At 32.7% G+C, this 144,179-nt stretch overlaps 3 protein-coding genes across 21 annotated transcripts in view; all 3 read right to left on the minus strand.

Annotated features, from left to right (window-relative positions):
• The window catches only part of LOC123539275 (uncharacterized), a 120,110-nt gene extending 106,984 nt beyond the window's left edge, over nt 1-13,126 (minus strand). For 2 of the 5 annotated variants that reach the window (XM_053530557.1, XM_053530556.1), the window contains exon 1: nt 12,972-13,125. The gene's annotated coding sequence lies outside the window, so the exon portion shown is untranslated. Of the gene's footprint in view, nt 1-9,518; nt 9,671-11,786; nt 11,856-12,971 lie in introns of those variants that run through there. The other 3 variants (XM_045323839.2, XM_053530558.1, XM_045323838.2) reach the window with 3 other exon arrangements.
• A 10,333-nt stretch (nt 13,127-23,459) lies between these two features.
• LOC123537784 (uncharacterized) lies at nt 23,460-36,919 on the minus strand. 7 transcript variants are annotated; one of them, XM_053530043.1, is made up of 13 exons: nt 36,672-36,919; nt 32,951-33,226; nt 32,151-32,205; nt 29,982-30,086; nt 29,249-29,358; nt 28,538-28,655; nt 27,952-28,130; nt 27,368-27,427; nt 26,884-26,944; nt 26,398-26,517; nt 26,063-26,110; nt 25,232-25,300; nt 23,460-24,756 (listed from the first exon to the last, which is right to left on the minus strand). In XM_053530043.1, the coding sequence occupies exons 2-13, from the start codon at nt 33,104-33,106 to the stop codon at nt 24,713-24,715; spliced, it is 1,125 nt and encodes a 374-aa protein (XP_053386018.1). In that variant the 5' UTR covers nt 33,107-33,226; nt 36,672-36,919; the 3' UTR covers nt 23,460-24,712. The 7 variants fall into 7 exon arrangements, with proteins under 7 accessions (XP_053386018.1, XP_053386017.1, XP_053386016.1 ...); XM_053530042.1 differs by having other exon boundaries at nt 36,477-36,919; XM_053530041.1 differs by having other exon boundaries at nt 36,359-36,919.
• Nucleotides 36,920-39,501: 2,582 nt separating this feature from the next.
• Nucleotides 39,502-115,865, minus strand: LOC123537782 (uncharacterized). Of its 9 annotated transcripts, none has more exons than XM_053530034.1 (14): nt 81,360-81,749; nt 77,993-78,332; nt 53,431-53,716; nt 51,170-51,224; nt 49,927-50,031; nt 48,434-48,543; nt 47,247-47,364; nt 46,617-46,795; nt 45,531-45,590; nt 44,588-44,648; nt 43,164-43,292; nt 42,319-42,366; nt 41,514-41,582; nt 39,502-41,266 (listed from the first exon to the last, which is right to left on the minus strand). In XM_053530034.1, exons 3-14 carry the CDS (start codon nt 53,542-53,544, stop codon nt 40,530-40,532), a joined length of 1,785 nt encoding a protein of 594 aa, XP_053386009.1. In that variant the 5' UTR covers nt 53,545-53,716; nt 77,993-78,332; nt 81,360-81,749; the 3' UTR covers nt 39,502-40,529. The 9 variants fall into 9 exon arrangements, with proteins under 9 accessions (XP_053386009.1, XP_053386008.1, XP_053386007.1 ...); XM_053530033.1 differs by lacking the exons at nt 77,993-78,332; nt 81,360-81,749 and adding exons at nt 54,384-55,023; nt 63,242-63,694; XM_053530032.1 differs by lacking the exons at nt 77,993-78,332; nt 81,360-81,749 and adding exons at nt 54,384-55,023; nt 57,743-58,278.
• Between the last annotated feature and the right edge of the window lie 28,314 nt (nt 115,866-144,179).

Below are 144,179 nucleotides of genomic sequence, written 5' to 3' on the forward strand. Positions count from 1 at the left end.
GCAACTTTATTAAGGCAAAATTGAAAACAGTAGAGTTGGCATTTAAATTTGTGGTTGCAATCAACAGAAAACATCATAATTATGTTTGTTTATTTTCAGAGAAGACGGATTTAATCGCAGGCGAACATTTTCTTGTTATAGTTTATCAATTTCAATCCACTGTATTCAGCGTAACTGTTGCGCTGTATTTTAATTTGTGAGTTTGCTCAAAATATAGTCTTAGTGGACTCGTCATCTCTGTAATGTGACTTAACTGGTCGAACACCTCTTGATATATCATTCAATTTTCTTAATGTTCCATACTTTGGTACTCTTCCTTTCCTTCGGTTAAACTCGTGGTCTCTGCAATAAAAGTAACACTGGTAATTTGTGTTATATATTGCAATGTAATGCAAAATTAACAATATATAATATAAAGAACTGAACATTCAACAGTATACACTGTTGTACTTGACGCTTTTGTTTTGTTTCTAACAATTAAAATAAATTTTGCAAGTAAACGGCATTTATGTTTGTCCTTGCCATTCATTTCTTTAGCAATACTTATATGTCTTCTGTATTATGGCACTGCAATTAATTTACTTTTCATTACTGGTTGGTAGCTAACATTGCTTGTGTGTACTATAATATTACGCAAAAATGTATCTGACTTTATGTTGCTAAAATTGTTGGTTCAGAATAGGAATAGAAAATAAGAATAGGCTTACAAAATTTTATAAATTGTCTTTGATACCAATAACACTTACCTAACGGTTATTTTTGATATACGTGTAGCGTAGTTTGTTCAACTAATGAAGATTCATGTTCATGCTCTCGGGTTATAAAAGCGTCTGATGTTCATAGCATCTAGACCTGTAAAGATCTGAAAGAAAACAACTGCATGTAAAAGTCGTTGTATGTATAGTGTGTACAGATGGACAAGATCCAAAAGACAAAATTTACCTATAGACAATGTCTCCGAAAGATTAATTTTATTTCTGCTTGCAATCTAGACAGCTGAATCTATAAACAGGGAAGATGTTAAAATTATGTATGAACACTTACCCTAATCCTACCAGGTTTCATGAAAACCTGATAAAGTTTTTTTTATCAACAGTTGTATTAAAATATCAAAGGACCATTTGATGCTATAAAAATGTACGACCCTAAACAGAAAAGAAATGTACACGAGTTGCACAATAAACATTCTCTGATAATTGGACACTATTTTTCAGAAAAAGTTTGCGACAGAAATTGCTTGAAGTACAAGTTTGCAACAAAAAAGAGCTTGAACAAGATTTATTCGGGTATAAGCACTATCCCGAAAACATGCAGAGCCAAACGTTTATAGAATTCTTCATAATTAGTTGTTTTGTCTCGTTTAAGGGCCCCGAAACAGGCTAGTTTGATAATTAGAATGGAAAAAACGGCAAGAAACGACACAATTCAAATATCAAAACATGAACATGACCATTTTATAACTTCAATAACTTCGAGAATTCGAAATCTACAACCCTGAAACGCAAAACCGAGTGTGACGTAGACATTGAACTGATGCATGCACATATCCATATAGTTCAAAATACCATAGAAAGCCACTTACCTGATAAAAAAACAAGCGAACACGCGATGATTTCAGAAAATATCCGCCATTTTGTAAGTTTGCAACCATTTCGCTCGCTTGAACCAAGTGTGCAACCACTTCACGTCCTGCCCCTTGGTCAGCTTGTATGCTTTTTATTTCAATTTATACATGCTCATTGTTGCGGATGACTGCATTTTACAGCAAGGGGAATTCCCGATTTGTGAATTCGTAAATGACATGGATAATTTTAACGATAAACTCTACCTTTAAATCTGTGCGAAACTAACAACTAAAATAAAAATACGAGTTAGATTACACTAAAGATGTTAATATAATGACTATAGTTATTGTACAAATCTAAAGGAACACACTAGTCATAAATCTGACAAAATACTGTATTTACGGTAATTTTAGACAAGAAGACGGTGATTTGATTTTAATAGGCATATATTAATTCATACCCAGACGACATGCTTTGGTTTTTCAGTATGCTGCTAACTAACATACGATCTACGTTGATTATTAGGTACAAATGTAGAATAATATTGTCCGTAAGTATTGACCTGGCACTCATTAATTTTCGCCAATATTTTCGGGCGTTTTCGTTAAATTACGCAATACTAGTATCCTGAAAGTATCCATATTACTAAAGTAACATGTAAAGCTAATCGATGACACGCTGGCGTAGAGGTAAGGTGTCTGACTTCCATGCACGTTACCACGGGTTCGAAATCACTTACTGAATAGATCTCTTTTATTTTCAATTATTGTACTGTAATGTTATCGTTTACATTATTTTATGTATCATATTTTATGAATTCCAGTTGTTTTCTCTTGTTGTACTTTTTTTTTTGGAACGCTGGCGACAGGTAATTTGTCTTTTTTATCTAAGATACTTTTAAAACAATTTTATTCCACTTTTTTACAACGGGAAAATATGATTACTCTTAATTAATGAACCATAAACGTCAAGATACGTTTGATCAAATGAGTAGTAATCTGCATATAAAATTTGAGGAAAGAAAAGGGATGGCCAGACGTAGGACTCGAACCCACAATCCTGATATTGTGGTATTGACAGGTAAACGCTTTGTCCGTACAACTACCTGCACATGTGACAGTTTATCAATTAAGAACGATATATGTAATATTTAGTTATATCGCTATTTATGTTCGGACACCGAAAATTAATTTACGGAAATATACGGAATATTCATGATTGCCAGAACGATACTTACGGACAATATTTAGTCATCTTTGTTTAGAATTTTAGTAACTCTGAGCGTACTTAATTTTAACTTGATCCTGTCCCTACAGGGATTCTTTCTGACCAGTATTCATGCACCACAACCATCATTAAGTGCATCCACAGTTGAGGTGTGGTTATGTTCAGTCTACTGAAGGAGGGCTATACATTTTATCTTAACTCCAAAAATGTGCAACTTGCAAAGGTCCAGACCGGCATAAGGTGTTTAAGGACTGCCCACTAAGGGATGCTTTCATTTTCAAAGTTAACAAGAGCTGTCTCCATAGGATGACACATGCCCCCGATGGCACTTTGAATGAATAGTTATGGCCGATGTTAGAGTTTAGGACCTTTGACCTACGGAGCTGGGTCTTGCGCGCGACACGTTGTCTTACTGTGTCACACATTCATGCATAGTTATTTTAAAATCCATGCATGAATGACAAAGATATCGACCGGACACGCACATCAATGCACTATCATGAAAAATGACCTTTGACGTCTAAGTGCGGCCTTGACCTTTGAGCTACGGACATGGGTCTTGCGCGCGACACATCGTCTTACTGTGGTACACATTCATGCCAAGTTATTTGAAAATCCATCCATCGATGACAAAGATATGGACCGGACACGCCGATCAATGCACTATCCTTTAATGTCTAAGTGTGACCTTGACCTTTGAGCTACGGACCTGGGTCTTGCGCGCGACACGTCGTCTTACTGTGGTACACGTTCATGCCAAGTTATTTGAAAATCCATCAATCGATGACAAAGATATGGACCGGACACGAAAATTGCGGACAGACCGACAGACTGACAGACCGACAGACAGACGGTTCAAAAACTATATGCCTCCCTTCGGGGGCATAAACATGCGCATTTATTGACTTCATTTCAAAGCCGGTTTGTATTCATGTCTTCTTACAACACTTTTCAAATTGACTTTTTTGTCTTGTTTAGTATCTTGCCTATATGTTACAGTTATTTATTGTTCATGAACCTGCCTTAGCGGCTACCCGTATTAAGCGGCCACATGTCTTAAGCAGCCAGTCAATGAATTTCCCAAACTAAATGCTTGTTCTAATTTCAACTAGCCATTGGCGACAAGTGATTCTACCAAGATCAGCCTGCACATGGTCTACACTGTTCCCTATTCAGACTGTAAATTTTCAATAAACACCCCTAAGAATAAGAAGTGGTACTGCCCAAAGTGAATGATGGGCCAGTCCATTTTAGAAATTTAGCAGGATAAAGGTTAAGCAGTCACTACTTTTCTCTCAATTGGCCGGCTGCTATATACAGGTTTCACTGTATATAAAAATTGTTTGTTTAGTATTTTAAAATGATTTATTTCGTGTAAATCTCCATGCTTACAATACTTAAATCTCAACCACTATATTTCCACTTTCATATATTTCATAATAATTGCTTTCAATATTTCATCTTGTTTACTTTCAAATAAAAGGCATGTCTTAACGTAGCGTCACACCGCACAATTCTGACAGGAAACGTCCGGCTGAATATACATGTACATGTATATGCAAACTATTCGTGATGTTTTTTTTATCAAAATTTTGAAGATATATGAGGTTGAAATTCTGTAGGATGAACCCAGGCGCATATCAACAATGAAATACTGTCAAAATGTCAAAGTTATATAAGGGGCGTTCAATAGATAATGATACTCCGTGTGTATTTCCGTAACCGGTGGTTATTTTTAAATGCGGTTTTCGGCACATTATAGAGCAATTTATTGGAAACAAAATGCCATACGAATGATAAAAACTCGTTAGATTCAAAGTAAAAAAAATAATCATTTGAGTGAGGTGTACTAAGGTATACTGGAGCATAGCAAAAATAATCATAACTTAAGTTTGTCCTGGGCATCTAGGGTAAAATCACAACATTCTATCATTTTTCTACGAGGTACAGCAATTTGTGACGAGTTTGAGTTTGTTTTTAACTACTTATTGCGTTTTCCATTTTACAACACAACTAAAACATCTAAACTCGAGGTTGATTACATCTGGAATGAGTCTCAAGAGCCATTAATCTAAGTTGTAAGAACTTGTTTCGCAATCGAGAATAAAGAAATTAGTATCAACTTAAAATACAAGAATTTTTTTCAACGATGAACATCACACCTGACAAAAGCAGAGACTTATTTTACTCAACTTGTCATTTTTCGAGTAAAAATATACACACAGTGACTGCATTTAATACTGTTATCAAAATTGTTTATTTTAGTTTTCAAATGTTTATGTAAAGATGATGATTTGTTTTAACTGTTTAAACTGAAAATCGAACTATAGTTGAATAATAGAATCAAGGAATGGCATATTACAATTTCAATATTTTGGACATAAAATGGTCCAGTATACCTGAGTACATCTCACTAAAATGATCATTGTTTTACTTTGAATCTACCGATTTTTATCATTTTTATGGCATTTTGTTTCCAATAAATTGCTCTATAATGTTCTGAAAACCGCATTCAAAAATAACCACCGGTTACGGAACTACACACAGAGTATCATTATTCATTGAACGTCCCTCATATTACGATACGATTACGATCACAAACAGCAACACACGAGCGCAATGGAGCGGCAACCAGGAAGTTTCGAATTTCAATATAAACTAGTTGATCCAGTTGAATGTTTTTTTCGGCGACGCCGTCTAAATTCGTTTTCGTTACCTATACCACGTGATTTCAGTTTGCAAATCAAACTACTTGATAACGCATTATAGATAATTTATCAAAATGGAAGATTTATGCAACACTCTACCTGATTGGACGAGAGTGTCAATTTCTTTCACTCTGTTGATTGTGCTACGCTGAGTGAAATGTAGACAAAGCGTTTATCCTAAACGACGCTGTTCACAGTTTTAAAGCTAACTTTGGCTCAGTATATTTAGCAAGAATATTGATATATCTCAAAATGATAAGTAAGTTTAATAAATATGATAAAAACCTGTTCAAATACCACCATATATCAAATTAAAGAAAGAGCTGAATACGGTCTGCGTATCACATGAATAAGGGTGTGATAAAAGTCTTTTATGTAGAGAAGTGCTTTTTAAAAGATATTCCTTGTTACAATTGTCGTCTGTATATGAAAAGGTTTCTTGCTTTTGTGACTTATTCAGATTGCATATTAAAATGAGTACTTGTTTGCTTTGATATATTTGTTATAAATTATTTAACTGATTTATTATATATGAATATTTTTCTTTAGTATGGTATGAAAATGTTGAACTCAGTTGAAATCTGTTTCATTATATATATGCTATATAATGATTGAATCGAATTACGCTGTAACGAAGGTATGCTGCATACAGTTTATCTATGTGATATGACTACGGTCAAACTTTGCTTATGAAACAGAAATAATTACAATTGTATGTTTTGCTTGACCTTCACTTTTTATAGGTGTGACGTCATTGTCCAAAGTTTTATGAATAGCGAATATGCATTTGTTAAAGCGGGATCAGTTGGCCTATTTTAGAAATAAATAAAAATAATAAATAAAAAAATCCTTTAATTGATTTTTTCTCATGTATTCTAATCAAACTTGATTTGTAGCATCTTTATTAGGCCCGCAGCCAACTTTGTTCAGCTGGGACATTTGACCCCTTTTAGGGGCTGCTAGAGCTAAAACTAGAAATGCCTTTATACAGCGTCTCATGAACAGCTTGGTGGATCTTTGTCATACTTGGTCTGGAGCATCATTATAAGGTCCTCTTCCAAATAGGGACCGCTATAGCTAAAAGTAGATATGCCTTTCTTCGCATTAACCACTAAAATGTAATGGATTTTTATCAAACTCGATGTGTAACAATATCGTAAGGTCTCCTGCTATTTTGTTACAAATGGGGATAGGGACCAATTTAGTTAAAAATATAAACACGTTTAATGACCTCTTCTCATGAACCGCTTCACTTCATCAAATTACTGCTGTAATTATTCGTCTAAGGATAAACGAAACAAAATTGCAACCCTACGAAACGTTTGCGAAAAATTAAAAGAGAACCATTTAAATTGTTAAAGTGCGGTGTTTAGTTTTGCAATTTGAAAAATGTTAGATGAAAGATGAATGTTAGATGAAAAATTCATAAACTTCTTTCCTTATTACAATTCGCCGACCATCATTTTTAAAGATATTTCTTGTTATATCTAACGTACAGAATAACAAATGCACTATGACTTGATAATGAGAATGTAAAGACAGAAACAGGTCATGAACTGGCAAAAATAAAGTTTCGTCATGGCAATTCTAAACCACTTCAAAGACAAATATATGTTATAACATCGAATAAAAGAAGTATCATGGCAATTTCATACTTATTTATAGACAGACATATGTTATACATCGATGTCATGAATCGGACAAAAAAGAACAAATTCGCAATTAAACCGAATAAAATTAAAAGAGATAATGAATTTCGGTAAAGATCGGTACATTCTGAAGCACGGTTCGTCAGTCTTAGAAAGAAATGACGATATGACTGGCAAACATTTGTGCAAAAAAGATCGGTTCCACACTAGTTTTCCTCTTAAAATAACTTCTGAGAGCTGTTACACATAGTTATGCAAATGAAAAAAGATTACCAGCCTTATGCTCATAGACTGTAAACCACAAACAAGAGGGTCATGATGATCCTGGATCGCTCACCTGAGTAATATGAACTACATGTTTCAAATGTCACACTGATGATAAAATATTAAGAAAGTCAGTAGGTCACATTCATGGTCAATGAAATTCAGTTTTACGATTTGTGTGCAAAACTGTGTATGTCATCACAATTTCAAGGCTGTATCTTAAAAACAAGAAAGTAGGTCGGTAGGTCAAGGTCACAGTCAAGTGACATCATATTACTTGGGGTTATCATGTAATTGTAATTAAACAGTCTTGGAAATAGGATCAGATGATTTTTTAAGTATTTTTCCTATGTAATTACATAATAACTAAGTGACCCCAGGGCGGGGCCTCTTTTAACCCCAGGGGCATAATTTGAACAATTTTGGTAGAGGACTACTAGACAATGCATCATACCAAATATCAAAAGCTTAGGTCGTATGGTTTCAGACAAGAAGATTTTTAAAGCCTTATCCTATATAAGTCTATATAAAACTTGGGACCCCTAGGGCAGGGCCTCTTTTCACCCAAGGTGTACAATTTGAACAATTTTGTTGAGGACCATAAGACAATGCTACAAACCAAATATGAAAGGTCTAAGTGTTGTGGTTTCAGACAAGAAGATTTTTAAACTTTTTTTCCTATATAAGTCTATGTAAAACTTGGGACCCCCGGGGCGGGGCAACATTTGACCCTAGGGGGATTATTTGGTAGAGGACCACTAGATGATGCAACATACCAAATATCAAAGCCCCAGGCCGTGTGGTTTTGTACAAGAAGATTTTCAAAGTTTTCCCTATATAAGTCTATATAAACCATGTGACCCCCGGGGCGGAGCCATATTTGACCCTTGGGGAATAATTTAAAAATCTTGGTAGAGGACCACTAGATAATGCTACATACCAAATATCAAAGCCCTAGGCCATGTGGTTTTGTACAAGAAGATGTTCAAAGTTTTCCCTTTATAAGTCTATATAAACCATGTGACCCCCCGGGGCTGGGCCATATCTAACCCTAGGGGGATAATTTGAATAATTTTGGTACAGGATCACTAGATGATGCTACATACCAGATATCAAAGCCCTAGGACCTGTGGCTTTGGACAAGAAGATTTTTAAAGTTTTTCTTTTCGGTTGCCATGGCAACCAGAGTTCTGAATGGAATTCCATTCTTTCAATAACTTTGATAGGGGTAAATCCAAGGATCATTCCTGTGAAGTTTGGTGTAATTCTGCCCAGTGGTTTTCAAAAAGAAGATTTTTTTTGGAAATTGTTGACGCACGACGGACGACGGACATCAAACGGTCACAATAGCTCACCTTGTCACTTCGTGACAGGTGAGCTAAAAACACCAAGAACAGAAGGGGTGATGTATCTTCTAAGGATGGTATTTTTGTCTGACAGGTCAACACTATGGAATATTTTCCAAACTGACAACTAAAATCTGGGTAAGAACACATGTGTTATAAGATTTGTTTACATTTCTATAAATGCAAAAAATCCTTGAAAATTGTACCAAAATGTCAAATATAGCTCCACAAAGACATATATAAAAAAACGAACAGGAAATGGCTTACATAAATCAAGGAAAAAAGAAACAACAACACTTGAATGAGGATTTTTCCCGCCATTATCTGCTGCTTGATTACCTATTTAGTACTACTGTACCTGAAAGATGACTATCCATTATTCATCCTGGCCAAGTAAGAATATTTAAAACGTCGCGACGTAATGCATGAGTGAAACGAATGGCGTCCGGTCATTTGACCGAATGTCAGAATTGTGCTGTGACCTCAATGGACACTTTGATTTACTTTACAATTACAGAGTTAAAACCTTTTAGGAATACATTTTGTTTAAGGTTGATCTTACAAAGTCCAGGCAGAACCAGCAACCATCAAACGCAATCGCTGTACATTGTACAAAAAAAAGAGAAAACAACATACATTTATGTAAAACGCGATATTATCAACAACCGACATAACATTAAAAGATATACTGTAATGCAAGCTAGGTAAAAAAATAACATTACGATATAAATATCCCCGAAAAAGAGAAAAAAATATTACCCTTTTTGATATCCGTCAGTTCGAAGCCTACTAACCTCACAAGGTAGCATTACAATGCATTATTATTTGCTAATAAACACATATTCTTTTTATATTTTGAAGTTACAACAAGGAAGTGCATATAATGGGAATTTACATTTCAACCAATCATTAATCTTGCATTGATACTCTTTTCACTTGAATGCATTTCTATACAAATATTTTACGATATGATGAAATAGTTGTTAAATGACTTACAGTATATAATTATAACACAATGTAGGGTTTTTAAGATACTCAAATCATCTCATGAATTGGATAGAAATGAACTCTACACATAATGTGACGGACAAAAAAAAAAACAACAACAATCATTGCAAATATTCGAATATTTAAAGCTATTTTTCAACGTGGGAAGCGTTTCCGAAATTAAAATGTATCTGCGAGATTAAATTGATATAAGCACAAAGAAGTGTCAATCTTTTTTAAACCTGGCAATATTTCACAAATAGAAAGATAGACTTCATGCATATAACTCTGTCACAAAAAATCCCTGCAAATGAAATACACGAGAAAAAAGACTCAAGTTCGCATTTAAAGACCACACTTGATGAAAGTGAGCAGAAACTAATTAAAGACATGTTATATAGTATACCATGCAATATGTGTTTTATTACAGGACATCAGAAATTAACGTTCACTGTCACAGTTTATTTTTGAATTTGACTTATTTTTCCAGTGACCGTGTGTTATAATAGCTAAAACTATCGACAGCAATTCATATAAGGTGTCATATAATATTAGATGTTGCGGTATTTGTATGCAGATTTATTTATATTTTTAATAGTAAAAGTAGATTTGCAATGTTCCTGTGTATTTGTGTGATGTGATAAAATTTAAATTAAGAATTATTGAAGGTAATTTTTGTAGCTCGCTGTAAACATGTGAACTTATCCTATGGTTAGCTTTGAAGTCACAGTGTACTACTCTGAGCAAGATTTCGTTAAAACTTACTGGACACAGTCTTTGTATATGTTTCAATAGGTTTAAATAAAGACTATAAAGCAACGTTATTTGATAACTTCCTTGATTTAGACGCTTAAAATATGAAATAGAGGTTGGAATGTTGAGTCTAAATTCGGTTTTGTCAAATGTTCCTACATTGTAACATACGATATTGACACATTGACAATGATAACTGTGACTCACTTACCTGTTAACCTTGACGTTACAAACAGTTTTTTTTTTATCACAGTTAAGGCTTGGAAAGCAGAAAATCGATGAGATTGAACAAAAGAACCTTTAGAAGTAATACATATTCTATTCATATTTTAGAATTAAAACCAGGAAATATATGGAATGTGATTTAAAAATAATATATTTCAAGCATTTATTAATCATGTTTATCATTCTACGCATTCATTTCAGTATTCAATTTGTCTTTTATACGATTTGATAAAACAGTTGTTTAATGGCTTAGACTATATTATAACACAATGTAGGTTTATTAAGACATATTCAAATCATCTTATGAATTAAACAGAAATGAATTATACACATTTCGGACAAAACTCACGTATCATGGCAAACATTCGAATATTTAAAGCTTTATTTGAACTTGGGGAGTGTTTTCCGAAATTAACATGTATATGTGAGATTAAACTGGTATCATCACAATTAAGTGTCAATGTTTTTAAACCTGGCAATATTTCACTATGTATATATCTCTGTCACAAAATCCCTGTTAATGGATTACACGAGAAAATACACTCAAGTCAATATGTAAAGACAACCCTTGATCAACGTGAACAGAAAATAATTTAAGACATGTTATAGGAAGAAAACACAACACTTTTTTAACTGGGTCCATATGTCACATTAACCTGTTATCTTGAATATTTATACAAAATTATTTCAATATCTATGCATGGACGAAAAACCTACAAACAGGACAAAAAGTGACTTAAAATATTTTACAGACGATACAGGGAAAGATAAATGTTGACGTTTGATCGAGAGCGTGGCCTTGACTGTCGATCGAGGGATCTGAATGTCGTGCATGACACATAATCTTATAATGAAGTATTTCGTTACATTTCACTCTATTTCCTACAATGTTGAAAATGAAATGTTATATTTTTTTATATTCATACTAGATATTGTATGCAATCAACAACTTGATTCAAACATTAGAGGTCTTATAACATATAGTATATTTAGATGTGTATATATCAATGATAGATATCAGATCATTAGGTCATACTGCAGTTGAGATAAATAGTCACCTACCAGTAGAAGACTTTGTATAGGATAGCAAAACTGCATTCACTTGTTTTGTTTGATGTTCAAGAGTCTACCCTGCATTGAAGTATAAAAATCAACATAATTTTAATTACATTGTAGACAGTCAACGCTGGACGTGAGAGCAATTATTTTCACAATTATAATGTCTGTGATATTGTTTCCAAGTTGTTAGACAGAGACTACATTTTAATTTTTTTCTATCTTCAGCTCTGGTGGCCATGAGTTTTGAAAAATATGAATACTTCCTGCACCCTTGGTAGAAGTTTACCCAAGGAACCTTTATGAAATTATTTCAGATTATAGGAAAATTGTTGGAATTTTGTGTGGAAATCTTTCAGTTCTTAGCTTTGGCAGCCATGTTTTTTTTGAAGAATCAACAAAAGTGGGTCAGCCTTGTTAAAGGGTCACCCAAGAACATTTGAAACTATTTCAAAATTGGGCCAGCAGTTTCCAACCAGAAGATTTTGTAAAGTTTCCACTAAATACATATTCGTAAATGTGACTACGTCCCTTAACAGTCATGGTGTTTCGACAAAACAGAATAATTTGAAAGTACTTTGTTGGACAGTATTAGTAAAAGGTCAACCAAGGAATATTTGGGTGATTGGAAAAGTGGTTTTAGAGGAGATGTCGTTTTAATATTAATCTATTTTTATCTACGACAGGCGGTCATATTTTTATATTATTTTAACCTTTTTACTATTTAAGCTCTGGCGGCCATTATGTGCAAACGTATATGCAAACAAGCGGAACCTTTCGAAAATTTGGAAGACGACTTATTCGTTAGTCATCCGGGCCAAGTTACATCTGCTTCCACCAAACTTCTGGCCGAACGTTAGAAACGTCGCGCCACAAGGCTGTTGTCCATTAATTTGACCGGATGTCAGATTTTTTATGTGACCGTAAAGAACACTTTGATTTCAGTAAACATAACTATAATTTTGGAATACATTTTGTTGAAGGCTGACCCTATACAGTCTAGGTAGATCCACCGACCTTCCGCAAAATTGCTGAATGTTCTTGACATGAAGAAATGAATACATTTATGTAAAACGCGATGTTATCAACAACCGACATTAAAAGAAATATTGTTATACAAGCTAGGTAATAACTTTGAATGATTAAATCTAACATTACGATATAAATATCCACGAAATAGAAAAATCTTACCGTTTGTATTATCCTCAGTTCGAAGGATACCGACGTTTATTTATGGCATGAAAAGCAGAAAATCGACACGGTTGCACAAAAGAGCTTTTGGCAGTAAATCATATTTATATTTTAGAATTATAACCAGGAAGTCCATGTAATGGGATTTTATATTTCAACCAATTATTAATCTTGTATTTATATACCATTTTATGCATTCGTTTCAGTTGAATGCATTTCTTTTCAATAATGTGTCTTTATTACGATATGATGAAATAGTTGTTAAATATTCAATATTAATTCAATTTAACATATTCAAATCATCTCATGAATTGGATAGAAATGAATTATACACATTAAAGTGACGAAAAAAAAAAACGTATCACGGCGAACATTCGAATATGTAAAGCTATGTTTCAGCTTGGGAAGTGTTTTCCGAAATTAAAATGTATCTTCGAGATTAAATTGGTATAATCACAATTAAGTGTCAATGTTATTAAACCTTGCAATATTTGAAAGTCTATATACATGTAAATAAAAACAATCCCTGTTAATGGAATATACGAGAAAATACATTCAAGAATATATACAAATGTATAAAGACCACACTTGAAGAAAGTGAGCAGAAAATAATTAAAGACATGTTATATAATATACCATGCAATAAGTGTTTTATTACAGGACATCAGAAATTCACGTTCACTGTCACAATTTATTTTGAAGTTTTCACTTATTTATCAAATGAACGTGCGTTGTTTATAGGCAGGTCATATAGACAAACTATTGACCATCAATTTATATACGTAGTCATGTAATATCAAATATTGTGGTATCTGTATGCAGATTTATTTGAATTTGTAAAGGTAAACTTTTCCGAAGTATTTGTGTGATATGATTTTTTTTAATTATGAATAGGTGATTTTTGTAGCTCGCTGTGAACATGTGAACTTATCCTTTGGTTAGCTTTGAAGTCACAGTATATTAGTCAAATCAGGGTTTCCTTAAAACGTACTGGACATAATGATAAGAGAATTACATGAAGCGTTTTATTATTCTTAAGCTTACATGCATTAAGGGTCTTTGTACATGCTTTAATGGGTTTTAATAAAACCTATAACTCAATGTTATTTAATGACTTCCTTGATTTAGACGTTTCAAATATGAAATAGAGAATAGAATGTTGAGCCTAAATGCGGTTTTGTGTAAAATGTACCTACATAGTAACATACGATTATGACACATTGACAATATTAACATTGACCCACTCACCTGTAAACCTTGATGTTACAAATATTTGAACATATTTTTTTGTCAAAATTTACTGAGTATCCCTTATTCTGACAGCTGTAAAATAAGATATAATTACATTAATAATAAATAGACCATAAAGCTTATTTTTTCTAGTATTGTAGAGATGGTACCTAAAAAATTCAAATTCATCTTTACATATTTTTTTTTCAGAGTGAAATGATAGCCAAGTGCACCAATTTCCTAAATATATTAATGGTTTTCCTCCATGAAAAATAGAAATATTTGATATTCAGAAAATGACTTTCTCAAAATATCTGAAGCAAAATGGAGAACTCTTGTACTGACCGTTTTTCAATGATTTTAGGATTTTCCCAATTATAGTCTGTATCAAAAGTCTCCACAGCTAAATAAATTCAATAGAGTTTAGTCTATTTTCAACACTTTGAAAGAGCCTATACTTCCTTTTGTCTTTTGATAAAGTCAAAATCCAAGACTAGCCAAGAGTCTAAAACTAATGAAAGAAATCTGAGTGAAAGAGAATGACATGCTCTTTATCATAAGCTTACCAAAACCATACCAAAAATTTACCTGAAAGAAGTTATTAAAGATTTGTTAATGTAAACAAACCCCTACATCATTTTACCATCAATATTTTCCATTCATGACTGCACTCAGTTCAGGTGATGATTGTTGATATATTATAAATGAGAGGCCCCGACAATTTTTTTTTCAGGTTGTGTAAGCAGTTTAAATTGTAAATTAATGTTGATATCTGAAGTTACCCGCTTACCTTGTTTACAACAAATAAACACCTTATAGTATTTTAGGGTAGTTGACGTGTAACAAAATCATCACATAAAGTATTCTCCATGATATTATGCTTTTTCAACATTTATTCGTTTTTCATGGAAAGCAATGATCGTGAGAGTTCCATCCAGAAAATGTTGAAAAACTTAAAAATACATTGCAGAGTCATTACCTATCAGCTACCTCAAAATCTTGTACTTACAACCACTACCTTAAAATGTTGTGATTTCATTTGATGAAAATGGCTTTTTGTGTTACATTATTTGCGGCAAAGTACACTTGAACAGTAAAAGAAATGCTTAAAAAATGACTAAAGCATAAGAAACACTTTCAAAATGATCCATTGAAACGACGAATATAACCAGTCTAGCTACGTTGTTACACAAACGTGATAACAATTTAACTTATTTTTTTGTAATTTTTCATTGTTGGATATACAGTAGAATTCCGCTATTAAGACCACCTATGGTTCTTTGTAAAACTGGTCTCATTAGCGGTCTGGTCTGATTAGTGGACAAGGCTATACGGGGAAGGTCTGGCAGATAATAACACACTGGAATACAATCAAGACGCAATAATGGCAAACACAGTGTATATGTAGCTTTATTTTCTTTAATTTCTTAACCTTAAATACTTGATCACTGTGTTAATCAAAGAATTACGAATCAAACTGTGTATTAATTAAGGACACACTTAACTGATAATAATTTCAATTTTGTTCAATTAAAGACAATTACAACAATATCAAACCTTTTCAAACTTCATTCTCCGCTGAAATCCCAAACGTATTTACATTAATATAACAAACAAACACCGTTTAGATCTAATTAAATCCGTTTTAATCCAGTCAATTCGATCAGTGGGTATTCATTAATTAAACAATCAGCAATTTCTTATGTTAAAATAGCGATGTAAAACACCAAACATCTTTAAATAGCAATTTCAGACAATCAAACAGTTTGATACGTTGTTTTGATAACGTTTAAAAGACTTGTTAGCAACTAATGAATAAATACACAATGTACTCGCTTAACGTGTTAACACGATGTCGCACGTGTTAATTCCCGCGGCGATTTGCGGTAACATACAGAAAAATTTGAGTGGTCGTAATTGCGGTGATTAATTAAGTGTGAAAAAATCAAACAGTTCTGAAATTGGTGGTCGCATTAGTGGATTAGCGGTCTGGTCGCATTTTCGGACAAACGACCACTGGTTTTAAGAAGGAAATATTCCGTTCTTTGCAAAATCGGTCGTATTAGCGGTGCGGTCGTAATTTCGGCGTGGTCGTAAGTAGGAATTTTACATGTATACATTTTATGTTTTAGTATATAAATTTTGTTCAAGCCAGTGTATCATCATTGAGAACATTAAATAACTTTGGCTAAAGGATCAAAACTAAATAACGTTTCTTAATGTCGTAAAATTTCTTTGATGGAATTTATGCATTATTTTACTTTTTCTTCATGCACAACTAAACTTTCTATCAGGGCCTCACTGCAACTTATAAAATAACTGTCAGTGTAAGCCATGAGAAAAGTGTGCATGTTGTATATTGAATACAAAATGATTTAAACAAATGTAGGTCACATTTTGTCTGCCTGATCAGTTGTTGGTAAAAGGACCTATGTAATTTTTCTTTCACTTTTGACCAATGTTTAATGTTGGCTTCAGTTTATTGGTCAAAACCGAGTTGTTCCCCTTAGATTTTCTTGGGTAGATACCATCTCTAAGTATTGTAATATTTGTCGTGGTTCTTTCCAGAAGTTTCGTTACCATGGTAACATTCATATTTTCTTGAAAAATAACAATTGTACAATGTTTTTGAAAAGTACTATAGTCATTAAGCTCCCCATAATAAGACGACATGTCATGCGCAGTACCAAGAATCAAAGCCCAGTCGTCCAGGTCACACTCAACGGACAAAGTTCAGTAGGTTTTTTGTTCCTGTTCGGTAAATAACTCATTGATCCGTCATTTGATTTTAATACTACTTATTACAAATGTTTCATTACCCAGTCCTCTAGCTAAGATGTCAATGTCACACTTGGAGGTCAAAAATCAATAGGTTTCTTCCTTGTCCGGTGCATAACTCTGTCAAAATCAAGGGAGTTTAATATCACTTGGCACAAACATTCCCTGGATAAAAAGACCTGCCATGCACAACAATCAGCCCAATAGTTCAATTGTCAAAGTATGGGTTTTCCTGTCTGGTCTATAACTCTGTCATTTATTCGAAGGCTCTTAGTACTACTTTGCACAAACGTTCCCCATAAGTGTCATTCACGTAATTCAGATACCTCGATCAACGGTTTAGGTCACAAAGTCAGCATTTATCTTTTCCTGTATCGTCTGTAAAATATATTAGGTCACTTTTTGTCCTGTCTGTAGCTTTTGCGTCCATACATAGATATTGAAACTTTGTATAAATATCTAACAATCTCATGTGCCATATGAACCCAACGGGAAAGACGTTGTGTTTTCTTCAGAAATACTTTCCTTTGATAGGATGAAGTATTTCTTTAGATTCTTCTCTTCTATTTCCTGCCATCATGAAAATGTTATTAAAATACTTTTTTTATATCAGTCATCAATAGATGTTGTATGCAATCAACAATTTGACCCCAACAGTGTGCGTTATAACATATTGTATATATAAGTAGATCAATGACAGATATCAGATCATTAGGTTATACTGCAGTTGAAATAAATAGTCACCTACCAGTAGAAGACTTTGTTTTAGATAGCAATGCTTCACTCATTTGTTTTTTGAGAATTTATATGACTTGTTCCTTTAGACAAAATTATGTGATCGTTACACTTGCCTCTCTAAATAATAAATGATATGTTGTGGAAACAACTCATAAATACAACCAAGAAAATTTGTTTAGTAATAAGACATAAAGTCACGATGTAAATATCCACGAAAAAAAATCTTTCCCTTTGTGTTATTTGTTATTTCGGAGGATACTAACGTTTACCCCGAACGAATATTCTATTCATATTAGGAAATATATGTATTGGGATTTTATATTTCAGCCAATTATAAGGCTTCTATTTATATACAATTCTACGTTTTTCTTTTCAGCTGGATACATTTCTATTCAATTCTGTCCTTTTTTATGTTATGAACAATTCTTCTCCCTAAACTAGGATCGACGAGTGAGTGGCAAATGAATCGAAGTTAACGACCTTAACGAGTCGGCCATGGAGCCACTCTATGCTAGAGAAATGTCAGAATATTAACGACAGCACAAAACATTTAAAGACATGTTATTCAATAAGCGTTTAAATACACGACATCAGGAATACACCTTCACAATTGTATTTTCAAATTTTGACTTGCTAGTCCAAAAATTATGTAACATATAGGCCGGTCATATAGCGCAAACTTTTTTGACCGGAGATTTTTGTAAGGTAACTTATAATAAGAAGTGTTGCATCTCTTTATTGTGGTTTTCGTCAAAATTAGTCAAGGAAGACTGTACCGGTATTTGTGGGAAATGTTTCTTTTTTAATTATAAATAAGAGGTGATTTTGGTAGCTCGCAGTAGGAAAGCTAACTTATTATTCCGTCAAATTTGATGTCACTATCAACTTGGCCATATCCTTAGAGTACCCAGAACAGTGTTCTAAATTTCTAGAGTAATCTTCTAATTGTTGCCAAAAGAAAATCGTACACTGCTCTGCTTTGGTACCCAGCAATATTGAGATTATTCATAGCCGACAGGAATCAATATCGTAAATATTTATCGCGTGACTTTTCTGTCTACTCCATGCTTTACACAGAACAGCCCGTATACGTTCGAATCATTTCGGAACACTATGCATTTTCACTTCACTGGCTTAGAGTGCGTGCAGTATGTTCGGTATGTGACCCTAGTTTACGACGCAATAATACGAATAGTAACATTTAGGATATTTCTATACTTAAGCTTACGTGTCTTTTTACACGCCTTAATGGATTTTGATAAAAGCTATAAAGTTAACCTTATTTAACAAAAGATTACTTCCTTCTTATAATTTAACGGTATTGTCGTTTAATATATGACACAGCGGATGGAAATTGAGTGTAAATGCGGTTTACGTTTTAAGTTAGCATTTTGACATATTGGCAATACCAACGTGTAAACCTTGATGATACATACATTTAAAAATTGTGTAAGTAACTGTTACTCTGACAGGTGTAAAAGTAGATACAATTATATCAGTGATAAAAAAGATAATAAAGCTTATCATTATAGTGTTTCAATTTTCGTGGTGTTTATTTTTCCCAGTGTTTTCCTTTGTTTTTGAAAGAATCATTATAGCTATAGTCTTCATGACAACTGCACAGAGTGTAGCCGTATTTTATGAAAAATAATATGACCTTCCCCTTAGATAAATTTATGTAATCCCAAGACTTCGCTGTCTTAAATCGGATTCTGCCGTTTTAAGGCAGATGTTGTGTCTTGTTGATGCAACAGGTACATGTAAGCAAAATACTGATTAGTTTTAATAATTCCATTAACCAGTTTAACATACACTTAACAAAATTCCTAATTGGTCAGTTTATATTGTATTACTATTTTGTTGATAATGCATGTATTTACAAGAAAATTTACTTACCGACATTTGAATAGGTACTGCAGTTAATTATTGATTTATTTTTGGCAGACTCAAGGCCAGCTTAACCGCATTAGGCGTTTTGACTAATATTGCATATTTTGCACGTGCAGGGCATGCGCACCAATATGCACTTGTTAGTGAACATTTTTGGCATTACTGACGAAAGTCCTACTAGAAAACACATATCATTGTGAAATTGACACAAGAGCAACGCGCCCGGGCTGTCGAAATTTTACAACAAAACACAAAATCGGTCATTTCAATGAATTGTCCTTGGGTTAAATTTTGTCAAAAGAGCGCGGATGGTAGATAACCAACGATTGAAGGTTCTTGTAAACGGAAATAAGGTTAAAATGGAAATAACCATCAAAGTAACAGCTACAAATAAATTATATCATAATTCCTTTGAAATTGCAAAAATAATTACACACGTGTCGTAATTGTGTCCCGGCTAGCAACATTCCGACAGCTCGATCGCGTTGCTTTTGTGTCAATTTTACCATGATATGTGTTTTTCTAGCAGGACTTTCGTCAGTAATGCCAAAAGTGTAAACGAACACGTGCATGTTGGTGCACATGCCCTGCACGTGCAAAATATGCAATGCTAGTCAAAACGCCTAATGCGGCTACTGTGGCTGTGAGTCGCCAAAAATAAAACAATAATTAGCTGTAGTACCTATTCAAATGTCGGTATGTGAAATTTCGAGTGAATACATGCATTATTAACAAAATAGTAATACAATATAAACTGACCAATTAGGAATTTTGTTGAGTGTATATAGAAATCTAATGGCACAAGTATGACCACATAACACAACAGAAAACAAAAACAACTGAACGAATAAGAATAAAGTCGGCGTTTTTTTTTGTCAAACGTCCCCTATAATAATATAATATCAAACGGACAGATGAGTCCTAACAATGTTAACATGCCTGCTTGACGTTGATGATGTGTACCAACTTTTATTTGAATTGATTTGAAACTAAAAGAAGAGTTGTGTACATAAGGTACAAACGTAGTTGTAATGTTGTAATTTTTAAGAAAAGGGATTTAACCCAAGATAACATATTCTGGCAATATTCGTAAGTCCACTTTATGTTGATGTGTATACCAAGTTTGATTTGAATTGGACGAAAATTGAAGGAGTTTATAATACAAAGAATAAAGTGTTAACGTAGTCGTAATGTCATAATTAAGAAATGATATATATTACAAACATTGATTTGTCATTGATTCTAACATGACCAGCAATTAACTTATATACACATAGAAGAACAACAATCAACGATAACCCATGCGCGTGCGTGTATCACGAGAGCGCTGCCCGAGTAATATAATAATACGCATCTAAACGACAAACAATGATTTTATTCATGAGCAAATCACTGTTTGAGATACATTATTCGGATGTTAACACGTTATCAACGATTACTATGTACGTCCTTTGACGATACAAATATTTGCCTGTGATCAGTTGATTTCTTTTTCAGCGTTATGCCGTCTAACGCTATGACGTAATAATTGTGACGTCAAAAACAATAATTGTTGAATAAAAACACACAGTTTTCAGCCTTCTTTGTTTCATAGGAAAATAAATCAGGCCATGATAGAATACAACATAAAAATAAAATGATGATCGGAAATATATTTTATTCTCAAAAACAATGCGCATGGCCACTTCATGTTGATGATGTATATCAATTTTTATTTGAATATGATGTAAATTATAGCTGGGATCGAGTACACAAGGTACGTAGGTAACTGTGTTATTGTAAGGGCCTAGAAAGGGGCAGAAAGTCAATAAAGTAGGCGCAAGACCGCTTCATTTCAAGGGAATACACGCTTCTTTGAACTGGTTAAAATAACCTTAAGAGGACTTGAGAAACTAAGAAATTATTGGACATAAAAGGGCCCATCAATATGTGCATAACTATTTCAGGTTGATTACGTATACCAACTTTTATTGAAATGGATGGAAATGGAAGGAGGATTTCAATGTACAATGTAAAGACTGAAGTATTTGTAATGTTTCAAATTCCAAAAATGGACCTTACCTCAAGAAAGAATAACGGACATAACTGTCAAGATGAAAAGAGTAGGATGAGCTGCGTACAAAAGCAAATGTAACTGACAGACATTACTTGCCACCCGGGTCTTTGGGACATGAAACATTATCAGGTTTTCCGGCAGGAGTCAGTTTAGATAAAAAATGTTTTGTTTTTTTCCAAATTTCAACTTGTTTCACTTGTTTTTTTCTTCACTGCAATCTGTATCGTTATCTGTTTCAATTTATATTTCAATTCGTTTATCACTTCATATCCTATTTTCTAATTGTATTTTTGACGATAAACAGTGTTCACAATAATAATGTTGGATTAAGGAGGTAGGTTACCTTTATATTTGTATGTGCGCATGTCCAACCGGAAGCTAACGTGACGATTTACGACGACGTTTTGAAAACAAATCATAGACCTGTCTTCGATCTGACGCTTTATGGTTTAATAATGCAGAAATAATGAATAAATTGCCGCAGAAACGCTTCAAAACAATGTTGCCTTAAAATGACGTCATTGACGTCATGACGTTACGTGTCAGTTACCGCGCAAAATTAATAGCTTTTATCTTGAAAGAAGATAATTCTGTGCATTTTCTTTATTCAAACTATTTTCAAGTAACCATTATTTGCTGAAATATTTTTTATGAATCTTTTGCTCTGAATAATAATCAATATTTTGCTTCTTTTATCTAGTTATATTGAAATGTTATGCGGAATGTAAGAAAATGGATGATAGTAACCAATATTATTTGGAATATAGTTGGTTGAGAGGTTACTTGTTACGGCCATTTTCAAATAAAAAATCTAGCAGTTTGGTTTGTAATACCTATTTTACAGGTTCCGTTGATAATTTGTTACTTATCTACTAAAACTAAGATCTAAAATTGTTCAAATTTCAGTAGAAAATTGCGGTTTCTTGAATTGAATTGATGTTAACATGGAAACGAAGCCCGTGACCTATGTATCTAAATGTAAAATTCAAAAGCGTTGACACTAGTCTATTTAAGAAACACAGCTTCGTTAGAAATAATATGTTTTAAAGCTACATCAGCTAGAAAGATAATCTTATTCAATATTATTTTATAAGAAATTATGACAAAAAGCAAGATATAAGCCATTTTAAACATCTCTGTGGCCATGGTTACTTTAAACTTTAAGAAAAATAGGGTACCATGTATAGTGCTTGGTATTGTGCTAATAATATTACCCAAATATTCCATGTTGGTCATTAACAGAATGGCACTGAAGCCGTCGAAAACCCCTATTTTTATACATAGTTGTTTAAAAATGAGAGAAAATGTGTTACAATGGAAACACGAGCCCCGCGACATATACATTTTAAGCTTATATTAGAAAGCTAACGTGCATACTAGTAAAATTATAGATTATGCTGACTTCTACGGTTATCAGTGAAACTAAAATACACTGAAAAGTGTTAAATATCCGTATATTCCTTCTTCTTTCAATATGAAATACCTTTGGAGGGTCATGTTCTTTAAACCAGGATAAAAAAATGAACTTGAAGGGACAGAGACAAACGGAACTGAGATTTAAGCAGTTAAAACTTCATGTTACACGAAATACAAAAAGATGCTGCGGTTCAACTAATTTGAATTTACCATTGTAACAAGGTAACCTACCTCCTTAAACTAAGTAAAACCTGTTGGCCACATGTATGAGTACACTTGTCTTATAATACCAATGCCTGTCATGTGTTTTAATACGCATCCCAACTCATTGCCTGTCAAACATTTTACAGATCTCGAGGGGAAGGAAAGGAACGAGGAAATTAGAGAAAAGTAAACAATCTATTTCATTGCATTTCTTCTTGATGTTTGTTATTATATTCTGCTGTTTAAATGAATAAGTGCATAAATGTACTCAGTAACAAATCTGAAGATGGAACACAATGGGATTAATGGTATGACTACTGAATATGTGAGACTAGGAACTTAAAGCGGCTGTTAGACTAACCCCAAGTTAAATAGAGTGTTCAAAATTTTAGTCTTGGTGTGCGTGCGACATTTTGTTATTTTGATTTTACTGTAAAGATGTTTTAGTGTTCATAACCCTTAACTAATACATTTATTTTTCTATTTCTTCGTACAATATAACCCAAAAAGTAAATCGACAGTTACCTCAATCATTTGTTAAACACTCGAGCAAATAGGCGGAGGTGTAATACAAAAATAAACCTCTCTTTCAGGAAAATGGAGTTATACACAAGTATAGTAATTTGATGAAAGGGGGGTCAATACAATACTATGCCTTTACAATCTTCTTTTCATTGCATCTACTTTAAACAATCTAAAATCGGGATATGTATTAGATTTAAATAAAATGCTAAAATGTCTAAAGTGCCACACTCTATCAATCTGTATAACAGACCAGTTTCTGCTTCTGGATTTCTTCCACAATAGCCCAATATCTTACAAATATAATTGGTATAAGACTACTTTCCAACTGGTCAGAACAAACTAACGGAGATAAGGTATTGTACAAATTGGTATAATTTTCTGAATAGCTAGTTTGCTAACACATCATCTAAAAACTTTCTATAACTTTTACTTCACTTTGATAGATGTGAGACAGTAAAGAAAAACTATTCTCTCAGAAACACAAATAATAACTATTTCTGTCCAGTGTCACTATTAGTAGTATTCATGATTCTGACAAAACGTCCTGGTCAAAAACAGCATTGTGTTGAAACGGTTTATATTTTGGGTTAGATTAGATGGCGTGGACGGTAGTATGCATTTCTTATACCGGCCATTTACATGCTCACACCGAACCTACAAGGTTTTTTTCTGTTCGTCATGTTAGACGGCCTGTCGAATTTCAACTTCTTCTGTTTGAAGCATTTCGACCAAAACTGTCACTGAAGGACCGCCGAAACAGGATGTTCTTTTTCATGAAACGGCTCCATCCTTTCCACTTTCCGCTACATGTTTCTACTCAAGCACGTTTCTGTCAGTTTTACCACGTCGGCAGAACTTTACCTTGACCGTCTGAAGACCCAAATCTACCACTTTTATGTGCCGTTTAAAGTTGGGTAGTGACGTTACTAGACGACGATGAAACACTGCCTGTTTAGTTAAGAAAAAAACTTAAATATGTCAGTGTTTAAATCAAAATAACAGACTTCTTATATACACTTTAGAAGTGAAACACTAAAAAATATGTGTATTAAAACCTATTTGGTTTGTTAAGGGCAACCCAGCACAACCTATCTAAAGCTGCCTACCCTAACAAGTTTTTTTCTTTAATTTCCAGTTTTGTAGTAATATAGAATAACCGACATCACTTTTATATTCCTGATCTGTTATAAATCTAGTATTACTTTATCACTTATAAACGTAATATCTGGAATTCTTTGTTTTCTGCCTTTTTTAGGATGGCATTAGAAATTCTAAATTTTTATCAAAATATCTTCCTACCCTACTTACTAATTCTGGGGACCTTACATGAAAAACAAACAATATACTTTAGGCCTATGTAAATACATATGCAAAAGAAATCAGTTTAAACTTTTAGAAAAAAAGTAAGAAAACAAGAGAAAACCTTCAAAGTGTCTCAAATTATTTAACTGTGGCAGCACAATTTCGCTTCCATATCTATTTACACGATTACCTGAAAAAGAAAAAGAAATTTATCGTATGACGTGAGAGCAATGCTATAGGTATGAATACTAGTAATAGTTGACAAATCCAACTTTTGTAAAAGTTAATTAGCTTCCTTTGCTTTAATTTCTTGACTTTGTTTTTGTAATGGTTTTATTTAGTTTTATTTTCTTATTGCTTATATTTGTCTTTTGTTTTGCAGAATACCATGCTTTCCTATATTCTCAATCTATTCAGTAAACAGAGGAATTAACTTATTCTGTGACAAACCCGTGATAATTTATTTCTACCATAATAATTCTCCTTTAACCCGATCGACATTGCTTATCATTGTTTAAAAGCTTTAAAAGAATTTATCCACCACGCGTACACAACTACCAGAAAAAGTTGTGTGTCCAGAAAAATGATTTAAGACAATGACTAAAATTTTAGGTCTATTAATTATTAAAAAAAACAACAACAAACTTTAGAATACATCCAGCCATGTATGTTCAAGCACATCTAAAAACTTGTTCATATATTAGAGCATTATTACCAAATTTGCTTATCTACTTAAATGTTAAAACGACGCCTAATAGTACAAATGAAGTATTAGACAACTAGCAATTCATGTTACAACACACTACAAACAATACTGTGAAATAAATCCAAAGCAAAGAAAATCAATACAATCTAAGTAATACAATGAAGTTATGTTGTTAATGTCATTTTCACAAAAATAGTACTTTGATTGTTAAACGCATTCAAAATCGTTAAATGTCCATATAAATACCGTTAGAAGGTCTATGGGCATTAACACGGTGTTTGGAAGTCTGCGTAACTTTAAAGAAAAATAAAAGTAGAAGTATTTAGGATATTCGATGGCAAAAATGGTTAACATCTGGCTTATTTATGACAACAAAACATTTACACATATTCAATACAAAGTACACATGTTTCTCGAAACATTTACAGAAAACATTTACATATATTCAATAAAGAGTACAAAATTTTGTCAAAATCTAAACGACAATTAGGCTGTAGGAAATGAAATAAAAGATAATACCAATCAAACATTTTGTCAAAATCAAATCGACAATCAGGATGAAATGAAATAAAAGATAATACCAATACATATGATGACCACAGTGATGACTAAACACGATGTGCCAAAGATTACCAATGACTGGATCTTGTCAACGTGGGACTCTGTTGTAGCAAGAAATGTAGTTGTTGTGGAAATCGAATCTAGAGAGAAAGTTATACAATAATATGATAATGGCATTTAATGAACATGTGCATTTACGATTATTACATGGGTTTTTGTTACTCTAATTTATTTTATATACAATATATGTATAACCTGAAATTTTACAGTGGTGCAATAGAATGGCCATATAAACTAGACCCAGCATCATCTCAGTCACTTTGCATACTTCTTCACTGGTTGAATAAAAGTATTCTTTAGCTTTTTATAGACATGATAGAAACAACAGAAAGTGGAGATAATTTACTGAAACTGAAGTATAAACTCCTGCTACAAGAAACTATAATAAAGTCTAAATGCATGAAAAAGAAAAACGAAAAGTTTCAAATAAAAGGAAAGTTACTCACCACAAATCACTCTTACAGTGTGATTTTTGTAGCAATAATACCCATGTATATTGTAGAGCACCTGTTTATAATGGACAGTAATTTCTTTATTACTTCAACACCTGTATAACTATCTTAAAATGCAAATATAAATATTTCTAAAAATAACCTTATGCATTTTCCCTAAAATATATAAAACGAAACCCTATTACATTTTCAGTAGAATACTGAGGTTTGTTCTAGAATGTTTATTTGATTCAGAATGAGAAAACTATCTTGATTAACACCGAACAGCATTTTAACTTTGTTACTTTTATGTTGTAATATCCGCCAGTGATTTATTTTCGTTCATATTAGCGCAGATATTCAGGATTATGTCTGATGATTTTAACCCGACGCGAAATCTAGCATATCTACAATTTGACAATAAATGCAACTCTGAAAAAACGACATTAAAACAGACCAAAAATACTGAAAACATTTCATGTTCAGAAAAAAAACTTACGTTAACAACACCAAGACCCTTGTGCGTACAGTTGATTGAGTAGTCCAGCTTGTTTGATGTCTAAAATTAATATATAAATGTATATATCTGGTAAAGGACTGTCCTACTTGCAGATGTCGCTATAAGCCGATGGCAGGCCAAGAACAGAAAGCAAATATGGAGACATTTAATTAAAGACTATTAATTCAAGATGAAATATTTATTCATCCAGTGCTACAGTAATTACGAAGAAGAAAATCCTACATTACTCATAAAGTCAGACTTAAGATGAAATGAATATTAAAAAATAATTGAACAGACTCGAACTATTGCATACTTTCTTTATTAAATTAAGTGATCTTCTTAATCACAATAATTTAATCAAATATTTGAATAGCAGACACAAATATGCAATACTACAGGAAATTTGACCTGCACAGGATGCCTCTGAAAATAATCGTATTAGCAGTATATTGGCCTCTTGTGTATCAAGCAAACCATGCCTAATCAGTAATGAAATTTACATGATTCTGTTCATTTTGCTTATGTCATGTATGAAATGCATCAGCCGGTCATGTTAAGAATGTAATAACAGTAAGACGAACCTTTCCTGAAATTTGCACAGAAGTATCTCCACATGAATCGGAATTTATAGGATCAAAGGACAATCGTACTATAGAAACACTGTCTTTATATATGATAGACGACTTGGCATTGCACGACATCACAGCGTTTATTTCTATCGCTCTGACGTCACACACATGCCTGCAACTGTCTGTAGTATCTGCAAATAATTCAGTGTATATGTAGAATGAAAGATGTGAGCGAAACATTAATATGGCAGGAGGAAAGAAAAGAAAAGAAAATTGATGAAATTTAGATAAAAAATAGTTTAGCTTCAACATCGGCACCAGTCTGCTTTAATTTATTTTACCGCCCGTCAACGAGTTAGCAATATAAAGTGTTCATAATCTTCTTACTTTTTAAATGTGAACATTCAGTTTCATTTCAGAATCGAATTTTATTCGTAAGCGTTCCAATTTTGTAGAATTACCTCTCAAATCTTTTTAAAAGTGTCGTAACTTTATGTGTTATTAATATGATAAAAGGCTATTTGTAATTATGTAAATATAAAAATTTAAAACTAAATATTAAATCATACTGGAAATGAATATATGTCAATCTAATCACCTAATCCGCCTGTGTTTAATTCACCATAGTAAAACAACTCGTTGCCATCATCTAGGGATGTTGCCAATACATTTATAATTGGTCGAGATGAAAAATAATACATTGGAAAGCGACATGTCTACAAAAAATACAAAAAAAATAAACATCAAAACAAAATACAACTTGAGATTATATCACATAAATTGAAAATGGTAAAACACCCTTCAGTAATCTGGCTCTTTTGAATCTGTTTTCCGTTGTTTCTCTGACTTCTGTCAAATCATGAAATAGTTTCGTATATCTTGCATTAGGTTTTCAAATATATATAAATTAAGCTTTTTTTGTCGTTTACATTTCTTGCCTTTTCATTAAGTGTGTTTTATATGGATTCATATTATAACATTTATGGAGGCTTTTGAAGTTTCGTATAGTGATATGAGCCGTGCCATGAGAAAACCAACATAGTGGCTTTGCGACAAGCATGGATCCAGACCAGCTTGCGCATCCGCGCAGTCTGGTCAGGATCCATGCTGTTCGCTTTCAAAGCCTACTGTAATTAGGAAACTGTTAGCTAACAGTCTGGATCCATGCTGGTCGCAAAGCCACTATGTTGGTTTTCTCATGGTGCTGCTCATTTATAGATTACAGGTATATGGATTATGTTAGCAAAAAAAACTATCATCTGAAAGGTTAGACATCATAAGGTAGAAACCTTAGTTTATTCATTCTCACCATTTGTTTACGACGTTTTGAGTATTGCACGTGAAATCTGACACAGCTGAATTTCAATAGTTGACCATTAAACATGGACTTCATTCTGTAGCAGAGCTTCATTTCAGTTCCTGCAAGAAAAAAAACAAGAACAAAAACATACGTATACTATTTGTTGATTCACGTTTGTCTCGAAAGAGCTTTCTTCAGTGAGGTTATTAGCCGCTGGTAGGGTAGAAACCAGCGACTATATTTGATACGCTTCAGGATTCTTCAGTTGGATGGAGAAGTTATTCATGAGAATTTTATTATTTCAAAAGCTCGCTTTTTAGGAAAATAGGAAAACTGTATAAAAAAAAACTTATCCTTACACTCCGTATTGACAGCCCTATCACGTGATCTGAAACAGGTAAACATTCTCACTACACTGCAGAGAGAAAGCCTTTACAATGGGTTGACAACCATGTCAGTTTTATAACCACAGTTAATCTATTTCATATCACTTGTTTTTAATTATGAGAAACAAGTGTGAGATACATGTAACTATGTATTACAACCTTTCTTTTCTTGAGAGATGTTGTACTATTCATGACTACTCACAGACACACTTAGTCAAACCAAGTCTGCTATTATTATGTTTGGTATACTTCACAAAGATCTGCTTACAGATTTCTTCCCATTAAGAGGAATGTAGTTTTAAGTTTTACAGAAATTACACTTTAATATAAAATGGAAATTAGTAAAACATACTGACCTTGACCTCGATTCATTTTCCAGCTGAATCTGAGGACTGTATTGTTTGGACAAATATCAACTTTTATATCATCGGTGTCAGCTGGTGGTTCTGGAAACTCGGAATCTGGAAAAAAATTCTAGGTAAGTTTTATCAAAAGATATTCTATTCCATGACATTGTATTTGATTTTTAACAGGAAATAAATAGACAAATCAACGATAGATAAATTTTGAAAACTTATTCTGTATCCTTATTCTTGGGATTAATAAAAAGCAATCATGCCATGTATAGATCTTTGATTTATAGTTCAGTGACATGTACCTGTGCAATAGTAGATACAAGATAGATAGTTTTAATATAGTGATTTAATATAGCATTTGATATTTGACCATGAACTGTCATAAAGACCGAGTCTAAGGCAGAACAAGAAAACAATATGAAATCGCCTAACTGATATTTATTTCCTTAAGGGGCATATGCAACATTTATCTAGCAACATTTCTTATTAAAAACAAAACTAGGGGAAACATTAACACATACTAACAAAAAAGGTACCAACATCGGACTTCAAATAGAAAAAATATAGCCATTTGAATGTTACACGTATTTAAACCTTAAAATTAAGTTCCATGTGTAATTCTATTAAGCATAATTTCGCCATAAAATACCAATTTTGGTAATGCCTTTATAAGGAAAGAACAATGATGCCACCGTGCAAAAAAAGGTTGCCGTTTCATTAAATTTCTAATAGTTAAATTGCAATATGTATCTTGTTTGTAGTTTTTCCATTTTTTTACCAGTTTATATTTTTCATTGAGTTCTTTTTAAATATTATAAATTGTCAAACGTTGAATATTCCCCTTTAATTTAATTTGTGATATTAAATATTTTAATATGAAATGTTTCAGAAAAAGAATTATATGCACGGAACATACGCTTTGGCTTAAAAATCTGTTAACTTTAACACGACACCGTCAAACTTACTTTAATTTTAACTTGTGATTATGTTTAACATTACCAGTTAAGTCATCAAACCTTGCAGGACTATCGTTCATCATGTGAAGTTGTGCACCTAGTGTTTTAATTGGGATTTCACACAACCACACCAAAGTAATGACCCTTCACTTATTCAAAAATATGCATAAAACGGCCTAAAAGATTTTGTCGCATGTATCTCTAAACATACTTGACATGAGATTATGAAACATTATAGGTACATGTATGTGATTCAGCTTAGTAAGATGTGCATCTGGGGTTTTGTTTGAGATTTCACCCAGCCAGATAAGACTTATGGCTCTTCACTTAGTCAAAATATGCATAAAAAGGACTTCAAAGTTTGTGTCGCATGTATTGCAGAAAGTATCTGACCTGGGATTCCGAAACTATAGAAATATTATTCAGCATGTGAAGTTGTGTACCTGGGGTTTTGTGTGAGATCCCACTCAGTCAGGCCAGAGTAGAGGCCCTTGTCTTAGTTAACATATGCATAAATAGGCATACAAGATTATGTTGCGTGCGTCTTTGTATTTGACAAAGGGTTGTGAAACATTACAGGATTGTTAAAAGTGCTAAAAAAAGTTTGTGTTGCATATATCTTAAAAATGTTGACATAGAGCAATGAAACTGTGTAGGAATATCACGCACCTGAGTTTTGCTTTTTATTTCACTCAGCAAGATCAGAGGGGATGGCCCTTGGCATAGCCAAACATATTCATGAAGGGCATAAAAGTTTGTGTCCAAAGTATCTTAAAAAGTATATGAATTAGCGTTATAAAACATTAGATTAATGTTATATAGCATAAGAAGATTGCACATGGTGTTCTGTTTGAGATTTCACTCAGCAAGGTCAGAGTTATGGTCCTTGACTTAGCGAAAATACACAAGAAGTGCTTAAAAGATTATGTTGCAGTTATCTATTAAAACAATTTCACCTAGAATCATGAAACCATGCACACTGACAGGAAGGAGGGCTTCATTGTCTTATGGACACACATCTATTCTTCTTAACAAATAAGGCTGAGATGGCTAAACCAGTTAGAAAGTTGGTTCTTTTACAGGCAACCAGTCAAATAACAGGAATTTGATGTTGACAGAGAAGATTCTATATTTGCCGAAATATGGTAATTGTTAGTGTCGAATGATGTTCTAATTTGAAAAAAAAAAAACAACAAAAAAACAAACGATTTACCGTTCAGCCGTGAAAGAATAATATCGTATGATTTCAATCTTTTTCTGTAGACAACCTGTAATAAATAAACAGTGGTAGTTTGGTTAAGCAAAAGTAAACGATGACAACATATTCAAACATGTATACATTTCACTCTCCTTGCCAAAATATTACGAGCTTTTACAGATTGGTTTATTTTATTTTTTCATCGTGCTTTTCCAACACAATCCCTGAGAACATTTACAATAAACGTTACGTGGCATTGGGTCAAATCCACCAGCATTTGTGCCAGTTCTTTTACCTCAGTCTCTTATTGTCATAACTTTCTGAAGCTGTCGTCTGCGTATTGACTTTCACAACGTCGTTATTACTTACTTGTAGACTTAACCCTTATCCTGCTATTTTTTCTATAACGAACTTGTCCATCTTTCAATTTGGACAATACCATTAACTGTTAAAAGGGGTGCTTACCAAAAAGATACTGACTTAATGGCGAACGGTGCTGCTATTAATGTTATATGATGGAAATGGCTTTATAGTATTTTTGAGCATATATCATGGGCATGTAAATATTTCTCCTAAACCAATATCACCGTGCTGTCAATAAATCAGCGTACAATAAATTTAATATATTTACAATAACATTTTTATTACAAAACGACATGTTAACGAATATTTACCAAAAATACAAAAAACAAAACAAAACAAAAACAACAACAAAAAGAAAAAAAAACAAAAAACAACAACAACAATAAAAACAAAGGAACACAACAACAACCACAACCACAACAACAAAAACAAAAACAAAAAACAAATCTCACCGTTTGTGTACAGTGCTCAGGAAGACCACCTCCAGTTGTCAAGGGCAACAGTTCAGTCATGCAAAATATCAATGTTGCACTAATGATTATTCCATTACGCAGACATTGCATAATTACAGCTTTAATTTCCAGGAAAACAATTATGCAGTTTGTCATTTTTAATTAAGAATAACAATATATTCTGACATGTTCTGCTGTTTAGTTGATTGGGCTCTTAATATAACCCTCTATTTTTCTGCTCCCCTACTTTATTTGCCAAAGCAAGTCACGCAATCTCTGAAACTCGGAAAATTGATTGTAAGCAGAGGTTTTCGGTTTAACTGGTCGGCAATAACTAGTCTAAATAAATGATAATGTTATGTAATTCTCAAGTATTACGGACGTTAAATGAATACACCTTTGGCTAGGTGTCGAAAGCCATACAGCATTGTAGCACAAACAACTTCTTGCTATTGATGGATTAAAGCTCGCTTTTCAATACTGATCTTTTTGTTTCTGTCCTGGTTTCTTGATGATTATTTTTATTACACTGTAAAATTTACGTCTTCAAATTTCAATTATTAGAAAATCTTTGTCTTTTCGAGATGAATTAATTGTTCAATTTCAGAAGCAATTATTTCGCGTCGGAGAAGAATTCTATAAAGACTTGTCTTTCGTTCTAATCCTTTCCGTAAAGTTAGTATGTTAATGTAAAGTGTTGGGAATAAATTCTTTCGCGTAAAAAGTTAAGGGTTGCCTAGTTCATTGCAAGTTTATTTTTTGATAAAAGTGTTTATAAACGTTTCCATCATATAATTTACTAATATACAATGGCACATGTTTACCCTTCCTTTCTTTAAGAAAGCTTCAACATTTTTCGCCTACTGTAAAGTAACTTTTTGATTAATTCCAAAATTAGCTAGATCTGTCACTAACGGTGATTGATATCAAGCTAGAAGATTTATTCAAAAAGACTGTTTGATAATGAAAAACAGTCACTGTAAGGTTTCAAGTTAAATCTATCTTATTTCTGTACAATTTTTAGACTTACTACTTGTCTTTTCAAAGTGCTGAAAGTAAAGAAAGGCTGGCCTCCACGAAACACTGACTGAATATACTTGCAACACCTGAAACCTTATAAACAAATAAAAGAAGGCAGAAGTACAAAGCAATATAAAGTCTTCTGCTAGTTAGGAGCATTTGCAAACAAAAAGGAGGTATTATAAAGAATCTTACAAACACCAGAGGGATCAGAAAGGAGGAAATATAGAATGTGATAAAATTACACTACGTTGCCAAATTAAGCCATCATGTGTACATAAACTCTCGTCTTTTGCTCTTGAAATTTAATAATGATTTTGCATTTGCGCTGGTTAATTAAGTCAACGTTCAGATATATAAAAAAAAAGCTCGCTGATTTTACACATTAATTTTATAAAATTAGGTTAAAGACAACCAGATGCTTTCCTATAACATTATGGTGTGTATGGCGTTCCATAAATAGAACCAAATGTTTTTCAAAGTTTATCTTACTTTCACCAAAATTACGGATGAAAAACATATGAATAATGATACTTTATTTGAGTACCTATGACCCCCACTCCTGTTTACATCGTTCGCATGGCTGCAGAATGTGTAACAAAATACTTTAACGCACTGAAAAGGCTCAATTTCGACAAAAGGATCACTTCTTTGGTTTGTTTACATTTACATTACTTACTTTGAATACTTTGAATGCATATTTATCAACCCCTCATAAAACATGTTTTTCTTTATTTAAAAGTACGTTTCCTTTAAAAAGAGGAATTCTTTCTATATTATCATTGAAATATATATTCAGTGGTTGAGAAAAGACTATAATTATTTTCACCAATGCATGGAAAAAGTGTGTATGAAAAAGAACTATTTAAAATGCACATGCTTAGATTTTGTACGTTTTTTTTTTGTTTCAGAAGCAAAAATTAGCATATGGGTCTTAATGAATTCGGAGGATGGTATACTATAGTCTGGCGCACATGCGCACGCCAGCTTCGAAACTTGAGTACATGGTGCCAATTTAGGCAAGTTACAAAGTTATCTGAATAAAAAAGGAGATTTAAGTATAAACAGAAAGGTATATTAGAATTTTTTCCCAGATATAAGTATGATTCTTTTGCTCTTTTGTCCCTTTCATTATAAAGTTACATTGATTTCACTGTAGCGGAGTCACAATTATTGTCTGAAATGTATAAAGTGTAGAAAGCGAATTAACACAATGGATAGAGTTACAGTTCCTGTATTATTTACTTCTCCTCTTTGGTAAAATGTAAAATTGATTCCCACAGACGAGTGAACGCTATTTTCTTAAGGTAATGATAATCGGTAACTTCCATTTAATTACGTTTTCTCCGTATGGGATTTCGGCATTTCCCGGCTTTCACCGAAACTGTAATTACTCGTATAAGCTACATTAACAACCGAAGAATGCCGAAATAACAGATAAAAATACGAAATTGCACAGAACTTGCCGAATGCCGTTTCGGATCCACAGTCTTAAATTTCAAAGGTGGGAAATGGAAAATAATTTGATTATTTTAAAGATAGAGTTATGGCTCTTGTGCTTTTTAATTCCACTCACTTTCATCTTATACTGTAGCATGTATATCTTTTTTCTTCTTCTGGGATTAAAAAGGATTTTGTTAATTGAAAAAAAACCTTGGAAGACTAAGTAACAATGATATTTAAAAAAACGATTCAAAAACGAGCTGTCATCTTTCAATATATCAAATTACAGTACATTGAATCGGTAGATTTAATGGGAGTGTCTTAACTGATAAAAAACTTGGGAATTAAGTACAAAAAGTATACTAAATCAAATTGCAATACACTGAATCAATGGACTTAATGGGAGTGTTGTAACTGACAAAAAGCTTTGAAAAATTAGGTTAAAAAAAGGAGATTGCTTGAATTCAATATTTCCTCCCATAGTTATCCTTATTTGAACTCAAAGAGCAGCCGAAAATTGTTTTAATGTTTCAGGACGGAAATCCAAAATATTTTTGATACATTGAAAAGAGTATAATATTTCTTTTGCTATCCAAGTGCAAGTTATTTATATCGTCTCATAAGCGCATCCACCACAGAAGAACTGAGCCGCGCCATGAGAAACCCTACATAGTGGCTTTGCGACCAGCATGGATCCAGACCAGCCTGCGCATCCGCGCAGTCTGGTCAGGATCAATGCTGTTCGCTTTCAAAGCCTATTGCAATTAGAGAAACCGTTAGCGAACAGCATGGATCCTGACCAGACTGCGCGGATGCGCAGGCTGGTCTTGATCCGTGCTGGTCGCAAAGCCATAATGTTGGTTTTCTCATGGCGCGGCTCAAATTATTTTGTTAGCGGACTAATCATTCGTAAACTGTGTACTTGTAAAATGTTAAGAAAATAACCATCAAATTCCTACGGTATTGTTGATCAGTTTCAAAGTTAACTAATGTATCAGCGACAATAACTGCGTCAGACCTCATAACTATAAACTCGTCTGTTATATTAACAAGAAATATTTACAAACGCGTATGCTTTCAAAACGAAATAAGATTATAAAGTAAAACATCCGATATGCAGTTCACTTGTAGATTTAACAGTAAAATGATTCCACTGCTCAGTCTGTCTTAACTGTGTTAGGCACGTAATGTTTAGGTGATATATCCAGATGTATCCATTTAATTAACACAAAAAGTAATAACAGATACATCACCGAACCAAACTAAATCGAGTTTTTTTTATATAATCCGTATTTTCTGCCGTGAAGATAACACTGTTTGGTCCCATAAAACTAACACATTGTATGTATTTCCACATGCATAAGAACATATTTCAAATGCCAAAATTCATTGACATTTAGGTAATTATACACACTAGGTATTCCATATAAAAATCAAATAATAATCAATTGCGACTCTCAAATACTTTCTACATGTACATCTTAATCCCAATGTTCCCCACTTTGAAAATTCACATCGGTCTATTTAACTTAAATAAAACCCTGATGCGTTGATAATAGCGAATTAATGGACAAAAACAGTTTTTAAATATCTTACACAAATGTAGCGTTTTGTCTACATGTAAAGAGCATACCAAAAAGCTTTATAGCTAACATCTTTCAGTCATCTCATAGTTGTTTATGCCACTTTAGATTGTATAAAAGACAAGTTGGTCTGTCTTCAAATCACTCCATTATATCTACAAAATATTTTCTTTGTCATTCAATCTACATCTAACATCAGTATAATGGTATTTAGCACAATAATGGGTCAATCAACGTTTGTTAAGCGTGACCTCTTGATTAAATAAAGAACCTAATACGTTTTGCATAGGCAGCAATAAGAATAGTAACACAGACAAAGCCCTTTTAAGATGAACAGCTGTACCGTGTCAGTTGTAAGAGTTAATTTAAATAAAAAATGTAGAATTTCGGTTTAGTTTATAATACGGCGGAAATTATCTAGCAAATTAGAAACCAGACCTAATTGCCGTTAAATATTATACAAAAATAACGACACATTCTAGCATGAAACAACTCTAATATTAAAAAGTACGTTTTTATTGAATTTCTATTAAGTCTAATTAAATTGCAAAGCAACACATGTTACGCGAGCCCCATTGTGAGGGTAACGGCGCACTATACATCTGTTCACTTAGAGAAACACTATATAGCTACTAACCTACTTAATGGCTGTGTCACGCTCAGGGATGTCGGACACACAAATGGATGATATCTGACGATATACGTTAACGGATTTGGTAGCAAAGTGACATGGAGCTCAAGAGGAAAGCAATCGAAAACGAAAACTTGCTGGCATTGCACAATACTCATATTTCTTTTAAATATTCAACCAGTTTTGATGATATAGTTTTATTTTGCCCAGATTAAGTGTCTGTCATTGAACATATTAGGTATATACATGTACTAGCAAAATAACATTACGCCAGTTCTTCTTTAATGTCACATAAATGACGAGCTATTTATCCATGTCACGGATATCTGTTTACAGCGTGACAAATGTTTGACGACAGTGTTGGTTGTAGAAATACCGCTAATTGGGATATTTTCTTTATTGAAAATTCGTCTGTGACACATAAGACAGACATTTCTTGTGTCAGTAAATGAGTTCCTTTTACCAACATGCTCATTTTTTTGCAGTTAAAATTGTTGACAGCCCATACCCGATATTTCTTTACTAAATCCTGTTATCTTTTATCGGTAACAGAACTTCCAAGAGTTGGTAAAAACAAATGCTGCACTGCCAGTCGCTACGATATTTGAAAGAATGATAGCTGGAATTCTGGCACAATCTCTCCTTTCGCAAATATTACACATCTAGACAGATTCTGTGTCGTAATTCAAATTCGTATGTTCTTAATTGTTAACTTACCCTCTCTTTTCAAACCGCTCATTTTCGGAGGAACTTTGATATGAAATAGGGGTTCAATATAGCCCTGCTGACCAAAACTGTCCCATTACGGAGTAAAACGCACGGCGAAAACGTTACCAGTTCGGACGAATTTTACAACATCCGAAACAATCTACTACTTTAAAATGGCCTTCCAAAATGTTTTTAAAAATGCAGTCCGTTCGTGTGTGCTTTTTATTTTTGCCAGCTTGTGTCAGAACTACCGGAAACAGTCATTTTATTTTATCCACTATGTGGTATAGCTTATATCTGCTTAATAGACACTTTGTCTACTTCTATACGGTTACTCGTCAAAATCAACATTTACTAATAAGTGTACTAGAATGGCGTCTTCCTTACGTTAGTCAATGGCAATGCTGGTACACGATGTAAGCTGACAGTGTTTATGGGAATGTACGACCTCGCCTGTTAAACAACAAACTCGAAACCAAAGCAAAAGCTTAAACAATTAATACCATTTTATTAAATCGCAAGATTGTTCTTTATATGATAAAAATAACTCCACAAATCCTTTTATATTTGTCTGAAAATCCTGACACTTCACGCATAAATCTGATACCACGGATCGTCGGAAATCATCTAGGCGTGTGTTTTCGTCGTGATATTGATCGTGATGTATATATTTAAGCATAACAAAGCCGGGCTTTGTCGTACGTTTTACGAATGACATTATTACAATTTATCTATTTTTGTCACGCGAATGTAATTAATTACTTTGTCTGCGAGCATTTGATAAGGACTATGTACAGTCGTATTTTGTTTTAAGACAAATAACAAAAAAAAAATGTGTGTTCTATTGTTTTTCCGTGATTGTATACTTTTTTAGCAGGATAAAATGGAAAAAAAAACATATCAAGAGCTGTCATTTGTAAGTAGGTTTTGGGCAATGCAAATTATGTATCATTATGCATCTGTAACTGTCTACTTTAGTCCAGAATGTTGACATTGACAAATGACAGTTTCTGTTATTCAAGAAAAAAAAACTATACAAGCATAAATGGTTTCTCTGCATCCGTGGTTAAATTTCTTACACACTTCTTCAATGAAGTTTATGATACCACAGTACCTTTTGTTTGTTTCTCAAGTATCCAGTAAAGAAGAAGAATAGCCAAACGAGCGACAAGTTACTGCATTTTATTGCCTCCTGTTTACCATGTCTTAAGAGTTAGAATATTTAAATTATCTTAACAAAAAAAAAACATAATTTACTATATGCAAATTTTTCTTCAAAGAGACCAACAGTATGTGTTCGGATTATTACAATGTCCCTTAAATTTTAGAGAACGTGTTAATTCATGATGTTTACGGTAAATAAAACTATATTTTATATTATTTGCCTGTAATCACCTTTAACTTGAATATATGTACACAATATTTTATAAAATTGTTTCCATATACGTTAAAATCTTAACGTCATGTACTTCAAACGGTTTTAATGAGTAATAATATAACAAATTTAAGAATAAATGATGGTACTGGTCTCAGCACTTTTTTACAAGTCTGAAGTTTTGAATTGGTGCGGTGCTGCTCCTATATTATGAAATACCAGATTTCAAACATTACAGACACGGCGCATGACCATTGCAGGCCGAATTTTCATACTGGTATACGTTTTGTTAACAATATATCCGCAAGTCATGAAGCAAAAGCGATAATAACATACATTTGCCTACCGGTGAACTTAGGAAAGGACCATTATAAAAAGATTTTTTTATAATAGTAGCTTGATCTACGATGCTGAAAGTACCTCAGTCTGGATAAATCCACGACTGCCAGATACATAATCCCAGATCAAGTTTCTGTAATAATGACCCTTTTATTATTTACCTGTACCTTTTTGTTTGTTCTTTGCTTTTCTACCAATGAACAATGAACATCTTAAAGGTTTACCGATGTAAACATAGAACCGAGTGTTTCTGTGCGCTTTTTATACATTTAGAACTGATTCAGATAATAAATATCAAGTAAAGAAAGTAGTCCCCCTAAGTAAAGAAAGTAGTCCACTCAGGACGATACGAGGCGGAATTTGTTTTCTGCCTTTAGAAATACAAGACATACTTTCTTACAGAATTTATACAGGTATATAATACAAAAACATATAATACCAACACCAAACTGATGTTATGCTGTTATTAACAGACTAAAATTACAGAATGCTTTTTATTCCAATGAAGCGTAGAAAGTGTCTCGAAGTTTCGCAATTTGTTAATCTATATAAAAGATCTGGTTCTGTGTCCGGATTTCTTCCACAGTAACTAAGCATCTCAGAAATAAAGCTTTCGTACGAGTCTTTATCACTCAGATGAAAGCTGTCACCATGGTGATTGCTTTCAAAATTTTCAGAGCTATCTGTTAGATGAAGGAATGTCACTTTACAAAGTGGTTTGCTTTTTGATATATGTAGTTGCTCTAACATATCTTCTACCATTGGCCTACCTCTTGCTTCACCATGAATTGTTGTGAAACAGAGAAATATGACTATTCTGTCATAATCGCTAAGAACGGTTTCTATCCAGTTGGTTTTATCACAGGTCATATATTTCTGATAAACGTCTCGGTCAAAACAGCACTGGGTAGGAATGCTCAATTCGAGTGTGAAAACTGCTTTTAACAAACTCGTAGCATCCCGACTGAAAGTATCAAAGGGGGACGGAAGAAACAGAATTTTCTTTCTATAAAACGACTCAGTTCTTTCCAGTAGTGCTATTGTCATACACCTATGAAGTTTTCGAACATTTTGTCTTCGTATCGAGGAAGAAGTAGACGATGGCTGACCTTGACCGTCGGAAGACACCGAATCTACCCGTTTTATGTATTCTCGCTTCATTGCCTTTTGTACTTGTGTAGCAAGATCAACAATACTTGAAGACGAGCCGACGCTTTCTGTACAAATATAAAAAACACAGTAAGTAATACGAGTAATAGAAATTAATTCATCTCAAAGGGCGTCTTACAGATATGTCAACTGATACTGTATTGATTTTTTGCATAACTAGTATGTTTGTTATATAATCAATAACCCGCCAATTGTAGAAAAATGCATCCTTAAAAGAAACAAGTACTTCAAATTATAGCAATTAATAAACGTTTAACAATCAAAGACATATATATATAGATAGACAGATGAAACCTTCACGCTGCTTTGAGTTATTAGTCTGTAGTGGGATTCCTTCAACTCCATGTCTATTGGCTAAGTCACCTGAAATGTAAATATAAAAGAAATGGAGCACAGAATCATGAGATACGTTAGGTGGTTCGGAACCCAGAATGCAATGTTTTTTAAATTAGAAAGTATAGTCCAAGTTGACAGTAAAAAAATAAGAATTATATCATGTATGTATATTGTGTATGTCTGTAGGCCCGAATGACTTTCTATGTCTCTCCGTTGAATACATTGTGATAACAAATATCACCATGAAACAGCAAACATACGCTCACCTTTTCTCTAAAATTGTGTAGTTCTACCGTATTATGTAAACAGTAAACAATATAAATCCATATGTCAGATGTAGACAACCTGATTTCCTATTTAGAAACTTTTGAAACGATGACGTATTTTATTCATTTAGTATTTAGGCGAACTTGTGAATGTAATAAACAATATAAAAACAACACTTCTTTATTATACCTTTGTGTAAAATGCCTAAAATTCGATTTGGAGCCAGGAAAATTCAGTCATTTTTGGCGTGGTACAAGAGAAGCAATGCAATTGATTTCGAGTGTTAAAATCAGTTCCACAAAAATGTAATCTCTATACCCAGGTTTAACATTATAAACATATATATATATATATATATATATATATATATATATATATATATATATATATATATATATATATATATATATATATATATATATATATATATATATATATATATATATATATATATATATAAGCAAATTCAGAAAAAAAAACATATATCATTACGTACCGTTGAAACGCCTGCGAGAGTCCAAAAAGATTTTTAGCCTTTGTGCAACTTAAAAAGAAAGAAAATGTTTTTATGGCAAATGTGTTTTGATTATTACACAAATTACGTAAGTTATTATAGCAGATGATAAATATGAAGTACCAATAACATTTTATATGAACTGCCGATAATTGTCATTATAGTTATAGTACTAGTCCATTGGCGTAGGAGCGATCTCAAAGTCAGGCGTGGGGGGGGGGGGGGGGGGGGGGGCAATATGGGGGCTGGGGATGGTTGTGCGGTCTGTGTACAGCATATATTAAATATTTTCTCTGAAAAAGTTTGGACAACCAGAAAAAAGAAAGAAACGTTCTTTCCATTATTAGCAACTGACATAACCTTAAACGCTAATCTGTACATCTAAATTGTCTCTCAAATTAGTTTTATTTCCTTTGTCTTCTGTTATTTCTGTGAAAATCTGTATTTGGGGTAAAAAGTGGCGGTTGGGGGCTAAGCATATGCTGGCTACCCTCACTCTCATAGTTGGGGGGATGCCCCTCCTCCCCGCTCCTACGCCTATACAGTCAAAGAAATAATTAATCAATATCAAAATAATTTATATTTTCAATCTTAATGTACTTTCAGTATGACCGGGCCGTATCGATACGAAACTAATAACCTATGAAAATTTACTTGTGGTTTAATGAGAGTGTGAAATTCAAATCCAGACTGTACATTGTTAAGAATTTTTGATTATGAAATTCCTATTGCTAAGATTGTATTCACAGATTTCAGGTGTTCAAAGTGCTTGTCCAAATAAAAAGGAGAAACAATACAAAGAAGGAAAAGGAAGCAAAGAACAATACCAAAATTAATAATGACTACGATGAGAGTGATGACGATCATACAAACAAGCCCAAAGATCACAAACGTCTGGAAATCGTCAACATCGGGCTCTGGTGTGGCAGATAAAGCTGATGTTGTGGGTGTCGTTCCTGAAAAGGAAATCAAAAGTCAATTTTGTTTGTGACTGTAAAAGTGTTGTTTCTTCTGAGGAGATACTTGTTTACAACATCTACCCATAAAACCAATTTAGTGTGACAGAAGAAATGCAATAAAAAAACATTCATACAAAATCGCAATGTTACGTAGATGACTTAGGAAATGGGATATTTCAAAAAATAATTCGGACAATATCAAATGACAATATCTATGAAATAAGTTAATTACCAATATGTATAGTACCTAAAATTTTAGATTATGAAAAAACAATTATAAAATTAACTTTGGTTGTTTAAATATAACATTTAAGACGGAATATAATACATAAGTCTTGATTTGATCATTTTGAAGCATGTTAAGATTTTCTTAAGCTTTTTATTTAATTTCCATGTATCCCCTCTTGCAGGTAGTCCTACCTATTAAGTCATTGATCAATATTTATTTCCCAATTATACCTGGATAATTGCGGGAAATAGTTAATTCATTGCAAAAAAATGTCAAATACATGATTATTGTATGACATCGGAAAATGTAGTAAGTCTTATAAAATAAATTCAGATCCCCTATTTAAGCTGAAATTTAGGTATAATGTTATTTCTACCATTTCACACATCATAAATAAAAACAAGAAAAAAGCTCTTCAGCATTTACCATGACATTTGAAATTACAATGAAATGGCTTATCACTAAGTTTTTAACCATACAGTTACTTCATTCTTCCTATTAACCGGTGTCATACAGGTGTACAGGTTAATTCAGGGAAGGATTACCATTTATGCTATTGATTGATCTCTAGTACTATGTCTACAATATGTGCAAAATGGACGCATAAGTTACTATAAGTTGTTGCACCAGAGTGCACTGACGAATCATTTTAGTACTGTCCAATTCTTCCTTTTAAATACTTGCAGTTACAAATATTTTCAACGTCAGGACGTAATATAATGACTTCAGACACTTTGTCTTTTTTCAAATCGTTACAAAGAAAATACGCCTCGCCCAGGGGTCGAGCTCCGTAATCGATCAGTAAATCTGCGCTCTCCCTACTGAACTTAGCGGGTGGGCTCAGGGAAACAATATCAGCATTACTTGTACTTAGACCAACTATATCACTATTTTAATACCTGTTATTTTAATCTACGAAACAAGGCCATCTATAAATTTTTTTTTGTCTCTCCAAAATCGTCGTTTATAAGGCTGAAAATTTGTTGAAAAAGATGCTTATTCCGTACGTCTCTCTAAAGTCTGGGCTTTATAGAAAAATCTGCTAATATTTAAAGATACTTACCACAAATTACTCTAACGGTTTGGTATTTAAAGCAATAATGTCCGCGTATGCTGTATAGTACCTGTATATAAGAAAAAAAGATATTCATTTATAGGCTATAAACAAGCTAAATTTGTTATCCTCAAGAATCATTAATGCAGACCATTTTACATTCTTTGTTCTTCGTCTTAAGTATAAAGCAGTAAAGATTTAAAAGTAAGGATAAATTTCCCGGAAATATTAATCATATATAATTAAAGTGATCAACGCTTTGTAAATATGATTAAACTGACAATTTTAAGGTCAAATGGCAAATTTTCAGCAGTCATGGTGAAGGAACACTGAGACGCCCACCCTGACATTCTGAGATTATTTCAAGTACTTACAAGTATCTTAGTAGAACCAAAGCTTTACGAATGGAGACCATTCAAAGAATATGTATGAAAGAGTTCCGCTTACGCCTGTGCTAGAGAACATTAGGGGTGTTTTACATTTCGCTTTTGTTCAAGTACAGACCCTATCAATTAAATCTATTAGACGATGTAAATCCATCATTCTGCATGGTTACTTAATTACATTCTTTGGTTCCGAAAGATCTTCTTACAGATTTTGCTGCTCAAATAGTTAGTAGCAACTGCTTCCTAGTTGGAGAGGTTAATCACTCAGGCATGAAAGCCAAATAGGTCGTCGTGAATGTAAGAATATCTAAATAATAGAACTATTACAATACCGTAAAAGTAATTCATTATTAAAGCATATATAAATCATAAAATTGTGTTCAGTGTTGAACACGTCTGCTGCTATTCGGTTGCAGATCGACACCACAATATGTATGGTATTTGATTTAAACTTTTGTCTTGATATAAGCCTATACTTGATAATATCAATATTAAATCTAAAAAATCATAAATGCAGAAACTGTTGCACTTTGCACAGTTCAAGCTATATCTAAAAAGTAACTTACTTTTACATGTCCTATACCATCGTGTGTACAATTAAGTGTGTACTCCAATTTGTTTGATGTCTAAAATCGATAAAAGAGAAATGCATGCAAGTCAAAAAGTTGAAATTTTGTATGAGTAAAGTGCAATATATATTGCATTTGCATATAGTTATGCAACCTAGTACATGTATATATGTATGGAACACTGCCATAAATATTCAAATGAATAATTTCTGTGACATGATGTTTTGAGACAAATAAATACAAAATTAATATTACAGAATTATAGGCTACATTCATGCATATACAACGATTGGTGTGATCATAAGGGAATTCAAATGAACACACTAATAAGATGCTGTATATTAAAGGTCTAAGTTTGCTTTCCCCATCTTAAATTTCAATACGAAAAATGAATTAAACTGTAAATGAATAGAATTAAATTTTGTCCATTTATTCTGTAATTTGTTTTGGGCTAATCAAAAAATAAAAACATATACTGAATATACCTATGCTCTTATATAATCTACTTCTACCATATATCAGTAATTGATACAAAATGGTATATACTATCAAAAATACATTCACAAATCCTTTTGCTGTGACACAAAATATGTTTATATAAAAAGATTGCAGACAAACGGTATATAGATTGGTGAATGTCTGGTTAACATTGAATCACATTTGGAATATAACAACAATAGATATACAAATCTGTCAGAAAGATTTATAAATTGCTACAAACTGATATATACTGTGCCATATTAAGTATATGAAAACAATAAATACACCGACTTGTCTGAAATATGTATGACTTGTTTCCGTCTTATACATAATGTGTCAGATTAAGTATAAAATAACAATAAATGAGCCGCACCATGAGAAAACCAATATAGTAGCTTTGCGACCAGCATGGATCCAGACCAGCCTGCGCATCCGCGCAGTCTGGTCATGATCCATGCTGTTCGCTTTCAAAGCCTATTAGATTTAGAGAAACTGTTAGCGAACAGCATGGATCCTGACCAGACTGCGCAGTCTGGTCTGGATCCATGCTGGTCGCAAAGCCACTATGTTGGTTTTCTCATGGCGCGGCTCAAAAATAGAAACCTGTGTAGAAATATATATTGAAGCGTCTGTACAGGAGTTGGAATCGATCGCATCGAAGGACAATGTTTTTACTATAACACTTTCATCATATAAGATAGATGATTTATCTTTGCAGGAAATCAGTGCCTTTATTTCCATCACAGTAACTTCACAGACATCTTTACAGCTGTTTGTAGGATCTGCAAATAACATCAAGGCTATAAACGTCAAAAATACTTGAACAGATGAAAGGAATGAAATCTTATACAACAGTATGATCTTCTATATTGGTGTGTGTTTTTATATCAGCGAATGCGAACGGATCATTGCAAATAGTTAGGGTTTTCTTGCTCAGCTTGCATAATAAAAGCAACTTGCAATTACTGGCTGCAAAAAATAAACACATATAACTTGGAACGACAGTTGTTCTTGAAGGACTACACGTTATTGATAAACTAACTACAAGAGGTATTAGACATGTGACAGTTATTAGTGAATTCCAAAAATATTTTTCTAAAATACATAATATTTCACATTTCAACTTAAAGCCTTCTTCATGAGTATTTAACTTAATAAAATTTACAAAATACGAAAGTTAAAATGACCTTACACAAGGATTATTTTAAATACTATTAGTGATAAAATAGTCACCTAGTCTAGCGGTGTTTAGTTCACCATAGTAATTCAGGTCTTGGGCACCCTGTACAGATGTTGCCAGTGCACTGATTATGGGTCTATAAGATAGATAATCCATTGGAAACCAACATGTCTAGAAAACGAAACATTAAGATATATCAGAATAAATAACTACGAACACTTCACCCCAGTGAACGAAAAAAAGTGTTTGAAAGCAAGAAACTGATAACAGAATTCGTTGAACTTAAAATAAATTTGAAATTGTTGGAGATATTTATGCTTTTACAATGGCGATTATGCAGTAGGTTAAGTTGTCAATTTTGTTGACGTTACAGCACATTGCCGATGCGAGTGTAGAATTGTGTTGGCAAACTCATTTGCCATTTCCAATAAATTTAGCCGCCAAACATGCATAAAGATACATACGTGTAACTTCTCATGAGACAATACTTAAAGCTTAAAGATTTTTTGTTTACCTTCGGGACTGTAAAAGATCCGAATGTTTTCACGTATTGCCTTGCTGACTTTTTTTCCCAGGGCGGGAATGTTTGAATATTTACGAGTGAGAAATGAAAATAGGGTGTATACATGTAATGTATAAAAATGTGTAAACCACCATACAACTTCCATCAGAAAATCTATTTTCCCTTTTTTATTGGAAAATGTCCAACCTCAATATCCAATCGTTTCGTATTTTTGTTTTTGCAATTAGAAATTTTCCCCTTATTGTTTAAAACGGAATTAAGTCCAGTTCACATCATGAAAGAACGTTGTTCTTCAATAAGTCCTTTAAAAAATATTTTTGAATACTTTGTATAAAAATGAAAACTTTAATGATTGGAATATCTTCCTACAAAATATCAAAACTGTAAGATAAATCCAGGTGCTATTGGATTGAAGTTTCAGCACAGTTACTTTTGCGAAGGGTTGTTGTTTTTAATTCGAGTCCTTTTAGTGAAGTGCACTCAGTTCGGTGCTAGGATTCAACAGTTATGTTGCACTTGTCATTACAGCTCTTACACAGACACAGCAATCAAACCGAATATTATGTAATGATCTTGTTATGACGAGGTTTATGCTTCCAAAGGATATTCTTGTAGATTCAATTAACCAACTAGATGTCAATGTAATAGCCATGATTCTTTTTCTTGATTAATATTTATATACTTTCAATTTGTATTTCGATTTAAATTCGAACTTACCATAAACAAACGACGCGTCGAGTATTGGACGTAAAATTTGACACAGATGGAATATAACAGCTCTCCATTTAATACAGATTTTATCTTGTAGCAAAGCTTCATTTCAATTCCTGTAAGAGAAAACATTGAGCAATATACTGAATACATCTATAATGTGCATTGGTAAAATGGTTAGGGCCTCTGTATCCGAATGGTTCATGTCGCTGACTACGAAATGCAAGATGCGGGTTCGCAACCCCATTTAATATGTAGAATTCTTTATGTGATGAAGTCGGTCAGTTGTTCTACCAAGGTGCCTGCCCATGCATGAAACAATGCCCGAAGAGGCAATTAGGGTCTTTCTCCACAATCGAAAGCTTGAAAAGGTCGTCAGATAACCTACACAGTGTCGCTGAGACTCTACATCAAACAAACAGCTGGTAAAATGATAACCATTGCTGTGAACTACACGGAAAATACACAGAAACAATGCGTACCAGAAAGAGACGAAGGTATGGTGCAAACAATACAAAATGTCACATTTATATTTAACACTATCTGTTAAATATCTTTTTAACGCAACAAATATAATTTGTCAGCAACTCAACAGTCGCTTACTCCAGACCATAGACCACACTATTCATATCTTAACAATACTGTTAACATATGTTCTATATTGACAATCGGCAACATTCGTATTCTCCATATGCGATTTTGGCATTCTCCAGATTTCAAGCGTTGAGCTATACTAACCTCCGAAGAATTGCCTAACGACAATACGTAATAACATGAAAGTTGCCGGAAGTCATCACGGATTCACAAAAGTGTGTGACTTCCAATTCAATCGTCTGAAGTTTTTAAAAATACTGTATAATGGACACTTTTCTCGTGGGTTTTATCTAGCGTTTTCATTGTTAGCTGTCTTATTCGCGGTATTCAGAATACGGGAATCAGGAGTGTTTGTGTTCTAGGGCATCATAACTCTAAGATAATGGGCAAGCATTTTGTTCTTCTATAGAAATTTGATATATGCATTCAGGGGTGAAAGGAATAGGCATTAACTGACCTGCAGGTAAATGTTCACAATCACGTAAAACAACATGATGCAAACGTTTTTAAGCAAACTGAACCGAAATGATCGCATTGTCTAACATGATTACATAATCTAAATGTTTGAGAGTCTGTAGATATCCAGAAATGTTAGAGTTTAGAACTCATACACTCCTTGCCATAAAATAATTACTTGAGACAAGTCTCGTTATATGGAGTTATGAAATCTAAACTCCAACATCTCCTGGGTATTTACATATTCTCTAACGTTTAGATATTGTAATTGTATTGGACAATGTGATTCTTTCAGTTCAGTTTGCTTAAAGACTTCTGTTTTATATATGAACAATTTTCCTGCCGTTAAGTAAATGCAAATATTAATTTTCTATAGAAGAACAAAATGCCAGACCGTCATCTTAGAGTAAATGATCAGACTCTAGATGGAGAGAAAACACAGGACTGACCTTGACTTCGATTCATTTTCCAGCTGAATTTAAGTAGTGTGTTGTTTGGACACAACTGTACTGTCATTTCACTGGCATCTGCAGGTGGTTCTGTGAACGCAGAAGCTGCAAGAAAAACATTATAATTTGCTTGCTAAAAGCATAATATAACGCTCAGAACTAATTCTCCTTACATTATACAGTATTCTCTGTCTGCCATCCACAATTAAGAGTATGAAAATAATAGTATTGTCTTCATTTGTAATTGTTTAAGTAGATCACGTGGCATTTCGCATTTGAAATATCTATCGTTTTAGGTATTATAACAATACCATTTGATATCATGATAGTACCATGATCTTTACCACGTACAATGGCAGAAATATTAGCCAATTGCTTAAATATGTAACGTCTACTGAAATAAAACCCCGTTTTATCGTATGGAAAAGCAGTTCACATTAAACAAAACGATCTCAATTTACTGAAAAATTCTGCTCTTTATTTCATATTTAGGTAAATATTTTTCCGTCTACAAAGTATTTGTAAAGCGCATAAAAATGTAAAGGAAAAAATGAAAACTACGGTAACTTAGAGTGAGTAGTCTAGTTGAAGTGGTATTGTTTTAATATAAATAAGTAAAATATGTAACCACTTAATGTTCCTTTGAATGTTAATTGTTATACATCGTTAACACGCACATTCCTGTACCAGTTTGTATCTATCTGTAATTTTATCAGCCAGACACTACCGACAAGCCCAATTAACTATTGGCAAATCTTGATCTTAATCATCAGAAGCTAGTTTCCTTTGAACAGAAGCGACAGCCAAATCTATAGTAATTGTCTAAAAGATTATGCCCTCCCTATCATAGATGTATACAACATTAAGGTCAAATTCTGCATTCTTTTGTTTGTAATTATGTACAGACACATTATGGTCTAAGCTCAAATATATAAACATTGTTTGCATGAACTTAAACCTTTACGTCAAATGTTTCCTGTTTTGTAAACACCTACATATGCATCAAAATAAAAGGTAAGGGTAGATAATACTCGTTAACTGAAATGCTTCATTTATCTATGTTAACATAAATTACAAATATTAATTTAAAAAATTGTTCAAACATGTTTTATGAAGGCAAATATGAGTTTTTTTTTAAAAAAAGGTTTTAGTCCCCGAGGTACGAACACTAAGTACAACAAAAATGTATGGAAATGTTGGGACTAAGTACTTATTAAATAAAACGTAGAAAAAAATATATTACCGTTTGCACGTGATGGGCGTATATCATGAGCTTCAAACCCGTGCTTGTTTGCAGCCTAAAAGGAAAAGAAGTGTTACACTAATTAGAATTTATGGTGGCATATTTCTGTCGTAAGATAACGTATTAAGGTTAGCGGAGAGATTCGCGTTAGCTAGATAAATATCATGAAAATTAACTGGTATCCAGTTAATGTTTGCGATATTTTTTCCAGACATAAAATAACCAAAAATGTTATTTGACAATAGGAATACTCTGTACATACCCGCCTTTTAGATAACTAAAAACACGAATGTGTATAAGGCAATTTATTAACTAACAACGCCAGTCTTTCCTAGGTAGTAATTTAAATGTTTCGGAGTATCGTGATTGTCTCAGAACTGGTAACACAAATCCAGCCGCTTTAACCACTTAATAATGTGAAAACGCAAATTTTATTTAGATATCCAGTTAATGTTTGAACAGAAATATTTTACTGTTGCTAGCTGGACATAAAAGTCTCGATATTTATCTAGCTAAAGCGAATCTTATGGTGAACCTTAAAAGGTTATGTTACAGCCGAAATGTGCCATCTCAACAATTATATGAGCCGTGCCATGGGAAAACCAACATAGTGGCTTTGCGACCAGCATGGATCCAGACCAGCCTGCGCATCCGCGCAGTCTGGTCAGGATCCATGCTGTTCGCTAACAGTTTCTCCAATTCCAATAGGCTTTAAAAGCGAACAGCATGGAACCTGACCAGACTGCGCGGATGCGCAGGCTGGTCTGGATCCATGCTGGTCGCACACCCACTATGTTGGTTTTCTCATGGCACGGCTCATATTCAAACATAATGTGTATAAATCACTTATATCCCCATTGAGGTACTTGTGGCATTGTATTTTTCTTGTCTAACAGCAGATTGAACATGCAATTTAATATCAATATGCCTGCCGTTATTTTATACACGCTCACCTATATACGAGTACAACTGTGAATAAGATGTCGCAAAATTCAACTTTAATGGAGGATGAATTTTGAACTAAACATGCAAACAAAATGAAACCTATCAAGTCTGAGATAAAGGAGGATTTAATGAGACCTAATTTCAAATAGAAAAAAAAATGATCTGGTGAAAACTCTGAGAGATATCAGTTCAAAACTGATGCTTTTATCAATATGCAATTTTCAAGGTTTCCTTCTGGAAGCCATGAAGTTTTTTTTTCCAGATAATTTCAAAATATCCAGATATCGATTAGCCAACATTAGGTCACTGGTTATATCTCATAATAACGATAATAAGATGGTGATGTAGATTATATCCATAGCCTAACTTTGTTTATCTCATGTAATAAACCAGCATTATAAGCCTTTAAATTTTACATAATGGGAATCAATGCAGGGATTAATGTACTCAGACTCCATACAGTTTCTTTTATCTTCTGTTTTTGCCAGTGCAATTACAAATCTGTACAAAAATAATGTCTGGAGTTATCGTCTGCTTATTGATCCATGAGGTAATGCTACAGATTTATTTGGCATAACATATTGACCAGATGATTGTAAATGTGGTCTTAAGTAAGGCTGAGCTATGCTAGGCAGACAAACTAATCCTTGATCTGGCAAGGCTAATTTTCACACTGTCTGAAAATCACGGTCGTTTGGAGAGTAGTTCTACGGTTTAGTTGTGTTCTTGAAATAATGAACTATGTAACTAGTGTCATAGTCATAATGTTGTCAGGGCCGTTCTAAAACTAGGTGGACCATTATGGCTAGAAGGCACACATAGTCGATTATTGATTATTTTTCTCTATTCCCTCCCTTCATTTTTATCTGCGTATTTTCACTTTTCATATTTTTCACAAGTTTATAAATATCATATATAAACACAATGCCATCAATATTTGAGAATAGATCTGAAAATGAATCATCTGCCATAATGACGCTGAAACTTGAAGTTTACATCAGGCACAGCGCTATTTTTCATTATGACGTGTGAGGCAATGAATTATAGATCCGTCAACAGTCGTCGCAATGGTCGTTTTAATAACATTTTGCTATTATTTTTAGGAAGATATATAATAACTTGTGTTAAAATTTAGCAAGAGCAACATGCGCTCTTCTAGGAAAGTTTGCTGAGCGTCGTAAAAATAAATCTGTGCAAAGGCTCTTCAAATAACCGTTCAGTTTGTAATGCATTACCATGAAATGGAATTATTATGGCACTGAATTACAAAATGACATACAAACATGAAACCATAATATAACATAAAAATATCTTACCGTTTGCGAACAGTGCACCAACAACCTCTCGTCCATTGCCAATGAAAACATTTCCCCAGACATGCAGAATAGCAGTGCAGCACGAAAGGATGTTCTAATCAAGTACTCCATCATTTAGACATGACATAATCATAGCTCAATTTTCCAAGAAATAATAACGTAATTTGTCACTTTACATTAATAGTTTCAATATTTACAGATATGTTCTGTAAATTGCATTCTTGATATTACATTCCATTTTTTTTCTGTTCCATTGGCATTTTTTCTGTGATGGTACAGGAAATCTCTGAAATACAGGAAATTATGTGAAAGCATGGAGTATCCAATACAACATACATAGAGCGAGACTTGTATTGAAAATATCTAGACTGTACATTCCAGTTCTATGTTATACTGCTTCCAGCTGACATTAGAAACAGCATTTACACAGTAGCTAATTATATAATTAGGCCACTCCAAATTCATAAACAATTCTTCGGATTTGTTTGTTTTTAAAAAAGGAGCGGGCGAAATATTTTATTTCTAATTTATTATCAATTTTGATTTCTTTTTGAGAATCTGTACACTTCATATGAAGCGGGGGATTTTTAATATTTTGAATATTTTAAGTATTTAATGACATGTTACCAAATAATAGCACTTTGCAGTATAAACAGGTCTATAAAAATGGTATATGTACATAATAGTCAGTTCATATTTATACAGTTAATATTTTCAATGTGTAACATTTTGCCCTCAGTATCACATGCTGCAATATCACATGTTGAAATTAATTGTCTTTCTAATGATATGAAAGAATAAAGGTTATGATTTGTGTTTCAGGTAATTTACAGGTAAAATCAAAGTCGAAATAAATGACTAAATATTACAAATACTTACAAACTTAGTGATGTACAATCTTTGTTAATGTGAAATTATAGCGAATATTTTTTATGTACAAAAATATTTGTTACCCAAATGTAAATCCAATGATTTCAATCAAATGTTAGATTTGCAGGTGCACATCTTCAGTCCCATAAAACCTAATGTCTGTGTAAAAGGTAGTTTCAACAACCCATTTTACCAAAGTCAAGGCCTTTAACTTTGCTCTAACTGGCTGAATATTCAGGTGCATTTATTCTTTCCTCGAAAGTATTTTGTTACCATCAGGATACATTTTCCATAAAAGTCTAAACAGAGTTCGAGTTATGTCGGCACAATGACAAAATTTGATCTCATTTTTCAAATCAACAAGTATCAGGAAACTAATTCAAAGTCAATTAAAGGACTTGGCGTTCTTCAGGGTAATCATTTGTCCAGACTGTATGTATGGTTACTTGTAGGTGACAAGGTAACCATTTCTGTAAAATTATGATAACGTGTAGACTGACTACTGATTCAGATGAAAAGTAATTACTGAGAGAATGTAAAAGGAGAATAAAAATAGCCCTAATGTCATTTTGTAGATTTTAAAACCCATAACCGATCATTTTGCAGTAAATTTTATTTGTCATCCGCACACTGAAAATCCACTTTTGTTGCACACATAATCAAGGTCTTTCCAAGAAATACAAATCAACGTGGCATATCTCCCGTATACTATAAGCTCATTTTCTGAAACACCGATATTTTAAAATGAACAAAGCACGATGCAATACTCCATGATAAGATTATTTTTTGTTTCCAGCATATCAATCTTTTACCAATAGAATCACATTCCGTCGTCATCACAAATAAATAACTTTCCGATTAAACAATATATCTTATATTTGTGAAGTAATACAAAAATAACAAAAGCTCACGTATTTCTAAATATAACCTAATATTTTATCTTCACATACTAAGAACTATTTTCTCTCAATTTCTCCAGATAGAAGGTTTACAAGGTACACTTTACATATTTTTTATCTCATAAACAAGTTCCGCATTCTAGCCTAGAAAACATTTTTATTTTAGGCAAATTGCATTTTTTTCAAGATAAAATATAACTGTATTCCCGACTATATTGTAAGTTTGTTTTACTTCCTACTTGTTTTCGCAATCATTTCGTATGTAACGAATCTTAACAAAGTTAGTTTGTTTTCAAAACCGATGGAACTGACGTGCGTTGATAATTACTTATGACTGAAAAAAATACGCATATACAATTACTTCTATTTAATCCACTATAGTTTAAAGTAACTTGATTTTTGTTGGAAACTAAACAGAATTTCGTTAATTTCCGTTTATTTCAATTCGAAAAAATATACAGAAACTAAAGTTCGAATAGCGATTATTGTATGATATATATTATATAAATGTCCACACAGTGCGCTATATTTCGGCAATCAAATGTTCGTTAGATTTCAACAGAACTAATGAGAGTACAAATATTGCATATTTATGAAAAAAATCAGCTTATATTCTTATATTTAACTCTTAATGACACTCTTATCCGAATTTTCGAAAATTTAAAAACAAATTATCGAACTGTAGTTACACAGCTACTTGTATCTTATTAACATTTCTAACTTCTGTCTGTACTTAAAATGTTTTAGTAAACTTGTATTTCTGTTTCATTTCCCAGTCTCCTAGAATTATACAAACTACTGCTGAACGAGAAAACGTGTATTATACATAAACAACAGTAAAGTAAATAGAGACATTCTTGATACATCTGTTACAGTATATCAATTGCGACAACAATAGTATAACGGTTCAGCGTCCATATAACGACTCCATAACTCGATATATGTGTAAAGTAACATATGCAATATACGAGAATAACATGTAAATTATTACAGTTATACACATCACATGAATGTGTGCTGTTCAGCGATTTTTTCAAATTTTGAAATTACATTCCTGCATGTGAATTAAAATTATGCAACATTAATAATATTAAATGATACCAAGGATGTACAAATGATATAGATGTAATGGATGTACAAATTTATATATCCATGACATCTATATCATTTGTACATTCATGACATTCTATATCATTTGTACATCCATGACATTCTATATCATTTGTACATCCATGACATCTATATCATTTGTACATCCATGACATTTATATCATTTGTACATCCATGACATTCTATATCATTTGTACATCCATGACATTTATATCATTTATACATCCATGACATTTATATCATTTGTACATCCATGACATTCTATATCATTTGTACATTCATGACATTCTATATCATTTCTATACCAATGACATTTATATCATTTGTACATTCATGACATTCTATATCATTTCTATATCCATGACATCTATATCATTTGTACATCCATTACATTCTATATAATTGGTTCATCCATTACATTCTATATCATTTCTATATCCATGACATTCTATATCATTTCTACATCCATTACATTCTATATCATTTGTTCATCCATTACATTCTATATCATTTGTACATCCATGACATTCTATATCATTTCTACATCCATTACATTCTATATCATTTGTACATCCATTACATTCTATATCATTTCTACATCCATGACATTTATATCATTTCTACATCCATGACATTCTATATCATTTCTACATCCATGACATCTATATCATTTGTACATCCATTACATTCTATATCATTTGTACATCCATGACATTCTATATCATTTGTACATCCATGACATCTATATCATTTGTACATCCATTACATTCTATATCATTTCTACACCCATGACATCTATATCATTTGTTCATCCATGACATCTATATCATTTCTACATCCATGACATCTATATCATTTGTACATCCATTACATTCTATATCATTTGTACATCCATGAGATCTATATCATTTGTACATCCATGACATTCTATATCATTTGTACATCCATGACATCTATATCATTTGTACATCCATGACATTCTATATCATTTGTACATCCATGACATTTATATCATTTGTACATACATGACATCTATACCCTTTGTACATCCATGACATTTATATCATTTGTACATACATGACATTTATATCATTTGTACATCCATTACATTCTGTATCATTTTTACATCCATGACATCTATATCATTTATACGTCCATGACATTTATATCATTTGTACATCCATGACATTTATATCATTTGTATATCCATGACATTCTATATCATTTGTACATTCTTGACATTCTATATCATTTCTACATCCATGACATTTATATCATTTGTACATTCATGACATCTATATCATTTCTACATCCATGACATCTATATCATAAATCGCTGAACAGCACACATTCATGAGATGTGTATAACTGTAATAATTTACATGTTCTTCACAAAAATTATATTGTATAATTCTTTTATGTTTATACTTTACCTGATAAAGCGACTTTCTGTCTGTTTCATTTTGATACAATCTACGATGTCTTTACTCGAAGATTCACTCTAGTAGTACAATATATCTAAGCGAAATAAAACGAGGATTGACTTATTCCACCTTGTCTCAATCCGTCGATCTTATAAGCAAAACTTTCTTCTAGACACGGTATTAGTGTGATTTATAATTATCTTAACTTGATGCCATTCGTTTTGTCAGATTCCAGATATCATCCAATGCAAAATATACCAAGAGAACTATTTCATACGTATGATAAGAAAACTAAATCCATCTTATATTTCGGTAATAAATGTTCGCCGATGCGTCTATATTAGCGTGTCGAGATCACATCAGTAGCAAATCATCTGCAATGATATTTATGAATGTCTTGTGCCAATGTAACGCCGTATTGACATGCAACAAATCAGTTTTAGGACAATGTGGAAAAGCTTTCACGATTTTATTTCATTTTCCTCCCATTATTGCTTAAGTCACATTACATTGTTAAAAGACAAATTGGCTTGAATTGATGTCGGGCTGTTTATATTGATCCAACAATAGGCAAAATAATGGCTCTTGATCGTAGTAAAGATTTAAATGCAGGTTTATCTGATGAGGTTAAATAAAAAGACAAATGATCTAATGTTCAGACCGACCTGCAAAATGATATTTTGTATCCATAGATAGTTTATAGAGATAAAACGGTATATTTAGTTTATACACCTTATATTAAGTTGATACGATAGAAGTACCGATGTCGTACTATCCAAAATGTTTTGAAATTAATCCCAATCAAGAATATTTAACAATATACACTAATTAAGTGGCTTGCCGGTCAATCGACTAAACTAAGCTATGCCCAAAGTTTGAGGGACCAAAGGCCACTACTTTTGACCCATTCAATAACTGCTTTACTACATGTAAAATTTATTTTCACAGATTTATTTTTTAATTTGACAATACTTGAAGGCGATCAAAGCTTATTCAAACGATCTTATTAGAATAGGACGCGATTGTCCAAAGAATACAAAGAAGCCACGTACCCCAAGCATGTCGTTTTAGGAAGGGAAACATACTCTCTGTAGGAAAGAAATGTAAATATTTTTACTGAAGTAGTATAAATCAAATATGTCATGGTTTGCTTTTATAAAATGTAACACTTCAATGCAAATAAAGAGTAAGAGATGTATAAATATTGACGCAAATCAAGTACTATTTAACATGTTTGACTGATGTGTGCTTTTGCAATCATAGAATAGCTTGTACGTATAGCCATATAGCTTTACAATATAACAAATAATTTAGATTACTGATGTTTTCTTAATGCACTGCTGTGTATACACCTAACCAGGACTTTGTGCTTTAAAATATTTATATCTATAGATCCTGATGATTGCAACGATAAACCTGTTTAATTGGGTAATACTTCATGCTACTTTGTGCCGACATATGCTCATCATACAGTTGGTTAATGCAATGAGAAAGGCATGATTTTATTTTTAAGATGTATAAACCTCTGTTAAATAAAATTGTACGTATCTTACAATTAGTATAGTTTCCTTCGAGAAATACTGTTAATTAGAAGAAAGCGCTGGAGTGACGCCATATTTCGTGTGGATCTTACCTAGGTTATATTCCTCGAGAAACAGACAATATTTTCTCGAAAATAAAAAGCCATTAGTCTTGATAATACTCATTTGTACTAAGAATTTATGGTAACTTGTCAAGTAATAAATCGTAAATAATTAGTGTCTGGTACAAATAGTTGATATTCAAGGGATTTCTAATCTTTAGTGGAATGGTATTTCGCACGAAAGGCGTTCAATACTTCTAAAACATTTTATTTACAGACAATACAGTAGTGTTTATGTGTCATCTGGCGGACGCAGAAACATCTTTTATAATTTCATGTGTTTGGAATCACGGCGTCTCGTCAATGTATACCTATAATAGAGTTTCACTTCTGTCGGTGCAAGGGAACGGAAGATTTCTTGTTTGTTTTGGAACAAACGCCGTTTTTCAACAATATTTCAGTTGCGGACAGTTAACGTAACCAGTGTTCCTGGATTCTGTACCAGGACAAACCTGTACCACGAAAGTAACTGTCAACTTCCTCAAATGAATCAGATATGGAGTACGAATGGCGCAATGTCTTTAATCAAATCGTCACGGAGATCATACGCCCCGCCCGGAGATCGAGCCCACGCCCCACGGTCCGTAGATCTACACTCTCCCTGTTAAGTTAAACGGACTGGCAAGTTGTTACACATTTTTTTACCTAATATGACCAGACTCAAATAAACCCAGTTTGGTACTGTATGCCTGATTGCGTGCTTTGTTTGTAAAAGACATTCTTATACAATTACTTAAACATTAAAATTTTGTTTATTACTTGTTCAGCTATTGGAAAACAATATTCATTCGCTTATATTTTACATGTAACACAGCGACGGCAACACGAGCACTATTTCTTTTTCTGCTTTTTCTGCTGACTGTAATCAGTCTCATTATCTAAGAAAATAACATACCATCTAAATCATTATTTTGACGTTCTTCATTAGAACAGTCGAATTTATCCAGTTTCTAAGAATCCAGAGAGATTCCGGGCCAAGAAGCTCTCCGAAATGACGTATAATTTTATAGTCCGACTCTGATATATTTCATGGTCCTGAACTTATTCTGTAAACAAAAGGAATTTGTTAACATTTTATCTTTATATTTCATAAAAAAATATGATATCGTTTGTAGCCTCTGTGGTCGAATGATTGAGGTCGTTGACTTCGAATCACTTGCCCCTCACCAATGTGGCTTCGAGCCTCACTCGCGGCGTTTTGTTCTTAATGTGAGGAAGTCATCGAACTGGCTTACGGAAAGCCGATAGTTCTATCCATGTGAAGGAATAAAGCACGGAGGGACACCTGGGGTCTCAAAACTGGAAAGTCGCCATGTGACTATAACCTGTAATTCTGTAAATGACGTTAACCCTCTTCCCCGCGGCCCCGAAAAATATTCATTATGTTTGGTTTTGTTTGTTTGTTTTGGGTTTAACGCCGTTTTTCAACAGTATTTCAGTCATGTAACGGCGGGCAGTTAACCTAACCAGTGTTCCTGGATTCTATACCAGTACAAACCTGTTCTCCACAAGTAACTGCCAACTTCCCCAAATGAATTATCAGAGGTGGAGGACTAATGATTTCAGACACAATGTCGTTTATCAAATAGTCACGGAGAACATACGCCCCGCCCGAGGATCGAACTCGCGACCCCGCGGTCCGTAGACCAACGCTCTTACCTACTGAGCTAAGCGGGCGGGCTTAATTATGTTTGGAGGAAATATAATATATATGGGTGGTTATCAAGCAACGTTTAGTTGATTGTTTTGGAATTCTAAAATTATGTCTATCGTGTTGTAATGTAGGAAATACTTTTATACAAATCGAACCATTAACGCCAAAATATATTTCTGTTTGGCCTCTGAAAATGCAAATTCTAATATGCTTGTCTCTGTTAAAACACTCTTAGAATAGAATGACGTGACGTTAACGTGCGGTTGACTTAAACGGTTTTTTTGCGTCCAAGAAAGAGCGCTTCTATGTTTTATCTACTGTTTTAGTTTAAGGGCATACTAGAATCGGAATAATTTATAGCAAAAAAGTGCTTTAACACTTTTTATACACTCGGGCGGTAATACGTCGCAAAAATAATTTAACTCGGGCTGCGCCCTCGTGAAATTATTACGTCCGACGTATAACCGCCCATCGTGCAAAAATAGTGTTAAAGCACTCTTTTGCTATAAATAATTTCTTAAGTACATGATAAATAAATGGATTCAACTGGTGTTTATGAATCAGTTTGTGCGTGTCTTTGTGCACTGCTATGCTAATTTAGGCTTAGTAAGACTTAATATGTATTTGTATTTTGCTGGGTTTAGAGTAAGACCGAGACAATTTAGCCCATGTGTTGCACAATTCCAGGCGTAGGCATTTTAAAACATTGACCTCCAAGAAGCTACCCGTAAGGTAAAACAATGGTATCAATTACTTGTACACATAAATTTTGGAATCACAAGTTAAATAAAAAATAAAATGCTAGTAAAGTTCAAAACATAACATGGAAAACGGAGAGGGTGTCATCGCAAATATAAAATACATTGACTCACAAATATCCTGTTCAAGTATTATTCAACATTCAGCTTTTAAACGACTAGGAATTTTAACTACATAAAAATAAATGTTTATTTTAAATTCCATAAATAATCAGACCAGAACGAAGTGTATATTAACACTATTAAAACAAAGTACTAACAACAAGTACATGTGAAGAAAAAAAAGTCGAAAACCGGCAGTGAAATCATCATTGTCTTGATGCAGACATGCATATCACCTCAATCGTGCATACACTAAATAATTACATCTTACATTTCGGAGAAAGCTATTACATAATTTGTCACTTTTGATCGGCTGTACAGGAATACCAATTGCGTTTTGTCATTACATAAGACATTTTGATTTTAATGCATTCCGTGGTTCTTTAGAGAATCTTCTGGATTTAACATTAAATTTTATTTCATATCATTTCACAATTACTTTTATCTGACTCTAATAGTGTAATGTCAAAGATTATGGATTGTTCTGAAAGCATTTGGTATTTAATGGTACATAATAGTTATGACAGGATTCTGCAAAAAGTAACTATTGTTCCTCTTTAAAGCAATCATGATGCGATATGATTGAGGTGAATAGCTATAATATGCGTTAATTTGAGTTATTATTCGAAACTCGTGTAAAATAGCATTTTCTTGTTGAATAAGACTGCTGCAATGCTGAGTCGTTTGAAAGACCAGCCTGCACATTTTCTGGTTTGGGAAAATTACTGAGTTTTTTTCATTTTTGTTGTTTACAATGCATATTTTCAACGAATGTTAAGCTGATATTACATGAGCTTATTGGTAAGGAATTATTTCCTATACATTGAAGTGTCTTAATTAGTGCTATCTTCTACATGTCTTTTATTTTGTGTATTACACGGAAGACCGCGTGCATAGGTCAGTAGGGAGAGGGCAGATCTACGGATCACAGGGTCAAAAGTTCGATCCCTAGGTGTACGTGATAAAAGACATGTAACCTGAAGTCAATAAGTCCTCGAACTTTGACTGACTGAAGTAGTTGATAGTTACTTGCGAAAAACAGTTTAGTATTGTAATAGAACAAAGGAACATTGAAAAGGTTAACTGCCCGATGCTATATAGATGAAAATGTACTATACTTATCGTTTAAAATACTCCGTTAGATATTATTTTACTCATATTGAAAATTGTACAGATCCTCTTTAGTACAATATATATTTACATGTATTTTTCATCTTCGACAATATTTATTGTCAGTTTTCCTCCTATATAACAAATGATAACATAGCAATAAATGATAATGAAACATAATGTTAGCAACCTTCAAAGGAAAATGTATCTCACAATATGAAATGCAACCTATTTCTACATACCTCACCAAATCACCGGTTTTCATCACCCAACGTTATATTTGTAAACACATTAAAGTTTTTTATGTTATTAATCCTAAATCATTTGATATGATAAAAGTTTACTCCTCTTTTAGAAATATAGTTAAAAAAGTTTAAATACTGAAAGAAATTCGTTGCACAGCACACAAATCCCCGATTGACCAATACAGTATTTAAATCGTCCTGTAATGTGTTTCCTCGATAGCACTAATTCAATCCACTCTATTACCGGGAGCCGTTTTCGCAAAGTTGAAATGAAGTCTACAGCAGCGACCAGATACAATATCGCATCAGCAGTATTCAAGCTCCTGTAACCTTTTTATTAATGTTTCTGCCGATACAACACTGCACCGACCTGTAATTAATGAGTTTCAGTATAACGCTTCGACCGATTTATTTACCCCTGAATATTGTTTAAGTCACATTACATTGTATGAAGACAAATTGGACTGTATTTAAATCGTATCGTTATATTGATCCAGCAGTAAGCAAAACAATGCCCGTAACATAATAAAGATATAACAAGATATCTTATTAGACAGAACAAAGGCCGCGCAATTGTAGGTGCATACCGACTTTATGTTTATAACTCATGTATAGAGATAAATCAAGAAAACATATACACAACACATTAAGTTTAAACGATTTGTAGCGTACTTCAGCCAGGGGGTCAGGATGCCTTGATGAAATACACTACAATATACAGGACTACTGGAGTTTCAATACACCAGCAGTAGTATTACTTCAATATAGAAGACGACAACGATATCAGTTTAATACTCTGTATAAAATGCAATAATACATTATAACTGATATAAATATAACATACAAATACTTAATAGCAATCCTAAATCCTAAAAATAATCATATTCATGAAGTGCGCCGGCTCTCAAATGGGGACAGTTGCCTAAGTAAATATATTAAACCGTATTCCTAAAAACCGAGATAAAATCCTAAGTTTAGGATTTTATTTCCTAAAGTTCGTACTAAAAACTATTTCGCATACAAGTATACCTATACTTGAATTTATATAATACTAATTCAATGAACCTAAGATTGGATAACCGATATTAAGGAAAGATTCCTAAATACTTACTAAAATTTGGATTTAGGAATTGTACGTTAGTTGTTTTGACCAATAATGTTTTGAATAATGGCGCCTTCGCAACTGTTCTTCCAAAGTGAGGCAGATCGCTCTATTTATAAGCTTTGACCCGGTTAGGAATTTAGGAGAGATGTCTCATCCAATCAGATTGCACATAGAAATTTTCTAAGCCAATCAGAATTGGGTAGGAAATCTCATCCTAAAATACGCTAAGCGGAATCTCCAAGTAAAATTATGAATAATACGACATACAATAAAATGTGAGCAATAATACACAAAGACAATATATCTTTTATGGTATTAAATCAAATGATGAGTAACATTTGGGTTGATAACATGTAATTGATGCAATAAAATGGAGAATTCCGGTGATTGAAAGTTCCAAATTTACACCGCGACTGATCTAAAATAGTGCGCACTTCTTTCACAAAAATGAACAATAATGTAAAGTTTCAGTGACAGTTAATAATTAAAACATGTTTCTAACATCCTAGCAATGAACATTACACAAAATGATACAAATATGCTGCATTAGAATACGAAAATGGATGTATTTCTACACACTGCAGTAAACAACATGGCAGCCTCCATAAACTTCAGGAAAAGTTTTAGGAAGTTAACATTCACACAAAATACAGATAAATGGATGGAGTAAAGTTAATAAATGGTGACAATTTACTTAAAGTGCAATGTACTCCTTGGAAATATGAAATAACAAAAAGATACATGCATAAATATGGGAGAAAACGTGCAAGATAATAACTGACATTGCAGGATAAAAAGAAAAGGTAACTGTCATTCTTAAGAAATACAAACATCATTATGATTTAACTTTAAATGAAATAAATCATAGCTTTTAGCATTGATATAGAATACATAAAACATGTGGTACATAAATCCTACAGATTGAAATGTCCGCAATGTAGCATAAATTAAATACCCATCAAGAATAATAAGCAATCAGAGCTATTGGAATTGTTTAAAACCATTATTAATCCAACCGTTTTACAACATGACGGCGTCGCCATTAAATACTATATCTAACGTGATTAACGTTTCCTCACAACACCAAGGTGATTGTGAACATTTAATTGCTATTGAATCGCGTTTTTGAACAATACATGCACTGGTATTTGAAATTGCAAATCAATAAAAGGATTGACATGTTTTATTGTTTTTTCGGTGACAGTAAACATTTAACGCCGTTTCGCTCGTATAACAGTATCACTTTACCATCCCCATAATCAGATTGGTGGCATCACAACGCTATAACAAAACCTGAACTTTCCCTACCCGATTCGGCCGAATATAAAGGTACAATAAACGGGTTCAAATAATTTAATAAACTTTAAGGGCACTGACCTCCAGATTTGGCTAAAATGATCTCTATTCAAAATTGAAGTTTGGTCATATTATGAACAATAGAATATGATATTTTGTTTCTTAACTTAAAAATGCAAAAATCAAGGGAAAAAAGATGTTAGAGTCTGGAATCGAACCAGAATAGTTTTTGCTATAAATTGAAATATTTAATCCAGTGATATATTTTACTTTTCTTGTATTTGTATATTACACGATAGACCGCCTGCATAACGTAATAGAAAGAGCGCATATATAGAGGTCCTACGTGATGATTTGATAAAAGACATTGAACATGGAGTCATTTGTTCCTTGAATTTTGATTGAATTAAATAGTAACTTGCGGAAAACAGGGTAGTATTGTCATGGAACACAGATAAAGATAACTGCCTGATTTTATATAAATGAAATTATACTGTTGGAGAAAATGCACTTGACTTATCGTTTAAAATACTCCGTTGGATGTTATTTTCTCCTATCAAAAAAGTACCAGTCCTAGTTAGTACAATATATGTTTTCATATATTTTTCACCTTTGACGATAAAAGTTTATTTTTTTCTCCTTTATAGCAAATGATTAACTAGAAATGATTGATATAACTATAGCATTTAGTTTTCGAATCCTCCAAAATATCAAACAAATATAGAAACTGATATGCAAACTATTTCTACATACCTAACCAAACCATCGTTATATACCGTATTTAAATCGTCCTGTTATGTGTTTTCTCGATAGCATTAATTCAATGCACTCTGTTATACCGAAAACCGTTTTAACAATATTGAAATAAAAAATCTAAAATAAATGCTCTTAGTAGGAGTCAAGCCTCTATAACTGTTTTATCATATAACATGGTGCCGACCTGTAGCAAATGAGTTTCAGTATAACGTTTTGACCGAAGTTTTAACATCTGAATATAGTATATGTCGCATTACACAGAATGGAGACAAATTGGACGTATTGAAATCGTGCCATGATATTTATCCAACAGTAAACAAAAGACTATCTCTCTATCGTAATACATATATAAAGCATGTTCTCTTATAAGAGAGAACAAAAGGCAATTGGCTGAAGATCCATGCCCATACGTCAACTATAGCATTTAGTTTTCGAGTCCATCAAAATATGTAACAAATATAGAAACTGATATGCAAACTATTTCTACATACCTCACCAAACCATCGCTTTTCATCTCCCCGCGTTATATTTGTAAACACACGATTGTTTTTGATGTCATTAATGCTAAATTAGTGTTTGATTAATTGTATTCCTTTTCTAGAATAGCAAGAAATTCGCTGCACAGAACAAATTACCAATTGGCCAATACCGTATTTAAATCGTCCTGTCATGTGTTTTCTGATAGCATTAATTCAATGCGCTCTGTTATCCTGTGATAAATATACGGAAAACCGTTTGCACAATATTGAAATAAAAATTTCAAATAAATGCTCGTAGTAGGGGTCAAGTCTGGTACCGGCCTGTAGCAAATGAGTTTCAGCAAAACGCTTAGATCGATGTTTTAACCTCTGAATATAGTTTGAGTCGCATTACACTGTATGAAACAAACTGAACGGTACTGAAATCGTGCCATTATATCTGTCATGCAGTAAGCAAAAGAATATCTCTGTATCGAAATACATATATAAAAACATGTTCTCTATTAAGGCAATCGACTAAAGATCCATGCCCTTATGTCAATGATATCTTGTATTTAAAGTGCTTATTTATAGAGGTAAATAAAGAAAAATATAAACACTTCTCATTTAGTTTAAACGATTGGAATGTATAGGATGTCACAAAATGAAATAACTATCAACAATCATGATAAACTTTCAGAGCTATTATATTAGTTTAACAAAATCTGTAAAAAGATCCTTTGGAAGCAAAGCTCGGTTCTGAAGCTCGCTATTGAATATCTTATTCGACTTGCTTATTCTATCACATCATCGAACTAATATACATGTATAGAACGATGTATGATAAAAGATGACGTACAAACTGTTGGTAACTTCACACGTTTGACATCCTCATACGGAAGGTGGATGCAATGTGAAATTATGAATTTATTCGTAAGACTAACAAATCTCCGTGAATAGGCTAGGTTTCTTTAGACAAATACTGTTAATTAGGAAAAACATTGGACAGACACCACATTTCGTAAGATTAACAACTGTCAATGAATAGAATTGCACGTATATTACAATTAGTATCGTTCCTTAGAGAAATACTGATAATTACGAAAAAGCATTAGACAGACGCCATATTTCATATGCGTTTTATTTAGGTAATATTCCTGGAGAAACAGACAAAATTTCCCCGAAAATGAAAAGCCGTTAGTCTTGATACTACGTATTTGTTCTGTGAATCTATGATAACTTGTCAAGTAATAAATCATAAGTAATTAGTGTCTATAAAAATAGTTGATTATCAAGGGATTTCTATTCTTTGGTGGAATGGTCTTTTGCACGAAAGGCTTTCAATACTTCCAAAGCAATTTACATTTTATTACATGTTTTTGTAACTGACAATACAGCAGTGTTTATGCGTCCGTAAACTTCTATTATAATTTCACTTCTTTGGTATCATGGCATCTCGTCAATGTAAGTTTCATTTCCGTCTGTGCAAGGTAGGGTAAATTATATATATATATATATAAAATCTTTTTTGGAATGAACGCCGTTTTTCAACAGCATTTCAGTTATGTAACGATGGACAGTTGACGTAACCAGTGTTCCTGGATTCTGTACCAATATAAACCTGTTCTACAAAAGAAACTGTCAACTTCCTCAAATGAATCAGATGTGGAGTATGAATGATTTCAGACACTATGTCTTTAAGCAAATCGTCATGGAGAACATACGCCCCGCCCGGAGATCGATCCCATGGCCCCGTGATCCGTAGATCTGCGCACTCACTATTGAGCTAAACGGTATGACAAATTGTTGCATATTTCTTTACCTCATATGACCAGCACAAAATCACCGATTGACAAATACAGAATTTAAATCCTCGAAAGCACTACTTCAATCCATTCTATTACCGAAAGCCGTGTTCACAAAGTTGAAATGAAATGAAAATGTTTACTGGTACGTCTATAAAAGCGACCAGATGCAATCACAGCAGTAGTAAAACCTCTGTACACTTTGTATGTATGTTGCTGCCGATATTACATGCTCGACCTGTAATTAACGAGTTTCAGTTTAACGCTTCGGCCGATTTATCTACCACTGAATATTGTTTAAGTCGCATTACATTGAATGAAAACAAATTTGACTGTATTGAAATCGTATCATTATATTGATCCAGCAGTAAGCAAAACAATGTTTCTGTAACATAATAAAGATATAACAAGATATCTTATTAAACAGAACAAAGGCCGCACAATAGTAGGTGCATAACGACTTCGTATTTATAGCTCATATATAGAGATAAATCGAGAAAAAATTATATACACATCACATTAAGTTTAAACGATTGACATGTCCGCAATGTCACATAAGTTAAATACCGATATCTATCATGAATAATAAACTATTAGAGCTATTGTAATTGTTTACAACCATTTTAATCCAAAAGCGTTACAGTATTACTGAGTCGCCATTAAAACTATATCCGACGTGATTAACGTTTCTTCAAAACACCAAGGTGATGGTAAAACATGTGCTTGCTATTGAATCACTTTTTCGAACAATGTAAAGACTGATATAAACTTGACATATTTTATTGTTTTGCTGGTGACGATAAACATTTGACACCGTTTTGCTCGTATAACAATCACTATTCAATCCCCATCGTCAAAAAGGTGGCATCACAACTCTATAATTAAGCTGAACTTCTCCTGCCATATGTGGCCTGATATAGAGGCAGTAAAACAGATTCAGATAGGTGAAATAACTTTGAGGGTTCTAACATTTAGATTATGGATGAAAATAATCTTTCTTCGAAATTTAAAGTTGGTCATATTATGAACATGAGAATTATGAATTTTCCTTACTAAACTTAAAAATGCCAAATCAAGGGGAAAAAGATGCCAGAGTCGTGAATCGAACCTGAAGACATTTCCCTGTAAATGAAAATATCTAATTTATTGATATCTCCTACTTTTCTTGTAGCCCGCCTGCATAGCTCAATAGGAAGAGCGAAGATCTACGGATCGCAGGGTTGCAAGTTCGAGCCCGTAGCGAGGCATATACATTCTCCGTGACGATTTGATAAAAGACATTGTGTTTGAAATCATTCGTCCTCTACCTCTGATTCATGTGGGGATGTTGGCAGTTATTTGTATGAACAGGTTTGTACTAGTACAGAATCAAGGAACACTGGTTACGTTAACTGCCCGCCGTAACATAACTGAAATACTGTTGAAAAACGGCGTTTAACCCAAAACAACCAACTAACCAACCAACGTTTCTTGTATTTGTACATTACATGGAAGACCGCCTGCATAACTCAATAGAAAGACCGCATATCTAAAGATTAAAGAGTCATAAGTTCGATCCGTTTGGTGTTATTTTCTTCTATCGAAAAATGGACCAATCCTAGTTGGTACAATATATGTTTTCATGTATTATTTACCCTTGACAATAAAATTTTATTGTTTTCTCCTTTATAGCAAATGATAACCTAGCAATGATATAACTTACTATAGCATTTAGTTGTTTGAGTCCTTCAAAATATGTAAAAAATATATAACTTGTTGTGAAAACTATTTCTACATACCTCACCAAACCATCGCTTTTCATCTCCCAACATTATATTGGTTAAGAATAATAGTGTTTCATGTCATTCATCCCAACTCATTGTTTTGAATAATTTTATTCCTTTTCTAGAAATAGGAAGAAATTCTTTCCACAGCACAAAATCACCGATTGGCCAATACCGTATTTAAATCGTCCTGTGATGTGTTTTCTCGATAGCATTAATTCAATGCGCTCTCTTATCCTGTGCTTAATATACCGAAAGCCGTTCTCCAGTATTAAAATAAAAATTCCAAAGTAAATGCTCGCAGCGGGAGTCAAGCCTCTGTATCTGTTTTATCAATGCTTTCTGGCGATATAACATTTTACCGATCTTTAACAATTGAGTTTCAGCATAGCGCTTCAGCCGATTTATTAACCTCTAAATATCGTTTAAGGCCCTGCTCCGCTGCTATTCAAATTCTTTTGTGTGTATGCAACCCATGATTACAATAGGTAACAGTTAACGGCCACGTGCCACACTGTAGCACGTAAAACCACAGGTATTTCATATAGAATTATATATAAAATAGACTCTATTTTGACAGGCGTTACTGTTCATAGTCAGGATTTTCATGCTTTTTCAGTTACAATTCAAGGTTAAAAGGTAGGACGGGAGCAGGGCTTTAAGTCCGTGTGTTGAAATAATGTGATTACATTGATCCAGCAATAGGAAAAATAGTATCTCTGTTTCGTTATACCTACATAAAACATGTTATCTTATAAGCCAGAACAAAAGACACTCGAGTGATGATCCATGCCCACCTGTCAATGATATTTTGATTTTATAGTGCTCATTTATAAATAAAGAAAAACAATAAACACATCTCATTTAGTTTAAAGAATTGGAATGTCAAAAATGTCCCAAAATTAAATAACTTTAAACAATGATACTTTCAAAACCATTTTATTAGTTTATTCAAACGCTTTCCAACATGACGGAACCGACATTCGGTAATATATATCCGACATAGCTAAAGTTTCGTGTCAACACGAAAGTGATGGTAAAACAAGTGTTTATTGTTGTAATACGTCTTCGACCAATGTATTCAGCGGTATTTGATGCAAAATAATATAAGCGTCGACATATCTTAATGTTTTCCAGTGACAGTAAACATGTAACACAGGTCTGCTCATATGAAAATATCAGTGTGCCTTCTCCAGCATCTGAATGGTAGTATCACAACTTTGAGTGCTAAATAGTCATCACAATTTTTTTAAGGTTACCCTTGACACTATATTACTTTAATTTCAAATAATTCACAAAGGTAAGAGAGGCAGCAATGAATGGACTATAATTAACATTTTGGCGAATTCTGAAAAATATAAGTCGCGTGATTCACAACTATGAAAAAAGTTCATTAAATTCTATATTGTGGAACTTTATCCCAAAATAGCATTAGAAGTGTGAAAATCCCGTGGAAGCATTTTCATTGTGGAAATTGAGAATGGATAAAAGTATTCAAATTCGTTTTACAAATTTTAAAGCTTCCCGTCATAAAATGACTCTGAAAGGACCGGAAAAATTATGATAAATTTAAAAGATCTATAAAGCCCTGCTCCGCGTCTATTCAAATTCTATTGTGTGTATGCAACCCATGATTACAACAGGTAACAGTTAACGGCCACGCGCAACACTTTAGCAGGCAAAACCACTGGTATTTTATATAGAATGTTATATAGAATAGACTCTATTTTGACAGGCGTCACTGTTTATAGTCAAGATTTTCATGCTTTTTCAGTGACAATTTAAGGTCAAAAGTTAAGACTGGAGCAGGTCTTACAAACTGAAATACTTTAAGTTTTGACTCTTGAATTACCAAATTAAAAACATTTCGTATCAACAAAATAAACGAAAGACAAACACAGAGTACATAGAATTGAATATATGAATATATATAATTTTGTAATTCTCAATTCCATAATAATAATAAACGTTGAAAAAAATATATACTGGACAAATGGCTGTTTTTGCATGTAAGCTTATTTATAATCGCCAACGTGTACCTGTATTAGCAGTTGCTGAAAAAGACTGTTACTTATTTTTTTCGTTGGGATAGACTAAAAGCATGAAAAAGAAGAGTTCGAATTCAAGAAGCTTGCATGGATTTAGCAAAAATATACTCGTACTCGGAACTCTTATCCAAATGTAAATTATTTTAGTTTGAAGAACGCACAAGACCCATGGTTTTGTTCTTAGTTTTACCAGTGGTGGAGCACTGCGTCCGCTCAGAATATGATTTATGTTGTTAAAACCCTGTCCTGATAATGTTACAACAAAGAAAAGAAATTAATTAGGACTTGTATACTTACTATTACATGTTTTTCCGATTGGTTTTTAAACACATGTGCAAGGGTACAGCAGATAATCGCTTATATCTTCAAATTTTAGTTCAGCCATAAATAACCAGAATAATAAATCCTGGAGCATTTATTTTAAATTGCAAAATATTTAAGCTGTAGACAAAAGTAAAAAGAAAGTCAAAGGGACGAGGGTGTTCTATAAGAATAAGGTACATACTTTCTGCAGCAATGGAAAGTGCTCTCGGTATTTTCGTGTAATAAGTATTGCCAATTTGCAGCATATAGATGACTTAAAAACTGTATTATTCTTATATTTATTAATTTAAATCTTCTTAAAAAACAAGGCTAAGATTACATCAGTATTCAGATAAACCTTACCAAAAAGTACGTGTTACAAAATAAAGTATTGCTTACAACATTGTTGACAGTGCAAGGACAGTTTTCCTCATTAGCGTAAGTATTATTGCAGACATGTAGGCTATCAATGCTCAACATGTTACTGAATCATTAAGTGACATGTAGGCTATCAATGCTCAACATGTTACTGAATCATTCAGAAGTTGCGTAATTAAAGCTTACATATCCGAGAATGTAACTGTAATTTACTTCTTTATATCAGAGACATTAGATGACTTTGCAATTAGGTATTCTTCTGTTAATGTGAAGAAATCACGAATTTTATCAAATGTTTTTAATAATATTATGTAGAATTTGCAAAAAGATATTGGTCAACACTACTGCAGTCATGCAAAGTCTATATCTAGATCGCAACAGCAATAAAGGTTCTGCTAAGGTATTTATTCATGTTTTCTGCCAGTGGTTCACTGTAATGACATGAAACAAATCAGTTTCAGGACAATGCGGAAAAGCTTTCACGATATTATTTTATTTTCCACCCATTATTGTTTAAGTCACATTACACTGTTAAAAGACAAATCAATTTGAATTCACGTCGCACTATTTATATTGATCAAACAATAGACCAAACAATGACTCTTGGGAGTATTAAAAACGTTTCATCTGATGAGGTTAAATAAAAGACAAATGATTTAAGGTTCAAATCGACCTGCAAAATGAAATTTTTACCCATCGATTCTTTACAGGGATAATGTAAATTTTTATTTCATACACTTTGTATTTAGATGAACTGATTGTCTTATTTTCTCCAATGACTAAAAATGAACTTCAATCAAGAATATTAACAACATCCTCTTGTTGAATGTATTGCCAGTCAATCGAAAACACTGTGTCCGTTGTTTGAGCGATAACAGGCTATTGGTTTTGATTATTGACCGGCAAGCCATCCAATAACTGCTTTATCGAATGAAATGTAAAGTTTATGTTTACAGTTGTATTACTAAATGGTTGACTTATTAGCCCAGTAAACATGTGTTGAATATAGACGGGTCATATAAGGACCAGAGATTTATATAAGGAGTCATGCAATACTCTGAGATATTGTAATATCTTTCAAGTAAATGTTATCAATGGGGACATTAATATGAAATAAGTCAAACGTTCAAAGTGAGCTCAAAGAAATCAGGTGCAACTGTAAAAAAGAACATTACAAAGAAACTAGATCCTAATCATTTTAAGAAAAGTATACATTTAACGTCATCATATATGTACCTGTTACAGCGAATATCATACTTTACATTAAACTGGAAGCCGGTGTCACGGTGACGTGATTACCTATTCGCCGCGTTTTCTTCCTGGGTTTAAGAGTATTAAGACAATATTTTCCCTTTTCCCCCAATGTTCTATATTTTAAAAGAAAATTTTCATATTTTTCTAACTAAATGGAAACCTCTCTTGCTTGATTTTTGAGTGATAAATAATATTCATCAATCGAGTGACGTTTTGTTTTCGCTGCGGAGAAAACTACTTGATATCTTCCGGTAAAAGTTTTGAAATAAGTGTGAAAGTACACTTACGTTACCGTAAAGCTCAATTCTGAAGCAGGGCCTTCTATGTCTTATTCGACTTGCTTATTTTATCACATCAACGAACTAATATAGATCTACATGTTTAGAACGATGTAATTGACATAAAAAGTGTTTGTAACGTCATACTGTTGACATCCTCATACGGATGGTTGATGCAATGTGAAAAGTATGATTTCATTCGTAACAGAATTGTACGTATATTACAATTAGTATAGTTTCCTTAGAGAAATGCTGCTAATTAGGAAAAAAGCATTAGACAAACGTTATATTTCGTATGGAGTTTATTTAAGCAATATTCCCGGAGAAACAGACAATATTTCCCCGAAAATAAAAAGTTATCAGTCTTGATACTACTCATTTGTACTGTGATAACTTGTCAAGTAATAAATCATAAATAAATAGAGTCTAAAAACATTTATATTCAAGGGATGTCTATGGAACGGCATTGTGCACGAAAGGCATTCAATACTGGCGAAGGACCGTCTGACAGATTGTATTAACCGACAAAACAGCAGTGTTTATGTGTCATCTGGCGGCCGTAAAAATCTCCATTCACTTTGATTCAGTGTTATTATTATTTCAAGTCTTTTGTATCACGGAGTCGGATCATTGAGAATTCGACACTGAACCTACGATTCTGATAATTATATTGTATGTTTTAGAAATATTCTGTAACACAACATAATCTAAAGAACATTTTTATCTCCTTATTTCAGTAAAATATAAAATCCTTATTTATTAAAATTGAAATATTCTTTTGCCAAATGTGTCAAATATGGTGATGTTAATTATCATGCAACGTTTTATTGTTTGTTTCAAATCTTTTCACATGTTTATTTGTTACAATGTTGGATATACTTTTAAACAAATCAAACCACTTTGGCTCAAATGTATCTCTGTTTTATCCTGAAAATGATAAATAAATAGAATCAACTGGTGTAAATTGTGTCTTTGTGTATGCAAAATTCAGGCTTCGAACAGCGTATGTATTGGGATATGAGTAACATCGGCACAATATATGTCATAATATGTTGATTCGTCAAGCTTTTAAAGGTGGAAGAAGACCCTAGATCTGCCCCTCTGGGCATTTATTCAGGCGTAGGCTTGTACTTCTGGGTAAACCAACGACCTCTCGTAAGCTGGCCAGATGGTTTAATAATGGTTGAATCCAAAATAATATATCTAATATATCTGCCCAAATAAAACTCAAAATTTATTTTGTGGAAAACGGAGAGGATAGTAGTGTAAATATGAAGTACATCTGGCGGACAAAATATACTACGGAAGTACCTATTATTCAATATTCACCTCTGAAACGGCATGTAAAGTTTAACTCAAAACGAAAAAAGGTCAACAGTGAAATTTATTGACCATTGTCTTGATACAAATGCGGATATCAATCTATACTCCAGGGGCCGTATTCATAAAGCATGTTAAGTATAAGTATAAGAAATTGATTATTTACTTAAGTAAGAAATTTATTTTACTTAAGTATATTTGTTATTCATAAAACAACTTAATAAGTAATTCTTGGCATTTATTGTGGACGAAAACATTAAAAAAACAACATTAATTTCAGACATATACAGCATGCACAATTCTGTTTAAAGTGTTTTTTTTTCTGAAAAACAACACTTTAATCGTACTCACGACGCCATTTTGTTTTCTGACTTAAGTCATTTCTTACGTATCTTAAGTTTAAGCTGTTTTATGAATAGGACTTAAGTTTTTTACTTAGACTTAAGCTGAAATCACCACAAACTTAAGTAAAATCTTCAACTTAAGTCAAAACTTATACTTAAGATGCTTTATGAATACGGCCCAGAACTCGATCATGCTTACGCTGCGTACTAATTACAACTTACAGTTCTGGGAAAGCGTTTCTGTAATTTCTCACTTTTGATCGGCAGTATAGGAACCCATTTCGTTGTAATGTAAAAAAAAACTGCATTCCGCTGTTCTTATAGAGGATATAACATGAGTGTCTTTTCATATTGAATTTATTAAACGAGTTGAATCATTTTATCAATTTTATTCAAAGAGTTTAATAAATTCAATGTGGAAAGTCACAAATGTAATATTCTTTTTATCACATGTTATCTTTTCCTGTCGAAACAACAAACATTCTACTTTCTTTACTATATAAACAAGTCAATTTGACCAACAACATCTATAATATAAACGACGTCGAAGTCAAAGCTTTATTACACCAGTGTATTATCATTTTTACGTAATGGCTTTATTACACTCCCGCGACGTCAAACATGTGATAAATAAAAATATTCTGAAGTTAACATTTATTTTCTACCATTTCAATAATTAGTATCTGTAGCAAATCCTGAAATGCCTAAGATTACGACTCGTTCTAAAGGTATTCAATGGTAAATTATTATATAATAGTTGTGACTGGAAACTGTCAAAAGTAATTATTGCTTCTCTTTAAAGCAACCGTGCTGCGATATGATTTGTTATATATTAATTTTATTCATTACTATTCTAAACTCGGTTAAAATAGCATGATAAATTAAACTGCTTCAGAGCCATTTGAAATATATTTTTTTACTGTGTTTTAGTGTTGGTCATTCTATTCATATCAACAACAGCTTGTTAAAACCATCCAGGACATTTTCCTAAATTACTATTTCTTTCATTTTTCGTTGTTAAAAATGCGTATTTTCGACGAATGCTTAGCTGATTTTACAGGGGCATAATGGTATTATTTTTCCTGTACATGAAATATCTTATTTTGTGATATCTTCTACTTTTGTTGTATTTGGTGTATTATACGAAGCCCGCCTGCATAGAGACAGAGCAGATCTAGAGATCAAAAGATCAAAACTTCGATCCCTAGATTCTACCTGACGATTTGATAAAACACATTGAACCTGGAGTCATTTCATCCTTAAACTTTGATTGAATGGAGTAGTTTATAGTTTCTTGCGGAGTACAGGTAAGTATTGTTATAATAGAACACAGGAACACTGATACAGTTAAGTGCCTTACATTACATAAATGAACTACTGTTGGGAAAATATACTACACTTATCGTCTAAAATACTCCATTCGATGTTATTTACTCCTATCGAAAATATTACCAATCCTAGAAAGTACAATATATGTTTACGTGTATTTTTCACCTTTGACTATAAAATGTTAATGTTTCTCCTATATAACAAATGATAACATAGCAAGTAGTGATATAACTATAGCATATGGTTTTAGAGTCCTTCAAAACAATTATGTAACAAATATAGAAATTGACAAGCAAACTATTTCTACATACGTCACCAAACCATCGGTTTTCATCTCCAAACGTTATATTTTGTAAACACATGATAGTTGTTCATGTCATTAATCCCAACTTATTGTTTTGATTAATTTTATTCATTTTCTAGAAACAGAAAGAAATTGTTTGCGCAGCACAAAATCACCGATTAGCCAATATCGTATTTAAATCGTCCTGTGATGTGTTTTCCCGATGCGCTCTGTTATCCTATGCTAAATATACCGGAAACTGTTTTCACAATATTGAAATAAAAATTCCAGAGTAAAAGCTCGCAGCAGGAGACAAGCCTCTGTAACTGTTTTATCAATGTTTTCTGGCGATAGAACACTGTACCGACCTGTAACAAATGAAATTTCAGTATAACGCTTCAAACGATGTATTAAACTCTGAATATTGTTTAAGTCCAATTACACTGTATAAAGACAAATTGGACTCTGTTGACATTTTGTCATTATGTCATTATGTAAAGCACCTTTGAACGTGTTTATCATGAAAAGGGCGCTATATCCCCGAAAATAAAAAGCCATTAGTCTTGATACTACCCATTTGTACTGTGAATCTATGATAACTTGTCAAGTAATAAATCATAAATAATAAGTGTTTTTAAAAATAGTTGATATTCAAGGGATTTCTATTCTTTCGTTTAACGGTCTTTTGCACGAAAGACATTCAATACTTCCAAAGAATATTCTGATACATTTTATTATCTGACAAAACAGCAGTGTTTGTGTGTCACCTGGCGGCCGTAAAAGTCTCCGTTAACTTTGATTCAGTGTTATTGTTATTTCAAGTATTTTTTATCACGGAGTCTCATCAGTGTATACCTATAATCAATATATACCTATAATAGTCCATTAACTTTGAGTCAGTGTTATTATTATTTCAAGTATTTTGTATCACGGAGTCTCATCAATGTTTACCTAAAATTATAGAATTTCATTTTTCTCGGTGCTAGGGAGCATAAAAGTTGTTGCACTTTCTTTTATCTCATATGATCAGACAAAAGAAAAAAAAGAGTCTAGTACTGTTTCCTTGATTGCGTGCTATGTTTGTAAAAGATCTTTTTACACCTTTACCTAAACAGTTTGTTTATTACTTATTCAGCTATTGAAAAGCAGCATTTATTAGCTTATTATCTAAGCTTATTACTGTATTCAGTTTCATTATCACACAACATTACATACCAGCAAAAGCACTATTTTGAAGTTCTCCTTTGCGACATGCGTATTTGTCCCTTTTCTAGGTATTCAGTAAGACTCTAGGCTGAACGCGTCTGTAATTACCTTTTATATTAGAATCTGACACCGAACTTACAACGCTGAAATATTCTATGTTGTAGAAGTTTTCTGTAACACCACAGAATTTAAACAACATTTTACCTATTCATTTCACTAAAATAGAAAATATTTTTTATATTAAGACCAGAATGTTTTTTTTTGTTTTTTTTTGCCAGACATGTGCCAATATGGCGGTGTTGGTTATCAAGCAACGTCCGAAATTTAAAATTCATGTCTATCTTTTTATAATATCTGACATACTTTCGTACAAATCGAACCATTCACGCCAAAATATATTTCTGATTGATCCTGACAATGTAAAGTGCATGATAAATAAATTTATTCAACTGGTGTTTATGAACTAGTGAGTATATATCTTTATGTGTGCTACGTCAGGCTTAGTTCGACTTACGTATTTGAAACAAAGGTTCTGTTTAATCCTGTTGGGTTAAGAATAACATAGACACGTTGACTTTTCATACACTTTTTATAATGGTGGTGGAAGACCCCAGACGTGCCCCTCCAGACACTGATTCATGCGTAGGCTTGTACTTCAGGGTAAACCAATGACCTCCGGTAAGCTGGCCAGAAAGTAAAATAATGGATTAAGATACATGTAAATATACATACCGGTATGTATTTTAAATGAACATCTTCAAGGATATATGGAAAACGGAGAGGGTATAAGTGTAAATCTGAAGTACATTTGACGGAGAAATATACTATGAAACATATTATTCAACATTCACCTTTTTAAAGACTTGGAAGTTTTAACTAAAAAAGAAAGAAAAATGAAAAGCGACGGTGTAATGCTGCTTGATCATTGTCTTGTTACAGATTCGGATATCAATCTAAACCTCAGAACATGATCATGCCTACATTGCATAATTACAATTTACATTTCTAGGAAAGATTTTGTATAATTTATCACTTTTAATATGCAGTTTTATGCATATTTTGTCACTTTTAATCGGCAGTATAGGAACCGCCGTTCCGCTGTAATTTAATAAGACTGCATTCCGCATTTCTTATAAGAATGTTCTGAATTTAAGATTTATTTTCTAACATTTCAATAATAATAATCTGTAGCAAATTCTGCTATATCTAAGATTACGGCTCATTCTAAAGCATTTGGTATTCAATGGTACATTATTATATAATAGTTATGACTGGAAACTGCCAAAAGTAATTATTGTTACCGTGCTGCGTTATGATTACGGTGAATTAGTATAAACATGCATTCATTTTAGTAGTTATTAATCCAAAGTCGGGCCGAATAGCATTTTTCTGAGAAATAAGACCGCTTCCATGCTGAGTCTTTTGAAAGACGTTTTTTTCACTGTTTTTAAGTGTCTATCAGTCTATCAGACTCTATTCATATCAATAACAGCTGAACAAAACTAGCCAGTACATTTCTCTTAATTACTTTTTTTCATTTTTTCGGAGTTAAAAATTTGTATTTTCTTCGACTGATAAGGTGGTATTATACGAGCTTAACGCTAATGATGTTTTTTTCCTATACATGAAATATTTTTTTTGTGATATCTTCTACTTTTCTTGTATTTTTGTGTATTACACAAAGACCGCCTGCATAGAGACAGCGCAGATCTGGAGATCAAAAGTTCAAACCCTAGGTTCTACGTAAGGATTTGATAAAACACATTGAACCTGGAGTCATTTCATCCTTGAACTTTGATTGAATGGAGCAGTTGATAGTTTCTTGCGGAGAACAGGGTTACCGTAGTATTGTTATAGAACACAGGATCACTGATAAAGTTAAGTGCCTGACGATATATAAATGAAATATTGTTGGAAAAATATACTACACTTCTCGTCTAAAATACTCCGTTGGATGTTATTTACTCCAATCGAAAAATGTACCAGTCCTAGCTAGTACAATATATGTTTGCATTTATTTTTCACCACTGACGATAAAATTTTAATTTGTCTCGTACATTTTGTATGATTATAGCAAAAAGCAATTAGTGATATAACTGTAGCATATAATTTTAACGTCTTTCAAAGGGAAACATATCTCAAAATATGTAACAAGTATGTAACTTGATATACAAACTATTTCTACATACCTCACAAAACAATCGGTTTTCATCTACCAACGTTATATTTGTAAATGCACGAGGTTTTGTCATTAATCCCAACTCATTGTTTTGATCACTTTTCGTCCTCTTCTAGGAATATAGCCTCTAAAATTTAAATTAAGCAAGACATTCGTTGCACAGCACAAAATCACCAATTGTCCAATACCGTTTTTGAATCGCCCTGTAATGTGTTTCCTCGATAGCACTAATTCAATGTGCTCAGTTATCCTAAGCAAAATATACCGAAAGCCGTTTCCACAAAACTGAAATAAAAATTCCAAAGTAAATGCTCGCAGCAGTAGTCAAGCCTTTGTTACTTTTTTATCAATGTTTTCTGCCGATATAAAACTGTACCAACCTGTAACAAATGCGTTTCAGTATAATGCTCCGACTGGTTTATTTACCTCTGAATATTGTATTGAAGATTGGACTGTATTGAAATCGTGTCATTATATTGATCCAGGCAAAATAATGAACCTGTAACGTAATAAAGATATAACGGCAATGTCATCTTTTAGGTAGAACTAAAGATATAAGACTGAAGAACCATACCGACATGTACCGGTAAATGATAATTGGTATCCAGAACAGTCAACTGATAAATATTTACGATGATGGAAATAATCTCAACAGTGCTGGGTACCAGAGTAGAATAGTGTACTTTTTAATCCTTTGTGATTACTCTACAATTATTAGAACACTGTTCTGGGTATAAGTCAAAGCAGCACGGAATACTGAATGGAAAAAGAAGTCATTTCGTGCGTACATTTTTAATTGCGAAAACATTACATTCTTCTAATTTAAAAATAAAAATGATAACAGAAATATTGACAGGTGAAATTATTCTAGGTAATTTCTTCCAAATTGAATTTTGAAATTTGTAGACCTCTTGGATCTTGAAGAATTATTTCACATGGCCCTATTCATTTTCGTTGCCCATTTAATAATCAACATGCTGATTTACAATCGCGAAATATATTATTTAAAACTACATTGTAGAAAAATTGCTAATCAAAACTGTGTCTTCTTGTAGCTTCCATTATGATCGAAATTTGCGAGGAGTCCACATTTTTCAATTCAGTCTAGAAAAATAGGCGCATAGTTTAGACGTCATATTTTAAAAAAACATGAGTCCTGAATCATATCTGAGCGAAGTCGCTCTAAAGGAACTTCACAGAGGAGATCAAAACGTGTTCAAGGCATAAACAAATATGAATCAACATAACGTATTATCATTATCATGCGACATATTGTTTATTTTCATTTGGTAGACTGAAATGGTTCATACATATACCACATATAATTGAAATGGGCTCTCTAGGTTACAAATATATGGGAAACATGTACCAGAAGCTCACCAAATCACCAGGAGAGCATCTGTATACAATGCGAAAGAATTTGGCATATTTTCATTTGTAAGATGTACAAGGCATTGTATGTGAATTGAATGTACATAACAATTAGTTTAATATCCTTTGATGTATTAAGAAAAAAAGTTGGGTGATTGCCATGTTTCGTGTGGATAAAATTCAGGAATTTTCTTAGAAATTGATGTCTTAAAAGTACTTATCGCACTGTACATACAGTTATCTGCAATGCAATAAACTTTACATAATTAGCGTAAGTTAAGATAGCTCTGTACGTTTGATTTACCGGAAATGGCGACTTAACGTCATATAGGTTACATACTAATTCAGTTCCTTCTTCACTTCGTATACACTATTATCTGTTGATACCCCATGTTTAGTACTTTATGGCATTATATTATGAAAAAAGAATCATATATATCCAGCTGGTAAAAATGTCTCATTACTACCTAATCTATACAAGATATTGAGATGTTTTTATACGTATAGAAGAAATACTCTATCTTGAAAGCAAGTTCCCTCTGAAAATGCTCCTGTGAAAACTGTTACGTGTACATGTATTCAATGCCTTTAACATAAACCTGAAATCAGCAATAAAACTAAGCCAAAACAAGACATAACTGCCAAATACTTAATATATGACTCATTATACGGTATTTCACAACACGGAACTACATTTTTGACTACGTACTTCCATTTTGCTGTAAACAACCCTTTTAAGTAAGGTTCTTTGACTGAAAGTGCAATGTCATATCGGTTATATAAATAACCTTAGTATATGAAACAAGAAATATCTTTAAAAATGATGGTCGGCGAATTGTAATAAGGACAGAAGTTTATGAATTTTTCATCTAACATTCATCTTTCATCAAACATTTTTCAAATTGCAAAACTAAACACCGCACTTTAACAATTTAAATGGTTCTATTTTAATTTTTCGCAAAGGTTTCGTAGGGTTGCAATTTTGTTTCGTTTATCCTTAGGCGAATAATTACAGCAGTAGTTTGATGAAGATTCATGAAGCGAGGTCATTAAACGTGTTTATATTTTTAGCTAAATTGGTCCCTATACCCATTTGTAACAAAATAGCAGGAGACCTTACGATATTGTTATACATCGAGTTTGATAAAAATCCATTATATTTTAGTGGTTAATGCGAAGAAAGGCATATCTTCTTTTAGCTATAGTGGTCCCTAATAGGGCCCAAGTTCCTATATAAATAAATTTGGAAGAGGACCTTATAATGATGATCCAGACCAAGTATGACAAAGATCCACCAAGCTGTTCATGAGACGCTGTATAAAGGCATTTCTAGTTTTAGATCTAGCAGCCCCTAAAAGGAGTCAAATGTCCCAGCTGAACAAAGTTGGCTACAAATCAAGTTTGATTAGAATACATGAGAAAAAAATCAATTAAAGGATTTTTTTATTTATTATTTTTATTTATTTCTAAAATAGACCAACTGATCCCGCTTTAACAAAAGCATATTCGCTATTCATGAATCTTTGGACAATGACGTCACACCTATAAAAAAGTGAAGGTCAAGCAAACATACAATTGTAATTATTTCAATATTTTTGTTTCATAAGGAAGTTTGACCATAGTCATATCACATAGATAAACTGTATGCAGCGTACCTTCATTTCAGTGTAATGAGATTCAGTCATTATATAGCATATATATAATGAAACAGATTTCAACTGAGTTCAATATTTGCATACCATACTAAAGAAAAATATTCATATATAATAAATCAGTTAAATAATTTATAACAAATATATCAAAGCAAACAAGTACTCATTTTAATATGCAATCTGAATAAGTCATAAAAGCAAGAAACCTTTTCATATACAGACGACAATTGTAACAAGGAAAATATTTTAAAAAGCACTTCTCTACATAAAAGACTCTTATCACACCCTTATTCATGTGATACGCAGACCGTATTCAGCTCTTTCTTTAATTCGACATATGTTGGTATTTGAACAGGTTTTTATCATATTTATTAAACTTACTTATCATTTTGAGATATATCAATATTCTTGCTAAATATACTGAGCCAAAGTTAGCTTTAAAACTGTGAACAGCGTCGTTTAGGATAAACGCTTTGTCTACATTTCACTCAGCGTAGCACAATCAACAGAGTGAAAGAAATTGACACTCTCGTCCAATCAGGCAGAGTGTTACATAAATCTTCCATTTTGATAAATTATCTATAATGCGTTATCAAGTAGTTTGATTTGCAAACTGAAGTCACGTGGCATAGGAAACGAAAACGAATTTAGACGGCGTTCGCCGAAAAATATTATGTTCCAGCTTGTTACAATCAGTAATCAAGGTTTTAGGTTTCTTTCAGTTACATATACTAATGCATCAATTTTAAGAATTGGCATTTGAAAATCAAAGGCCTGAAGGGCCTGAGAGTCGGCTAATGATTGATGTACTGGTAGTATAGTCTACAGGTTTCAGTTTGGTTTTAGTTTTTTTCCCCAACTGAACAGAGATTTTGTTACAATAGATGAAATGGACATTCAATCGATGCCTAGTAAAACTTTGATTGACATTATACAAGTATTTAAACCCAAGATATTTCTCTAAAATTGAAGAGTGGTTCGCAAAAATAAAAATGTTGAAAGTACAAACTACAATTTGACAGGTGACACTAAGATACTGCCCATGACTATAAATATTTTTCCAGTAAACATTTGCCTCCGGCATTACCAAAACAGGCAATTATCGGCTGGTATATATTCGCACATGATAAAATTTGAATACGAAAATTTATATATTGAAATTTTATAGCGCGGATTGCCACATACAATTTGTAACGGATGGACGAAAGAACTGTTCAGATATTTTACAGATAAGGGGCCTGGCAATAACCGTGTCACACGCTAGGTATTGTTCAATCATATTATAAGGGATGTGAATTTAAAGTATACTTACTTTTGCGTTTAAAGATATGTAAATGTTGCTGAGTGTCAATATATAGTGTCATGAATGTTTACATTGACAGGAAAATTGCGCATTCGAAACTAAGAGAAGTTACTCGGAATAGCTACCAATTTCGGAAAAGATAACCAATATTAATAAATGCAGTTCTTTTTTAGTTAAAACCATCATTTATTCTATTTCAGACCTGTTAACCCCTTCAAAACCATGTCAGTAGTCCCCAAGTCTATGTACTTTCAATTATCCGTTTTGATTCATGTAGACAGACAGGCCCAGACTGGGCTGAAAAACTGTTTGAGCCATTTTTACGTGGTCGGTAGCAGGGTGGGTTTGGGGAGGGGTGTTCCTTCCCGCTTTGAACTGCAGTCAGATTTTGAAATGGGCATTGTGGCAGGTGGTAAAAGGGCAAATGTATCAAACTGTAAAGTGGCAATATGGGGGGAGGGTGTGGGAGGATACCCCCTCCTGCAATTAGGGTTTGGGGTATCACCACAAGGAAATTTTGAAAATGTAGACCCTTGATACAGCCTTTGGTGCGATTTCTAACCGAAAATTTTATGTTTCAATTTCTAAATATTACCTCTAGATTCTTGTTAGTATTACAATATTCAAAGTATGAATGACTGTCACTTCATATTTTTACTTTCAGGTCATGCCTCAGCACTAAAATATAAGTCTGATATTGATTCTATGTATGTATTATAAAAATAAATTCTAGAATCATTTCTGTTACAATAATATCTATCATGTCTGTTACTTTAATGTTTAAATTTCATAACACAGCTCGATATTTACCCAAAATATTATATCCGGATATGATTACACTTTCTTTTATACCGCCAAAATCTCCAGTTTCAACAATATGTTTTACAAATTGTGATGATATGAAGACAGTTTAGCAGCAATTGGCAGTATCTGACATTGAAGTTTACGGTGAAATTATTTAAATCATTTCATAAAAAAAAAATTGTTTCCTTTCGTCAAAGCACTCTAACATAGACGATCTACTTTCAATTTCAAAAACTACAAGAAAATACAATTTAATGTTTCGCCGATTTGTTTATTTCTCGAAAAATAAGAAATAAAATCATTTTTAAAATCAGTAGTAATTAAACAAATCAGTAAGAGCTCTTTCTCGCGATAATTTATCCGCTTACTGACTGCAAAAATCAAGCCATGTGTCATCATGAAAAGCAGAATGGGTGACGGTTTCATTTTTTTGCGAACCTGAATCGTAAGCAAATTATCCAAACCAGTCAAAATTCCAAAAAGGTTACGATCTAGATTCTTTCTAGTATTACAATATCCAAAGTATGACTGTCACTTCATCTTTTTACTTTCAGATCATGCCTCAGGACTAGAATACCAGTCTGACAAAGATTATATGTAGGTGTAACAAAAATAAATTCTAGAATCATTTCTGTTACAATAATATCTATCATGTATGTTACATGAATGTTAAAATTTCATAACACAGCTCGATATTTACCCAAAATATTATATCCGGATACGATTACACTTTTCTCCATTTTCAACTATTTTACAAATTGTGATGATACGAAAACATTCAGCAGCAATTGGCAGTATCTGACATTGAAGTTTACGGTTAAATTACCTCTTATTTAAATCTTTTCATAAAAAAGTTGTTTCGTTTCGTGAAAGCAGCCAAACATAGACGATCTACTTTCGATTTCAAAACTACAAGAAAATACAATTTAATGTTTCGCCGATTTGTTTATTTCTCGAAAAATAAGAATTAAGATAATTTTTAATATCTGTAGTAACTAAACAAACCAGTAAGAGCTTCTTCTTCCGATAATTTATCCGTTTACTGACTGCAAAATTCATGTGTGTGTGTAGAAACCCACGCAAAGTTTATAGAAATCATACGATGCGTGTATACGTTCAATGTTGGAGAATTAAGGCTGATCGGGATCGGCTATGTTACCTAACGCATCCAGACGATTCAGATTTTGTTTTTAAAAAAGCATTGTGTGCATTTCTGTAATTTTATATACGTTTTTATACGCTTTGAAATTATTAGACATGCGTATTTGCATTATTTCTATACGTAATTTACGCTAATACGCATCTTATCTGGAGCCCTGTGGAACTATTTTTTGTCTTTCGCTGGATGTTACGCAAGCTTTGTAAGCCTGCGCAATTCATAAAATGCACATTTATGCTTAATGAGTTACATTCGAGTATTGCACAATTACAAGTCATAAATATGACAGATTACATCGTATATTGGTCATAGTAAAGGGAATTCACACAACTTAACTTCATTCATGCAGTGAACTGTTTGAAGTTTGAGAAATCTAATGGAACTACATCCCTTCACTGTGTTATTTGGTCCATTTAGACTTAGAGAATCGCTGGATAGTAAGGACTCGTCAAAACGATTTCATCGTTTAGCCGACTCAAAAATACACCCCAAAACTGTGAAAATGTGATATCTTTAGTTTTCCTTCATTTTTGATGCAACATTTTACTGCAATTGTCATTTTCTACCCAACTTAACCAAAATAGCCCATTTATATCTTCATCTATATAATTCCAGTTTCATTTTCTAGATAAAATTATGCTTATTCATTTCCTTCTTTATTTCGTATAAATCAATAATCTTTAGATCATTTTTATTACTTCTGAGCATTTCAGTGAAAATGAAAGTCATATAATCTATTAGATTAACATGACGTTCAAATAAATATGGAAAAAATACTAGATATTATATAAAATAGTTCAAGATAATAACATAAGAAAGGGTTGTAATTACTGTTGGGCAAATTGTGAAGTATTAAACAAAAGAACGTTTATATTTTATTTGTCCATATGATAAAAGTAGGTAATACTGCAATTATGAAAAGTTTCATTAACATCTTCATTGTGAATTTTTTTCCTATACGCGAACATATCATCATAAGTGCGATTTTCCCGTTAGGAAATGTAACCAGAGCAAACGTATAATTAGACCGATCTTACAGCAAATACATTTTAAAAGCCCTGTACCAAATCATTTTTATAAGATAAATTACTTTCGGATGCAATTATGCTTTGAAAACATATGGTTTCATAAAACAATTTGTTCCAGAGGTGCAGAACTACCTTAACCAAATAAAATCTGAAAAGTAGATCGCTCGGAAGCACCGAGAACAAGGCAAACAGTGAAAATTGCAGACTCGGTTTGATTGAGTCTGTTCATGAGCAGTAATGGAAAATGCAACACTGCCCACGCCCCCTAGCCAGATACAAAATATTATTATTTAGTTTATTTTTTTCTCATTATTTCCGTAGACTGAGTAAACGAAAAGAATGGCTAAAGTAAAACAAAACTTAAACATGTTAATCATCATGCATTTCACACCATACCATTACAAAACAAAACTTCTGTTACAATGCTGCATTTTTGTCTATTTTGCAAAAACATATTTTAAACTATTGTTATTCGCATATGAAAACCTGTCTGAAAATCATCTCATTATTGATCAAGTTGAATATGACTGGCATTATTTTCGTTGATAAAGTATAAAATTCAAAAGTCGCGGAATGATATTGTTTCATTTTACAAATAAACAAAAGCACAACGATACTTTTTTACTTTTCGTGTATGAATCTCAATTTCAAACAGATAAAAAACAAGGTCGGACATAAGCTAGGCTTTCCTTAATAAAATGACACTGCTCGGGCCGCAAAACTCCCTTTTTTATGATAAATTCGAAAGAACTTCGGTAGAAGTCTCTTCCTACGCGGATCTTTGCATAATGGTGTCAGTTTGGTCAATAAAGCTTATTCGGATATACACTATACTGAAAGGCGTTTCACGGAAACGTTTAGTTTTTGACTGACAATTTTCACAATTCAAAAAATTAGTGTTTGTATGATATACATGTACCAGTGAAAAACAAAGAAAATATACAATTTTAGTCATTCCTCATTCTAAAATGATAAAATGTTTGATTATGTGTTATTTTTGTTGTGTTTAAGCATATTCACGTTTCGTAAAAACTAAAGCTACAGATTCAATTCGCTTTAATCATCTTAATATTGTATATTTACGGTACAACCTCTCCAGAGCGGCCCTCTCTTAAGCAAAAACCTCTCTATAACAACATCATCAAAATGTCCCTAAGCTGAAATATACTATCAAATTTACCTCTCCAGAACAACAACCTCTACATAACAGTCAATATTTTATCTCCCAAAGGGTGTACATGTTGCTCTACAGAGTTTGCATTGTACTTCGCAAAATGGAAAAGTTGTATCAATATATCCTTGTTTGAGGTTAAGACAGTAAGCCAGTTCTATATCTCACTTTTAAAATCAAGAAGTACGATAAAGCTTCAATAGTTTTATTTTCCTCCGAATATTGTGTAAGTCAAATTACATGGTATAGAGACAAATTAGATGTCGATATATTGATCAAGAAGTAGACAAAATAACGATTTAGCAACAACGATATCTTATTAGGCAGAACTGAAGGTTCATGCCGACATGTAAATATCATAATGTATCTCTAGATCATTTTTAGAGATTAAATAACATTATTATTTCATATGTGTTGTATTTAGTTTAAACGATTGCAAAATAGCAATTCTATTGTCCGCAATGTCTCATAATTAAAGTTTGATCAAGAATTTTAAACAATCTGAGCTACTTCTTTTGATTTTAATACATTTCAATCCAAACGGTTTTCAACTCGACAACGTCCAAATAAATATCTTATTCGCCAGGCTACCGGCTCTTCCTCACACCAAGATGATGTTAAAATACGTGTTTGCTGTTGTAAACACAAATAGTGATATTTGCTGCAGATTAACACCCTGCTCCATCATCAGCATGAGGTCATCACAACACTATAACTATTTAATTAGACCGAACTTAGAGGAAACCAATGCTGATTTAAATTATCTAATTAACTTCAAGTGTAGCCTGGTAACAACGTTTTGGCTGATCAATTTAATCAGGGAAGAGAGCGTGATTCTCGCAAGGATATTAGTTATTCAGATGAAGAGACGACACAATCACTAAACACTGGGCTAATATCCGTTTAGGGAAAGCACTGGCCAATTGAAAAGAAATTTGAAATACTTAAACTGACAATTTGTTTTAAGTTTACGTATTACTTTATGCAAAACCTCTACATAGATAACGTTTCTTGTCTAAAAGATTATTTTGTTAGACTATTGACGCAAGGTAGCTTCTGTTAATTGGTACGCTAAGTTGACTTATAAAAAACTAGAGTACTACATTGTATCATTTTACTATATGCTGCTGACATTTTCGCCATTGTAAAAAATTACAAGGGCATACGAAATTCCTATAGTTTCTTTCTGACAGGCCCTGTTCGGAATACTTGCCATACATTAAGGTACTTCTGCACGTTTGAGAAACCGAAAAAGATGGCGTAGTGTTATTTTCCCGTTAATTGTAGAAAAAGTTAGCACCCGTATGGAAACTTAAATCAATCCACGAATGGCAATAATTGTGTCAGCTGTCAAAGTTTAATCTAATTTTAAGACTGAATATATGTCCAAAATGTTTCACACGTGAAAAAAAAATCAAAACTGAAATAAACGGATCTCTTTATTTATAAGCAAATATCTGAAACATAAGCACTTCGTTTTCCAAAAACAAGACAGAAGTTTCCTTAAAGTTTACATTCAATCTGTAGTACATTTTCCTGTTCGCTAACATGTCAATATCATTGTGACTGTCCCATTTGATTAAATTCTACAAAGTAGAACCCCGTTTGATCTAAACAGTATTTGTTGCTGATTATATGTTTTGCATTGTAAGTGACACAAGCCCGATGTAAGAAGTACAACAGCTTGAACTCAGTCGTGTCCAGTTCAGCAAATCAGTCATAGACACACTAGACTTGTAGAATATATCGCTTCATTCTCACGTGTAAATGGGTGCGTAACGCTGTTCTGTCTGTTTCGAAGATGAATATCCGATGAAATATAAGAGAAATGTATATATATATTCGTGTCGCCGTCTCGAAATGATAATGCTTGTCTTGTGTAAAAAGCCTTAATTGTGTTAATTTCAAAGACATCTGACAAAATCTCATTTCCTTGCATTTCGGTCTAAAGTGGTGCCATTTAGTCAGTAATATTTTTCACCAGGCTGACCTATTTTTCGTGGTAGCCTTTTATTTTAGATTCAGATTCTCGGCTGATTAATTTCACAACTCAGAAACATTAAATTACATTCTTTTCTCAGAAAAAGGCTCTATGTTGAGTCACTAACTTGTTATTTTAACATGACTTTGTATTTTGAAAGTCTCGTATTTCCACTGTGCGTATTCTCATAATGAAATTAAATGATTAAAACATCTTTTTTCTTTTAAGTTTTGACAATGTTTATGACACGGTAACAACATTCCACTGGTATATTTTAACCAGTAAGTGTGTGCTTTTCTTAATGGTTTCTAGCTGCTAGTGTGCATGAATCAAAACATTTTCCACAGTACAGTAAGTCATTGACAGCTTGCTTAAAAATAAATACAGTTTTCATACATTTTTCAATGGGAAATGTTGACCATTTGAACCATCTAAAACATGAAAAAACATTATATTACACATGTTCATGGATTCATCTTTTCGTATAAAATTTGACTGAAGCGGAATCAATATTTCGCCCAATCTTTTAACCTTTAGCCTGTTGGTGGCAAGTGATTCTGCCTATGCGACCAATGCAGACTTAGATGACCCTGCACATCCGTACAAGCTCATCTTGGTCTGCACTGTTCGCTATTCAATCAGTAAATATTTTCAGTGAACACCCCTATAAAAAATAAGTGGAACTGCCCAAATTGAATGATGGATCAATCCATTTTAGTCCATTTTAGAAAATTAGCAGGGTAAAGTTTAAGCAAAATATTTAAAGGAAGCGTATCATGAAAGCTTGCCAACAATTTCACAGTAGGCCGGTATAATGCTGTTGCGCAGACTATGAATGCATCCCAAGTTAATGAATTATCCAGACGTTGGTTAATTAGGGCTTAGATTTCAGGAAAATCTAATGCCCAATGTGTCACTTTAAATCAGCAAAAAAGAAATACCCATTACGTTATTTGTCATTTTGTAAGGAATTTTGATATCGTCTAATACATTTTATTGTTACATAAATTGCTCTCTCAACTGTCCATTTATATTCTAATTTAACACCATAAATTAATTAAGAAAAAGATAATGTCTGAAAATTAGTCTCTTCTCAATGCATATGATACTCAAGATATCATAACGGACGCAACAATAACAGTAGTCTACTTTCATAAGCAATGTCCGCATTTGCATTAAATGTGTTGAATTGCTTTTTAATGGGATATCAATTAAATTGAATTGGTATTATTTAGAACTTAAAATGCTTTTTTTCCCTGAATCAAAGGCTGATTTTGACTGCAACAGCCTGAATCATTTAAAAGATGAATTGTTTTTGCTATTTGTTTCCAACATACTGATCAATCGTTATATATACTAGTAACCATCGGCAGACATGGTACATCTGGGGTATAATAGCAGTCTGGGTACATCTTCCAGCCGTTTCCGAACGGGGTTTATTACTATTTGATCGGAATAAGATATTCAGTTAATGCAAAGCTAGTGTATTAAAGTACTGGAATTTCAGTTACAAAAAAATAAATGAATGCTGTCGATAAAAGCACTTCCCTTTAAAAGAATGTATCTAAAATATTTTTTATTGTTTTCGTGTTAACCGACCAGAGTTAAACAGAATCAGAGGCTATATCCATGTAGTACAGATCACAGCCCATTTAAAATGTTTCTGCTATAAATCTTATACATCTGATAGTTAAGTCAGCTCTTGCTGTTGTTATTGCATTAGCCAGCCATTAGCCATTATCTTAATGGAATTGTAAAACATTTAATGGAAAGTTTAATATCGCAAAACATTCCACTGCACACGACGACAGACTATTTTATGTGTATGTATTCTAGTAGTAGTCAGACCTGCTCTTTATAGCTAATACGACATTATCATTTGTACAATTCACATATAAGTAAAAGTGTTGCAAGTACAACATTCATGTGTGTTCGTTTCAGCCCCAGAATAGAAAATCAGATGCAGTATTTCCAAAGTGGCGAAAGCAGGAGCGAATACAATAACGTGGTGTTCGTGAGTGAAAGACCATCTGAGCTTAAAACTTTACCTTTATTGAAAGTATTTCCAAAGTTTTTAATGAAATTGTATATGTTTGCTTGGTGTTTGATATTGGAAGGATTTTTTTGTTTTCTACTGAATCTTAAGCCATTAAGATATTAATTAAACAATTAACTACTTAGTCTATCACACTTCAGCGCGATTTGGCACACAACGATTGTTTGATCCATACATCAATAGAAATAATTTATTGGAAATTTAGTCGTTTTACTTATCTTAATTCACTTATCTATATGATTGTGCTTAACAAAAGTGTCTCTGATTCCAGCCTTGCTTTTAGATTAATACGAGTGGTAAGAAAGCAAATTAAACACACTTTCTGCTTCTGTTGAGACAGTTTATAATAAAAGACCTGGAAATAATATTTCAAAGTAAACAAACAACCATATGTTCATAAGGGAGGCTAGAGGACTAATTCACTTTAAGATTTACAGCATCATCAACATGTGAAAATAATTGGCTTGGCACGGTCTTTAAACATTAGTCAGTCTAGTCTTATACATGTAATTGTAAGTAAAGTAGTTCTATACTTAATTGGAGTAAATAACGCTCATTTAAATTTAATTACATCACATTCTTTTGTGTTCATTTTATGGCTGGACATATCACATATCTTTGGTGCGGATGAGTTTGCAGGTTAAAACAAAATGATATATCAGATTCACGAACATTTTATTTTTGTAATAACTTCAAACAGTGAACAAGAGGACAGCGACTGCTTAAGAAATGCCGAGTGACAGATCAGCTAGAAATATGCCTGTCTGATAAAGTTCCCTGTCTTTTCAGATATTGAATACTGTTAGCATGAATTCCAAGAAAGCATTTAGATTATTTGTCACAAAATAAGTGTTTTTCTAATGTATTTTACCTTTTGTAAAATGATTTGTCATTGCAGCAAACATTCATTTTTCGTTAACTTAATGTTTCTATAGGTTTTTATTATGATGTTGCCTCTAAGCTTCAAAGACGGTAAGAATTGTGTGAAATGTTGTTCAAAATTACCAATGTTTAAGGATAATAAGATTAATATCTTGTCCTTTGTTTATTTGTTAAGATAGATATTGTTTAGTAAATGCATAGCAGATTATTGTAGGGACATGTCGGTAATGATGAAAATAATGCATAATTAAAATACTGATATAAGCATTTTTTCTATAAAAGGAAATATAAGAAAATTTGTACTTTTCCATTGTAATTTCAAAATATGCCAACGAAATATGTTCTTGACAAATTAAATATCTTGACAAGGTACAGTAAATATTCTTCTATATAAATATCTTAAGCAAATGCAATGTTTTTCAGCAAACAATCATACAGTAAGTTTGTCATTTTCCCTCCATTGATCAGAGAATAATATACGAGAAACTGAAATTAAAACTTAATCCAGTTTAAAAAAAGAGTTTATATTCCCTGGTGTATTTATACTAGCGATTGTACACAAAAATCGCAGCTGTAGTAAATAAGCCTTTGTAATTTGCAATCCTTTAGATCTTTGATGAATGTCTTCTGCCAACATAACACGGTATCAACATGTCACAAATGTGTTTCAGTACAATACGGAAAGTCTTCAACTTAATTCTTTTATTTTCCTCTGAATATTGTTTAAGTAACATTACAATTGTATGAAGACAGATTGGACTATATTGAAATCGTGTCGTCATATTGATCCAACAGAAGGCAATGAAAATGGCTCTGTTACATAATAATGATATATTACAGCAATATTATCTTATTAGGAAGAATAATAGAAGAATAACTATAGGTTCAGACCGACATGTAAATGGCATTTTGTATCTCTAGATAATTCATAGTAATAAGAAGAAAATGTATACAAAGCATGTAAGTTATGTAAATTACATTACATTTGATTTCAAGGACTGAAATATTTCTGTCACATTAAGACATATTGTATTGTATAAAGAAAAAAATGTTAAATCACCAAAATCATCAGTATCATCTGCATAAAATGCGAAAGAACTTGGCATAGTTACACTTGTAAGATGTATAAGACAATAGATATGAACTGTACGTACATAACAACTATATTCTTTGGTGTAGTAAGAAAAGCACGCTGGAATGACGCCACGTTTCGTGTGGTATTAATTAAGAAAATTTCCTGGAAAAAAGAGAAATTAAAATAACCGCCCTATTGTTACTAACTTGGCATGTAAAGAATCTGAGATAATATAATCAGTAATGAGAATATGCCACAATTTTCGTGTCATTTTTCAAGTCTTTTGTTATCTTCATAGAATATTCTATTTCATGAGTGGCACGAACATTACCAAAACTTAAAAACAGAAGGCAAATTTTGTTACAAAGTTAATTATTTTGTTATTTTTTTTTTAAACTAACAAATCGCAACTTTGTTTTTATGTTTATCAAGGTTAAAACAATGCTGTAGCTTTTATCTAAGTTCTTTTATTGCTGCATCATTTTACCATGTTGTAAAACAATGTTAAACTTTCTGCACGTTATTTGCATATTCAACAGTTTAGATTTCTATCATTCAGTCAGTTTGAATATGATATTCCGTTGGAGAGTCCAATTCTTTTTTTTTGCCCAGCAAAAAATATATATTCAAAGGTAGAGAAACGAAATTGCTAGCATTTAAAATTAGCTCCAGAGAAATGTTCTATTCTGACAGTGTTCAGTCTCATTATCAAACATATAAAATATTACAAATCAAATTAGGAAACCTTTACGTCACGAAATGAAACTGCTTGGACTTACAAAATTATTGTGATAAATTCGGAAGTACTGTGATAAAATATCTTCTGGTTAAGCGGTAAGGTGTATTCGAAGTATACCAGACTGTAATCCTTTTCGCGGTAAAATTTCATTTGTGACTGTGATTCTTGATCGATTTCACAAATTCAGACAAACTATTGACGGAAACATGTTCTATAATGTGTGACTAGTTTGTTATTTTAACATTCATTTTCAAATTTTGAAATGCTTTTATTTCCATTGTCGGTTAGAAATAAATTCAGATCAAATCAGATCATTAGTATGTTAAAATATCAATACATCTTTTTTTCACCCTTTTCCCGTAGTGTTTGGAAATTCAACTTGTAGTTGAACCAATAAATGTTTGTAGTGTACAGGTGCACCAGCGAATCTCCAATATGTTTCAAAGTAAACTCAGCCATAAACATCGTACAACAAAAATACATCCAGCATTTTTTTTTATTTTCCAACTAGAAGTGTTGCCTAAACGACTAAAATATATATAAAAGATAGTTATGATAATATTTTACATTAACCTTGTCTTGCATAACTGGACTGAAACAGAGTCAATATTTCGACAAATTCTGATAGAAAGTACATAATAAAATAATGACGACGGCTTCGCAACAGGACAGTGCTTAATATGCAGACAAACACAATGCATCACAACTTAAATCATGCAGACATTTCATAATCAGAGCTTACATTGACAGAAAATCTATTGCGCAATTTAGAATTAGAAATACACATTACGTTATTTGTCATTTAATGAGGCATTTTGACATATTCTGGTACATTTAGCGATTCTTTAAATAAAGGTCTTTTTTCAGTCTCAAACAATCAAGACTTAAAATTAGAAAAAAATAATTCCTGTCATACTTCGATGTCATTTGATACACTTGACACGATTGATCCGCACTTCTGCAGAAATTAAATTGCCTTTCAAATTTAATCTTTAATGTTACCACCTAATTCACTTATTTATATGATTTTTATTAACTCAAAAAGATCTTTGTTTTCAGCTTTGCCTTTAGCATGTTTAGGTTGACAAGAATGGTAAGATCGCAAACTAAACAGACCGCCTGCTTCTGTTCATATGCTAGTATCTAAATCAAAAACAACAAAAACGCCATTTGAAAATAAACGTAAAACCATGTTTCTAAGAATATAAAAAGACTAATTTACTTTAACGGTTATAGTTCAATTAACACATGTGAAAGTAGTTGGCATATTTTCAGTTGTGTAAGTTGTAGTTGGCATTGAACATAAATAATACCAGTCTTGTACACTGCAATTAGCTCAGCATCCGCGAATATAACTCTATTGAAAAAGAATCTTTGGACATACGCCATACTTCATGTGGATTTAATTTGAAAACTATCCTAGCAAACCTAGGGCAACCTTGATGATATTCATTTGTACTATGAAGGAATATTATCTTGTCATGAAATAAACCAGCGAACATAAACAAAGGTGATATTTTCTGGAATGTATGAGTGATGAAAACAAAAGCTATTTTTTCATTATCAATATAGATTCAAAGATCGAACTCCGATAATACTTATATTTTTTAGATGTTAAATCTCATTATCTTTATAAAATAAACAGCAACGCAGATAACTATTTAGATGTTGCTTGACGAGAAAAAGTGCGGAATTGAGAGAAATCATTGGTTCAGGCACAGAATCTTAGAGATGTCATACACATTTTCCAAATTTCAAATTTGAATCAAGGTGTCGTCCATATTTGCAAGTAACTGTTCCTATCAAAAAGACGTTTTAGAGGTATTATATCACAATATGAGTTTTACGGAGATTTTACTTCGTACATTTTTTACCGTTATTTGGTGAGTTATCATGGCAATTAATCCTCATGGGACGTACTTGTATCCTGTCCGGCATTGGCATACCATTCATTGTGTTTCTCTTGGTGGTTTGGATTCTGTAACGTCATTTAGTACATTCGTGGGGTTTTATACATATTTTTGCATTGTGTTTAATATACTTTCGAGTAGTGTAATGGATTGCCTTGGAGTGGAGTAATTTTGTTTACACTCTCTTTTAATATATAGGAAAGTGGTGGGCCTTTGCACATGTAAACTGGTTTAAACTCACATTTTTGATTTTGCTACTGACCGTTTTAAGGAGTCAGATTGACACAGACCGTTTCAATATTATTTCCGCACTATAATCGGCACCATTTCCCGTTCCATAAATACCAAATTAGCAAGGCTTGTAACAATTCTTAGTTTATACATAATTTATTTTAGGTTGATTGTGAAGGAAGTTCTGCAACTTATATTAATCACTCTCGACACCTCATTCCTGATGGAATCCATCGCCACGTGGGTATGAGAGAAGAAGCCAGTTTCCCTTTCAATGCTGAGCGCTAAGCAAGGGAGCTACTGGTACAATTTTTCACGTCTTTGGTATGACGCGGCCGGGGATCGAACCCACGACCTTCCACACTCGAAGCGGACGCTCTACCACTAGGCTAACAATGCTTGAAGGTACATCCTCAATAACAATTAGTTGGCAATTAACTTAATAATATCAAATCAATATTTTCCAATTCCTACGAGACCAAAAGTAAAACATAAATTATATTAGTATTCATTGGACATTGCAACATATACGTTTAGCGTAAGATTTATTTTGATTGTGATAGCGGCAGAAAACTATTTCAATAATAGTGAAATAGTAGTTTACTGATTCATGTTCTGATAGATACAAAACGGTAATTAAATCTATGAAAATTCTGAAAGCATTATATTTTAAAGTTAGATGATAAACATCGGCTCATACTAAATATCCAAATTAAATGGAAAACTAGCATTAAGTTCTTTTATCCTTCCGAAATCTATCTTTTGTAATAACTTTTCCATGTTTATTGACTGTTGCAAATGGAAAGCAATCAATACTAAATCACGTAGAATTCTCTTTGAGATTAAATACTTCCTCTTTGTCCCAGTTTTTTTTTTCAAATGATCAACCATTTAGTAAAATTATAAAAGATGTCTCTCGCTTGTTCTAATCCAGACTAAAATTCTCTTGAAAGCGGTCTTCATATTTACGACAAAGAAATGGTTACTTAATTAAACAAGAAAATGTCTACGAGTATAATGAAGTAAATTAAGTGCCATTTCTACCGAGAAATGTAAATACCATTTTAATTTATGCCATAAATACCAATAAAATTTTTCGATGTAATTCGATTACTTAAGATGACGTAAAACTAGTACTGCTAATTTTGTTAATGTGACATCGTGTTTTTTTGTGTTCCATATGACATTCCTTATCAAAGCTTTGTAATTTCTAATACGTACACTGTTTAATATGCATGAATGCAAACGATACAACAAAAATGCACAATTCATGAAATTTTGATTTATGTTTGCCTTTTTTAGCGATTACTGTTTAGATTTTATGATTTCATCGTTGGTTTTTATGTGAAATGGAGCTAGTCATATGATGGGACAGTTGCCTAGATATTGGGGTCCAAGTAGGCATTACGGTAGGTTGTGTTGGGTTCCGCTTTTGTCTAAGGAATTTACTTACTTTACACAATGATGTAAAACGACTTAAATATGAAATGTATTCAGAAAATGGAACCAAGATGACGATTCATTTTGAAGCAGATAAAACTTATACACAATAAAATACCTGTGAACATTTCTCTGTCACAAAATGTTAATGTTTGAGGTGTTTTTACATGTTTTTATGTTCTAACCTTCTTCGAGAAATCTTTGCAATTTGCCCCATAAGAAAAATTGACTCGCAGTGGCGTTTGAATTTAGGTTTGGTGTCGGGACTGATTTATTTCAAAATATAGATGTATTTTGTGTAGGCAAATTATATCAGTAAAAACACAGATAACTAAATTTCATCTTGATATTTGTGCTAAATATTCAATTGCTGCTTATAAAGTAACGACAGGTTTCCTTGTAAATGTCAGTATTAATGCAGACATGCAGAATTTCAATCTCAATAATTCATACATAGCTTAATTCTGGCTGACATTTTTAGGAAACTCACTGCGTGATTTGCCATTTTAAATAAGGCAATATAGAAAACCCACTATAATAATTGGCATATAATAAGGACTTTTGACAGCTATTAATGCACTTTCTAGTCACTTAAAGAATGATTAGAATTCAACATTAATTTTCTGCAGTCTTTTATCTGAAGAGACTCATGTAAATCAGAATTAAATGAATGCTATGAATTCAGCATTTATTTTCTGCAGTCAGTAGTCTAACGCAAGTCATGTCAATCGAAATTACATGCATGTATTGAAAGCGTGCGGTTATCAATAATATATAATAACTGACATTACAAGCCTTAAGACAAAGTTTTACAATTCTAAAACTGCCGTATTTGCGACATAATTTCCATCAATGTGCATACGTTTTTAAACAAAACAGATTTGAGTCGTTAAATGGAGTGTATCATCCCGGAACGGAACAAAATAGCACTTTGGGCAAATTAATTGTAGAATCATTTGAAATATTATTTACTTGACATTTGCTTCAACATTGCCAACCATTGTCTATACCATCCTCAGATATAAGAATCTTGGTATATCTTAACATCTTGGTGATTTACCACATTGCTCATTTTGTTGTTATTCAAAAATGAATATTTGCATAAACAAAAATACACAATGAATTTTGTATTGTATGGAATGTATTGTAGCGATGAGCTTCTTATAGCGGAAAAGAGATATCAATATTTCCCTTGAAACGTGTATTTTCTATAGATTTTATATGAATCTGACCGGGGTAAAACTCTGAAACCCGTCAGAGAGGATAGTTATACCAGTCAAGAGAGTCTCTATATTACATTATTGCACTATAAATAAAATAGTTCTATTGTTCAACACCGTTAACTTTTCCACGAGATATATACCGTGGTCAATATGTTTTGTATTTCTCCTTGTATATAATGTCTGAAGATAGGACTGAGCGTTTCAATCATCAAAACGTCGTCAAAATCTAAGAAATACCTGTGGATTCCCAGTTTATTCGAGAAAAGAATAGACATCAGATATCATCATCATTTATGCAAATGAAGATTCGCTGAGGAGTACATGAAACACTTAATATAATTTCACCAACAAGGACAAAAGTCCAACAGAAAAACAAACAATATTCAAAGAATGAAAGCCCCCATACAACAACTTAAGCGAAGTTCTATCATAGACTGATTGATTCCAATATGTTTCTGATGGGTAATAAATAGTGCAATATCTCTAATATAAGCACCACGTGACTAAGAAAAACACAAAACACCTAACTTACAAATTAAAGGTTTTTCAATGGACCAAGTCACTGAGCAACTGCCACAATAAATTTCAGGAAACATTGTGTTTTGTTTCTTTTGTGAGATGCAGTTGGCATTGTACGCAAAACTGTTTGTTGTTAGTTTGCTATCCTCAGAAAGTACTACTATCGGGAAAAAATCGTTGAGCTGATGCCACATTTCATGTGGATTTTATCTGAGAATAATCATAAACAGAACTCAAGATAATTCTTGTTAGAGATTTCTGCACACAATGAAGATATATTGATTCTCGAAGTTGTTCATGGGTCGGCGTTGTTCTTAAGGTGGGTCATGGGTCGACGATGTTCTCGAGGTTGTTCATAGGTCGATGTTGTTCTTGAGGTTGTTCTTGGGTCGATGTTGTTCTCGACGTTGTTCATAGGTCGACGTTGGTCTCGCGTTGTTCCTGGGTCGACGTTGTTCTGGACTTTGTTCATGGGTTGACGTTGTTTTCGACGTTGTTCATAGGTCGACGTTGTTCTCGTCGTTATTCATGGGTCGATGATTTTCCCGACGTTGTTCATGTGTCGACGTTGTCCTTGAGGTTTGTCATTGGTCTACGTTGATCTTAAGGTTGTTTATGGGTCGATGTTGTTCTCTTCGATGTTCATAGATCGATGTTGTTCTAGCGTTGTGCATATGTCGATGTTAATCTTGAGGTTTTTCATGGGTCGACGTTGTTCTCAAGGTTCTTCATATTGTTTCAAAGTTGTTCCAAATGGTACATGTTTACTTTGATCACTACGTATTCAAACGCCAAAACAAGATAGTGCTGACTTTTAAAACATAGAGACGTTGACGATGACAATGACGACAAACACAACAGCAACTAAAACAGCAGCACCAAGTTTGAACATGTTTTACTATTGGTCTTTGGAGGTACTCTGTCTCATTTATTTTAATCGATATTTATTCCGAAACAACATACACATAACATGTACAACAATTCATTACAGTTAATATACATCGATTGGAAAACAAGCTAGTAGCTCATTTAAATTCCTTTCAGGCTTATTTACAAAACAGGTGGAAACAGTTTACAATTCACTAATCAGTAAAGTTGTTCCAAAAATAGCAATGATTTTCGTCCTTAAGTTTCCTTAAATACATGTGCAGAAATCAAATGAAGTCTACAGCGCAATGACATTTGGACATCAGTGCAGAACTCTATACTCAGTCATACAGATATGGCATAGTTACAGAAATGTATCTGTTAAAATCGGGAATTACGTTACCTGTCATTTAAAAAATTGATTCTGACATATTCTGATGCATTTTGACATTACAAGGCTTGTAGAATGTTCAAAAATTATCATTTGATTTCTTTCTTTTCCACATAATCGCCTAATATCCGAAATGAATGAACGTTCTGGAAGAAAAATAATAATTAATGGTATGTAATTACTGACGCTACTATAGAAATACTTAAAACAGGAATAATTCTATAGTTCTTAAACGAACGCATTTGTGGAACCATTTGCGGTAAATTACTTTAGCAAAAATCATACTTATTTTCGTCATTGTTATTTTGAGTTCTATTTATCATCTAACTCGGGTCAAAATGGAAATTTACTAAATTTTTAGTTCTTGTGAATGGTACTGAATCAATGCTTAATTATTTAAATGATTATTTTCTATTTTCTCATCGACATATTGACCATTGTAATATAATACATCGTTGCCAGATCAATACTTCCAGTTTAAGTTCGTCAGCAGATATGCTATTTTTAAAATCATACGTTAACAAAATTCAAATCACGAAACATTTCATCAGCATTACAGTAATGATGTAATGCTTGTTGTATCATAGCTCGGTGTTTTATCTTAACAAATTTGGTGCATGTAATTCGTATACACTGAGTACAGGGTGCAGTAAATAAAAGTGTGCAGGTATTTAATACCCGCACGCTAGTTACCGCACTGTTGGATAGGAAAGTATGCCAGCGTGTCTGGAACAGTAGACAGCGAAGTGTATTTTATTGATTTTCTGCTCTAGCATTGGTTTATTTTACCTGGGCTTTACACATTTGTAAAGCAATGATTTTAAGTACTCACTGAACTGCTGTATATTGCAATGTGGAACGCCTACAGCTACCATATATGGATGGCTATGATACAAAACAGAAAGAGCATTGAAACTCGAGGGTAAACGATTTGTACGAGGGGGTACCCTCGAGTTTCAATGCTCTTTCTATTACTTAAGTGAAAAAAACGATATTAATTTGGGCCTACTCTACGGTTCGTAAGATTGTACATATCTATAGAAAAAATCAATAGAAAGAAGCAACCGAGCATCCTACAGTATGGAACAATGACGAAAATTAATCTAGTCACATTTTACCAACTCCTCGTTTGAGTTCACCAAAATCGTCTTGATATGAAATAGACGTCGGGGGTTTTATTCCTTGCTTTTGTTTTCTACTAAAATTTCAAAAATAGTTATGTTGTTTCATATTTGTTTTTATAAATGAATTAAGTGTGTTGGCACAGATCTTTTGTGTTATTGTGATTGTTAAACAAACTCGTTTTTTATTGTGCTGAAATGTCAGAAATTATTTATAATACTGCGAACCTGAGGACACCCGACCGCAGTAAAAAACGTTTCTAAATAAATACTGAAAGTCAGTTCAACAAGAAATATTGCTGTCTGATAATGTACTCCATCTTTTCAGACGTTGTACAATTATATTCCGTATAACAAGAAAACCTGTTACATTATTCGTCATTTAAACAATGTTTTTGACAACTTCTAATGCATTTTGCTTTCTGGAAAAATGACTTGTCAAAAGAAGCAATTTCAACGTTTCGAGAACATTATCTCTAAAATATCAATTCGTCTTCTTTGAAAAGTAAAACAAAATCTTTAAAAGACATTATTACATCGCTGTTGTGAGAAATGACCAGCCTTTCTGTATCCACGGAATGAATGGTTTTCTTTTCTCATTAGTATAGTTTAAAATATTTTTGGGATTTTAGCGCAGTGCAATAGCACATACTACCATTCAAATTGATTAAGATATATTGCTGTACATCATTTATTTCCCCATTTGACAACCTTTGAACAAATAAGGGAAATTTTCTAACAAAGTGCAACAATATATATACATTAATGTATAATATCAAGAGCAAGCAGTTTGAAAATAAAGGAGATACGACATATTGTCTATCAGAAGGCAATTTGTTAAGTAACGATATGACTAGAAAATGACGTCGTGTTCGTTACTCTGAGTATTATAACAATTGATGCCAAGATATTGAGATAGGACATTTTAACACGTGTAGTTACACAGCATGAAAACTAGGTACTCTAAACGAATAAAGGATACATCAGGAGATGCGTCTTTTCAATACATATTCAGCCGTAACAAGATTAAGTTTGCGACAAGAAGGAGATACAACAACTTGTTTTTCAGTAGGTGACTGAACACATTGTTTCCGTAACAAATGTTCACGGCCAATATTATAAATGTTGCAAACCTAAAATGTAGACACTTAATTATATTTTTCTCTATAATATTTCCTGTTGAAATAACACCAGTTTGTGATGTAATAAGCACCTGCAGACTGCTCAGAAAAAAAAATAGAATTTGCCATAACAAATGTTTAGACTAATTAAAGATTTTCTTTACTTCAGCCTAAGTTGCAGACTATTTAACATTACCTTTCTTATAAAACATCATACAGTACGTTAAAAAGAGGGTTTTTGCTGAGAAATATTTTAAAACATGGCATTGCTACATATTCTTTCGATAGCAACATTTCTCGCTCATGTCGTCAACATGACCATGCTTTAATATATTTAAACACATACATCAGCTATCACGTCATGCGGAAATATTTTAGAAGTGCGTAAAAGTCTGACCAGTTCTGAGTGTGTGAAATAATTGTCCACCGTTCTGTTGTATCATATCGATTCTAAAGCACATTTTGTATGTTGTTTTCTAAAATAGCAGCTCAAATATTATTGCACTATTTTTTTTGGCCCCTGAATGAAATGTCGACGTAACTGTGTGGTGTATCAACTGATTTATCATTGTTCAGATTTGTGGTGCTGAACTTTGAAATGCGGCAAATCAGACAATAAACTAAAGGAATCTATAACTAAAACTATCTATAATAATTTGTATTACGATTGGATACTACAGTTCTAAAACGATCGCATCTATAACATTTACTGTGGTAAATTGCTAAACTGGAAGACACAAATTAAATTTATGTAAGTCGTTACAGTTTAGAGCCTGAGTAAAATGTCATTTTTCCTGGCTCATTTATAGCTATTAAGTACTGGACTACATTAATGCTGAACGTTTAAAAAACTACATTTCTATCTTTATTGTATTGATTAACCATTTACCAAATCTCCATCGGCTCATCGGCAAAAACAGGCTGGGGTAAATGAATAGTTTTCCAAAAAGTTCTTGTTAAGTTGAAGAACATATTTTTCACAAACAAAACAGAAGACATATTGTATTTGCATATACAATAAAAGAAACTGATTTTAAAACTTTCCCGTCAAAGAAATTATCTTAATATATATTTTGTTTTCTAACAATCTTGTATATCTACATGCTATATTTAATCTGCATACACCTGTAACCAAGCAAAGTTATCAAAACCAGTTGGCATTGAGCCTGTATACGAGAGGCGATGATATATAGAAGATATTTACTTGGTACAATTTGTCACCTATTTAATATGAGACACAAGTGACAAAACAACAAATGTGTAGAATTGGTGTTTATGAGTGAATAGTAGTTTGATCATGCAAATGAAAACACTTCTAACTTGTTTCTAAAATGATGTGCTCATTGTACATAAATATGCTAAAGTGTAACTTAATATTACATCATGTGTGCAAAACAAGTAAAGAGTTCTTTGCAATTATATGAGGAAACATTCAATGTTCGTATAAGAAAGAAAGTGCATCAAAATCACGATATCTGAAATATGGTGAGCATGTAGTTTTTGTTTATCAGGTGATTGCGCTTTTTACTTAACAAGGTTTTTGGACGTATAAACGCAACCAAGCAAACAAATACAAGACTAGGTACGCTTGTCTTAAGGTATTAGATCACTAATAGAGAACCTCCTTTTTGAAGAGTATTCAATTCCTACCATAAACCTACTTTTACTGCAATTCTTAGGGGGCGTAGGTTCAAACCCTACCGGGACCAAATTTTTTTCTCCTTATTTTCCTTTTTTCTAGTAAGTTTTTACTTCTTTCAAGACTTATTATTGATTTCTTGTACAAAAATGGAAAAAGATGAATCTTATAAGCAATTTCTTGGTGTTCAAAGTGAATTTACTACTTAAACAGAAGGGGTAGAGTTACACATTTTCAAAAATATTGAGTTACGGTGAAAGTTCTCTATTTTGCTTTCACTCTTAGATTATATATTGTGGAAGAAATTTAGGTAGGTTTTACGTCTGCCCTAAAGTTATTTTAAAATGGAGTAAGCAAAATTCAAAACAGAAACACAGCATTCGACCTTATTTTTTCAATGTTGAAGTATGAATTCTGTCTCATTAAATCCGTTTACTTGAGGCACCATAGAACAAATGATATTGACATTTTTATTTTGTATTTTATAATTGTTTACCAATAGTTTGATGTTTCTTTTATCAAAATTAATGGTAAAATGAGTTTTCTGCAAACGTTTTGGATAGTGGCTATCACTTTGAAATTTGTCTCTACTTGAGCTTGAGGAGATACCATAAGTCATACAAAGTTTATAAAAAACGGCACGGTAAAAGTTGTTTAAAAATTGCAAAATAGTGCAAAATACAGTTACCTTTCAGAATATACCAAGCAAAGGCCATTTTGTAAACATTACTATTAGTGCTCTAATACCTTAAGTCTGTCAATAAAAGGTAATGAATTGTACAGTACCCACATTCCCCTCATACCGGCTAAAAATAAACTCTGTCAAAGCGTCACATTAGATGGACTCCCTGGTCCTGTAAAAGATAAAAGTTAAGGGTAGATTTCCCAAAAGCACAGATCACCCAAAACACAGACATATAAGACATGAAATAAGGACAGAACTGAGTCAAATAGCGTAGCTACTTTCAACGGTCCACTACACAGCACTCAGAACCGTTGTTGCGAAAATAAATCATCTGGAAAAAACCAACAAACCCAAGCAAAACAATAGCATACTCGGTTTGACTTAAGTATGTTCCTGTGAGGTAAGGAAATATGCCTCATAATCCCCTGGGCATCAGATAACCTCTAAATTATCACAGGTACAAAGGTTGCAAGGCGTAACAAAATTGGGAAATTGCATGTCAGTAAAATTTCACAATCACTTTAATTGTTTATTAAAATGAACATGATCATGATAAGAAGGTTACTATAATCGTCTCTTTATGATAAGAAAACATCAAAGGGCCATAACCCCTAGAAATTGAGTGCCAACTAAAGTTCTTTCTTTCTTGCATACCTTCAGATTATTTCTGATCAACGGACGTTTGAAAGAAATCCTTCTTGCATACCTTCAAAGCATTACTAATAAAGTTTGAAACTTTTACAACATTACTGATCAACTGCAACAGGAAAGAGATAACTCTTGCACACCTTCGTAACATTACTAATCAACTTTGAAAATTTTAAAGAAACCATTCATGCATAACCCAACATTTTATTGATCAACACTGACAGCTTGAAAGAAATCCTTCATGTATACCTTCGTAACATTACTAATCAACTGTGAATGTTTGCAGAAATGCATCCACTTGCACGCACATGATTTGCACACTTATATTACATCAATGGAAAATAAATCCAAGAACATTAAAATGTCAATCAAAATGCTTTCTTTGGTGCCTATCTAACAAATGTTTTAATTCAAATGACTATGATTTCATGCAGTTTGATCGCTTTAGCCAAGGCGTTAATGCAGTGATGAACCATTTGTTGATTGTTTTTGTATTCGTGCGCGTATCTCAGCGTCAATGCCGAAACTGATGGCAGTAAAATTCAACAAACGGTGGAAACTTTCTTATTTCTGAATGAAATATTTAGCATGGGTAATCATTTTCATTTCATATCCGATCATCATGGTTTTGATTTAATAGAAAAATCAGTCCTGGGCCAATTTAGATTAATAAACTAATTTTATCATGTGTTTTCCAAATAGAAGCAACACAGTTTTTATTTTTAGCAATGCTTTAGCGCAGTTCCCAGACGATATCAATTTCGATATGAATATTTGTGAGAGCATATAAATGTGCCGTTTATTTTGCATGACTATAGGCGCAGTTGTCAGAATATAAAATATTTCGATTTGAAATATTTGTGATAGTATATGCATATGTTATGCAGAAAGGCTGAGCTGTCATAAACATTATTCTCATCGACATTATACTTGCAATATATGAACATGCGTCAAAAGTGAGCACTATGCGATTTCTTTAAGGCCTGTGAAACGCTATCTTTAGAATATATTAGTAGTTTAAAAGAAATCCTACAGCTTGCGAATTATGATTGGAATGATATAATTCCGTTGTTAAATGTTGCATTTCAGTTGGTATGCTGGGGCTCGTTGCAGTGCAAAATGAGGTATTATTGATGAAATGCACTGCCATTGTGCAATTATAGTTTAAATTTCAAGGGAAACCATTTAGTAATTTGTCATTTACTAATTCAGTAATTGGAAACAATTGACATGCTTTTTGCCATTGTTTTAATTGGTAACTCAGTTGAATTAATTTATTTCATAACATCAAGACTGTATTTTTTAATATTATATAAAAATCTACCTGATATTAAAATCACACGTAAACAACTGCACGATTTCGTATTATAGAAACAATACTGTAATAAAATATTTGCAATTATTGTTATTGCCTGTTATGCAGGAGATCACCATTTGCTAAGTGGTGAATAAATATCACATGATATTAATGAACGTCAATAAAATTTTATTACCAGTTATGATTTAATATGGTTGATGTTATTTGCTCAATTTAAGCGGTGGCTTTACGAGTACTTGTTACTACGAGAGGAATTCAGAACATTCTGAGGGTAACGCGCTTTCATTGAAACTATTACAGGTACAATTCTTTCATGGACTCCTAGGGTGTTTGTTTATCAATAGCATGGAGGCTTCAGGTAGCAAGAAAATTAGGGTCGGCATGAAGATGTGTTATTCTCTGAATATACCAGGCAAGCAGATTCTGCGATTTACGGTAATTCTTTCCCATCGAAGGCCACAGTTTATAAGTTGGTAAGAGTATTTAACAAGAGAGAACCCAGAGTCCAGTCCTATCTCGTGTTGGGCGCTCTAAAATGTCAGCATTTTTTAATAACATTAATGCTGTATTGTAGCAGAAGACTTGAGATAAACAGTTCTGACTTGAAATTACCAAGGGTATTAGCAAGGTGGGAACCCCATTTTTGAAAAAAACACCAAAGAGTTGCCAAAAAACTTCAGACTAAATCTAAAATCCATAAAAATGCAGATGATAGGACGTTTAATGAACTTCTCACAGGGGATGAGACATGCGTATATTATTTTTGAACCTCAAAGGCGGATAAACAAGAAATGGTGGCTTAGGAAAGGGCAAGGACGACTTGTTATAGCACAATATACAAATATTAATTCCATATAGGGGTCGATGCCATGACTATGCCCTGCTGCCTTCAATGATTGTCTGTCCAGGCTAGTTTGTTTGTTAGTGGAATCTATTATTTCATATGGCGACCTTCCAAATTAAGTAACGGCGGAAGTCCTCTAGATCCTAACAAGGCATTGTATCAGGTCGGAATAAACATCTTTGTATAATCAACGAGTATTGACAAATAAAACTTAAAAGAAACAAAAATTTGATACGATCTTGAATTGTTTAATATTGAAACTATGAGAATATGAAACAATCACAATAAGTCAAGAGATGCTTGGCAGTATCACAACGAGTTACATAATGTTTTACATTCTTCAGGCACCAAACAAAAACAAACATCAAATAAATAATCAACTTTGTTTGATATATTAGATGGCATTGTATGGAAAACTATGCAAACAGTTTAATGTAGAAAAATTGTCCGAATTTAAATTCGTGGAAAGTCCAGCGATATTTTTCTGTGACTTGTAAATGAATTTAGTTTATTTTTCATATTTCGCTGACAATACAGTAGGACAATCATGTGCACTGTTAATACACTACTACGCGTTTTATGTTTCAAATAAACGCGAACGTTAAATATTGAAGTACACGTCTTGTGTAATGATTATGCTTTTTATCCTTGACAATTACTGGTGGAACTTGATCATTTCTCGTATTAATGTGTTTGGGGAGCGGTGATGATGGTGACAGTTTTACTCTTAAAGCTGTGGGCATCGACTGCTATCTCCCTGGGCAGTTTCTGGTCCCTTGGGGCAGCCATGTGATAGCACTGCATCTTATTTCCATTGGAAATTAGAATATCCCAATCAAAATTTATATATAATATTTCAAATTCGATACTACAACCTGACAAAATATACACAATATTAAGATTTTATTTTTTTCACAGGCTCGAGTCCGTTTTCAACAGATAGTGTACTGGCACCATAGACACACTGAAAACAGAATTTAAAAAGTACAAATGATGTCCATTTATCTAATGGTTTTAAAATTTAACTTCGGAAACGTTATTGTCATTTTCTATTCCATAAATTTCTTAAATAATCAAACTGCAATGTAATAAACATTTAGGCAATCATATCAAAGGAAATGCTGTCATGAAGAGCATATTACAAGATCAAATCTTTCCGACAGTGCGACGACTAATTCCTTTATCAGCGTCTATACCAATGGATGCCTGTAGTCAGACAGTAATAAATCATTCAGTCACTGCATACTTAAAGCTCACATTTCTGAGAAAGTAATGTGTAATTTGTCACTTTTAGTCAACCATTCTGATTTGTGTATTTACTTTACTATAAATCTGTTATACTCTGTGCCTCCGCTGTCTTTCTGATAATGCAAGCAATCTCCGAAATCCACGACAGGAGTACCTGCATGTGCCGAAATCAGCGCCATGTACATAGAAAGAAAAAAATTATACAACATGATAACAAGAACAATTAATAATATGAACGTCATTTAATGTACGAAAATAAGGAGATTTTATCAAATTATGACCTTTTAGTCAAGTTTAAAGCAGCAAAATACTTTCATTTCTTGTGCTTGAAAATTAATGTGAACAGAAAGAAGGGAAAGTGCTGGTTAAAAATCAATGCATTAAACATGACGTCGACATTTGTCTAATAAATTTGGTTAAAATAATCATTTTTGTGCCTGCATTATTCACGAAAATGTCTTTCTCTTCTTAATTTATTACACATCTGTTGTGTAATTGTGATTGTTACACATATTCGTTTTAGAATACCCCGATATGTCAGATTCAATTCAATTCTATTTCATACAATTTGCAAATGTCGAACCTGTAGACACTCGACCATAGGTTTAAATACATTGAAAAGGATTACAGATTACTATTTGTAGCAAACTGAAGAGATAATTTATCAGGTTAGTATGCATTTCTACAATAATGTTGCTGTGAACCCCCGTAATCACGTCCATTAGAACATCAAGGACAACACTGAGTCAAAGACAGTAGCGACTTTTAAAGGCCACGCGAAACAGAAGACTGATGGTGCAAAGATAAATTGCCGCCAAAAATGATTCCTTACCTAAATACAGCCTGGAATGAGAAACTGACCGTTAGTATTAACCCTGTCCCGAAGGCTGGAGGAAACAGCTGTCATTCACGGGCAGATATGTACGAACATTTTTCTTGACGAATATGTTTAACATCGATCGCAGTAAAAAATCCCGTCATTATGTTTACAGTTTGTGACATCATAGTATGGTTAATACAATAGTAACATCATTTATGTGCGTACTACGTATTTTAGACATGGAAAAGCTGGAATGTTTGTCCCAGGCACGTGACTGGACAATAATCGTATGCTTCACGGATAAGTAGGTAAAACGAAATTGCGGTGATTGTAAAACGTTATTTCTTTAGAAAAATATCACTATGTGAATAATTCGTTGGGTATATGACGTTTTTCATGTGGATTATATTAGAGAATTGTCATAGCAAACTCTAGCAACCTATATAATAGTTGCACTGAAAATGTACAGTTATTTGTCAGATAATGGAACGAAAAAAATTGTAACCACTTAAACACAGGGGATATCACTTTTTTTTTAATCTGTTCTCATTTCCCTTTAGAAATTAAATAGAAGTCATACAGATGATGAGATGGTAACAAAAAAACATACTAACGGCCATAACAAAGGCAAACCTTTCTTAGTGGTACCAATATTAAATCTAATTTTCAGATTGAAAACAATCCCATAGTACAAATGATGGCGAAGCTCTCTGTCACAAAATAACGCTTGAGTGATGTACAACTAGTAAGTTTAGTGTAATTAGCACACACAAAACTGATAATAAAAGTATATATTTTGGTGTCGCCGTCTCGAAATGACAATGCTTGTCTTGTGAAAAACACCTTAATTTTGATAAACTACACAGAAATGTGACAAAATCTCATTTCCTTTGCTTTTCTTTCTAAAGTGGTACCAGTTTGTCAAAAAAATTATTCTTAGAAACGCCAAATATTGTTAAATTCAGATTCTTAGCTGATTAAATTCACAATTTTGAATCATTAAATAACATTTTTTATTGGAATTGTTCTATGTTGAGTGGCTAACTTGTTATTTGAACATGTCTTTGTATTTTTAAGTCTCGTATTTCTATTGTGCGTATAATTATTCTGAAATTAAAACATTATTAGGTTCTAGATAAAAAACATTTTTTTCTTTAGACAATGTTTAGGACACGGTAACAAAATTCAATTGGTATATTTTAATCAGTAAGTGAGTGTTTGTCTTAATGGTTTTCTCGATACAAGTGTGCAGGAATAAATCAAAACATGTTCCACAGTAAACTAAGCCATTGATAAAAATAAATTATTTTAAATACATATTTTTTTATGATAAATATCGAATACAATCTGTATCGTCTGATCATTATCAACAGACTTGGTACATCTCCCGATCATTGGTTGATCTGTAACAGCAGACTGGGTACATCTTCCAGTCGTTTTCGAACGGGGTTTGTTACTGTTTGATCGGAATAAGGTAGTCAGTTAATGCAAAGCTAGTATATTAAAGTACTGGCATTTCACTTACCAAGAAATAGATGAAATACTGTTGATAAAAGCACTACCCTTTAAACGAATGTAACTAAAATAGTGTTATTGCTTTCACGTTAGTACTTACATGTAACACGATTGGAGTTAAATAGGATCTGAGGCTATATCCATGTAGTACAAAACACTGCCCATTAATAATGTTTCTGCTATAGGTTAATATCACAAAACATTCCACTGTGCACAAGACAAACTATTTTATGTGTATATATAGTGGCCAGACCTCCTTTTTATAGGTAATAAGACATTATCATTTGTACAATTCACATATACGTACTTGTGTTGAAAGTAAAAATATTTGGTCGTTTTAGCGACGAAATTGAACATCAGATGCAGTATTTCCAAAGTGGTGAAAGCACGAGCGAATACAATAATGTGGTGTTCATGAGTGAAAGACCTTCTGATCTTACAACTTTACCTTTATTGCAAGTATTTCCAAAGTATTCAACAAAAATGTATAGGTTTGCTTGGTGTCTTGATATTGGAAGGAATTTATTTTCTATCTTAAACAATCAAAATATTAAGTAAAAAATTAATTACTATCTCACTTCAGCGTGATTTGGTACAAAATGATTGTTTGGTCCATACTTCAATAGAAATTATTTGTTGGAAATTCAGTCGTTTTTCTTATGTGAATTCAATTATCTGTATGATTTGGCTTAACAAAAGTATCTCTGATTCCAGCCTTGCTTATAGATTAACATGAATGGTAGGAAAGCAGAATGCTTCTATTGAGACAGTTGTCTGATAAAAGACCTGAAAATAATATTTGAAATTAAACAAACAACCATATGTTCAAACGGGAGGCTAGAAGACCAATTCACTCTAAGATTTACAGCATCATCAACATGTGAAAATAACTGGCTTTAAACATTAGTTAGTCTTATACATGTAATTGTAAGTAAAGTAGTTGTTTACTTACGCTCATTTAAATTTAATTACATCACATTGATTTGTGTTTATTTTGTGGCTGGAAATAACACACATTTTTGGTGCAGATGAGTTTGCAGGTTAAAACAAAATCATATATCAGATTCACGAAACCTTTTTTTCTGTAATAATATCAAACAGTGAACAAGAGGACAACGACTGCTTAAGAAATGTTGAGTGACAGATCAGCTAGAAATATGCCTGTCTGATAAAGTTCCTTGTCTTTTCAGATATTGAATACTGTTAGCATGAATTCCTAGAAAACCGTTTAGATTATTTGTCACAAAAAATAGTTTTTCTAATGTATTTTGCCTTCTGCAAAATGATTTGTCATTGCAGCAAACATTCAGTTTTCGTTAATTTAATGTTTCTATAGGTTTTTATTTTGATGTTGCCTTAAAGCCTCAAAGACGGAGAGAATTGTGTAAAATGTTGGTACATTCTTTTTCGCAAAATTACCAATGTTTAAGGATAAAAAAGATTAATATCTTGTGCTTTGTTTATTTACTATCTATATTGCACTCACTGCAGGAATATATTTTGTTTAACATCTGCTTCAGTCCTATGAAAGAAAATTGACTAACAATTTGTAACAATAAAAAATCCCGATATTTTACATAAGAATTATATACATACCATGTTGAATCATCGGTGTTTCGTCATCCAACGATATATCATTTAAACATTCACGAAATCCTTAATGTTTTCAATTCATACTAATTTGTTTTGAATAATTGCAATCCATTGTAGAAATTAAATGAAAAGAAGTTTCAACCCATTTGTTTAAATTCATTGCACAACATAGCATAAAAACACCAAATGCCTAAAACAACATTTCCATGTGTAAATATCCATGTGTAAAACAATAGTACTTTGTTATTGTTTCGTATACTCATATCTTGCAAGAAGCAACTTGAGTTAATAATGTTCTGGTTTGTCTGTTCTGATACAATCAACAATGTCTTATTCCAGATGGTTAAGATGTGTTTTCAAAATTGTCTGGGCATCGATTTTATTGACAAATTAAATCTCTTGAGAAGGTACAGTAACTATTCGTATCTATAGATATCTTTAGCAAATGCAATGTCGTTTCAGCAAACAATTATACAGTAAGTTTGTCATTTTCCCTCCGTTGATCAGGGAATAATATACGAGAAACTGAAATTAAAACTTAATCCATTTTAAAAAAGAGTTTATATTCCCTGGTGCATTTATACTAGCAATTGTATGAAGACAGATTGGACTATATTGAAATCGTGCCGTCATATTGATCCAACAGAAGGCAAAGAAAATGGCTCTGTAACCTAATACTGATATATTACAGCAATGTTATCTTATTAGGAGGAATAATGAAAGAATAACTATAGGTTAAGACCGACAAGTAAATGGCATTTTGTATCTCTAGATAATTCATAGTAATAAGAAGAAAATGTATACAAAGCATATAAGTTATGTAAATTACATTACATTTGGTTTCAAGGACTGAAATATTTCTGTCACATTAAGACATATTGTATTGTATAAAGAAAAAATGTTAAATCGCCAAAATCATCAGTATCATCTGCATAAAATGCGAAAGAACTTGGCATAGTTACACTTTTAAGATGTATTAGACAATAAATATGAACTGTACGTACATAACAATTATATTCTTTGGTGTACTATGAAAAGCACGCTGGATTTAATTAAGAAAAGTTCCTGAAAAAAAAAGAGAAATTAAAAGAACCCCTCTATTGTTACTAACTTGGCATGTAATGAATCTGAGATAATATAATCAGTAATGAGAATATTCCACAATTTTCGTGTCATTTTTCAAGTCTATTATCATCTTCATAAAATATTCTATTTCATGAGTGGCACGAACATTACTTAAACTTAAAACAGAAGGAACATCTTGTTAAAAAGTTAAATATTTTGTTAATTATTTTTTAAAACTAAAAAATCGCAACTTTGTTTTATGTTATCAAGGTTTAAACAATGCTGCAGCTTTTATCTAGGTTCTGATAATGCTGCATCTGTTTTCCATGAAAAACAATGTTAATCTTATTTGTACATATTTTGCATATACAACAGTTTAGATTTCTTATTCTGTCATTCAGTCAAGTTGATTATGATATTCCGTTGCAAATTCCAATTCTTACTTTTTTTTCCAACAAAGTATATATTCAAAGGTAGAGAAACGAAATTGCTAGCATTTAAAATTAGCACCAGAGAATAGTTCTCTTCTGGCATTTTAAGTCTCATTATCAAACATATAAAATATTACAAATCAAATCTGGAAAACTTTACGTCACGAAATGGAACTGCTTGGACACACAAAATGATTGTGATAAATTCGGAAGTACTGTGATACATTGTAAAATATCTTCTGTGTAAAGCGGTAAGGTGTATTCGAAGTATACCAGACTGTAATCCTTTTCGCGGTAAAAGTTCATTTGTGACTGTGATTCTTGATCGATTTCACAATTCAGACAAACTATTGACGGACACATGTTTTATAATGTGTGACTAGTTTGTTATTTTAACAATCATTTTCAAATTTTGAAATGCTTTTATTTCCATTGTCGGTTAGAAATAAATTCAGATCAGATCAGATCATAAGTAGGTTAAAAAATCAATACATCTTTTTTCACACTTTTCCCGTAATGTTTGAAAATACAACTTGTAGTTGAATCAAGAACTGTTTGTAATGTACAGGTGCTTCAGCGAATCTCCAATATGTTTCAAAGTAAACTCAGCCATAAACATCGTACAACTTTAATACATCCAGCATTCTTTTTATTTTCCAACCATAAGTGTTGCCTAAACGACTAAAATATATATAAAAAATAGTTATGCTAAATATTTTACATTAACCTTGTCTTGCATAACTGAACTGAAACAGAATCAATATTTCGACCAATCGTTCTAACAAATTCTGATAGAAAGTACATAATAAAATAATGACGACGGCTTCGCAACAGGACAGTGCTTAATATGCTGTTATGCAGACAAACACAATGCATCACAACTTAAATCATGCAGACGTTTCATAATCAGAGCTTACATTGATGTAAAATCTATTGCGCAATTTGTCACTTTAAATCAGCAAAATAGAAATACACATTACGTTATTTGTCATTTAATGAGGCATTTTGACATATTCTGGTACATTTAGCGATTCCTTAAATAAAGGTATTGTTTCACTCTCAAACAATCAAGACTTAAAATTAGAATAAAAAATAATTCCTGTCATACTTCGATGTTATTTGACACATTTGACACGATTTTTTTTATCCGCACTTCTGTAGAAATTAAATTGTCTTTCAAATTTAATCATTAATGTTACCACTTAATTCACTTATTTATATGATTTTTGTTAACTCAAGAAGATCTTTGTTTTCAGCCTTGCCTTTAGGCTGACAAGAATGGTAAAATCGCAAACTAAACGCACCGCCTGCTTCTGTTCATATGCTAGTATCTAATTCAAAAACAACAAAAACACCATTTGAAAATAAACGTAAAACCATGTTTCTAAGGATATAAAAAAACTAATTTACTTTAACGGTTATAGCTCAATTAACACATGAAAGTAGTTGGCATATTTTCAGTTGTGTAAGTTGTAGTTGGCATTAAATATAAATAATACCAGACTTTTACACTGCAATTAGCTCCTCATACGCGAATATAACTCTACAGGAAAAGAATCTTTGGACATACGCCACACTTCATGTGGATTTAATTTGAAAACTATCTTAGCAAACCTGGGGCAACCTTGATGATATTCATTTGTTCTATGAAGGCATATTATTTTGTCATGAAATAAACCAGCGAACATAAGCAAAGGTGATATTTTCTTGAATGTATGAGTGATGAAAACAAAAGCTATTTTTATTATCAATATATATTCAAAGATCGAACTCCGATATTTCTTATTTTTAAATGTTAAATCTCATTATAAAAGAAACTGCAACACAGAAAACTATTTTGATGTTGCTCGACGAGAAAAAGTGCGGAATTGAGAGAAATCATTGGTTCAGGCACAGAATCTTATAGATGTCATACACATTTTCCAAATTTCTTATTTTAATCAAGGTGTCGTTCATATTTGCAAATAACTGTTCCTATCAAAAAGAGGTTTTAGAGGTATATCACAATATGAGTTTTACGGAGATTTGGTGAGATTATCATGGCAATTAATCCTCATGGGACGTACTTGTATCCTGTCCGGCATTGGCATGCCATTCATTGTGTTTCTCTTTGTGGTTTGGCTTCTGTAACGTCATTTAGTACATTCGTGGGGTTTTATACATATTTTTACATTGTGTTTAATATACTTTCGAGTAGTGTAATGGATTGCCTTGGTGTGCAGTAATTTTGTTTACACTCTCTTGTAATATATAGGAAAGTGGTGGGCTTTTGCACATGTAAACTCCCATTTTTGATTTTGCTACTGACCGTTTTAAGGTGTCCTGTTGACACAGACCGTTTCAATATTATTTCCGCACTTTAATCGGCACCATTTCCCTTTTCATAAATACCCAATTAGCAAGGCTTGTAACAATGCTTGAAGGTACATCCTCAATAATATTGAGTTGGCATTTAACTTAATTATATCAATTCAATATTTTCCAATTCCTACGAGACCAAAAGTGAAACATAAATTATATTAGTATTCATTTGACATTGCAACATCTACGTTTAGCGTAAGATTTATTTTGATTGTGATAGCGGCAGAAAACTATTTCAATAATAGTGAAATAGATAGTTTACTGATTCATGTTCTGATATATACAAAACGGTAGTTAAATCTATGAAAATTCTGAAAGCATTATATTTTAAAGTTAGATGATAAACATCGGCTCATACTGAATATCCGATTTAATGGAAAACTAGCATTAAGTTCTTTTATCATTCCGAAATCTATCTTTTGTAATAACTTCTCCATGTTTATTGACTGTTGCAAATGGAAAGCAATCAATACTAAATCACGTAGAATTCTCGTTGAGATTAAATACTTCCTTTTTGTTCCAGTTTTTTTTTCAATTGATCAACCATTTAGTAAAATTATAAAAGATGTCTGTCGCTTGTTCTAATCCAGACTAAAATTCTCTTGAAAGCGGTCTTCATATTTACGACAAAGAAATGGTTACTTAATAAAACAAAAAAATGTCTACGTGTATAATGGGAGTAAATTAAGTGCCATTTCTACCGAGAAATGTAAAAACCATTTTATGTTATGCCATAAATACCAATAAAATTTATTTGATATAATTCGATTACTTAAGATGACGTAAAAGTATTTTCTGCTTAAAGAGCTTTTTTACTACTAATTTTGTTAATGTGACATCGTGTTCTTTTTTGTTCCATATGACATTCCTTAACAAAGCTTTGTAATTCTAATACGTACACTTTTTAATATGCATGAATGCAAACGATACAACAAAAATGCATAATTCTTGAAATTTTGGTTTATGTTTGCCTTTTTTAACGATTACTGTTTAGATGTTATGATTTCATCGTTGGTTTTTATGTGAAATGAAGCTAGTCATATGACGAGACAGTTGCCTAGATATTGGGGTCCAAGTAGGCATTACGGTAGGTTGTGTTGGGTACCGCTTTTGTCTAAGGAATTTACTTACCCTACACAATGATGCACAATGATTTAAATATGAAAATGTATTCAGAATGGAACCAAGATGACGATTCATTTTGAAGCAGATAAAACTAATACACAATTAAATACCTGTGAACATTTCTCCGTCACAAAATGTTAATGTTTGACGTGTTTTTACATCTTTTTATGTTTTGACCTTCGAGAAATCTTTGCAATTTGCCCCATAATAAAAAATGACTCGCAGTGGCGTTTGAATTTAGGTTTGGTGTCTGGACTGATTTGTTTCAAAATATAGATGTATTTTGTGTAGGCAAATTATATCAGTAAAAACACAGATAACTAAATTTCATCTTGATATTTGTGCTAAATATTCAATTGCTGCTTATAAAGTAACGACGGGTTTCCTTGTAAATGTCAGTATTAATGCAGACATGCAGAATTTCAATCTCAATAATTCAGACATAGCTTAATTCTAGCTGACATTTCTAGGAAACTCACTGCGTGATTTGCCATTTTAAATAAGCAATATAGAAAACCCACTATAATAATTGGCATTTAATAAGGACTTTTGACAGCTACTAATGCACTTTCTAGTCACTTAAAGAATGATTAGAATTCAACATTAATTTTCTGCAGTCTTTTATCTGAAGAGAGTCATGTAAATCAGAATTAAATGAATGCTATGAATTCAGCATTTATTTCCTGCAGTCAGTAGTCTAACGCAAGTCATGTCAATCGAAATTACATGCATGTATTGAAAGCGTGTGGTTTTTAATAATATATAATAACTGACATTACAAGCCTAAAGACAAAGTTTTACAATTCTAAAACTGCCGTATTTGCGACATAATTTCTATCAATGTGCATTAGTTTTTAAACAAAAAAGACATGACTTTGTATTAATTTGAGTCGTTAAATGGAGTGTATCATTCCGGAACGGAACAAAATAGCACTTTGGGCAGATTAACTGTAGAATCATTTGAAATAAATTTTCTTGACATTTGCTTCAACATTGCCAACCATTGTCTATACCATCCTCAGATATAAGAATCTTGGGATATCTCAACATCTTGGTTATTTACCGCATTCCTCATTTTGTTGTTATTTAAAATTAATATTTGCAAAAAAATAAATAAATACACATACGTACGATTTCTGTTGTGGCCGTTGACAAAACATAATTATATCCTAAGTCCTTATCATGCTGGACACGATTGATTCTGCCTTTGCGACCAGTGTGGATCATAATCAGCCTGCACATCCGTGCAGTCTGATCAAGATCTGCACTGTTCGCCATTCAGTCAGTATCTTTTTTGTAAACAACCCTTTTAGCAGTTGATAGTACTGTACAAATTTAAAGATGGACAAATTCCTTAAAGAAATTCAGCAGATTAAGGGTTAAGAAACATTAAACGCAGTCACAAAACTACTTAGCAGACTCCTCGACTTTTATTCTATTCATAGATGAAATGCAAAACGCAACTCCCTAGAACCAAACTACTGAAAAGCATAACAAATTCTTTATTTACGTCATAGACGATTGACAATCCGCTAAAAATCAAATGTTAATGAGCTAATGACACATATAAGATCTGTTGGAGCCATAGAACAAAACCAAGCAAAAACAATAGCAGACTCGGTTTCACTGAGTTTGATCATGAGAGGTGCAACACCCTTTATGCCCCTAGCACCGACTTAAGCGAAGTTCTATTATAGCAAATCTAAATATACTCCATGAACCCACTGGACCATAAAATATAATAATACTTAGTCAAAATATTGGCCGCCACACGGCACACAAAGGCTGCTGTGGTGATATTCAAAGTATCTCTAAGTTACAATCAATTTTATCTAAAGCAAAAATTCTTGGCATTTTTTAAAAAAATTTTGAGATGTATTTGCCACTGATAGTAAACCTGAATGTAGAACCCCAACTAGTGTAGTTTGTATCATTGTAAATACTACCATCGAGAAAAAATCGTTGCACTGATACCACTATTTATGTAGAGTTCATTTGAGAATTATTGTAGAAAACCACCAGCAGCCTTGAAAATATGCTATTGCATCATGAAGGTACGGGAACTTATCAAACAATAAATCAAAGGTAATTAGTACCATCTGAACATGTGGCATATTCCAGTTTTCTTTCATGCTTGATTTTTATTTCAATCGGTTGGTCGTCTTTTTGCGAGTGGAGTAATACTTTATGTTGTCGTGCTATGAGACGAAAAGTGTTATGGACAACCGATGATTTACGTTGAAAATGACCATAAACAGAAAACCTTTTCGGTATTGTTAATGTCCCATATCACTGGGAAAATATTACAATTCAAAGATTAGAGATACTCAAAATCAAAACATGATTCTGCAACAAGTGACGCAAACTTGAGTTCTCTTAGGTGAAGCTGTGACAGATTTGCTACACATTTTTCTTTAAAATGTGTTGTCTATTATTTGCTAGCCCGGAGAAGGAATAACATGTGTTTAGAAGATGTCTTAAGCAATTTTGAAATTATTGTCAATTATAAATGGTTTAGACAAAATGTTTTTCTATTGCACATTCCAGCCTAACCATTTTGGAATCCAAAAGGATTTAAAATTTCAGTTCATGCTTTATTCGTTGATTGCTTTTTTCAAAATTTTCGGGATATCTTACTTAGTGTAAAGCAAAATTTCCTTTAAAACATATTTTTAGTGTTACAGTTTTGGGTACTAAACTGATATTGTTATAAATAAAAGATATCTTTAAAATTTAAAAGAATATTCTACGACATCTAGAGCTGTACACATACTATGCAAAATCATACTGGATTTTCAGATAAAATAGAAAGCCACAAATCGCAAAAGAATGGCCCTGTTACTGATTTGTTGGATCAAACAGAGGTTATTCTCTTATCCTTAACCTTTACTCTGCTAAATTCTAAAATGGACTAGTCGATCAGTCAAATTGGGCAATGCCATTTATTATTCGAAGGTGAGTTCACTTAAAATTAACTGACTGAACAGCAAACAGTGCAGACCATGATCAGCCTGCAGGGATGTTCAGGCTGATCTTGGTCTGCGCTTGTCGCTAAGGCAGAAACACTTTCTGTCAGCAGGCTGAAGGTTAAACCTTTCGTTTCGAAACTAGTGCAATAGATAATATGTCTATTTAACGTTCTAGCCAAACTTTACAAATTGATGCTGACAAAAGTAACCGATTTCATTGATTTATTTTGCTTTTAATTGTTTCTTATTCTAAGTCTAAAATGAAAAAATATATTAAGAATAATGTTATAGTCGAAAACAGTTGAAATGAAATCAATTTATTGCAAGTGTTGATACTTTATCATTCAGGCTGAGCGTAAGAATGAAATTCCATTCCGTAATTTGTAACTTTTAATTGGAATTATCGATATCTTTAAAACTGTTTTGCTGTTTTGAAAATTGAGCTCTCAATTAAAATATCATATATCTTTCCTGTTTCATTTTCTGACAAAACCACACAGGGTATTTTTAGAATTGCATGCATAACTGCATGATTGTTTACGCTATATTTAAAATGGGTCATAGATAAACTATAGCTAATGTATGGCTTACGGAAGATCGGTGGTATTAGCCAGGTGCCAACCCATGATGAAATAATGAATACTGCACGGGGTGTATGTGTGTGGGGGTGGGGGACCTGGGGTTTAACCATCAAAGCTGGAAAGTCCCCATATGACATATAATTTGAAATTTTACCTATTTAATATTCATGTTATTATTTTTCGAAATGCATGTTATTTTGCTATTTTGTGATGTGCGTGTTCTTCAATTAGGCACTCAAGTACAAATTTTCATAGAGCAATTGACCCGTGACATGCATAAAGCGGAAAACACGAAAACACACGAATACTTGCGACGGGTACATCCTGCTTATTTTGATTTGAATAAAACTTTGAAAGTTTATAAGAATCTGTGATGATTGAAATATCTGGATCGAGGGTAACTGTAAGGCGGTAACGAGACTCTAGAAAACGTCATATTGCTAAAGTCGATGTTGAATAAAAATAAAAGACAACGTGAATCTATTATTAAAGGTCATCCGTCAACACGTGAGTCATCATATACCCCATGCGGTACCTACGTAGCTGAGTGATTAATGTCGCTTAGAATCATTTGCCCCTTACTGGTATGCTCCGAAACTTTGCTTGTGGTGTAGAATTCTTCATGTGAGGAAACCATCCTGCTGGCATATGGAAGGTCGTTGGCTTTACCCAGGTGCCCTCTAGTGACTGGAACAATGTCGTGAGGGTCACCTGGGGTCTTCCCCCACCATAAGAGACTGGAAAATTCGCCATATGATCTGAAATGCGTCGATGTAATTATAAACCCAGCAAAAAAAGTACTCCATGGTGTAACATGTAGGAATAGTCCAGCACCCGTGAAAACACCTGAAACTCCTGTCCGACAGGCATGAATAACATGCCCAATATAACTCTTACTGACTTTCCACTTGAACAAGATAACACACTTTTAACTTCTTCAATCATACCGAGTTATATCCTAAAATATTCTAATAATTAATTTTACTGCATTCATTGATTATTTTTCCTGTAATATGATCAATATGCTTTATCACCAAGACTATTTATATAATGCTAATAACAAACTGATCAACCATTTACAAGGCTTGATAAACGGCTATCCCTAATACCCATAACCAGAGCAATATGATTTACAGGGCTGTTTTCAAATTTACGACAAGGAATGTTTACTTAATAAAACACAAACAGAAACGATACACAAGTATAATATTTACAATTCGTGATGAAGTCAAGTATCCTACCAGTATCAAGCAATATCACATGACACTAATATTTTGACATATTTTATTTATTTCAGAAGATATTCTGGTCTGTTTTACATGCTTTTGTCCTACTGTTTAACATTGCAAGTTTCTTTATTTTTGCGTTACGAACGCATTTTTAAAAGTTGCAAATATTTGAGGGACAACAATGGTAAAAGATGAGCAAACAGTTGCACGTTAAATTACAGTTATCATCTGTACCTATTGTCATAACACTTGGCATGTTTTCATTTAAATGACACAGAAGGTTCTGTAAATGGACATGAACATTACAATAAGTTCAGCATCCACAGACAAATACTGTTAATTAGAAAAAAAAAGTTGAACTGATGCCACTTTACGTGTTGATTTATTTAAAGAATATTCCAAGAAATATAATTATTAGCCCTTATAAACATATCATTTCAACTGTAAGGTGGGCCGGTGGTCTAGTGGTAACACGCTTGACTGTCAATCCAGAGGTCCGTGGTTCGAATCCCGGTCCAGGCACTGGAAATTTCTGAGATGCTCTTGAGTGTCTCCAACCTAACTAAGAGGCATGCACTGGTTCTTCCCAGGAAAGACGGTTTTGCGTGTATCGGTACTACACACCGGGCAGGTTGTCTATTCACAAAGAGCTAGGCTAAGTTAACCGGACAGGCCTATATCTAAAATGGATTTCTCTCTCTCTGTTCTGTCCCTCTGGTCAAATCGCTCTGTATCTGTACTAGTAGAGGATACATCTCGCGCCCTGTGTGGCTGTGTTTGCTATAATTATGTAAAGCGTCTTTGAACGTGTTTATCATGAAAAGGGCGCTATATAAATCTGGAAAGCAAATTACATGAAATGGTATATCATTACTGAAACCACTATAGAATACTTAAGAAAGACATTAAATAGTTCTTTAACGACCGCATTTTTGGAACTATTTGCGTATATTACTTTAGCAAAAACACGTACTAATTCGTGTCATTACCATTCAGGACTAGGGATTAAACTTTTTGCTGAATTATTACTTCTTATAAATCAATGCTTACCCATTTAAGTATCTATTTTCTTTTCTTGTTTTTTGTTTTAGGCATATTGAAAATTGCAATATAATTAATCGTTCAACCTGGTAGATTATTATAAGCGGGCTATGTAAATCTGCAGATATGTTGTCTTTAAAAATTCAAAACATTTTATTGGCATTTCAATGATAATGAAATAACCGTGCTGTAAAAATCTGATATTATGTTTGGGAAACTTAACGGTTCGTAAGATTGTAAAAATCTATCAACAATGATTGAGAAGAAGCAACCGAGCAAAATAATAAACTGATTGATTTAAATATGTTTCTGATGGGTAATAAATAGTGCAATATCTCTAATATAAGCACCACGTAACTAAGAAAAACATAAAACACCTAACTAACAAATTAAAGGTTTGTCAATGGACCAAGTCACTGAGCAACTGCGACAATAAATTCCAGGAAACATTGTGTTTGGTTTCTTTTGTGAGATGCAGTTGGCATTGTACGCAAAACAGTTTATTGTTAGTTTGCTATCCTCAGAAAGTACTATCGGGAAAAAATCGTTGAGCTGATGCCACATTTCATGTGGATTTTATCTGAGAATAATCGTAAACAAAACTCAAGAGAATTCTTGTTAGAGATTTCTGCACATAATGAAGATATAGTACTCGAGTAATCTATCAAACATAATTAAGATCACTTAAACAAACAGGATACTTCAAATTTACATTTTTTTCATTTCAACCGGTTGGGCTGTCCCGAGAGTGGCATGAGAATTGCCAAAACACTGATATATGAGACAAAAGCCATATGAAAAATTGAAATATTCTGCCTATCATAATACGGTTACTGCCAAACTGTTCGTGATATTCAGCTTTACCACTCAGATGAAAATGAAACTCAGCAAATAACGTGTTCATGCGATTTCTATATTCTCCAGTATTATTATGGAAAGACATATTTAAGTCCGAGGAATGCCGAATGGCACGTACTCACACGGAAAGTGCCAAGTATCATTATAGATCAACTACCTTAAAAACATTACAGTACTACAAATAAACCAGCGAAGTTCTTCACCAGAAATGTGAACATAAATCTTAGATTTTAATTTTGTCATGTCTGTTTGTACAGAATGTGTATTTTAAAAAGATAGCAATTATTTATACAAACTTTTACCGGACTGAAGTGCCTTGTTGTAAGCGGCTGTGGTTTATTACGATAGATTTACATAATTTTATTAATTGTTATGTTTCAAACTGGTTATCAAAGATTTATATCCATGATTCTTCCAGACTCCTGAAGAAACAAATGTAATAAAAGAGGTATTTGAATGATTACTTTTTACACAATCAACTAAGTTTATATTGTTTTCAAATCACAAACTACTTTATTGAAGGTTTAAAGAACAATATTCAAACATACATCGCATAATTATCCAATCAATCTGTCTTGAGCTTAACTGAATCATAAACTGATTCCATCATTTGTAAACAATAGCCATAGTACATTCTGTATCGTTTAAAAACTTAATATTATGTAATGAAAAAATGCATACAATATCACTTTTACAGCGGCGGAATTATTTTCCAAAGATATTATTCTTTGAGAATTTCTTTTTACTGGAAGCAGTGACTTTAGATATAAAAATAAGTTTATGTCACAGACACAATATCGCATTAATTTTAAAAGTACCTGTTATTCTATATTGGTCATTTATCAAATGTGTTTAAACTTGATTTTTAATTTCAAAAATAATATTGCCATTATTATTAAATCTGACTGAAATAAAATCAGTGTAACAGTTTTCATCTGCATATAATGTGATCAAACTTGGCACTTTTTCATTTGAAAGATAATTATTTGTAAGTGAAAATGACCATAGAGATAAGTTCATTATCCAGAGAGAAATACTGAATAAGAAAACTAATCGTTGGACTGACGCTACTTTGTGTGTTGATTTGATATTTTTTTAAATGGCACTAGCCTATTTACGATAATATTCATTAGCATTTTTTATCTAACAGTATGCAATGATCGTAATGATTATCAAAGTTGTTCATGGGTCGGCGTTGTTCTTAAGGTTGGTCATGGATCGACGTTGTTCTCGAGGTTGTTCATAGGTCGACGTTGTTCTTGAGGTTGTTCTTGGGTCGATGTTGTTCTCGACGTTGTTCATAGGTCGACGTTGGTGTCGCGTTGTTCATGGGTCGACGTTGTTCTCGACGTTGTTCATGGGTCGACGTTGTTCTCGACGTTGTTCATAGGTCGACGTTGTTCACGACGTTATTCATAGGTCGACGTTGTTCTCGACGTTGTTCATGTGTCGACGTTGTTCTTGAGGTGTTACATGTATCGATGTTGTTCTCTTCGTTGTTCATAGGTCGATGTTGTTCTCGCCTTGTTCATAGGTCGACGTTGTTCTTGAGGTTTTTCATGGGTCGACGTTGTTCTCAAGGTTGTTCATGGTTCAAAGTTGTTCCAAACTGTCACATGTTTACTTTGATCACTACATATTCAAACGCCCAAACAAGACATTGCTAACTTCTAAAATATAGCGACGTTGACGATGACAATGACGACAAAAACAACAGCAACAAAAGCAGCAGCACCAACATGTTTAATACTGGTCTGCGGGGTTACTCAGTCTCATTTAGTTTAAACGATATTTATTTTGAAACAACATACACATAACATGTACAACTAATTTTACAGTTCAAATACATGGATTGGAATACAAGCTAGTAGCTTTTATAAATTCCTTTCAGTCTCATTTATAAACAGGTGGAAACATTTTACAATTCACTCATCAGTAAAGTTGTTCAAAAAATGACAATGATTTTCTTCCTTAAGTTTCCTCAAATACATGTGCAGAAATCAAATGAAGTCTACAGCGCAATGACATGATGTTGCCGACATGTGGACATCAGTGCAGAACTCTATACTCGGTCGTACAGACATGGCATAGTTACAGAAACGCTATTACGAAATGTGTCTGTTAAAATCGGGAATAACGTTACTTGTCATTTAAAAAGTTGATTCTGGCATATTCTGATGCATTTTGACATTCTAAGGCTTGTAGAATGTTCAAAATTTATCATTTGATTTGTTTCTTTTCCACATAACCGCTGGAAGAAAAATAATAATCAATGGTATGTAATTACTGACGCTACTATAGAAATACTTAAAACAGAAATAAGTCTATAGTCCTAAACGAACGCATTTGTGGAATCAATTGCGGTAAATTACTTTAGCAAAAATCATACTAATTTTCGTCATTATTATTTTGGGTTCTATTTATTATCTAACTCGGGTTAAAATGGAAATCTTGTTAATGGTACTGAATCAATGCTTAATCATTTAAATGATTATTTTCTATTTTCTCATCGACATATTGACCATTGTTATATAATACATCGTTGACATATCAATATTTCCAGGTTATGTTCGTCAGCAGATATGCTTTTTTTTAAAAATTATATGTTAAAAAATGCAAATCACGAAACATTTCATCAGCATTACAGTAATGATGTAATGACTGTTAAGTGAAAAACTGATATTATTTTTGGGCTACTCTACGGTTCTACATATCGATAAAACAATCATTAGAAAGAAGCAACCGAGCATAACATAATAGGTAATAAGTAGTGCAACATCTCTAACATGCCACATCTCTCACATGCCATAAGCACCACTTAACTACTAAAGAGCAAAATATAATATTTCTTAGACTCACAAAATTAAGATGTAAATGTACCAAGTCTCTAAGAAACTATCACAATAAATTTTAGAAAACATTGTATTTTTTTTCTTTGCGAAATGCAGTTGGCAGTGTACGCAAAACAGTTTAATATAAGTTTGCTATCCTCAGAAAATACTACTATCGGGAAAAAACATCGAATGGATGCCACATTTCATGTGGATTTAATCTGATTATGACCATAGATAAAACTCCAGAGAATTCTTGTTAGCGATTTCTGTACATAATAAAGATATGGTTCTTGAGTAATGAATCAAAGATAATTGAGACCACTTAAACCTACATTGTATTCAAGATTTACATCCTTTTTTATTTCCACCGAATGGGCTGTTCCGATAGCGGCCTAAAAATTGTCAAAATAATATAGGAAAATTAAGCCATACGAAAAAGGGAATTTTCTATGTATCATAATACATGACAGTTACTGCTTATACAAAAAAAATGACCTCAGACACAGTGTTGGTGAAATCTAGTGAAACCAGTGAGACGGAAATTACTACAAATAAACTAACAAAGCTCTCCAACAAAAGATGTGAACACAACTGATAAAAAAAATTGATTGTGTCTTATCTGTTTGCCCTAAATGTGTCTTTTGTAAGTAAAGCAGTCATTTATTCGCACTTTATACCAGATTTAAGTGCCTGATTGTATACATCTGTGATCTATTACGGCCTATTTATATTGGTTGTCATGTTACATATTATTTATCAAAGTTTAGTATCCTTGATTCTTCAATACACCCGAAGAAAAGACGTCATAAAAGAAGTATTTGCATAATTTAATCTTACATTTTACACAATCTTCTTTGTCTATATTGCTTTCGATTCATAAACTACTTACCTGAAGGTTTATAGAAAAATATTCAAACATAAATGGCATAATGTATCCACAAATCAATCTTGAGTTGAACTGAATCAAAAACCAATTTCAACATGTGTTTCTAAAACAGCAACATCAAGGCCTCGTCAAGTTGTAGACATGGGTCCAGTTGTTCGAAACGTTAACCAGCTTTTAACCTTACCGCCTTTGAAGTTTTGATTAAAAATATTAGGCATGGTGGGAACCACTAGTATGATGTTTTAATTTTACTGCAAAGACGTTTCAGTGTTCATAATTCTTAAATTATAATATGTTTAACTAAGTCTTCTAAAATGTCGATATACAGCTCTAAAGGTTAATTGACCGTTAGCTTAATCGCCTGTTAAAGTTTCGAACAACTGGGCCATGGTGTAAGGTATTACAGATTGAAATATTAAGGGACATAACTACAGATGAACGTTATAGTATTTCTAAAGAGATAGCAACGATCATGAAATATTAAAAAAGATAAAGAAGATTAACTAATAGTATACATTAAATCATCATTCTATAAGCAAGATAAAAAACACAAAACTTGCTTTATTCTTATTTCCTAAACTTATGCCAGGTTTTTATTGCATGCTAAGCGCAGTAGAAAACTTTTCAAATATGTTACTTGTATAGATAAATGCTCTATAGAACTTACTAAATGACTATGTGTTACCCAGCCACGCAGAATTTCAGTCCGGAATTGGTGCCTACGTAGAACTATTAGTTATTATGGTGAAACACTTAAAATAATAAAATAAAAACAAAATTGATGAGTTTAAATTATCTAAACTAATGAGAATGGGAAAGTATCACAAAAAAATCCAACAGATATGTGTCAGCAACATCATGAGGTACACAATGTTTCACATTCCGCTGGTGACAAACAAAAATCAACATGAAATAAAATGACAGCCTCAATTAACTTGGTTTGCTTTATTATGTGACGCTGTACGGCGATCATTGCAAACAGCTTTTATCTATAGGCAATTTCGGGATTTAAATGCCAACGAGATGATGCACGAAATTTTCTCAACGTTATCTTATTTTTCGTTCACTTACAACGCAGAAAGGTGATATGATTTCATAGAAATTTTGTTGCAACAGTTGATTTAGTCATGTTATTGAGGTTTATATATGTAAAATAATGGTACATGTTATCTTGATAATATTTTCTATCACTTATATTTTGAACTAAACCAGGTTTCACAGTGTAATTATAAGGCGGTTGGTTGTTGTGGTGCATGAACTCAGTATATATGTCGTCCGACAGAAATAAAAAATGTTGTTTTTTTTGCTTCAAAAATGATATTGTCATTATTTTATTTAATCTCACTGAAATGAAAACTATATACAAACCAACCTGCCATACAAAATATCACAAGGAATCACATGCAACAAAATCAATCTAGTCGGCAGTGCAACGACGGGGTTTCCTCATTAATGTCAATATCAATGCAGACATGCATGATGTCAGCGCATCACTAAATATTAAGCCAACAAGACCTTGCACGACTAGGGAAAGTCATTTATAATCCGTCACTTTCAATCAACAATAAAGAAAGAAACCAAAAATTATTCTACTGTCGCATGTTATTTATAATTTGATACACCTTTCGTATGTTTCCGAATAAAATACAAGGCAATCTCTTACATAAGTTAAAAGAGAATGTATGACATCGGCTAAAACTCGGCCGTCCTTAAATAAAAAAAGTCCTAGAGAGGTAGGACATGATAATAGAATATAAAACTGCATCACTATGTAAACAATGACGAAATCTAGCTATATTTTACCACCTCTTCCTTCGAGTTCACCAAAATATTCTTAACATGAAATAGACGTCGGGGATTTAAACATTTGCTTTTGTTTACTACTAAAATTTCAAAAATAGTTATGTTGTTTCATAGTACTAAATGTGTTGGCACAGATCTTTTGTGTAATTGTGATTGTTAAACAATCTCGTTACTTTATTGTGCTGAAATGTCAGAAATCATTTATACTACAGTGAACTCGAGGACACGCGACCGCAGTAAAGTGCAACGTTTTCTGAATAAATACCGAAAGTCTCTTGCTGTCATCGTTTCAGACGTTGTACAATTATAATCGGTATTACGAGAAAACCGATTACATGTTTTGTCATTTAAGGAATGTTTTTGACATCTTTTAAGGCAGTTTGCTTTCTGAAAATTGACTTGTCAATAGACAGCAATGTTAACGTAATATCAATTGGCTATATGAAAACCATTTTGGAAAAGTAAAGCAAAATCATTAAAAAAACATTATAACATCTCTATTGCTCAGAAACAAATGCAGAAAAGTTGCCATGAAAAAAGAAGATGACTAATTTAAGATTTTTCTTACTTAGGTCTAAGTTGCAGACTATCTAACATTAACGTTCTTACAAAAAGCCATGCAGTACCTAAAAACGAGGACCTTTGCTGAAGCATTTTCAAACATGGTCTTGCTACATATTGCTTCGATAGCGACATTTCTCTCTCATGACGTCAACATAACCATGCTTTAATATATTTAAGCACATCGATGAGCTAACACGTCACGCGGAAATATAGAAGTGCGTGAACGTCTAGTAAATTATTCTGACCAATTTTGGATGTGTGAAATACATTGTACACCGTTCTGTTGTATCATATCGATTCTAAAATATGTTGTTTTCTAAAACAGTAGCTCAAATATGGTTGGACATTTTTTGGCCCCTGAATGAAATGCCGGCGTGACTGTGTGGTGACTGTGTGGCTTACCGTCTGATTTATCATCATTCACAGTCATGGTTAAATTCTTGCGCTGTTGAACTCTGAACTGCGGCAAATCAGACAATAAACTACAAGAACGTTTAACTAAAATTATCTATAATAATTTGTGTTACAAATGGATACTACAGTTCTAAAACGATCGCATTTGTGGCATTTATTGTGGTAAATTGCTAAACCGGAAGACACAAATTAAATTTATGTGAGTCGTAACTGTTTAGAGCCCGAGTAAAATGTCATTTCTCCTTACTTATTATAGCTATTACATGTTGGACTATATCAATACTGAGCGTTAAAAAACTATATTTTTATTTTTTCGTTTTTATTGTATTGATAAACCATTTACCAAATCTTCACCGGCTATTCGATAATAACAGGCTGGGGTAAATTAATATATTTTCCGAAATGTTCTTATAATGTTAAAGAACATACTTTCTACAAACAAAACTTAAGACATAATTTATGTGCATTTTATACCGTTGAACTTTATGTACAATAAAATCAACTGATTTGAAAACATTCCCCTCAAAGGAATTATCTTAATATATATTTTTGTCTATTGTTCATGTATATGTTCATGCTATATTTAACATTTATACAACTGTAACTAAGCAAAGTTATTGCGAAACCGGTTGGAATTGAGCCTGTATATGAGAAGCAATTATATATAGACGGTATCTACTTGGAACAATCTGTCACCTATTGAATATCAGACACAAGTAATGAAACAAATATGTAAAATGATGTCCATAAGTGCGAAGTAGTTAAATCCATGATTCTATAAATGATAAAAGATAAGGGTAGATTTCCCAGAAGCACAGAGTGCCCAAAACACAGCCATATAAAACAAGAAATAAGGACAGAACTGAGTCAAATAGTGTAGCTACTTTCAACGGGCCACTACACGGCACACAGAACAGTTGTTGCGAATGCAAATCATCTCACGAAAAGAAAAAAAAAAAAACAAGCAAAACAATAGCAGACTAGGTTTGATTTAAGTACGTTCCTGTGAGGTAACGAAATGTGCCTCACATGCCTTTGGGCACCAGATAACCACTGAATAGCACAAGTACAAAGGTTGCTGCAAAATGCAGCAAAATGTACTGCATAGCGTAACAAAAGTGGGAAATTTCACAATCACTTTATTGTTTTGGCCAAATGACCATGATCATGATAAGAATGTTACTATAAACATCAAATGGTCATAACCCCTAGAAAAATAGTGTCAACTACATTTCTTTCTTTCTTGCATACATTTAGATTATTTCAAATCAACGAAAGTTTGAAATAAATCCTTCATGCATTCCTTCAAAGCATTACTAATAAACTTTGAACATTTTACATTACTGATCAACTGCAACAGTTTGAAAGAAATCCTTCATGTATACTTTCGTAACATTACAAATCGACTGTGAATGTTTGCAAAGGAGGAGCTGCTGAACATACATGATTTGCAAACTTATATTACATCAAAGGGCCATAAATCCCAGAACATTTGGGCCAGTTAAAATGCTTTCTGTGATGCCTATCTAACAAATGTTTATAATTCCAATGACTACTAATTTCGTGCAGTTTGATTAGTTTAGCCGAGGCGTTCATTCACTGATGAACCCTTTGTTGATTATTTTTGTATTCATGTGCGTATTTAGCGTCAATGCCGAAACTGATGGCAGTAATATTCAATAAACGGTGAAAACTTTCTTATTTCTGAATGAATTATTTAGTATGAATAATAATTTTCTTAGTTACATCATTTAATATCTGATGTTAATATCTGATGATCATGGTTCTGACTTAATAGAAAAATCAATCCTGAGCCAACTTAAATTAATAGATTTATTTTATCATGTGTTTCACAAATACAAGCAACACAGTATTTATTTGTTTGCATTGCTAAAGCGCAGTTCCAAGACGATATAAATTTCGATATGAATATTTGTGAGAGCATGTGCTGTTTATTTTCCATGACTATAGCCTGGGTAGAAGATATCATTGCTCCAGCTATAGCGCAGTTGTCAGAATATAAAATATTTCGATTTTGAATATTTGTGATAACATATGCGTATGTTTTGCAGAAAGGCTGAGCTGTCATATACATTAGTCAAACGCGAGCACTATGGCGATTTCTGTAAGGCCCGTGAAACGCTATCTTTACAATATACTAGTAGTTTAAAAGAAATCCTACAGCTTGCGCATTTTGATCAGAATCATATAATTCCGTTGTTAAATGTTCCATTTCTGTAGACATGCTATGCTCGTTGCAGTGCAAACTGTTGTTTTATTAATGTTACATACTGCCATTGTGCAATTGTAGCTTAAATTTCAAGGAAAACCATTTAGTAATTTGTCAATTATATAAAAATTCACCTTATATTAAAATATTTTTTCTGATATTTTTTATGCTATAGCTGAATATGTATTTTATATCAGACGACATTTCGTTTTCCATATCACACGTAAACATCTGCACGATTTCGTATTTTGGAAACAATACTGTTATAAAATATTTACAATTATTGTTATTGCCTGTTCCCATGATATTTATGAACGGCAATAAAATTGGATTACCATTTATGATTTAATATGTTTGATATTATTTGTTCAATTTAAGTGGTTGCTATACGAGTACTTCTAACTCCGAGGGGAATTCAGAAAATGATGAGACTATCGTGCTTCTGTAGAAACTATTACAGGTACAAACACATTCTTTCATGGACTCCTATGGTGTTTCAATAACCATGTACATTGAAAATATCAACACAATTTGTTTTGTTATAGCTGAGTTACAAGCATTTTAACACACCGCACTCATATACATTGGTGTTATTTTATCGTAAGCATGGAGACTCCAGGTAGGAAGGAAATTAGATCCGACATTAAGATGTGTTATTCCCTGAATATACCAGCCAAGCAGATTCTGCGATTTAAAACCATTTACGGTGATTCTTTCCCATCCAAAGCCACAGTTTATAGTTGGGTAAGAGTATTTGATAAAGGAGTACCAAAAGTCCAAATCTACCTCATGTAAGGCGCTCTATAACGTCAGTATCCTCTCATAACATTGCTGCTGTATTGTAGCAGAAGACTCGAGATAAACAGTTTCCAAATAGCTGCATCAGTAGGCAATACATTGAAGTGTTCCTGAAATTACCAAAACTATTTGCAAGGTTGGTACCCCAGTTTTGACCAAAGAGCAAAAAGACCAAAGAGCGCAATGTAGCCAAAAAAAACTTCTAAAATCTATAAAAATGCAGATGATAGGACGTTTAATGAACTTCTTACAGGTGATGAGATATGGGTATATTATTTCGAACCTCAAAGGCGGATAAACAAGAAACGGTGGCTTAGAAAAGGGCAAGACAAGTTATCGCAAAATATACACATATTCATTCTGTATATAGGTAGATGCCATGATTATGCCCTGCTGCTTTTAATGATTGTCTGTTTAGGCTAGTTTGCTTGTGGAGGGGAAAATATTGGGTCATATGGCGACTTTTCAAATTAAGTTCTTGAGGAAGTCCTCTAGGTCCTAAAAGTCATTTTGTCAGCCGGAATGGACATCATTGTATAATCAGCGAGTATTGACAAAATAAAACTTAAAAGAGACAAACATTTTGATAAGATCTGAGATTGTTTAATATTGAAACTATGAGAATATGAAACAATTACAGTAATTCAAAAGATGCTTGGCAGTATCATCATGAGTTACACAATGTTTTACATTTTTCAGGCGCCAAACAAAAACAAACATCTATAAATGGTATCAATAATTAACTCTGTTTTACATATTAGATGCAATTGTATGGAAAACTATGCAAACAGTTTTATGTAGAAAAATTTTCCTAATGTAAATTCCTGGAAATGTTCAGCGATTTTTTTCTGTGACTTGTAAATGAACTTTTTCATATTTCAATTTTCACTGACAATACAGAAAGATAATTAGAATGAAAAATGTTTCGCAGAGAATTCATATGCACAGTTAATATACTATTGCTCTTTTTACGTTTAAAAGTAAACGCAAAAGTTTAATATTGAAGAACACGTCTTGTGGAACAATAGTCTGTGTGTAATGATTATGTTCTTTTTATCCTTGACAAACACAGGTTGAATTTGATCATTTCCCATATTATAGTGTTCAGGGAGCGGAGCCGATATTTCATTAACTTTTGTTTGTTATGATTGACACAGTTCATCGCATATGGCATATTGCTCTTAATTCTGTAAGAAATCGACTGCTGCCTCTCTGGGCATTTTATGGCCATGGAAGGGCGCCGAGGTAATATCACCACATCTCATTACCAGCGGAAATAATCATGTATTTAAATATACACATCACATTTTGTAATCTTTCGAATTCGATATTACCAAATGAATGAATATACACAATATGAAAAAAGTACAAGAGTGTAAGTGTATTTCATAGACACAATAACACCTGAATTTAAAAAGTACAAATGTTGGACATTTATCTAATGGCTTTGAATTTTAACTTCGAAAATATTATTGTCATTTTCTTTTCCATAAATTTCTTAAATAATCAAACTGCAATGTAATCAACATTTAGGCAATCATTTCAAAGGAAATGCTGTCAGGAAGTGCATGTTATGAGATCAAATCTTTGCGACTTTGCGACGACTAATTCTTTTATCAACGCCTATACTAATGGAGGCCTGTAGTCAGACAGTAGTAAATCATCCAGCCATTATAATTAAAGCTCACAGCTCACATTTCTTGGAAAGTAATGTGTAATTTGTAACTTTTAGTCAACCATTCTGATTTATGTATTGACTTAAATATAAAACTGTTATACTCTGTGCCTCCGCTGTCTTTCTGATAATGCAAGCTATCTCCGAAATCCACGACATGAGTAACTGCACGTACATGGAAAGAAAAAAGATACAAAATGATAACAAGAACAATTAATAATATGAACGTCATTTAATGTACGAAAGTAAGGAGATTTATGACCTTTTAGTCAAGTTTAAAGCAGCAAAATATTTTTTTATTTCTTGTGCTTGAAAATTAATGTGAACAGAAAGAAGGGAAAGTGCGGGTTAAAACTCAATGCATTAAACATGACGTCGACATTTGTCTAATAAATTTGGTTAAAATAATCATTTTTGTGCCTGCATTATTCACGAAAATGTCTTTCTCTTCTTAATTTATAAACATCTGTTGTGTAATTGTGATTGTTACACATATTCGTTTTAGAATACCCCGATATGTCAGATTCAAGTCAATTCTATTTCATACAATTTGCAAATGTCGAACCTGTAGACACTCGACCACAGTTTTAAATACATTGAAAAGGATTACAGATTACTATTTGTAGTAAACTGAGGAGATAATTTATCAGGTAAGTATGCATTTCTATAATAATGTTGCTGTGAATCCCCGTAATCACGTCCATTAGAACATCAAGGACAACACTGAGCCAAAGACAGTAGCGACTTTTAAAGGCCACGCGACACAGAAGACTGATGGTGCAAAGATAATTTGCCGCCAAAAATGATTCCTTACCAAAATACAGCCTGAAATGAGAAACTGACCGTTAGTATTAACCATGTCCCGAAGGCTGGAGGAAACAGCTGTCATTCACGGGCAGATATGTACGAACATTTTTCTTGACGAATATGTTAAAAATCGATCGCAGTAACAAATCCCGTCATTATGTTTACAGTTTGTGACATCATAGTATGGTTAATACAATAGTAACATCATTTATGTGCGTACTACGTATTTTAGACATGGAAAAGCTGGAATATTTGTCCCAGGCACGTGACTGGACAATAATCGTATGCTTCACGGATAAGTAGGTAAAACGAAATTGCACTGATTGTAAAACGTTATTTCTTTAGAAAAATAGCACTATCGTGAATAATTCTTTGGGTATATGACGTTTTTCATGTGGATTATATTTGAGAATTGTCATAGCAAACTCTAGCGACCTATATAATAGATGCACTGATAATGTAAAGTTATTTGTCAGATAATGGAACGAAAAAAAATTGTAACCACTTAAACACAGGGGATATCACTGTTTTTCATCTGTTCTCATTTCCTATTAGAAATTAAATAGGAGTCATACAGATGATGAGATGGTAACAAAAAACATACTAACGGCCATAACAAAAGCAAACCTTTCCCAGTGCTACCAATATTAAATCTAATTTTCAGATTGAAAACAATCCCATAGTACAAATGATGGCGAAGCTCTCTGTCACAAAATAACGCTTGAGTGATGTACAACTAGTAAGTTTCGTGTAATTAGCAAACACAAAACTGCTAATAAAAGTATATATTTTGGTGTCGCCGTCTCGAAATGACAATGCTTGTCTTGTGAAAAACACCTTAATTTTGATAAATTACACAGAAATGTGACTAAATCTCATTTCCTTTGCTTTTCTTTCTAAAGTGGTACCAGTTTTTCAAAATATTTATTCTTAGAAACGCCAGACTGAAATATTGTTAAATTCAGATTCTTAGCTGATTAAATTCACAATTTTGAATCATTAAATAACATTTTTTATCGGAATTGTTCTATGTTGAGTGGCTAAATTGTTATTTGAACATGTCTTTGTATTTTTAAGTCTCGTATTTCCATTGTGCGTATAATTTTTCTGAAATTAAAACATTATTAGGTTCTAGATAAAAAACATTTTTTTTTAGATAATGTTTAGAACCCGGTAACAAAATTCAATTGGTATATTTTAATCAGTAAGTGAGTGCTTGTCTTAATGGTTTTCTCGATACAAGTGTGCAGTAATAAATCAAAACATGTTCCACAGCAAACTAAGCCATTGATAAAAATAAATTCTTTTAAATACATATTTTCCTATGATAAATATCTAATACAATCTGTAAAAAGATCCCAAGGAAGCAAAGAATGCAAACAAAAAAGAATAATAGCAGGCTCGGTTTTACTCTGTTACACATCTATTGTATGGACTAAATGATCCCAAAGAACCAGATAATATAACAACACTGAATCCAGGTATGGGGAGACTTTTTACAGCCGCCACACGGCACTTAAAGATTGATGTTGTGATAGTTAATAAAATCTGTAAAATGATCCCTTGGAAGCAAAGAATGCAACCAAAAAAGAATAATAGCAGACTAGGTTTGATTGAGTCTGTTCATGAGAGGTAATGAACTGTGCAACACCTCTCACGTCCCATAGCACCGGCTTAAGCGGAACTCTATTACACATCTATTGAATGGACTCCATGATCCAAAAGGGCCAGAAAATATAACAACACTGAATCCAAGTACGGGGAGACATTTTACAGGCGCCACACGGCACTTAAAAATTGCTGTTGTGATAGTTAATAAAATCTGTAAAAAGATCCTTTGGAAGCAAAAAGTCATAAAAAACAATTATGCTAAACATGTTCATGAATTCACTTTTTCTTACATTATTGGACTGAAGCAAACTTAATATTTCGACCAAACTTTTAAACAAAATACTTAAAAGAGAAGTATATAATAAAATATTACCAACAATTCCACAACAGGCCGATATAATGCCGTTGCGCAGACTATGAACGCATCACAAGTTACTCAATCATCCAGACGTTCCGTAATAATGCTTAGATTTCTGGGAAAGCTTATGCCCAATTTGTCACTTTAAATTAGCAATACCCATTACGTTATTTGTCATTATATAGGGACTTTTGACATCCTCTTAAACATTTTATTGTTACTTAAGTGACTCTCTGAATTTTCCATTTATATTCTATTTTACTACCATAACAAATAATTGAAGGAAAGTATATAATATCTGAAATTATGTCTCTTTTTAATGCATATGATATTTTATCATACCTGACGCAACAACAACAAGATTCGCGTGTTCATAAACAATGTCCGCATTTGCATAAAATCTGTAAAATTGCTTTTTAATGGGATATCATTTACTTTGAATTGTTATTACTTAGAACTAAACATATGCCTTTTTCCTGAAGTTATAGCTGATTTGGACTGCATTAGTCTGAATCATTTAAAATATTTTTTTGCTATTTGTTTCCAACATACTGAACCAATAATTTTATATAACTATCGTCTGATCTTTATCAACAGACTTGGTACATCTCGCGATCATTGGTTGATCTGTAACAGCAGGGTACATCTTCCAGTCGTTTCCGAACGGGGTTTGTTACTGTTTGATCGGAATAAGGTATTCAGTTAATGCAAAGCTAGTATATTAAAGTATTGGCATTTCACTTACAAAGAAATAGATGAAATACTGTTGATAAAAGCACTTCCCTTTAAAAGAATGTAACTAAAATAGTTTTATTGCTTTCATGTTAACACGATTGGAGTTAAACAGAATCTGAGGCTACATCCATGTAGTACAGAACACTGCCTATTAATAATGTTTCTGCTATAACACTAATAACTACTTAGTATATATGTGATAGTTAAGTCAGCTCTTGCTGTTATTATTGCATTAGCCAAATGTAAGATGTCTCATCTTAATGGAATTGTACAACATTCAATGGAAAGGTTAATAACACAAAACATTCCACTGTGTACAACGACAAACTATTTTATGTGTATATGTAGTGGCCAGATCTCCTTTTTATAGGTAATAAGACATTATCATTTGTACAATTCACATATACGTACTTGTGTTGAAACTAAAAATATTTGGTCGTTTTAGCGACGAAATTGAACACCAGGGGCCGTATTCATAAAGCATCTTAAGTATAAGTATAAGAAATTGATTATTTACTTAAATATTACTTAGGTTAGAAATTTATTTTACTTAAGTATATTTGTTATTCATAAAACAACTTAATAAGTAATTCTTGTTTTTTTATTGTGGACGAAAACATTAAAAAAACCAACATTAATATCAGACAGATACAACATGCACAATTATGTTAAAAGTGCTTTTATCTGAAAACAACACTTAATCGTACTCACCACGCTATTTTATTTTCTGACTTAAGTCATTTCTTGCGTATCTTAAGTTTTAGCTGTTTTATGACTAGAACTTAAGTTTTTACTTAGACTTAAGTTGAAATCACCACAAACTTAAGTAAAATCTTAAACTTAAGTCAAAACTTATACTTAAGATGCTTTATGAATACGGCCCCAGATGCAGTGTCTCCAAAGTGGCGAAAGCACGAGCGAATACAATAATGTGGTGTTCATGAGTGAAAGACCGTCTAATCTTTCAACTTTACCTTTATTGCAAGTATTCCCAAAGTATTCAACGAAAATTTATAGGTTTGCTTGGTGTCTTGATATCGGAAGGAATTTATTGTTTTCTATCTTAAACAATCAAAATATTAAGTAAAAAAATAATTACTGTTTCACTTCAACGTGATTTGGTACAAAACGATTGTTTGGTCCATACTTCAATAGAAATTATTTGTCGGAAATTCAGTTGTTTTTCTTATGTGAATTCAATTATCTGTATGATTTGGCTTAACAAAAGTATCTCTGATTCCAGCCTTGCTTTTAGATTAACAAGAATGGTAGGAAAGCAAAATGCTTCTGTTGAACTAGTGTTCTAAAAAGACCTGGAAATAATATCTTAAAGTAAACAAACAACCATATGTTCAAAAGGGAGGCTAGAGGACCAATTCACTCCAAGATTTACAGCATCATCAACATGTGAAAATAACTGGCTTGGCACGGTCTTTAAACATTGTCAGTCTTATACATGTAATTGTAAATAAAGTAGTTGTTTACTTACGCTCATTTAAATTTAATTACATCACATTGTTTTGTGTTTATTTTGTGGCTGGAAATAACACACATTATTGCTGCAGATGAGTTTGCAGGTTAAAACAAAATCATATATCAGATTCCCGAAAATTTTGTTTCTGTAATAATTTCAAACAGTGAACAAGAGGACAACGACTGCTTAAAGGGAATTCCTATAGTTTTTTATGCGCATCTTTCTGCGCAGCCGACACTTTCTATGGAAAACTGAACTGAAGTCAACATTTGTTGAAACATGTTACAGACAAATCTTAAATATGAGGAATGTTGAATGAAATAACATTTTTGATAAGTTATATCAGTAATCAAATGTTGATACTGGTTTATGTTGTATTGACAGTTCTGCCTGACGGTATTTGCTATTTTGTGGTTGTGTTTTCACATCGCATTTTAGTACAAAGACATGTTGTTCTATAATGTAAGATAATTTGACTAAGTACTGAAAGACAATATCACCTTTCAGATTATTTAGTATTCAATTATAGAAAGAATTAAGAATTTTAAAACTTTTTTTTACTTTTAGCAGACATAATGCAATCAATTTGGCCAGGTTCGCGCCATTTCCGTCCGAACAGTGTTGTAT

Source organism: Mercenaria mercenaria, chromosome 18 (assembly GCF_021730395.1).
Source record: "Mercenaria mercenaria strain notata chromosome 18, MADL_Memer_1, whole genome shotgun sequence".
NCBI classification, from domain to species: Eukaryota; Metazoa; Mollusca; class Bivalvia; order Venerida; family Veneridae; genus Mercenaria; species Mercenaria mercenaria.

Bases quoted from the DNA above. Each gene is read 5' to 3' on its own strand.
- LOC123537784 (XM_053530043.1), bottom strand. From the start codon at position 33,106: ATGACAAACTGCATAATTGTTTTCCTGGAAATTAAAGCTGTAATTATG. The intron at 32,206-32,950 runs GTGAGATTTGTT...TATTTATTACAG, and splicing joins CTGAGCACTGTACACAAACG to GTTGTCTACAGAAAAAGATT. The intron at 27,428-27,951 runs GTTCGTCTTACT...TATTAATTTTAG, and splicing joins CTGTGCAAATTTCAGGAAAG to ACATCAAACAAGCTGGACTA.
- LOC123537782 (XM_053530036.1), bottom strand. From the start codon at position 53,544: ATGATGGAGTACTTGATTAGAACATCCTTTCGTGCTGCACTGCTATTC. The intron at 51,225-53,430 runs GTAAGATATTTT...TTTTCCTTTTAG, and splicing joins TGGTGCACTGTTCGCAAACG to GCTGCAAACAAGCACGGGTT. The intron at 50,032-51,169 runs GTAATATATTTT...TTTTTCTTGCAG, and splicing joins ACGCCCATCACGTGCAAACG to CTTCTGCGTTCACAGAACCA.